The sequence below is a fragment of the Misgurnus anguillicaudatus genome, chromosome 8 (genome assembly GCF_027580225.2).
Source record: "Misgurnus anguillicaudatus chromosome 8, ASM2758022v2, whole genome shotgun sequence".
NCBI lineage: Eukaryota > Metazoa > Chordata > Actinopteri > Cypriniformes > Cobitidae > Misgurnus > Misgurnus anguillicaudatus.
The window spans coordinates 42,328,547-42,472,725 of record NC_073344.2 but is presented as its reverse complement, the minus strand read 5'-3'; the positions used below and the strand labels follow the sequence as shown (position 1 = coordinate 42,472,725).

Here is a 144,179-nt window from a genome sequence, read left to right as displayed (position 1 = left end):
ATATTTACAAGGGACTTGTTTCCTTGGAGTTTTGAATAGTTGCCGAGTCCAACGATACCAAACATGCCAGGATTCGCCTTACGGTTAACCCTGTGCGGCAAAATAGCGCTTAAAAAACACGCGCAAATATCTCCGCGACCGTAATTCTGATCGACTCAAAAACACCATAAGAAGAAACTAACCTTACCTTCTGAACAAAAAGTTCTATTGGCGTTATATTAAAATTTTCATCAGAAATGGCCGAAAATTGCAAAAAACGAAAAATTACCTTTAAATTTTGTATTTTTTACACATAAATGGTTATAACTTCGCAACGAAAAGAGATTTTTTCACCAGATTTGATACGCTGATGTACGACCACAGTTTGAGGCTACACAAAAAAAATTGCTTGCTTGCACCACTAGGTGGCGTTATAATTGAACAAAAACTGTGATATCAAGCCAGCCCTATGGTCATACAACTGTTTCTTCACTAAACTAAAGTGTATAGTCATAAAACTAGCTCGATGTAACGTAATCATGACCTGAAGTTGCATGCACAATTTTGTCACAGCGCCACCTAGTGGTTTTGAGATAGAAAATTGTAATTTTTGCCTAAAACTACTGCAACAAACACATCTAAAACCACAAGTCATCATGGATTATTCATTTCATGGCTTGGATTATAATCACTGGTGGATGTCAATTTACTGTCTAGCAACCAATGAGAATACCTTATCAACTGTTTTTGCAAGAGCTATATCTCTTCATCAGAACAGCGTAGAGACATGGGGGTGGGCTCTTTCGACTCATTAACACCACAGTAACATTTTGTGAGCTGAGTATTACCACTGCAATTTCCTTCAGTGTTCTAGTTGTCAATGCTCCTCAAGACGTGAGGGAGAGATTTCACTGAATTAGAACACAGCTTTTTTGCTGATTACCGTTATATTAATTTGTCTGAAATCAGGAGGTTTTGCTAGGTTTTTTAAACTGCTCATCCGGACTCAAGTTTACCTTCTTCTGTGCCCTTTTTGGCTTGACCCCGGTATCGCTGCTTGCAGCTATATTTATTATTCATCTTCTTGTTCTTCCGCCATTGAAGTCAATGGCAGCCCATAGAACCGTACATAGGAAAGTTATGAAATTTGGCACACATGTAGAGGACAGTCTCAGAAGTTACTATAGCAACATTGGTGTGTCTGACTCAAACCCTCTAGCGCCACCAACAGTCCAAAAATCCACTTATGTTCATGCTCATAACTTCTGACCCGTGAGTCCTAGAAACTAAATTCTTGTTTCCTCTGAATCCTTTGCTCATGATGATTCAATTGCACACATTGATGTCATTTCTGTCATGCACATCTTTCCGCCATTTTGAATTTTCCTTAAAACCTACTTTTTCGAACTCCTCCTAGAGCGTTCGTCCGATTTGCATGTCCTTTGGTATGTAGCATCTAGAGACACCCCAGACAGAAAGTTATCAAAAGCTTTTTGATAGACCAATGTGTTCTCGTATAAATTGACAACATATATGGCGGCGAGCACGCCAAAACGGACGTGAGGCTGTATCTTCGCAAAACTTTATTGTATCGACACGAAACTTGGTTTATGTCATTACAGTCATGACCTGAGGGTGCCTGCAACGTTTCGTCACAGCGCCACCTAGTGGTCACGAGATTCGAAAAATGCCTATTTTCGCTTATAACTACTTCAAAGTTGAGTCTAAAATCATGAAGGTGGTCTTGTTAGATTCCTTGAGGCATGCCGAGTCAAACGATACCAAACGGTTTTCGGTCGGCCATTTTGGGTGTCGGCCATTTTGGGTGTCGGCCATTTTGAATTTTCTCATTAAGTTCAGTATTTCACAATCAGAATGGCGTATCGCTACGAAATTTGGCATGGTTCATCAGTGACATGTTCTGAGCGCACCTATAAATCTTTAGGACGGCGCCACCTAGTGGTCAGGATATGTAAATAAATTGTTTAAAATCTTTATATCATTTGATTAAATTGCCACTATGACATAAGACTTCACTCTATTGATTCCTTGGCTCATGCTGAGTCCGACTGTACCAAATATGTCTGAGTCAAACCTACTTCCTGTCGGCCATTTTGAATTATATTGAACACCTACTTTTTCGAACTCCTCCTACAGCGCTCGTGTGATTGGCTTGATTTTTGGTATGCATCATCTAGAGACACTCCAGACAAAATGTTATCAAAAGCTTTTCGGTAGACCTATCCGTTGTCGTATAACGCATCAAAGAATGCGAGGGCGAGCACGCCAAAATGTGTTTGAGCCTGTATCTTCGCAAAACTTTTGCGTATTAATATGAGACTTGGTATATGTCATAACAGTGATGACCTGAGGGTGCATGCAACATTTCGTCACACTGCCCCCTACTGGTCACGAGATATAAAAAATGTCTATTTTTGCTTATAACTACTGCAAACTTGAATGTAAAATTATGAGACTGGTCTTGTTAGATTTCTTGAGGCATACCGAGTCAAACGATACCAAATGGTTTTTGGTCGGCCATTTTGTGTGTCGGCCATTTTGAATTTTTTCTTTAAGTTCATGTATTTCAGAAACGCAATTGCGTATTGTTATGAAACTTGGTATGGTTCATCAGCAACATGTTCTGGGAGGACTTGTAAACTTTTTGGCGCCCCCTAGTGGTCAAGAGATTTGAAGCTATATCTCTGCATCTCTTTATCGTATTTACACCAAATTTGGTGGGTGTCATCACAATCAAGGCCTGAGTTACAATTTATTGTTTGGTCAGTGCCCCCTAGTGGTCAAGTCATTTAAGGCGATATCTCCGTATCGGTTTATCGTATTTACACTAAATTTGTTATGTGTCATCACAGTCATGACCTGAGGCACCATCTATTGTTCCGGCACAGCGCCACCTAGTGGTCTCAAGATACGAAAAAATTGCTATTTTTTTCATAAAATTAATGCAAACTTAGATCTTAAATCATGACAGTCATCACGTATGAATCATTTTTTGCCATGTTTGGCTTGACCCCGGTATCGCTGCTTGCAGCTATATTTATTATTATTTTTCTTCCTCGTTCTTCCGCCGAAAGTCAATGGCAGCCCATAGAACCGTACGTAGGAAAGTTATGAAATTTGGCACACATGTAGAGGACAGTCTCAGAAGTTACTATAGCAACATTGGTGTGTCTGACTCAAACCCTCTAGCGCCACCAACAGTCCAAAAATCCACTTATGTTCATGCTCATAACTTCTGACCCATGAGTCCTAGAAACTAAATTCTTGTTTCCTCTGAATCCTTTGCTTATGATGATTCAAATGCACACATTGATGTCATTTGTGTCATACACATCCTTCCGCCATTTTGAATTTTTCGTAAAACTTACTTTTTCGAACTCCTCCTAGACCGTTTGTCCGATTTGCATGTCCTTTGGTATGTAGCATCTAGAGACACCCAAGACAAAAAGTTATCAAAAGCTTTTTGATAGACCAATGCGTTCTCATATAAATTGACAACATATATGGCGGCGAGCACGCGAAAATGGACGTGAGGCTGTATCTTCGCAAAACTTTACTGTATCAACACGAAACTTGGTATATGTCATAACAGTCATGACCTGAGGGTGCCTGCAACGTTTCGTCACAGCGCCACCTAGTGGTCACAAGATTCGAAAAATGACTATTTTCGCTTATAACTACTTCAAACTTGAGTCTAAAATCATGAAGTTGGTCTTGTTAGATTCCTTGAGGCATGCCGAGTCAAACGATATCAAACGGTTTTCGGTCGGCCATTTTGGGTGTCGGCCATTTTGAATTTTCCCATTAAGTTCAGTATTTCACAAACAGAATGGCGTATCGCTACGAAATTTGGCATGGTTCATCAGAGACATGTTCTGAGCGCACATATAAATCTTTAGGACGGCGCCACCTAGTGGTCAGGATATGTAAAGAAATTGTTTAAAATTTCATTTGATTAAATTGCCACACTGACATGAGACTTCACTCTATTGATTCCTTGGCTCGTGCTGAGTCCGACTGTACCAAATATGTCTGAGTCAAACCTACTTCCTGTCGGCCATTTTGAATTATATTGAACACCTACTTTTTCGAACTCCTCCTAGAGCGCTCGTTTGATTGGCTTGATTTTTGGTAGGCATCATCTAGAGACACTCCAGACAAAAAGTTATCAAAAGCTTTTCGGTAGACCTATCCGTTGTCGTATAACGCATCAAAGAATGCGAGGGCGAGCACGCCAAAATGTGTTTGAGCCTGTACCTTCGCAAAACTTTTGCGTATTAATATGAGACTTGGTATATGTCATAACAGTGATGACCTGAGGGTGCATGCACCATTTCGTCACACTGCCCCCTACTGGTCACGAGATATAAAAAATGTCTATTTTTGCTTATAACTACTGCAAATTTGAATGTAAAATTATGAGACTGGTCTTGTTAGATTTCGTGAGGCATGTTGAGTCAAACGATACCAAATGGTTTTGGTCGGCCATTTTGTGTGTCGGCCATTTTGAATTTTTTTTAAGTTCAAGTATTTCAGAAACGCAATTGCGTATTGTTATGAAACTTGGTATGGTTCATCAGCAACATGTTCTGGGAGGACTTGTAAACTTTCCGGTGCCCCCTAGTGGTCAAGAGATTTGAAGCTATATCTCTGCATCTCTTTATCGTATTTACACCAAATTTGGTGGGTGTCATCACAATCAAGACCTGAGTCACAATTTATTGTTTGGTCAGTGCCCCCTAGTGGTCAAGTCAATTAAGGCTATATCTCCGTATCGCTTTATTGTATTTACACTAAATTTGGTATGTGTCATCACAATCATGGCCTGAGGCACCATCTATTGTTTCGGCACAGTGCCACCTAGTGGTCTCAAGTTACAAAAAAATAGCTATTTTTTTCGTAAAACTGATGCAAACTTAGATCTTAAATCATGACAGTCATCAGGTATGAATCATTTTTTGCCATGTTTGGCTTGACCCCGGTATCGCTGCTTGCAGCTATATTTAGGGGTCAAGCCCCGAAGGGGCGAAGACCCCTATTGTATTTGTTAGTTTTCTTTTTATTAGTTTTTCTTCTTCTTCCGCCATTGCAGTCTATGGCAGCCCATAGAACCGTACGTAGGAAAGTTATGAAATTTGGCACACTGATAGAGGACAGTCCAAATAATATCCATAGCAATTTTGGAGTCTCTATCTCAAACCCGCTAGCGCCACCAACAGTCCAAAGTTGCACTTATGTTTTTGCTTATAACTTCTGATCCGTAAGTCCTAGAAATGAAATTCTTATTTCCTCTGATTCCTTGGCTCAAGCCGATTCGATCCGATGACGTCATTTTCCGTCATGAAAATTTTTCCGCCATTTTGAATTATTCGTAAAACCTACTTTTGCAAACTCGTCCTAGAGTTTTTACCCGATTGCCACGAAAATTGGTATGTAGCATCTAGAGACCCTCACGGCAAAAAGTTATTAAAAGAATTTTGATAAACCATTCCGTTGTCGTATAGCGCGTCAACAAATTTTACGTAGAGTGCAAAAAAACTGATTTTAGGCTGTATCTTTGCCAAACTTAGACCTATTGACACAAAACTTGGTACGTGAGATGCCAGTCAAGAACTGAGGGTGCCTGCACAGTTTCGTTGCAGCGCCACCTAGTGGCCAGACGAATGTTTTATACGCCTATAACTTTGGCTGTGATCGACATATTTTCATGGGACTTGTTTCCTTGGAGTTTTGAATAGTTGCCGAGTCCAACAATACCAAACATGCCAGGATTCGCTTTACGGTTAACCCTTTGCGGCGAAATAGAGCATAAAAAACATGCGCGAATATTTCCGCGAGCGTAATTCTGATCGACTCGAAAACACCATAGGAAGAAACTAACCTTACCTTTTGAACAAAAAGTTCTATTGGTGTTATATTAAAATTTTCATCAGAAATGGCCGAAAAATGCAAAAAACTTACAATTACCTTTAAATTTTGTGTTTTTTACACATAAATGGTTATAACTTCACAACGAAAACAGATTTTTTCACCAGATTTGATACGCTGATGTATGAGCAGAGTCTGAGGCCACACAACAAAATTGGTATGCCTGCACCACTAGGTGGCCCTATAATTTAACAAAATCTTTCATATCAAGCAAGCCCCATGGTGAAACAACTATTATATTGCTAAACTACAGTGTTTAGTCATGAAACTAGCTAGATGTAATGCAGTCATGACCTGAGGTTGCATGCACAATTTTTTCATAGTGCCACCTAGTGGTTTTGAGATAGAAAATTGCTATTTTTATCTAAAACTACTAAAACAACACATCTAAAACCATGAGTCTTCATGGATTTGTCCTTTCATGGATTGAACTATATTCACTGGTGGATGTCCATTTACTCTCTAGCAACCAATGAGAATACCTTATTAACCATTTTTGCAAGAGCTTTTTCTCTGCATCAGAACATCAGAGAGACATGGCGATGGTCTCTTTTCACTCATTTAAGTTGTTGTAACATGTTGTGACACGTTTTGTCACTGCAAACATCACTCACATGTGATTCAGTGCTCTTATGTTACATGATTGTCATTAACAGAACGACGATTGCAGACAAGAACATAGATTATTTTTGTTGATTACTTTTGTGTTTTGTCATATAAAATCATTAGGATTACATAGGTTCTTTAGTCTGCTTATACAAACTCAACTTTACTTCATTCTGTGCCCTTTTTGGCTTGACCCCGGTAATTGCTGCTTGCAGCTATATTTAGGGGTCAAGCCCAGAATGGGCGAAGACCCCTATTGTATTTGTTAGTTTTCTTATTATTATTATTAGTTATTCTTCTTCTTCCGCCATTGCGGTCTATGGAAGCCCATAGAACCGTACGTAGGAAAGTTATGAAATTTGGCACACTGATAGAGGACAGTCCAATGTGTCCCCATAGCAAATTTGGAGTCTCTATGTCTAACCCGCTAGCGCCACCAACAGTCCAAAGTTGCACTTACGTTTTTGCTTATAACTTCTGATCCGTAAGTCCTAGAAGTGAAATTCTTGTTTCCTCTGATTCCTTGGCTCAAGACAATTCGACTGGACCCTATGACGTCATTTTCCGTCATAAAAATTTTTCCGCCATTTTGAGTTATTCGTAAAACCTACTTTTGCGAACTCGTCCTAGAGCTTTTGCCCGATTTCCACGAAAATCGGTATGTAGCATCTACAGACCCTCACGGCAAAAAGTTATGGAATTCATGTCAATTCGTCAATCCGTTTCAGTAAACCACGTCAACGAATTTTACGTAGAGCGCAAAAAAACGGATTTGAGGCTGTATCTTCGGCAAACTTAAGCCTATTGACACTATACTTGGTACTTGTGATGCCAGTCAGGAACTACGGGTGCCTGCAGAGTTTCGTCACAGCGCCACCTAGTGGTCAGACTTATGCTTTACACGCCTATAACTTTGGCTCAGATTGACGTGTTTTCACGGGACTTATTTCTTTGGAGTTCTGAATAGTTGCCGAGTCCAACGATACCAAACATGCCAGAATTCGTCTTACGGTTAACCCTGCGCAGCAAAATAGCGCTTAAAAAACACGCGTGAATATCTCCGCGAGCGTTTTTCCGATCGACTCGAAAACACCATAGGAAGAAACTAACCTTACCTTCTGAACAAAAAGTTCTATTGACGTTATATTAAAATTTTCATCAGAAATGGCCGAAAATTGCAAAAAACGAAAAATTACCTTCAAATTTTGTGTTTTTTACACATAAATGGTTGTAACTTTGTAACGAAAAGAGATTTTTTCACCAGATTTGATACGCTGATGCATGAGCACATTCTGAGGCCACACAAAAAAAAATTGTATGCTTGCACCACTAGATGGCCTTATAATTGAACAAAACCTTTGATAACAAGCCAGCCTTATGGTCATACAACTGTTTCTTAACTAAACTAAAGTGTATAGTCATAAAACTAGCTAGATGTAACACAATCATGACCTGATGTTGCATGCACAATTTTGTCTTTGCGCCACCTACTGGTTTTGAGATAGAATATGGTATTTTTGCCTAAAACTACTGCAACAACACATCTAAAACCATGAGTCATCATGGATTATTCATTTCATGGCTTTGACTATAATCACTGGATGTTGCCAATTAACTCCCTAGCAACCATTGAGAATACCTTATCAACCGTTTTTGCAAAAGCAATATCTCTGCATCAGAACATCGTAGAGACACGGGGATGGTCTCTTTTGACTAATTAAACTTGTTATAACATGATGTGACCCATGTTTTGCCACTGCAAACACCACTCACATGTCATTCAGTGCTCTAATGTTCCATGATTGTCAATAACAGAAGGACGATTGCAGTAGACAAGAACTTAGATTATTTTTGTTGATAACTTTTTTGTTTTTTCATCTAAAATTATTAGATTTACTTAGGTTCTTCAATCTGCTTATCCGATCTCAATTTTACATCCTTCTGTGCCCTTTTCGGCTTGACCCCGGCATTGCTGCTTGCAGCTATATTTATTATTAGTTATTCTTCTTCCGCCATTGCGGTCTATGGCAGCCCATAGAACCGTACGTAGGAAAGTTATGAAATTTGGCACACTGATAAAGGACACTCCAGTGTGTCCCCACAGCAAATTTGGAGTCTCTATGTCTAACCCGCTAGCGCCACCAACAGTCCAAAGTTGCACTTATGTTTTTGCTTATAACTTCTGGTCCGTATGTCCTAGAAACACAATTCTCGTTTCCTCTGATTCCTTGGCTCAAGACAATTCGAAAGGACCCTATGACGTCATTTTCCGTCATGAAAATTTTTCCACTATTTTGAATTATTCGTAAAACCTACTTTTTCGAACTCGTCCTAGAGCTTTTGTCCGATTGCCACGAAAATCGGCACGTAGCATCTAGAGACACTCATGGCAAAAAGTTATCAAAAGAATTTCAATACACCAATCCGTTGTCGTATACCGCCTTAACAAATTTTACATAGAGTGCAAAAAAACTGATTTTAGGCTGTATCTTCGTCAAACTTAGGCCTATTGACATGACACTTGGTACTTGTGATGCCAGTCAGGAACTGAGGGTGCATGCACAGTTTCGTCGCAGCGCCACCTAGTGGTCAGATTAATGTATTACACGCCTATAACTTTGGCTGCGGTCAATGTATTGTCACGGGACTTGTTTCCTTGGAGTTTTGAATAGTTGCCGAGTCCAACGATACCAAACTTGCCAGAATTCGCCTTACGGTTAACCCTGCGCAGCAAAATAACGCTTAAAAAACACGCGTGATATCTCCGCGAGCGTTTTTCCGATCGACTCGAAAACACCATAGGAAGAAACTAACCTTACCTTCTGAACAAAAAGTTCTATTGGCGTTATATTAAAATTTCCATCAGAAATTGCCGAAAATTGCAAAAAACGAAAAATTACCTTTTAATTTGGTGTTTTTTACACATAAATGGTTATAACTCTGCAACAAAATGAGATTTTTACACCAGATTTGATACGCTGATGCATGAGCACATTCTGAGACCACACAAAAAAAATTGTATGCTTGCACCACTAGATGGCCTTATAATTGAACAAAATCTTTGATATCAAGTCAGTCCTATGGTCATACAACTGTTTCTTCACTAAACTAAAGTGTATAGTCATAAAAGTAGCTAGATGTAACACAATCTTGACCTGATGTTGCATGCACAATTTTGTCATTGCGCCACCTAATGGTTCTGAGATGGAAATATGGCATTTTTGCCTAAAACTACTGCAACAACACATCTAAAACCATGAGTCATCATGGATTATTCCTTTCATGGCTTTGACTATGATCACTGGTGGTTGCCAATTCACTCCCTAGCAACCATTGAGAATACCTTATTAACCGTTTTTGCAAAAGCTATATCTCTGCATCAGAACATCGTAGAGACACGGGGATGGTCTCTTTTTTTACTAATTAAACTTGTTATAACATAATGTGACCCATGTTTTGCCACTGCAAACACCACTCGCATGTCCTTCAGTGCTCTAATGTTCCATGATTGTCAATAACAAAAGGACGATTGCAGTAGACAAGAACTTAGATTATTTTTGTTGATAACTTTTTTGTTTTTTTCATCTAAAATAATTAGGTTTACCTAGGTTCTTCAATCTGCTTATCCAATCTCAATTTTAAATCCTTTTGTGCCCTTTTCGGCTTGACCCCGGCATTGCTGCTTGCAGCTATATTTATAATAATTATTATTATTAGTTATTCTTCTTCCGCCATTGCGGTCTATGGCAGCCCATAGAACCGTACGTAGGAAAGTTATGAAATTTGGCACACTGATAAAGGACAGTCCAATGTGTCCCCACAGCAAATTTGGAGTCTCTATCTCTAACCCGCTAGCGCCACCAACAGTCCAAAGTTGCACTTATGTTTTTGCTTATAACTTCTGATCCGTAAGTCCTAGAAACAAAATTCTTGTTCCCTCTGAATCAAGACGATTTGATTGGACCCTATGGCGTCATTTTCCGTCATGAAAATTTTCCGCCATTTTGAATTATTCGTAAACTCTACTTTTTCGAACTCGTCCTAGGGCTTTTGTCCGATTGCCACAAAAATTGGTATGTATCATCTAGAGACACTCATGGCAAAAATTTATCAAAAGAATTTCGATACATCAATCCGTTCTTGTATACCGCCTTAACGAATTTTACGTAGAGCACAAAAAAACTGATTTTAGGCTGTATTTTCGTGAAACTTAGGCCTATTGACATGACACTTGGTACTTGTGATGCCAGTCAGGAACTAAGGGTGCATGCAGAGTTTCGTCACAGCGCCACCTAGTGGTCAGACATATGCTTTACATGCCTATAACTTTGGCTCCGATTTAAGTGTTTTCACGGGACTTGTTTCTTTGGAGTTCTGAATAGTTGCCGAGTCCAACGATACCAAACATGCCAGAATTCGCCTTACGGTTAGCCCTGCGCAGCAAAATAGCGCTTGAAAAACGCTCGTGAATATCTCCGCTAACGTTTTTCCGATCGACTCGAGAACACCATAGGAAGAAACTAACCTTACCTTCTGAACAAAAAGTTTTATTGGCGTTATATTAAAATTTTTATCAGAAATGGCCGAAAATTGCAAAAAACGAAAAAATACCTTCAAATTCTGTGTTTTTTACACATAAATGGTTGTAACTTTGTAACGAAAACATATTTTTTCACCAGATTTGATACGCTGATGCATGAGCACATTCTGAGCCTACACAAAAAAAATTGTATGCTTGCACCACTAGATGGCCTTATAATTGAACAAAACCTTTGATAACAAGCCAGCCCTATGGTCATACAACTGTTTCTTCACTAAACTAAAGTGTATAGACATAAAACTAGCTAGATATAACACAATCATGACCTGTTGTTGCATGCACAATTTTGTCATTGCGCCACCTACTGGTTTTGAGATAGAATATGGTATTTTTACCTAAAACTACTGCAACAACACATCTAAAACCATGAGTCATTATGGATTATTCCTTTCATGGCTTTGACTAAGATTACTGGTGGTTGCCAATTCACTCCCTAGCAACCATTGAAAAATACCTTATTAACCGTTTTTGCAAAAGCTATATCTCTGCATCAGAACATCGTAGAGACACGGGAATGGTCTCTTTTGACTAATTAAAGCAACACCAAAGAGGTTTTTTTACCTTAAAATAACGTTTCCAAAAAAGTTTCAGTGGTTCATCCACACAAAACAGGGTGAATGGCGCTTTCACATTCGCTTTGCAGCCCTCTATCGGCCAAAACCGCACTAAAGAAGTTTCCAACCGTCGGGTAGTGGTCCTGTAGTTCGAGTTAAAACTACAAAAACTTGCTTTACGGCAGACCTACAATCCAATCAGAGCCAGCTATGCTGCAGTATTTACGACAGTGGTAATGAACAATTACGCTTCTAACCTGTAGGGGGAGCAAAGAGCCAGAGTTCTTTAGTGTTGCTTTAAACTTGTTGTAACATGATGTGATCCATGTTTTGCCACTGCAAACACCACTCATATGTCCTTCAGTGCTCTAATGTTCCATGATTGTCAATAACAGAAGAACGATTACAGTAGACAAGAACTTAAATTATTTTTGTTGATAACTTTTTTGTTTTTTCATCTAAAATTATTAGGTTTATCCAGGTTCTTCAATCTGCTTATCCAATTCAACTTTACTTTCTTCTGTGCCCTTTTCCGCTTGACCCCGGCATTGCTGCTTGCAGCTATATTTAGTTATTCTTCTTCCGCCATTGCGGTCTATGGCAGCCCATAGAACCGTACGTAGGAAAGTTATGAAATTTGGCATACTGATAAAGGACACTCCAATGTGTCCACACAGCCAATTTGGAGTCTCTATGTCTAACCCACTAGCGCCACAAACAGTCCAAAGTTGGACTTATGTTTTTGCTTATAACTTCTGATCTGTAAGCCCTAGAAACAAAATTCTTGCTTCTTCTGATTCCTTGGCTCAAGACGATTCGATTGGACCCTATGACATCATTTTCCGTCATGAAATTTTTTCGCCATTTTGAATTATTCGTAAAACCTACTTTTGCGAACTCGTCCTAGAGCTTTTCCCCGATTTCCACGAAAATTGGTATGCAGCATCGAGAGACACTCAAGGCAAAAAGTTATTAAAAGAATTTCGATAAACCAATCCGTTGTCGTATAGCGCGTCAACAAATTTTACATAGAGCGCAAAAAAACAGATTTTAGGCTGTATCTTCTCCAAACTTAGGCCTATTGACACAAATCTTGGTACTTGAGATGCCAGTCAGGAACTGAGGGAGCATGCACAGTTTCGTTGCAGCGCCACCTAGTGGCCAGACGAATGTTTTATAGGCCTATAACTTTGGCTATGATCATCATATTTACAAGGGACTGGTTTCCTTGGAGTTTTGAATAGTTGCCGAGTCCAACGATACCAAACATGCCAGGATTCGCCTTACGGTTAACCCTGTGCGGCAAAATAGTGCTTAAAAAACACGCGCGAATATCTCCGCGACCGTAATTCTGATCGACTCAAAAACACCATAGGAAGAAACTAACCTTACCTTCTGAACAAAAAGTTCTATTGGCGTTATATTAAAATTTTCATCAGAAATGACCGAAAAATGCAAAAAACGAAAAATTACCTTTTAAATTTTGTATTTTTTACACATAAATGGTTATAACTTCGCAACGAAAAGAGATTTTTTCACCAGATTTGATACGCTGATGTACGACCACAGTCTGAGGCTACACAAAAAAAATTGCTTGCTTGCACCACTAGTTGGCGTTATAATTGAACAAAACCTGTGATATCAAGCCAGCCCTATGGTCATACAACTGTTTCTTCACTAAACTAAAGTGTATAGTCATAAAACTAGCTCGATGTAACGTAATCATGACCTGAAGTTGCATGCACAATTTTGTCACAGCGCCACCTAGTGGTTTTGAGATAGAAAATTGAAAATTTTGCCTAAAACTACTGCAACAACACATCTAAAACCACAAGTCATCATGGATTATTCATTTCATGGCTTGGATTATAATCACTGGTGGATGTCAATTTACTGTCTAGCAACCAATGAGAATACCTTATCAACTGTTTTTGCAAGAGCTATATCTCTTCATCAGAACAGCGTAGAGACATGGGGGTGGGCTCTTTTGACTCATTAACACCACAGTAACATTTTGTGAGCTGAGTATTACCACTGCAAGCACCACTCACATTTCCTTCAGTGTTCTAGTTGTCAATGCTCCTCAAGACGTGAGGGAGAGATTTCACTGAATAAGAACACAGCTTTTTTGCTGATTACTGTTATATTAATTTGTCTGAAATCAGGAGGTTTTGCTAGGTTTTTTAAACTGCTCATCCGGACTCAAGTTTAACTTCTTCTGTGCCCTTTTTGGCTTGACCCCGGCATTGCTGCTTGCAGCTATATTTAGGGGTCAAGCCCCGAAGGGGCGTAGAACCCTATTGTTATTGTTAGTTTTCTTATTATTATTATTATTATTCTTCCTCTTCCGCCATTGAAGTCAATGGCAGCCCATAGAACCGTACATAGGAAAGTTATGAAATTTGGCACACATGTACAGGACAGTTTTAGAAGTAACTATAGCAAATTTGGTGTGTCTAACTCAAACTCTCTAGCGCCACCAACAGTCCAAACGTCCACTTATGTTCATGCTAATAACTTCTGACCCGTGAGTCCTAGAAACTAAATTCTTGTTTCCTCTGAATCCTTGGCTCATGATGATTCAATTGCACACATTGATGTCATTTGTGTCATGCACATCTTTCCGCCATTTTGAATTTTCCGTAAAACCTACTTTTTCGAACTCCTCCTAGACCGTTTGTCTGATTTGCATGTCCTTTGGTATGTAGCATCTAGAGACACCCAAGACAAAAAGTTATCAAAAGCTTTTTGATAGACCAATGCGTTCTCATATAAATTGACAACATATATGGCGGCGAGCACGCCAAAACGGACGTGAGGCCGTATCTTCGCAAAACTTTTGTGTATCGACACGAAACTTGGTATATGTCATAACAGTGATGACCTGAGGGTGCATGCAACATTTCGTCACACTGCCCCCTACTGGTCAGGAGTTATAAAAAATGTCTATTTTTGCTTATAACTACTGCAAACTTGAATGTAAAATTATGAGACTGGTCTTGTTAGATTTCTTGAGGCATGCCGAGTCAAACGATACCAAATGGTTTTTGGTCGGCCATTTTGTGTCGGCCATTTTGAATTTTTTCTTTAAGTTCAAGTATTTCAGAAACGCAATTGCGTATTGTTATGAAACTTGGTATGGTTCATCAGCAACATGTTCTGGGAGGACTTGTAAACTTTTCGGCGCCCCCTAGTGGTCAAGAGATTTGAAGCTATATCTCTGCATCTCTTTATCGTATTTACACCAAATTTGGTGGGTGTCATCACAATCAAGGCCTGAGTTACAATTTATTGTTTGTTCAGTGCCCCCTAGTGGTCAAGTCATTTAAGGCTATATCTCCGTATCGGTTTATCGTATTTACACTTAATTTGGTATGTGTCATCACAGTCATGACCTGAGGCACCATCTATTGTTTCGGCACAGCGCCACCTAGTGGTCTCAAGATACGAAAAAATTGCTATTTTTTTCATAAAACTAATGCAAACTTAGATCTTAAATCATGACAGTCATCACGTATGAATCATTTTTTGCCATGTTTGGCTTGACCCCGGTATCGCTGCTTGCAGCTATATTGGCAATTGTTTCTGTTAGTATATTTTTCTTCTTCCGCCATTGCGGTCTATGGCAGCCCATAGAACCGTACGTAGGAAAGTTATGAAATTTGGCACACTGATAAAGGACAGTCCAATGTGTTTCCATAGCAAATTTGGAGTCTCTATGTCTAACCCGCTAGCGCCACCAACAGTCCAAAGTTGCACTTACGTTTTTGCTTATAACTTCTGATCTGTATGGCCTAGAAACAAAATTCTTGTTTCCTCTGATTCCTTGGCTCAAGCCGATTCGAGTGGACCCAATGACGTTCTTTTCCGTCATGAAATTTTTTCCGCCATTTTGAATTATTCGTAAAACCTACTTTTGCGAACTCGTCCTAGAGTTTTCACACGATTGCCACGAAAATCGGTATGCAGCATCTAGAGACACTCAAGGCAAAAAGTTATCAAAAGAATTTCGATAAACCAATCCGTTGTCGTATAGCGCTTCAACAAATTTTAAGTAGAGCGCAAAAAAACAGATTTTAGGCTGTATCTTCGCCAAACTTAGGCATATTGACACGAAACTTGGTACTTGAGATGGCAGTCTGGAACTGAGCGTGCCTGCATAGTTTAGTTGCAGCGCCAACTAGTGGCCAGTCGAATGTTTTATACGCCTTTAACTTTGGCTGCGATCAACGTATTTTGACGGGACTTGTTTCTTTGGTGTTCTGAATAGTTGCCGAGTCCAACGATACCAAACATGGCAGAATTCGCCTTACGGTTAACCCTGGGCAGCAAAATAGCGCTTAAAAAACACGCGTGAATATCTCCGCGAGCGTTTTTCCGATCGACTCGAAAACACCATAGGAAGAAACTAACCTTACCTTCTGAACAAAAAGTTCTACAGGCATTATATTATAATTTCCATCAGAAATGGCTGAAAATTGCAAAAAACGATAAATTACCTTTAAATTTTGTGTTTTTTACACATAAATGTTTATAACTTCGCAACGAAACAATATTTTTTCACCAGATTTGATACACTGATGTATGAGCACATTCTGAGGCCACACAAAAAAATGTATGCCTGCACCACTAGGTGGCCCTATAATTAAACAAAATCTTTCATATCAAGCAAGCCCTATGGTGATACAACTATTTTATAGCTAAACTAAAGTGTATAGTCATGAAACTAGCTAGATGTAATGCAGTCATGACTTAAGGTTGAATGCACAGTTTTGTCATAGCGCCACCTAGTGGTTTTGAGATAGAAAATGGCTATTTTTGCCTAAAACTACTGCAACAACACATCTAAAACCATGAGTCTTCATGGATTATTCCTTGATTATTCCTCCATGGCTTGGAGTATAATCATTGGTGGTTGCCAATTCAATCCCTAGCAACCAATGACAATACCTTATCAACCGTTTTTTGCAAGAGCTTTTTCTCTGCATCAGAACATCGTAAAGACATGGGGATGGTCTCTTTTGACTCATTTAACTTGTTGTAACATGTTGTGAACCATGTTTTGCCACTGCAAACATCACTCACGTGTCTTTCAGTGCTCTAATGTTCCATGATTGTCAATAACAGAAGGGCGATTGCAGTAGACAAGAACATAGATTATTTTTGTTGCTTACTTTTGCGTTCTTCATCTGAAATCATTAGGTTTTCCTAGGTTCTTCAATCTGCTTATCCAATCTCAATTTTACATCCTTTTGTGCCCTTTTCGGCTTGACCCCGGTATTGCTGCTTGCAGCTATAATTTTTATTATTATTATTAGTTATTCTTCTTCTTCTTCTTCCGCCATTGCGGTCTATGGCAGCCCATAGAACCGTACGTAGGAAAGTTATGAAATTTGGCACACTGATAGAGGAGAGTCCAATGTGTCCCCACAGCAAATTTGGAGTCTCTATGTCTAACTCGCTAGCGCCACCAACAGTCCAAAGTTGCACTTATGTTTTTGCTTATAACTTCTGATCCGTAAGTCCTAGAAACAAAATTCTTGTTTCCTCTGATTCCTTGGCTAAATACGATTCGATTAGACCCTATGACATCATTTTCCGTCATGAAAATTTTTCCGCCATTTTGAATTATTTGTAAAACCTACTTTTGCGAACTCGTCCTAGAGTTTGTACCCGATTGCCACGAAAATTGGTATGTAGCATCTAGAGACCCTCACGGCAAAAAGTTATTAAAAGAATTTTGATAAACCAATCCGTTGTCGTATGGCTCGTCAACAAATTTTACATAGAACGCAGAAAAACAGATTTTAGGCTGTATCTTTGCCAAACTTAGACCTATTGACACAAAACTTGGTACGTGATATGCCAGTCAAGAACTGAGGGTGCATGCACAGTTTCGTTGCAGCGCCACCTAGTGGCCAGACGAATGTATTATACGCCTTTAACTTTGGCTGTGAATGACGTATTTTCACGGGACTTGATTCCTTGGAGTTTTGAATAGTTGCCGAGTCCAACGATACCAAACATGCCAGGATTCGTCTTACGGTTAGCCCTGTGCATCAAAATAGCGCTTAAAAAACATGCGCGAATATCTCCGCGAGCATTATTCCGATCGACTCAAAAACACCATAGGAAGAAACTAACCTAACCTTCTGAACAAAAAGTTCTATTGGCGTTATATTAAAATTTTCATCAGAAATGGCCGAAAATTGCAAAAAACGAAAAATTACCTTCAAATTTTTTGTTTTTTACACATAAATGGTTGTAACTTTGTAACGAAAATATATTTTTTCACCAGATTTGATACGCTGATGCATGAGCACATTCTGAGGCTACACAAAAAAATTGTATGCTTTCACCACTAGATGGCCTTATAATTGAACAAAACCTTTGATAACAAGCCAGTCCTATGGTCATACAACTGTTTCTTAACTAAACTAAAGTGTATAGTCATAAAACTAGCTAGATGTAACACAATCATGACCTAATGTTGCATGCACAATTTTGTAATTGCGCCACCTACTGGTTTTGAGATAGAATATGGTATTTTTGCCTAAAACTACTGCAATAACACATCTAAAACCATGAGTCATCATGGATTATTCCTTTCATGGCTTTGACTATAATCACTGGTGGTTGCCAATTTACTCCCTAGCAACCATTGAAAATACCTTATTAACCGTTTTTGCAAAAGCTATATCTCTGCATCAGAACATCGCAGAGACACGCAGATAGTCTCTTTTGACTAATTAAACTTGTTATAACATGATGTGACCCATGTTTTGCCACTGCAAACACCACTCACATGTCCTTCAGTGCTCTAATGTTCCATGATTGTCAATAACAGAAGGTAGATTGCAGTAGACAAGAACTTAGATTATTTTTGTGGATAACTTTTTTGTTTTTTCATCTGAAATCATTAGGTTTACCTAGGGTCTTCAATCTGCTTATCCAATCTCAATTTTACATCCTTTTGTGCCCTTTTCGGCTTGACCCCGGCATTGCTGCTTGCAGCTATATTTATTATTATTAGGGGTCAAGCCCAGAATGGGCGAAGACCCCTATTGTATCTGTTAGTTTTCTTATTATTATTATTAGTTATTCTTCTTCTTCCGCCATTGCGGTCTATGGCAGCCCATAGAACCGTACGTAGGAAAGTTATGAAATTTGGCACACTGATAAAGGACAGTCCAATGTGTCCCCATAGCAAATTTGGAGTCTGTATGTCTAACCCGCTAGCGCCACCAACAGTCCAAAGTTGCACTTACGTTTTTGCTTATAATTTCTGACCCGTAAGTCCTAGAAATTAAATTCTTGTTTCCTCTGATTCCTTGGCTCAAGATGATTCGATTGGACCCTATGACGTCATTTTCCGTCATGAAAATTTTCAGCCATTTTTAATTATTCGTAAAACCTACTTTTGCGAACTCGTCCTAGAGCTTTAGCCCGATTTCCACGAAAATGGGTATGTAGCATCTACAGACCCTCTCGGCAAAAAGTTATGGAATTCATGTCAATTCGTCAATCCGTTTCTGTAAACCGCGTCAACGAATTTTACGTAGAGCGCAAAAAAACGGATTTGAGGCTGTATCTTCACCAAACTTAAGCCTATTGACACGATACTTGGTACTTGTGATGCCAGTCAGGAACTACGGGTGCATGCAGAGTTTCGTCACAGCGCCACCTAGTGGTCAGACTTATGCTTTACACGCCTATAACTTTGGCTCCGATTGACGTATTTTCACGGGACTTGTTTCTTTGGAGTTCTGAATAGTTGCTGAGTCCAACGATACCAAACATGCCAGAATTCGCCTTACGGTTAACCCTGCGCAGCAAAATAGCGCTTAAAAAATACGCGTGAATATCTCCGCGAGCGTTTTTCCGATCGACTCGAAAACACCATAGTAAGAAACTAACCTTAACTTCTGAACAAAAAGTTCTATTGGCGTTATATTAAAATTTCCATCAGAAATGGCCGAAAATTGCAAAAAACGAAAAATTACCTTTAAATTTGGTGTTTTTTACACATAAATGGTTATAACTCTGCAACAAAATGAGATTTTTACACCAGATTTGATACGCTGATGCATGAGCACATTCTGAGACGACACAAAAAAAATTGTATGCTTGCACCACTAGATGGCCTTATAATTGAACAAAACCTTTGATAACAAGCCAGCCTTATGGTCATACAACTGTTTCTTAACTAAACTAAAGTGTATAGTCATAAAACTAGCTAGATGTAACACAATCATGACCTGATGTTGCATGCAAAATTTTTTCATTGCGCCACCTACTGGTTTTGAGATAGAATATGGTATTTTTGCCTAAAACTACTGCAACAACACATCTAAAACCATGAGTCATCATGGGTTATTCCTTTCATGGCTTTGACTATAATCACTGGTGGTTGCCAATTCACTCCCTAGCAACCATTGAGAATACCTTATCAACCGTTTTTGCAAAAGCTATATCTCTGAATCAGAACATCGTAGAGACACGGGGATGGTCTCTTTTGACTAATTAAACTTGTTATAACATGATGTGACCCATGTTTTGCCACTGCAAACACCACTCACATGTCATTCAGTGCTCTAATGTTCCATGATTGTCAATAACAGAAGGACGATTGCAGTAGACAAGAACTTAGATTATTTTTGTTGATAACTTTTTTGTTTTTTCATCTAAAATTATTAGATTTACTTAGGTTCTTCAATCTGCTTATCCGATCTCAATTTTACATCCTTCTGTGCCCTTTTCGGCTTGACCCCGGCATTGCTGCTTGCAGCTATATTTAGGGGTCAAGCCCCGAAGGGGCGAAGACCCCTATTGTATTTGTTAGTTTTCTTATTAGGGGTCAAGCCACGAAGTGGCGTAGACACCTATTGTTATTGTTAGTTTTCTTATTATTATTCTTCCTCTTCCGCCATTGAAGTCAATGGCAGCCCATAGAACCGTACGTAGGAAAGTTATGAAATTTGGCACACATGTAAAGGACAGTCTCAGAAGTTACTATAGCAACATTGGGGTGTCTGACTCAAACCCTCTAGCGCCACCAACAGTCCAAAAATCCACTTATTTTCATGCTCATAACTTCTGACCCGTGAGTCCTAGAAACTAAATTCTTGTTTCCTCTGAATCCTTTGCTCATGATGATTCAATTGCACACATTGATGTCATTTGTGTCATGCACATCTTTCCGTTATTTTGAATTTTCCGTAAAACCTACTTTTTCGAACTCCTCCTAGAGCGTCCGTCCGATTTGCATGTCCTTTGGTATGTAGCATCTAGAGACACCCCAGACAAAAAGTTATCAAAAGCTTTTTGATAGACCAATGCGTTCTCATATAAATTGACAACATATATGGCGGCGAGCACGCCAAAACGGACGTGAGGCCTTATCTTCGCAAAACTTTATTGTATCGACACGAAACTTGGTATATGTCATTACAGTCATGACCTGAGGGTGCCTGCAACGTTTCGTCACAGCGCCACCTAGTGGTCACGAGATTCGAAAAATGCCTATTTTCGCTTATAACTACTTCAAACTTGAGTCTAAAATCATGAAGGAGGTCTTGTTAGATTCCTTGAGGCATGCCGAGTCAAGCGATTCCAAACCGTTTTCGGTCGGCCATTTTGGGTGTCGGCCATTTTGAATTTTCTCATTAAGCTCAGTATTTCACAAACCGAATGGCGTATCGCTACGAAATTTGGCATGGTTCATCGGTGACATGTTCTGAGCGCACCTATAAATCTTTAGGACGGCGCCACCTAGTGGTCAGGATATGTAAATAAATTGTTTAAAATCTTTATATCATTTGATTAAATTGCCACTATGACATAAGACTTCACTCTTTTGATTCCTTGGCTCATGCTGAGTCTGACGGTATCAAATATGTCTGAGTCAAACCTACTTCCTGTCGGCCATTTTGAATTATATTGAACACCTACTTTTTCGAACTCCTCCTAGAGCGCTCGTGTGATTGGCTTGATTTTTGGTATGCATCATCTAGAGACACTCTAGACAAAAAGTTATCAAAAGATTTTCGGTAGACCTATCCGTTGTTGTATAACGCATCAAAGAATGCGAGGGCGAGCACGCCAAAATGTGTTTGAGCCTGTATCTTCGCAAAACTTTTGCGTATTAATATGAGACTTGGTATATGTCATAACAGTGATGACCTGAGGGTGCATGCACCATTTCGTCACACTGCCCCCTACTGGTCACGAGATATAAAAAATGTCTATTTTTGCTTATGACTACTGCAAATTTGAATGTAAAATTATGAGACTGGTCTTGTCAGATTTCGTGAGGCATGGCGAGTCAAACGATACCAAATGGTTTTTGGTCGGCCATTTTGTGTGTCGGCCATTTTGAATTTTTCTTTAAGTTCAAGTATTTCAGAAACGCAACTGTGTATTGTTATGAAACTTGGTATGGTTCATTACCTACATGTTCTGGGAGGACTTGTAAACTTTTCGGTGCCCCCTAGTGGTCAAGAGATTTGAAGCTATATCTCTGCATCTCTTTATCGTATTTACACCACATTTGGTGGGTGTCATCACAATCAAGACCTGAGTCACAATTTATTTTTTGGTCAGTGCCCCCTAGTGGTCAAGTCATTTAAGGCTATATCTCTGCATCTCTTTATTGTATTTACACCAAATTTGGTGGGTGTCATCACAATCAAGACCTGAGTCACAATTTATTGTTTGGTTAGTGCCCCCTAGTGGTCAAGTTATTTAAGGCTATATCTCTGCATCTCTTTATTGTATTTACACCAAATTTGGTGGGTGTCATCACAATCAAGACCTGAGTCACAATTTATTGTTTGGTTAGTGCCCCCTAGTGGTCAAGTCATTTAAGGCTATATCTCTGTATTGCTTTATCGTATTTACACTAAATTTGGTATGTGTCATCACAGTCATGACCTGAGGCACCATCTATTGTTTCTGCACCGCGCCACCTAGTGGTCTCAAGATACAAAAAAATGCTATTTTTTTCATAAAACTAATGCAAACTTAGATCTTAAATCATGACAGTCATCACGTATGAATCATTTTTTGCCATGTTTGGCTTGACCCCGGTATCGCTGCTTGCAGCTATATTTAGGGGTCAAGCCCCAAAGGGGCGAAGACCCCTATTGTATTTGTTAGTTTTCTTATTATTATTATTATTATAATAATTATTCTGCTTCTTCTTCTTCTTCTTCTTCTTCTTCCGCCATTGCGGTCTATGGCAGCCCATAGAACCGTACGTAGGAAAGTTATGAAATTTGGCACACTGATAAAGGACAGTCCAAATATTATCCACAGCAAATTTGGAGTCTCTATCTCTAACACGCTAGCGCCACCAACAGTCCAAAGTTGAACTTATGTTTTTGCTTATAACTTCTGATCCGTATGTCCTAGAAACAAAATTCTTGTTTCTTCTGATTCCTTGGCTCAAGACGATTCGACAAGACCCTATGACGTCATTTTCCGTCATGAAAAATTTTCCGCCATTTTGAATTATTCGTAAAACCTACTTTTGCGAACTCGTCCTACAGTTTTTACCCGATTGCCGCGAAAATTGGTATGTAGCATCTAGAGACCCTTACGGCAAAAAGTTATTAAAAGAATTTCGATAAACCAATCCGTTGTCGTATAGCGCATCAACGAATTTTACATAGAGCGCAAAAAAACAGATTTTAGGCTGTATCTTCGCCAAACTTAGGCCTATTGACACAAATCTTGGTACTTGAGATGCCAGTCAGGAACTGAGGGAGCATGCACAGTTTCGTTGCAGCGCCACCTAGTGGCCAGACGATTGTTTTATAGGCCTATAACTTTGACTATGATCATCATATTTACAAGGGACTTGTTTCCTTGGAGTTTGGAATAGTTGCCGAGTCCAACGATACAAAACATGCCAGGATTCGCCTTACGGTTAACCCTGTGCGGCAAAATAGCGCTTAAAAAACACGTGCAAATATCTCCGCGACCGTAATTCTGATCGACTCAAAAACACCATAGGAAGAAACTAACCTTACCTTCTGAACAAAAAGTTCTATTGGCGTTATATTAAAATTTTCATCAGAAATGGCCGAAAAATGCAAAAAACGAAAAATTACCTTTAAATTTTGTATTTTTTACACATAAATGGTTATAACTTCGCAACGAAAAGAGATTTTTTCACCAGCTTTGATACGCTGATGAACGACCACCGTCTGAGGCTACACAAAAAAAATTGCTTGCTTGCAACCACTAGTTGGCGTTATAATTGAACAAAACCTGTGATATCAAGCCAGCCCTATGGTCATACAACTGTTTCTTCACTAAACTAAAGTGTATAGTCATAAAACTAGCTCGATGTAACGTAATCATGACCTGAAGTTGCATGCACAATTTTGTCACAGCGCCACCTAGTGGTTTTGAGATAGAAAATGGTAATTTTTGCCTAAAACTACTGCAACAAACACATCTAAAACCATAAATCATCATGGATTATTCATTTCATGGCTTGGATTATAATCACTGGTGGATGTCAATTTACTGTCTAGCAACCAATGAGAATACCTTATCAACTGTTTTTGCAAGAGCTATATCTCTTCATCAGAACAGCGTAGAGACATGGGGGTGGGCTCTTTCGACTCATTAACACCACAGTAACATTTTGTGAGCTGAGTATTACCACTGCAAGCACCACTCACATTTCCTTCAGTGTTCTAGTTGTCAATGTTCCTCAAGATGTGAGGGAGAGATTTCACTGAATAAGAACACAGCTTTTTTTCTGATTACTGTTATATTAATTTGTCTGAAATCAGGAGGTTTTGCTAGGTTTTTTAAACTGCTCATCCGGACTCAAGCTTACCTTCTTCTGTGCCCTTTTTGGCTTGACCCCGGTATCGCTGCTTGCAGCTATATTTAGGGGTCAAGCCCCGAAGGGGCGAAGACCCCTACTGTATTTGTTAGTTTTCTTTTTATAATAATTATTATTATTAGTTATTCTTCTTCCGCCATTGCGGTCTATGGCAGCCCATAGAACCGTACGTAGGAAAGTTATGAAATTTGGCACACTGATAAAGGACAGTCCAATGTGTCCCCACAGCAAATTTGGAGTCTCTATGTCTAACCCACTAGCGCCACCAACAGTCCAAAGTTGCACTTATGTTTTTGCTTATAACTTCTGATCCGTAAGCCCTAGAAACAAAATTCTTACTTCCTCTGATTCCTTGGCTCAAGACGATTCGATTGGACCCTATGTCGTTATTTTCAGTCATAAAAATTGTTCCGCCATTTTGAATTATTCGTAAAACCTACTTTTTCGAACTCGTCCTAGAGCTTTTCTCCGATTGCCACGAAAATTGGTATGTATCATCTTGAGACACTCATGGCAAAAAGTTATCAAAAGAATTTCGATACAGCAATCCGTTGTCGTATACCGCCTTAACAAATTTTACGTAGAGCGCAAAAAAACAGATTTTAGGCTGTATCTTCGTCAAACTTAGGCCTATTGACACGACACTTGGTACTTCTGATGCCAGTCAGGAACCGAGGGTGCATGCACAGTTTCGTTGCAGCGCCACCTAGTGGCCAGAGAAATGTTTTATACACCTATAACTTTGGCTCCGATTGACGTATTTTCACAGGACTTGTTTCTTTGGAGTTCTGAATAGTTGCCGAGTCCAACGATACCAAACATGCCAGATTTCGCCTTACGGTTAACCCTGGGCAGCAAAATAGCGCTTAAAAAACACGCGTGAATATCTCCGCGAGCGTTATTCCGATCGTCTCGAAAACACCATAGGAAGAAACTAACCTTACCTTCTGAACAAAAAGTTCTATTGGCGTTATATTAAAATTTTCATCAGAAATTGCCGAAAATTGCAAAAAACGAAAAATTACATTCAAATTTTGTGTTTTTTACACATAAATGGTTGTAACTTCGTAACGAAAATATATTTTTTCACCAGATTTGCTACGCTGATGCATGAGCACATTCTGAGGCAACACAAAAAAAATTGTGTGCTTGCACCACTAGATGGCCTTATAATTTAACAAAACCTTTGATAACAAGCCAGCCTTATGGTCATACAACTGTTTCTTAACTAAACTAAAGTGTATTGTCATAAAACTAGCTAGATGTAACACAATCATGACCTGATGTTGCATGCACAATTTTTTCATTGCGCCACCTACTGGTTTTGAGATAGAATATAGTATTTTTGCCTAAAACTACTGCAACAACACATCTAAAACCATGAGTCATCATGGATTATTCCTTTCATGGCTTTGACTATAATCACTGGTGGTTGCCAATTTACTCCCTAGCAACCATTGAGAATACCTTATCGACCGTTTTTGCAAAAGCTATATCTCAGCATCAAAACATCGTAGAGACACGGGGATGGTCTCTTTTGAGTTATTAAACTTGTTGTAACATGATGTGACCCATGTTTTGCCACTGCAAACACCACTCACATGTCCTTCAGTGCTCTAATGTTTCATGACTGTCAATAACAGAAGGACGATTGTAGTAGACAAGAACTTAGATTATTTTTGTTGATAACTTTTTTGTGTTTTCATCTAAAATTATTAGGTTTACTTAGGTTCTTCAATCTGCTTATCCAATCTCAATTTTACATCCTTTTGTACCCTTTTCGGCTTGACCCCGGCATTGCTGCTTGCAGCTATATTTAGGGGTCAAGCCCCGAAGGGGCGTAGAACCCTATTGTATTTGTTAGTTTTCTTATTATTATTATTAGTTATTCTTCTTCTTCTTCCGCCATTGCGGTCTATGGCAGCCCATAGAACCGTACGTAGGAAAGTTATGAAATTTGGCACACTGATAGAGGACAGTCCAATGTGTCCCCACAGCAAATTTGGAGTCTCTATGTCTAACCCGCTAGCGCCACCAACAGTCCAAAGTTGCACTTATGTTTTTGCTTATAACTTCTGATCCGTAAGCCCTAGAAACAAAATTAATGCTTTCTTTTATTCATTGGCTCAAGACGATTCGATTGGACCCTATGGCGTCTTTTTTCGACATGAAAATTTTCCGCCATTTTGAATTATTCGTAAAACCTACTTTTTCGAACTCGTCCTAGAGCTTTTGTCCAATTGCCACGAAAATTGGTATGTATCATCTTGAGACACTTAAGGCAAAAAGTTATCAAAAGAATTTCGATACACCAATCCGTTGTCGTATACCGCCTTAACGAATTTTACGTAGAGCGCAAAAAAACAGATTTTAGGCTGTATCTTCGTCAAACTTAGGCCTATTGACACGACACTTGGTACTTGAGATGCCAGTCAGGAACCGAGGGTGCATGCATAGTTTCGTTGCAGCGCCACCTAGTGGCCAGAGAAATGTTTTATACACCTATAACTTTGGCTCCGATTGACGTATTTTCATGGGACTTGCTTCTTTGGAGTTCTGAATAGTTGCCGAGTCAAACGATACCAAACATGCCAGAATTCGCCTTACGATTAACCCTGCGCAGCAAAATAGCGCTTAAAAAACACGCGTGAATATCTCCGCGAACGTTTTTCCGATCGACTCGAAAACACCATAGGAAGAAACTAACCTTACCTTCTGAACAAAAAGTTCAATTGGTGTTATATTAAAATTTTCATCAGAAATGGCCGAAAATTGCAAAAAACGAAAAATTACCTTCAAATTTTGTGTTTTTTTACACATAAATGGTTGTAACTTCGTAACGAAAAGAGATTTTTTCACCAGATTTGATACGCTGATGCATGAGCACATTCTGAGGCTACACAAAAAAAATTGTATGCTTGCACCACTAGATGGCCTTATAATTGAACAAAACCTTTGATAACAAGCCAGCCCTATGGTCATACAACTGTTTCTTCACTAAACTAAAGTGTATAGACATAAAACTAGCTAGATGTAAAACAATCATGACCTGATGTTGCATGCACAATTTTGTCATTGCGCGACCTACTGGTTTTGAGATAGAATATGGTATTTTTGCCTAAAACTATTGCAACAACACATCTAAAACCACGAGTCATCATGGATTATTCCTTTCATGGCTTTGACTATAATCACTGGTGTTTGCCAATTCACTCCCCAGCAACCATTGAGAATACCTTATCAACCGTTTTTGCAAAAGCTATATCTCTGCATCAGAACATCGTAGAGACACGGGGATGGTCTCGTTTGATTAATTAAACTTGTTGTAACATGATGTGACCCATGTTTTGCAACTGCAAACACCACGCACATGCCCTTCGGTGCTCTAATGTTCCATGATTGTCAATAACAGAAGGACGATTGCAGTAGTCAAGAACTTAAATTATTTTTGTTGATTACTTTTTTGTTTTTTCATCTAAAATTATTAGGTTTACCTAGGTTCTTCAATCTGCTTATCCAATCTCAATTTTACATCCTTTTGTGCCCTTTTCGGCTTGACCCCGGCATTGCTGCTTGCAGCTATATTTATTATTAGTTATTCTTCTTCTTCTTCTTCCGCCATTGCGGTCTATGGCAGCCCATAGAACCGTACGTAGGAAAGTTATGAAATTTGGCACACTGACAGAGGACAGTCCAAATAATATCCATAGCCATTTTGGAGTCTCTATCTCAAACCCGCTAGCGCCACCAACAGTCCAAAGTTGCACTTACATTTTTGCTTATAACTTCTGATCCGTAAGTCCTAGAAACAAAATTCTTGCTTCCTCTGATTCCTTGGCTCAAGCCGATTCGATTAGGCCCTATGACGTCATTTTCCGTCATGAAAATTCTTCCGCCATTTTGAATTATTCGTAAAACCTACTTTTGCGAACTCGTCCTAGAGTTTTTACCCGATTGCCACGAAAATTGGTATGCGGCATCTAGAGACACTCACGGCAAAAAGTTATTAAAAGAATTTTGATAAACCATTCCGTTTTTGTATAGTGCGTCAACAAATTTTACATAGAGCTCAAAAAAACAGGTTTTAGGCTGTATCTTCACCAAACTTAGGCCTATTGACACAAAACTTGGTTCTTGAGATGCCAGTCAGGAACTGAGGGTGCATGCACAGTTTCGTTGCAGCGCCACCTAGTGGCCAGACGAATGTTTTATAGGCCTATAACTTTGGCTCCGAATGACGTATTTTCACAGGACTTATTTCTTTGGAGTTCTGAATAGTTGCCGAGTCCAACGATACCAAACATGCCAGAATTTGCCTTACGGTTAACCCTGCGCAGCAAAATAGCGCTTAAAAAACACGCGTGAATATCTCCGCGAGCGTTTTTCTGATCGACTCGAAAACACCATAGGAAGAAACTAACCTTACCTTCTGAACAAAAAGTTCTATTGGCGTTATATTAAAATTGTCATCAGAAATGGCCGAAAATTGCAAAAAACAAAAATTTACCTTCAAATTTTGTGTTTTTTACACATAAATGGTTATAACTTCGTAACGAAAAGAGATTTTTTCACCAGATTTGATACGCTGATGTATGAGCACATTCTGAGGCTACACAAAAAAAATAGTATGCTTTCACCACTAGATGGCCTTATAATTGAACAAAACCTTTGATAACAAGCCAGCCTTATGGTCATACAACTGTTTCTTAACTAAACTAAAGTGTATAGTCATAAAACTAGCTAGATGTAATGCGGTCATGACCTGAGGTTACATGCACAATTTTTTCATTGCGCCACCTACTGGTTTTGAGATAGAATATGGTATTTTTGCCTAAAACTACTGCAGCAACACATCTAAAACCATGAGTCATCATGGATTATTCCCTTCATGGCTTTGACTATAATCACTGGTGGTTGCCAATTCACTCCCTACCAACCATTGAGAATACCTTATCAACCGTTTTTGCAAAAGCTATATCTCTGCATCAGAACATCGTAGAGACACGGGGATGGTCTCTTTTGACTAATTAAACTTGTTTTAACATGATGTGACCCATGTTTTGCCACTGCAAACACCACTCACATGTCCTTCAGTGCTCTAATGTTCCATGATTGTCAATAACAGAAGGAAGATTGCAGTAGACAAGAACTTAGATTAATTTTGTTGATAACTTTTTTGTTTTTTCATCTAAAATGATTAGGTTTACCTAGGTTCTTCAATCTGCTTATCCAATCTCAATTTTACATCCTTTTGTGCCCTTTTCGGCTTGACCCCGGTATTGCTGCTTGCAGCTATATTGGCAATTGTTTCTGTTAGTACATTTTTCTTCTTCCGCCATTGCGGTCTATGGCAGCCCATAGAACCGTACGTAGGAAAGTTATGAAATTTGGCACACTGATAGAGGACAGTCCAATGTGTCCCCACAGCAAATTTGGAGTCTCTATCTCTAACCCGCTAGCGCCACCAACAGTCCAAAGTTGCACTTATGTTTTTGCTTATAACTTCTGATCCATAAGTCCTAGAAATAAAATTCTTGCTTCCTCTGATTCCTTGGCTCAAGACGATTCGATTGGACCCTATGGCGTCATTTTCCGTCATGACAAATTTTCCGCCATTTTGAATTATTCATAAAACCTACTTTTTCGAACTCGTCCTAGAGCTTTTGTCACATTGCCACGAAAATTGTTATGTATCATCTAGAGACACTCATGGCAAAAAGTTATCAAAAGAATTTCGATACAGCAATCTGTTGTCATATACCGCCTTAACGAATTTTACGTAGAGCGCAAAAAACAGATTTTAGGCTGTATCTTTGTCAAACTTAAGCCTATTGACACGACACTTGGTACTTGTGATGCCAGTCAGGAACTGAGGGTGCATGCACAGTTTCGTCACAGCGCCACCTAGTGGCCAGACGAATTATTTATATGCCTATAACTTTGGCTGTGATTGACGTATTTTCATGGGACTTATTTCTTTGGAATTCTGAATAGTTACCGAGTCCAACGATACCAAACATGCCAGAATTCGCCTTACGGTAAACCCTGCGCAGCAAAATAGCGCTTAAAAAACACACGTGAATATCTCCGCGAGCGTTTTTCCGATCGACTCGAAAACACCATAGGAAGAAACTAACCTTACCTTCTGAACAAAAAGTTCTATTGGCGTTATATTAAAATTTTCATTAGAAATGGCCGAAAATTGCAAAAAACTAAAAATTACCTTTAAATTTTGTGTTTTTACACATAAATGGTTATAACTCTGCAACAAAATGATATTTTTACACCAGATTTGATACGCTGATGTATGAGCACATTCTGAGGCCACACAAAAATAATTGTATGCTTGCACCACTAGATGGCCTTATAATTGAACAAAACCTTTGTTATCAAGCCAGCCCTATGGCCATACAACTGTTTCTTTACTAAATTAAAGTGTATAGTCATAAAACTATCGAGATGTAACACAATCATGACCTAATGCTGCATGCACAATTTTGTCATTGCGCCACCTACTGGTTTTGAGATAGAATATGGTATTTTTGCCTAAAACTACTGCAACAACACATCTAAAACCATGAGTCATCATGGATTATTCCTTTCATGGCTTTGACTATAATCACTGGTGGTTCGCAATTCACTCCCTAGCAACCATTGAGAATACCTTATCAACCGTTTTTGCAAAAGCTATATCTCTGCATCAGAACATCGTAGAGACACGGGGATGGTCTTTTTTGACTAATTAAACTTGCTGTAACATGATGTGACCCATGTTTTGCCACTGCAAACACCACTCACATGTCCTACAGTGCTCTAATGTTCCATGATTGTCAATAACAGATGGACGATTGCAGTAGACAAGAAATTAGATTTTTGTTGATAACTTTTTTGTTTTTTCATCTAAAATTATTAGGTTTACCTAGGTTCTTCAATCTGCTTATCCAATCTCAATTTTACATCCTTTTGTGCCCTTTTCGGCTTGACCCCGGCATTGCTGCTTGCAGCTATATTTAGGGGTCAAGCCCCGAAGGGGCGTAGAACCCTATTGTATTTGTTAGTTTTCTTTTTATAATAATTATTATTATTATTAGTTATTCTTCTTCCGCCATTGCGGTCTATGGCAGCCCATAGAACCGTACATAGGAAAGTTATGAAATTTGGCACACTGATAAAGGACAGTCCAATGTGTCCCCACAGCAAATTTGGAGTCTCTATGTCTAACCCACTAGCGCCACCAACAGTCCAAAGTTGCACTTATGTTTTTGCATATAACTTCTTATGCGTAAGCCCTAGAAACAAAATTCTTGGTTCCTCTGATTCCTTGGCTCAAGACGATTCCATTGGACCCTATGTGGTTATTTTCCGTCATGAAAATTTGTCCGCCATTTTGAATTATTCGTAAAACCTACTTTTTCAAACTCGTCCTAGAGCTTTTGTCCGATTGCCACCAAAATTGGTATGTATCATCTTGAGACACTCATGGCAAAAAGTTATCAAAAGAATTTCGATACAACAATCCGTTGTCGAATACCGCCTTAACGAATTTTACGTAGAGCGCAAAAAAACAGATTTTAGGCTGTATCTTCGTCAAACTTAGGCCTATTGACACGACACTTGGTACTTGTGATGCCAGTCAGGAACTGAGGGTGCATGCACAGTTTCGTCGCAGCGCCACCTAGTGTCCAGAAAAATGATTTATACACCTATAACTTTGGCTCCGATTGATGTATTTTCACAGGACTTGTTTGTTTGGAGTTCTGAATAGTTGCCAAGTCCAACGATACCAAACATGCCAGAATTCGCCTTACAGTTAACCCTGTACAGCAAAATAGCGCTTAAAAAACACGCGTGAATATCTCCACGAGCGTTTTTCCGATTGACTCGAAAACACCATAGAAAGAAACTAACCTTACCTTCTGAACAAAAAGTTCTATTGGCGTTATATTAAATTTTTCATCAGAAATGGCCGAAAGTTGCAAAAAACGAAAAAATACCTTCAAATTCTGTGTTTTTTACACATAAATGGTTGTAACTTTGTAACGAAAATATATTTTTCCACCAGATTTGATACGCTGATGCATGAGCACATTCTGAGCCTACACAAAAAAAATTGTATGCTTGCACCACTAGATGGCCTTATAATTGAACAAAACCTTTGATAACAAGCCAGCCCTATGGTCATACAACTGTTTCTTCACTAAACTAAAGTGTATAGACATAAAACTAGCTAGATATAACACAATCATGACCTGTTGTTGCATGCACAATTTTGTCATTGCGCCACCTACTGGTTTTGAGATAGAATATGGTATTTTTACCTAAAACTACTGCAACAACACATCTAAAACCATGAGTCATTATGGATTATTCCTTTCATGGCTTTGACTATAATCACTGGTGGTTGCCAATTCACTCCCTAGCAACCATTGAGAATACCTTATCAACCGTTTTTGCAAAAGCTATATCTCTGCATCAGAACATCGTAGAGACACAGGGATGGTCTCTTTTGACTAATTAAACTTGTTGTGACATAATGTGACCCATAATTTGCCACTGGAAACGCCACTCACATGTCCTTCAGTGCTCTAATGTTCCATGCTTGTCAATAACAGAAAGACGATTGCATTAGACAAGAACATAGATCATGTTTGTTGATAACTTTTTGTTTTTTCATCTAAAATTATTAGGTTTACCTAGGTTCTTCAATCTGCTTATCCAATCTCAATTTTGCATCCTTTTGTGCCCTTTTCGGCTTGACCCCGGCATTGCTGCTTGCAGCTATATTTAGGGGTCAAGCCCCGAAGGGGCGTAGAACCCTATTGTTATTGTTAGTTTTCTTATTAGGGGTCAAGCCCCGAAGGGGCGTAGAACCCTATTGTTATTGTTAGTTTTCTTATTATTATTATTATTATTATTATTTTTCTTCCTCGTTCTTCCGCCGAAAATCAATGGCAGCCCATAGAACCGTACATAGGAAAGTTATGAAATTTGGCACACATGTAAAGGACAGTCTCAGAAGTTACTATAGCAACTTTGGTGTGTCTGACTCAAACCCTCTAGCGCCACCAACAGTCCAAAAATCCACTTATGTTCATGCTCATAACTTCTGACCCCTGAGTCCTAGAAACTAAATTCTTGTTTCCTCTGAATCCTTGGCTCATGATGATTCAAATGCACACATTGATGTCATTTGTGTCATGCACATCTTTCCGCCATTTTGAATTTTCCGTAAAACCTACTTTTTCGAACTCCTCCTAGAGCGTTTGTCCGATTTGCATGTCCTTTGGTATCTAGCATCTATAGACACCCCTGACAAAAAGTTATCAAAAGCTTTTTGATAGACCAATGCGTTCTCGTATACCGTGACAACATATACGGCGGCGAGCACGCCAAAACGGACGTGAGGCCGTATCTTCGCAACACTTTGGTGTATCGACACGAAACTTGGTATATGTCATTACAGTCATGACCTGAGGGTGCCTGCAACGTTTCGTCACAGCGCCACCTAGTGGTCACGAGATTCGAAAAATGCCTATTTTCGCTTATAACTACTTCAAACTTGAGTCTAAAATCATGAAGGTGGTCTTGTTAGATTCCTTGAGGCATGCCGAGTCAAACGATACCAAACGGTTTTCGGTCGGCCATTTTGGGTGTCGGCCATTTTGAATTTTCTCATTAAGTTCAGTATTTCACAAACAGAATGGCGTATCGCTACGAAATTTGGCATGGTTCATCAGTGACATGTTCTGAGCGCACCTATAAATCTTTAGGACGGCGCCACCTAGTGGTCAGGATATGTAAATAAATTGTTTAAAATCTTTATTTCATTTGATTAAATTGCCACTATGACATAAGACTTCACTCTATTGATTCCTTGGCTCATGCTGAGTCCGACTGTACCAAGTATGTCTGAGTCAAACCTACTTCCTGTCGGCCATTTTGAATTATATTGAAGACCTACTTTTTCGAACTCCTCCTAGAGCGCTTGTTTGATTGGCTTGAATTTTGGTATGCATCATCTAGAGACACTCTAGACAAAAAGTTATCAAAAGCTTTTCGGTAGACCTATCCGTTGTCGTATAACGCATCAAAGAATGCGAGGGCGAGCACGCCAAAATGTGTTTGAGCCTGTATCTTCGCAAAACTTTTGCGTATTAATATGAGACTTGGTATATGTCATAACAGTGATGGCCTGAGGGTGCATGCACCATTTCGTCACACTGCCCCCTACTGGTCATGAGATATAAAAAATGTATATTTTTGCTTATAACTACTGCAAATTTGAATGTAAAATTATGAGACTTGTCTTGTTAGATTTCGTGAGGCATGGCGAGTCAAACGATACCAAATGGTTTTTGGTCGGCCATTTTGTGTGTCGGCCATTTTTAATTTTTCTTTGAGTTCAAGTATTTCAGAAACGCAATTGCGTATTGTTATGAAACTTGGTATGGTTCATCAGCAACATGTTCTGGGAGGACTTGTAAACTTTCCGGTGCCCCCTAGTGGTCAAGAGATTTGAAGCTATATCTCTGCATCTCTTTATCGTATTTACACCAAATTTGGTGGGTTTCATCACAATCAAGACCTAAGTCACAATTTATTTTTTGGTCAGTGCACCCTAGTGGTCAAGTCATTTAAGGCTATATCTCCGTATCGCTTTATCGTATTTACACTAAATTTGGTATGTGTCATCACAGTCATGACCTGAGGCACCATCTATTCTTTCGGCACAGTGCCACCTAGTGGTCTCAAGATACAAAAAATTGCTTATTTTACATAAAACTAATGCAAACTTAGATCTTAAATCATGACAGTCCTCACGTATGAATCATTATTTGCCATGTTTGGCTTGACCCCGGTATCGCTGCTTGCAGCTATATTTATTATTATTATTCTTCCTCTTCCGCCATTGAAGTCAATGGCAGCCCATAGAACCGTATATAGGAAAGTTATGAAATTTGGCACACATGTAGAGGACAGTCTCAGAAGATACTATAGCAACTTTGGTGTGTCTGACTCAAACCCTCTAGCGCCACCAACAGTCCAAAAATCCACTTATGTTCATGCTCATAACTTCTGACCCGTGAGTCCTAGAAACTAAATTCTTGTTTCCTCTGAATCATTGGCTCATGATGATTCAAATGCACACATTGATGTCATTTGTGTCATGCACATCTTTCCGCCATTTTGAATTTTTCGTAAAACCTACTTTTTCGAACTCCTCCTAGAGCGTTTGTCCGATTTGCATGTCCTTTGGTATGTAGCATCTAGAGACACCCAAGACAAAAAGTTATCAAAAGCTTTTTGATAGACCATTGCGTTCTCATATAAATTGACAACATATACGGCGGCGAGCACGCCAAAACGGACGTGAGGCCGTATCTTCGCAAAACTTTTGTGCATCGACACGAAACTTGGTATATGTCATAACAGTCATGACCTGAGGGTGCCTGCAACATTTCGTCACAGCGCCACCTAGTGGTCACGAGATTCAAAAAATGCCTATTTTTGCTTATAACTACTTCAAACTTGAGTCTAAAATCATGAAGTTGGTCTTGTTAGATTCCTTGAGGCATGCCGAGTCAAACGATATCAAACGGTTTTCGGTCGGCCATTTTGGGTGTCGGCCATTTTGAATTTTCCCATTAAGTTCAGTATTTCACAAACAGAATGGCCTATCGCTACGAAATTTGGCATGGTTCATCAGAGACATGTTCTGAGCGCACATATAAATCTTTAGGACGGCGCCACCTAGTGGTCAGGATATGTAAAGAAATTGTTTAAAATCTTTATTTCATTTGATTAAATTGCTACACTGACATGAGACTTCACTCTATTGATTCCTTGGCTCATGTTGAGTCCGACTGTACCAAATATGTCTGAGTCAAACCTACTTCCTGACGGCCATTTTGAATTATATTGAACACCTACTTTTTCGAACTCCTCTTAGAGCGCTCGTTTGATTGGCTTGATTTTTGGTAGGCATCATCTAGAGACACTCCAGACAAAAAGTTATCAAAAGCTTTTCGGTAGACCTATCCGTTGTCGTATAACGCATCAAAGAATGCGAGGGCGAGCACGCCAAAATGTGTTTGAGCCTGTATCTTCGCAAAACTTTCGCGTATTAATATGAGACTTGGTATATGTCATAACAGTGATGACCTGAGGGTGCATGCACCATTTCGTCACACTGCCCCCTACTGGTCACGAGATATAAAAAATGTCTATTTTTGCTTATAACTACTGCAAATTTGAATGTAAAATTATGAGACTGGTCTTGTTAGATTTCGTGAGGCATGCCGAGTCAAACGATACCAAATGGTTTTTGGTCGGCCATTTTGTGTGTCGGCCATTTTGAATTTTTCTTTAAGTTCAAGTATTTCAGAAACGCAATTGCGTATTGTTATGAAACTTGGTATGGTTCATCAGCAACATGTTCTGGGAGGACTTGTAAACTTTCCGGTGCCCCCTAGTGGTCAAGAGATTTGAAGCTATATCTCTGCATCTCTTTATCGTATTTACACCAAATTTGGTGGGTGTCATCACAATCAAGACCTGAGTCACAATTTATTTTTTGGTCAGTGCCCCCTAGTGGTCAAGTCATTTAAGGCTATATCTCTGCATCTCTTTATTGTATTTACACCAAATTTGGTGGGTGTCATCACAATCAAGACCTGAGTCACAATTTATTTTTTGGTCAGTGCCCCCTTGTGGTCAAGTCATTTAAGGCTATATCTCTGCATCTCTTTATTGTATTTACACCAAATTTGGTGGGTGTCATCACAATCAAGACCTGAGTCACAATTTATTGTTTGGTCAGTGCCCCCTAGTGGTCAAGCCATTTAAGGCTATATCTCCGTATCGCTTTATTGTATTTACACTAAATTTGGTATGTGTCATCACAGTCATGGCCTGAGGCACCATCTATTGTTTCGGCACAGTGCCACCTAGTGGTCTCAAGTTACAAAAATAGCTATTTTTTTCGTAAAACTAATGCAAACTTAGATCTTAAATCATGACAGTCATCACGTATGATTCATTATTTGCCATGTTTGGCTTGACCCCGGTATCGCTGCTTGCAGCTATATTGGCAATTGTTTCTGTTAGTAAATTTTTCTTCTTCCGCCATTGCGGTCTATGGCAGCCCATAGAACCGTACGTAGGAAAGTTATGAAATTTGGCACACTGATAGAGGACAGTCCAGTGTGTCACCACAGCAAATTTGGAGTCTCTATGTCTAACCCGCTAGCGCCACCAACAGTCTAAAGTTGCACTTATGTTTTAGCTTATAACTTCTGATCCGTAAGCCCTAGAAACAAAATTCTTGCTTCCTCTGATTCCTTGGCTCAAGACGATTCCAATGGACCATATGACGTTATTTTCTGTCATGAAAATTTTTCCGCCATTTTGAATTATTCGTAAAACCTACTTTTTCGAACTCATCCTAGAGCTTTTGTCCGATTGCCACGAAAATTGGTATGTATCATCTTGAGACACTCATGGCAAAAAGTTATCAAAAGAATTTCGATACAGCAATCCGTTGTCGTATACCGCCTTAACGAATTTTAAGTAGAGCGCAAAATAATAGATTTTATGCTGTATCTTCGCCAAACTTAGGCCTATTGACACGAAACTTGGTACTTGAGATGGCAGTCTGGAACTGAGCGTGCATGCATAGTTTCGTTGCAGCGCCAACTAGTGGCCAGTCGAATGTTTTATACGCCTTTAACTTTGGCTTCGATTGACGTATTTTCATTGGACTTGTTTCTTTGGAGTTCTGAATAGTTGCCGAGTCCAACGATACCAAACATGCCAGAATTCGCCTTACCGTTAACCCTGCGCAGCAAAACAACACTTATAAAACACGCGTGAATATCTCCGCGAACGTTTTTCCGATCGACTCGAAAACACCATAGGAAGAAACTAACCTTACCTTCTGAACAAAAAGTTCTATTGGCGTTATATTAAAATTTTCATCAGAATTGGCCGAAAAATGCAAAAAACGAAAAATTACCTTTAAATTTTGTGTTTTTTACACATAAATGGTTGTAACTTCGTAACGAAAATATATTTTTTCACCAGATTTGATACGCTGATGCATGAGCACATTCTGAGGCTACACAAAAAAAATGTATGCTTTCACCACTAGATGGCCTTATAATTGAACAAAACCTTTGATAACAAGCCAGCCCTATGGTCATACAACTGTTTCTTAACTAAACTAAAGTGTATAGTCATAAAACTAGCTAGATGTAACACAATCATGACCTGATGTTACATGCACAATTTTGTCATTGCGCCACCTACTGGTTTTGAGATAGAATATGGCATTTTTTGCCCAAAAACTACTGCAACAACACATCTAAAACCATAAGTCATCATGGATTATTCCTTTCATGGCTTTGACTATAATCACTTGTGGTTGCCAATTTACTCCCTAGCAACCAATGAGAATACCTTATCAACCGTTTTTTGCAAGAGCTATATCTCTGCATCAGAACATCGTAGAGACACGGGGGTGGTCTCTTTTGACTCAATAAACTTGCTGTAACATGATGTAACCCATGTTTTGCCACTGCAAACACCACTCACATGTCCTTCAGTGCTCTAATGTTACATGATTGTCAATAACAGAAGGACGATTGCAGTAGACAAGAACTTAGATTATGTTTGTGGATAACTTTTTTGTTTTTTCATCTAAAATTATTAGGTTTACTTAGGTTCTTCAATCTGCTTATCCAATCTCAATTTTACATCCTTTTGTGCCCTTTTCGGCTTGACCCCGGCATTGCTGCTTGCAGCTATATTTAGGGGTCAAGCCCCGAAGGGGCGTAGAACCCTATTGTATTTGTTAGTTTTCTTTTTATAATAATTAGGGGTCAAGCCCCGAAGGGGCGTAGAACCCTATTGTTATTGTTAGTTTTCTTATTATTATTATTTATCTGCCTCGTTCTTCCGCCGAAATTCAATGGCAGCCCATAGAACCGTACATAGGAAAGTTATGAAATTTGGCACACATGTAGAGGACAGTCTCAGAAGTTTCTATAGCAACATTGGTGTGTCTGACTCAAACCCTCTAGCGCCACCAACAGTCCAAAAATCCACTAATGTTCATGCTCACAACTTCTGACCCGTGAGACCTAGAAACTAAATTCTTGTTTCCACTGAATCTTTGGCTCATGATGATTCAATTGCACACATTGATGTCATTTGTGTCATGCACATCTTTTCTGCCATTTTGAATTTTTCGTAAAACCTACTTTTTCAAACTCCTCCTAGACCGTTTGTCCGATTTGCATGTCCTTTGGTATGTAGCATCTAGAGACACCCCAGACAAAAAGTTATCAAAAGCTTTTTGATAGACCAATGCGTTCTCATATAAATTGACAACATATATGGCGGCGAGCACGCCAAAACGGACGTGAGGCCGTATCTTCGCAAAACTTTTGTGTATCGACACGAAACTTGGTATATGTCATAACAGTCATGACCTGAGGGTGCCTGCAACGTTTCGTCACAGCGCCACCTAGTGGTCACGAGATTCGAAAAATGCCTATTTTCGCTTATAACTACTTCAAACTTGAGTCTAAAATCATGAAGGAGGTCTTGTTAGATTCCTTGAGGCATGCCGAGTCAAACGATACCAAACCGTTTTCGGTCGGCCATTTTGGGTGTCGGCCATTTTGAATTTTCTCATTAAGTTCAGTATTTCACAAACCGAATGGCGTATCGCTACGAAATTTGGCATGGTTCATCGGTGACATGTTCTGAGCGCACCTATAAATCTTTAGGACGGCGCCACCTAGTGGTCAGGATATGTAAATAAATTGTTTAAAATCTTTATATCATTTGATTAAATTGCCACTATGACATAAGACTTCACTCTATTGATTCCTTGGCTCATGCTGAGTCCGACGGTATCAAATATGTCTGAGTCAAACCTACTTCCTGTCGGCCATTTTGAATTATATTGAACACCTACTTTTTCGAACTCCTCCTAGAGCGCTCGTGTGATTGGCTTGATTTTTGGTATGCATCATCTAGAGACACTCTAGACAAAAAGTTATCAAAAGATTTTCGGTAGACCAATCCGTTGTCGTATAACGCATCAAAGAATGCGAGGGCGAGCACGCCAAAATGTGTTTGAGCCTGTATCTTCGCAAAACTTTTGCGTATTAATATGAGACTTGGTATATGTCATAACAGTGATGACCTGAGGGTGCATGCACCATTTCGTCACACTGCCCCCTACTGGTCACGAGATATAAAAAATGTCTATTTTTGCTTATAACTACTGCAAATTTGAATGTAAAATTATGAGACTGGTCTTGTTAGATTTCGTGAGGCATTGCGAGTCAAACGATACCAAATGGTTTTTGGTCGGCCATTTTGTGTGTTGGCCATTTTGAATTTTTCTTTAAGTTCAAGTATTTCAGAAACGCAACTGTGTATTGTTATGAAACTTGGTATGGTTCATTACCTACATGTTCTGGGAGGACTTGTAAACTTTTCGGTGCCCCCTAGTGGTCAAGAGATTTGAAGCTATATCTCTGCATCTCTTTATCGTATTTACACCAAATTTGGTGGGTGTCATCACAATCAAGACCTGAGTCACAATTTATTTTCTGGTCAGTGCCCCCTAGTGGTCAAGTCATTTAAGGCTATATCTCTGCATCTCTTTATAGTATTTACACAAAATTTGGTGGGTGTCATCACATTCATGACCTGAGTCACAATTTATTGTTTGGTTAGTGCCCCCTAGTGGTCAAGTCATTTAAGGCTATATCTCTGCATCTCTTTATTGTATTTACACCAAATTTGGTGGGTGTCATCACAATCAAGACCTGAGTCACAATTTATTGTTTGGTTAGTGCCCCCTAGTGGTCAAGTCATTTAAGGCTATATCTCTGTATTGCTTTATCGTATTTACACTAAATTTGGTATGTGTCATCACAGTCATGACCTGAGGCACCATCTATTGTTTCTGCACCGCGCCACCTAGTGGTCTCAAGATACAAAAAATTGCTATTTTTTTCATAAAACTAATGCAAACTTAGATCTTAAATCATGACAGTCATCACGTATGAATCATTTTTGCCATGTTTGGCTTGACCCCGGTATCGCTGCTTGCAGCTATATTTATTATTATTATTAGTTATTCTTCTTCCGCCATTGCGGTCTATGGCAGCCCATAGAACCGTACGTAGGAAAGTTATGAAATTTGGCACACTGATAAAGGACAGTCCAATGTGTCCCCACAGCAAATTTGGAGTCTCTATGTCTAACCCACTAGCGCCACCAACAGTCCAAAGTTGCACTTATGTTTTTGCTTATAACTTCTGATCCGTAAGCCCTAGAAACAAAATTCTTACTTCCTCTGATTCCTTGGCTCAAGACGATTCGATTGGACCCTATGTCGTTATTTTCCGTCATAAAAATTGTTCCGCCATTTTGAATTATTCGTAAAACCTACTTTTTCGAACTCGTCCTAGGGCTTTTCTCCGATTGCCACGAAAATTGGTATGTATCATCTTGAGACACTCATGGCAAAAAGTTATCAAAAGAATTTCGATACAGCAATCCGTTGTCGTATACCGCCTTAACAAATTTTACGTAGAGCGCAAAAAAACTGATTTTAGGCTGTATCTTCGTCAAACTTAGGCCTATTGACACGACACTTGGTACTTCTGATGCCAGTCAGGAACCGAGGGTGCATGCACAGTTTCGTTGCAGCGCCACCTAGTGGCCAGAGAAATGTTTTATACACCTATAACTTTGGCTCCGATTGACGTATTTTCACAGGACTTGTTTCTTTGGAGTTCTGAATAGTTGCCGAGTCCAACGATACCAAACATGCCAGATTTTGCCTTACGGTTAACCCTGGGCAGCAAAATAGCGCTTAAAAAACACGCGTGAATATCTCCGCGAGCGTTATTCCGATCGTCTCGAAAACACCATAGGAAGAAACTAACCTTACCTTCTGAACAAAAAGTTCTATTGGTGTTATATTAAAATTTTCATCAGAAATTGCCGAAAATTGCAAAAAACGAAAAATTACATTCAAATTTTGTGTTTTTTACACATAAATGGTTGTAACTTCGTAACGAAAATATATTTTTTCACCAGATTTGCTACGCTGATGCATGAGCACATTCTGAGGCAACACAAAAAAAATTGTGTGCTTGCACCACTAGATGGCCTTATAATTGAACAAAACCTTTGATAACAAGCCAGCCTTATGGTCATACAACTGTTTCTTAACTAAACTAAAGTGTATTGTCATAAAACTAGCTAGATGTAACACAATCATGACCTGATGTTGCATGCACAATTTTTTCATTGCGCCACCTACTGGTTTTGAGATAGAATATAGTATTTTTGCCTAAAACTACTGCAACAACACATCTAAAACCATGAGTCATCATGGATTATTCCTTTCATGGCTTTGACTATAATCACTGGTGGTTGCCAAGTTACTCCCTAGCAACCATTGAGAATACCTTGTCGACCGTTTTTGCAAAAGCTATATCTCAGCATCAAAACATCGTAGAGACACGGGGATGGTCTCTTTTGAGTTATTAAACTTGTTGTAACATGATGTGACCCATGTTTTGCCACTGCAAACACCACTCACATGTCCTTCAGTGCTCTAATGTTCCATGATTGTCAATAACAGAAGAACGATTGCAGTAGACAAGAACTTAAATTATTTTTGTTTATAACTTTTTTGTTTTTTTTATCTAAAATTATTAGGTTTATCTAGGTTCTTCAATCTGCTTATCCAATTCAACTTTACTTTCTTCTGTGCCCTTTTTGGCTTGACCCCGGCATTGCTGCTTGCAGCTATATTTAGGGGTCAAGCCCCGAAGGGGCGAAGACCCCTATTGTATTTGTTAGTTTTCTTTTTATAATAATTATTAGGGGTCAAGCCACGAAGTGGCGTAGACACCTATTGTATCTGTTAGTTTTCTTATTATTATTCTTCTTCCTTCTTCCTCCATTGAAGTCAATGGCAGCCCATAGAACCGTACGTAGGAAAGTTATGAAATTCGGCACACATGTAGAGGACAGTCTCAGAAGTTACTATAGCAACATTGGTGTGTCTAACTCAAACCCTCTAGCGCCACCAACAGTCCAAAAATCAACTTATGTTCGTGCTCATAATTTCTGACCCGTGAGTCCTAGAAACTAAATTCTTGTTTCCTCTGAATCCTTGGCTCATGATGATTCGAGTCCACTCTATGATGTCATTTCTGTCATGCAAATCTTTCCGCCATTTTGAATTTTCCGTAAAACCTACTTTTTCGAACTCCTCCTAGAGCGTTTGTCCGATTTGCATGTCCTTTGGAATGTAGCATCTAGAGACACCCCAGACCAAAAGTTATCAAAAGCTTTTTGATAGACCAATGCGTTCTCGTATGGAGTGACAACATATACGGCGGCGAGCACGCCAAAACGGACGTGAGGCCGTATCTTCGCAAAACTTTTATGTATCGACACGAAACTTGGTATATGTCATTACAGTCATGACCTGAGGGTGCCTGCAACGTTTCGTCACAGCGCCACCTAGTGGTAACGAGATTCGAAAAATGCCTATTTTCGCTTATAACTACTTCAAACTTGAGTCTAAAATCATGAAGGTGGTCTTGTTAGATTCCTTGAGGCATGCCGAGTCAAACGATACCAAACGGTTTTCGGTCGGCCATTTTGGGTGTCGGCCATTTTGAATTTTCTCATTAAGTTCAGTATTTCACAAACAGAATGGCGTATCGCTACGAAATTTGGCATGGTTCACCAGTGACATGTTCTGAGCGCACCTATACATCTTTAGGACAGTGCCACCTAGTGGTCAGGATATGTAAATAAATTGTTTAAAATCTTTATATCATTTGATTAAATTGTCACTATGACATAAGACTTCACTCTATTGATTCCTTGGCTCGTGCTGAGTCCTACTGTACCAAATATGTCTGAGGCAAACCTACTTCCTGTCGGCCATTTTGAATTATATTGAACACCTACTTTTTCGAACTCCTCCTAGATCGCTCGTGTGATTGGCTTGATTTTTGTTATGCATCATCTAGAGACACTCTAGACAAAAAGTTATCAAAAGCTTTTCGGTAAACCTATCCGTTGTCCTATAACGCATCAAAGAATGCGAGGGCGAGCACGCAAAAATGTGTTTGAGCCTTTATCTTCGCAAAACTTTTGCGTATTAATATGAGACTTGGTATATGTCATAACAGTGATGACCTGAGGGTGCATGCACCGTTTCGTCACACTGCCCCCTACTGGTCACGAGATATAAAATATGTCTGTTTTTGCTTATAACTACTGTAAACTTGAATGTAAAATTATGAGACTGGTCTTTTTAGATTTCGTGAGTCATGCCGAGTCAAACGATACCAAATGGTTTTTGGTCGGCCATTTTGTGTGTCGGCCATTTTTAATTTTTTCTTTAAGTTCAAGTATTTCAGAAACGCAATTGCGTATTGTTATGAAACTTGGTATAGTTCATCAGCAACATGTTCTGAGAGGGCTTGTAAACTTTTCGGCGCCCCCTAGTGGTCAAGACATTTGAAGCTATATCTCTGCATCTCTTTATCGCATTTACACCAAATTTGGTGGGTGTCATCACAATCATGACCTGAGTCACCATCTATTGTTTTGGTCAGTGCCCCCTAGTGGTCAAGTCATTTAAGGCTATATCTCCGTATCGCTTTATTGTATTTACACTAAATTTGGTACGTGTCATCACAGTCATGACCTGAGGCGCCATCTATTGTTTCGGCACAGCGCCACCTAGTGGTCTCAAGATACAAAAATTGCTATTTTTTTCATAAAACTAATGCAAACTTAGATCTTAAATCATGACAGTCATCACGTATGAATCATTTCTTGCCATGTTTGGCTTGACCCCGGTATCGCTGCTTGCAGCTATATTTATTAGGGGTCAAGCCCCGAAGGGGCGTAGAACCCTATTGTTATTGTTAGTTTTCTTATTATTAGGGGTCAAGCCACGAAGTGGCGTAGACACCTATTGTTATTGTTAGTTTTCTTATTATTATTATGTTTCCTCTTCCGCCATTGAAGTCAATGGCAGCCCATAGAACCGTACGTAGGAAAGTTATGAAATTTGGCACACATGTAGAGGACAGTCTCAGAAGTTACTATAGCAACTTTGGTGTGTCTGACTCAAACCCTCTAGCGCCACCAACAGTCCAAAAATCCACTTATGTTCATGCTCATAACTTCTGACCCATGAGTCCTAGAAACTAAATTCTTGTTTCCTCTGAATCCTTGGCTCATGATGATTCAAATGCACACATTGATGCCATTTGTGTCATACAAATCTTTCCGCCATTTTGAATTTTCCGTAAAACCTACTTTTTCGAACTCCTCCTAGAGCGTTTGTCCGATTTGCATGTCCTTTGGTATATAGCATCTAGAGACACCCCAGACAAAAAGTTATCAAAAGCTTTTTGATAGACCAATGCGTTCTCGTATACAGTGACAACATACAAGGCGGCGAGCACGCAAAAACGGACGTGAGGCCGTATCTTCGCAAAACTTTAATGTATCGACACGAAACTTGGTATATGTCATTACAGTCATGACCTGAGGGTGCCTGCAACGTTTCTTCACAGCGCCACCTAGTGGTCACGAGATTCGAAAAATGCCTATTTTTGCTTATAACTACTTCAAACTTGAGTCTAAAATCATGAAGTTGGTCTTGTTAGATTCCTTGAGGCATGCCGAGTCAAACGATATCAAACGGTTTTCGGTCGGCCATTTTGGGTGTCGGCCATTTTGAATTTTCCCATTAACTTCAGTATTTCACAAACAGAATGGCGTATCGCTACGAAATTTGGCATGGTTCATGGGTGACATGTTCTGAGCGCACCTATAAATCTTTAGGACGGCGCCACCTAGTGGTCAGGATATGTAAAGAAATTGTTTAAAATCTTTATTTCATTTGATTAAATTGCCACACTGACATGAGACTTCACTCTATTGATTCCTTGGCTCGTGCTGAGTCCGACTGTACCAAATATGTCTGAGTCAAACCTACTTCCTGTCGGCCATTTTGAATTATATTGAACACCTACTTTTCCGAACTCCTCCTAGAGCGCTCGTTTGATTGGCTTGATTTTTGGTAGGCATCATCTAGAGACACTCTAGACAAAAAGTTATCAAAAGCTTTTCGGTAGACCTATCCGTTGTCGTATAACGCATCAAAGAATGCGAGGGCGAGCACGCCAAAATGTGTTTGAGCCTGTATCTTCGCAAAACTTTTGCGTATTAATATGAGACTTGGAATATGTCATAACAGTGATGACCTGAGGGTGCATGCACCATTTCGTCACACTGCCCCCTACTGGTCACGAGATATAAAAAATGTCTATTTTTGCTTATAACTACTGCAAATTTGAATGTAAAATTATGAGACTGGTCTTGTTAGATTTCGTGAGGCATGGTGAGTCAAACGATTTTTTGGTCAGTGCCCCCTAGTGGTCAATTCATTTAAGGCTATAGCTCTGCATCTCTTTATTGTATTTACACCAAATTTGGTGGGTGTCATCTAGGGATGCTCCGATCAGGATTTTTGCAGCCGATACCGATCACCGATTTGTAATCTTCGTGATTGGCCGATACCGATTCCGATACCGATTTTTTTTTTAAGCTGATATGCAAGCTCTTTGATGACTAACTGTTACAATCTTTCTAAATAAAATAATACCAGGGATGTTGCCTTTGTTATATTACTTGCAGTAATTAGGTATATTATTGTTTTAATAGAGACTCAAATAAATAAGCACAACAAATATTTATTCTGCAAAGAATAATTTAATATGGCTTTAAAAAGGCTTATGTCTCCTAAAAGTACTGAAAATAAAACACTTCACAGACTTTACTGTATTAATTAAATATACACGCATTCGTATGAAGTATAAAAATTCTTTAGTCAAGAGCAGAGAGTGTTTTTATTGAGAGATGAATTAGGTTACTGCAGCTTTAAGACGTGAGAGAGAGATCGTTCACGTGCACTGATGACAGGCTGCTGTGTGTGGGCGGCGGCTGAACGCAGACAAGCAGCTGTGAGGAAAATAAAAGTTTAAACGCTCAAAACTTTAAGACGCATGCAAATAAGAAACTTTTGGCATGAGGATGCAATTGTCCGTGATAGATATGTGTTGTATACGCTGTTTGATGGGGATGTGAAGACGCCTCGCGCTGTTTACCGGAGCGCGTCCTCCGGTAAATACGCATATCTCTATAAAGGCAAAGAGAGACATACAAATCTGCACGCTGCACATGAGCAACAGGTTGTAAAGCATCATAAGCATTTTTACAACCTGTTGCTCATGTGCAGCGTGCAGATTTGTATGTCTCTCTTTGCCTTTACAGAGATATGCGTATGAGGACGCGCTCCGGTAAACAGCGCGAGGCGTCTTCACATCCCCATCAAACAGCGTATACAACACATATCTATCACGGACAATTGCATCCTCATGCCAAAAGTTTCTTATTTGCATGCGTCTTAAAGTTTTGAGCGTTTAAACTTTTATTTTCCTCACAGAAAAACAAAAATGTCTTTAATTGCAACCGCATTCAGGATCCTTTTTATGACAAAAGTAAACAGAAAGATCGGTTTATGAGATCGGCAGATTTAGCGAGCACCGATCGAGTCATTTAATGCCATTATCGGCCGATACCGATCGGCGGCCGATCGATCGGAGCATCCCTAGTGTCATCACAATCAAGACCTGAGTCACAATTTATTGTTTGGTCAGTGCCCCCTAGTGGTCAAGTCATTTAAGGCTATATCTCCGTATCGCTTTATTGTATTTACACTAAATTTGGTATGTGTCATCACAGTCATGGCCTGAGGCACCATCTATTGTTTCGGCACAGTGCCACCTAGTGGTCTCAAGTTACAAAAAAATTGCTATTTTTTTCGTAAAACTAATGCAAACTTAGATCTTAAATCATGACAGTCATCAGGTATGAATCATTTTTTGCCATGTTTGGCTTGACCCCGGTATCGCTGCTTGCAGCTATATTTATTATTAAGTTTCCTCTTCCGCCATTGAAGTCAATGGCAGCCCATAGAACCGTACGTAGGAAAGTTATGAAATTTGGCACACATGTAGAGGACAGTCTCAGAAGTTACTATAGCAACATTGGTGTGTCTGACTCAAACCCTCTAGCGCCACCAACAGTCCAAAAATCCACTTATGTTCATGCTCATAACTTCTGACCCGTGAGTCCTAGAAACTAAATTCTTGTTTCCTCTGAATCCTTGGCTCATGTTGATTCAATTGCACACATTGATGTCATTTGTGTCATGCACATCTTTCCGCCATTTTGAATTTTCCGTAAAACCTACTTTTTCGAACTCCTCCTAGAGCGTTTGTCCGATTTGCATGTCCTTTGGTATCTAGCATCTAGAGATACCCCAGAGAAAAAGTTATCAAAAGCTTTTTGATAGACCAATGCGTTCTCGTATACCGTGACAACATATACGGCGGCGTCCACGCCAAAACGGACGTGAGGCCATATCTTCGCAACACTTTGGTGTATCGACACGAAACTTGGTATATGTCATTACAGTCTTGACCTGAGGGTGCCTGCAACGTTTCGTCACAGCGCCACCTAGTGGTCACGAGATTCGAAAAATGCCTATTTTCGCTTATAACTACTTCAAACTTGAGTCTAAAATCATGAAGGTGGTCTTGTTAGATTCCTTGAGGCATGCCGAGTCAAACGATACCAAACGGTTTTCGGTCGGCCATTTTGGGTGTCGGCCATTTTGAATTTTCTTATTAAGTTCAGTATTTCACAAACAGAATGGCGTATCGCTACGAAATTTGGCATGGTTCATCAGTGACATGTTCTGAGCGCACCTATAAATCTTTAGGACGGCGCCACCTAGTGGTCAGGATATGTAAAGAAATTGTTTAAAATCTTTATATCATCTGATTAGATTGCCACACAGACATGAGACTTCACTCTATTGATTCCTTGGCTCGTGCTGAGTCCGACTGTACCAAATATGTCCGAGTCAAACCTACTTCCTGTCGGCCATTTTGAATTATATTGAACACCTACTTTTTCGAACTCCTCCCAGAGCGCTCGTGTGATTGGCTTGATTTTTGGTATGCATCATCTAGAGACACTCCAGACAAAAAGTTATCAAAAGCTTTTTGGTAGACCTATCCGTTGTCGTATAACACATCAAAGAATGCGAGGGCGAACACGCCAAAATGTGTTTGAGCCTGTATCTTTGCAAAACTTTTGCGTATTGATATGAAACTTGGTATATGTCATAACAGTGATGACGTGAGGGTGCATGCACCGTTTCGTCACAGTGCCCCCTAGTGGTCACGAGATATAAATAATGTCTATTTTTGCTTATAACCACTGCAAACTTAAATGTAAAGTTATTAGAGTGGTCTTGTTAGATTTGGTGAGGCATGCCGAGTCAAACGATACCAAATGGTTTTTGGTCGGCCATTTTGTGTGTCGGCCATTTTCAATTTTTTCTTTAAGTTCAAGTATTTCAGAAACGCAATTGCTTATTGTTATGAAACTTGGTATGGTTCATCAGCAACATGTTCTGAGAGGGCTTGTAAACTTTTCGCCGCCCCCTAGTGGTCAAGAGATTTGAGGCTATATCTCTGCATCTCTTTATCGTATTTACACCAAATTTGGTGGGTGTCATCACAATCAAGACCTGAGTCACAATTTATTTTTTGGTCAGTGCCCCCTAGTGGTCAAGTCATTTAAGGCTATATCTCTGTATCGCTTTATCGTATTTACACTAAATTTGGTATGTGTCATCACAGTCATGAGCTGAGGCACCATCTATTGTTTCGACACAGCGCCACCTAGTGGTCTCAAGTTACAAAAAAATTGCTATTTTTTTCGTAAAACTAATGCAAACTTAGATCTTAAATCATGACAGTCATCAGGTATGAATCATTTTTTGCCATGTTTGGCTTGACCCCGGTATCGCTGCTTGCAGCTATATTTAGGGGTCAAGCCCCGAAGGGGCGTAGAACCCTATTGTTATTGTTAGTTTTCTTATTAGGGGTCAAGCCCCGAAGGGGCGTAGAACCCTATTGTTATTGTTAGTTTTCTTATTATTATTCTGCATCTTGTTCTTCCGCCATTGAAGTCAATGGCAGCCCATAGAACCGTACGTAGGAAAGTTATGAAATTTGGCACACATGTAGAGGACAGTCTCAGAAGTTACTATAGCAACATTGGTGTGTCTGACTCAAACCCTCTAGCGCCACCAACAGTCCAAAAATCCACTTATGTTCATGCTCACAACTTCTGACCCGTGAGACCTAGAAACTAAATTCTTGTTTCCTCTGAATCCTTGGCTCATGATGATTCAATTGCACACATTGATGTCATTTGTGTCATGCACATCTTTCCGCCATTTTGAATTTTTCGTAAAACCTACTTTTTTGAACTCCTACTAGACCGTTTGTCCGATTTGCATGTCCTTTGGTATGTAGCATCTAGAGACACCCAAGACAAAAAGTTATCAAAAGCTTTTTGATAGACCAATGCGTTCTCATATAAATTGACAACATATATGGCGGCGAGCACGCCAAAACGGACGTGAGGCCGTATCTTGGCAAAACTTTTGTTTATCGACACGAAACTTGGTATATGTCATAACAGTCATGACCTGAGGGTGCCTGCAACGTTTCGTCACAGCGCCACCTAGTGGTCACGAGATTCAAAAAATGCCTATTTTCGCTTATAACTACTTCAAACTTGAGTCTAAAATCATGAAGGAGGTCTTGTTAAATTCCTTGAGGCATGCCGAGTCAAACGATACCAAACCGTTTTCGGTCGGCCATTTTGGGTGTCGGCCATTTTGAATTTTCTCATTAATTTCAGTATTTCACAAACCGAATGGCGTATCGCTACGAAATTTGGCATGGTTCATCGGTGACATGTTCTGAGCGCACCTATAAATCTTTAGGACGGCGCCACCTAGTGGTCAGGATATGTAAATAAATTGTTTTAAATCTTTATATCATTTGATTAAATTGCCACTATGACATAAGACTTCACTCAATTGATTCCTTGGCTCATGCTGAGTCCGACGGTATCAAATATGTCTGAGTCAAACCTACTTCCTGTCGGCCATTTTGAATTATATTGAACACCTACTTTTTTGAACTCCTCCTAGAGCGCTCGTGTGATTGGCTTGATTTTTGGTATGCATCATCTAGAGACACTCTAGACAAAAAGTTATCAAAAGATTTTCGGTAGACCTATCCGTTGTCGTATAACGCATCAAAGAATGCGAGGGCGAGCACGCCAAAATGTGTTTGAGCCTGTATCTTCGCAAAACTTTTGCGTATTAATATGAGACTTGGTATATGTCATAACAGTGATGACCTGAGGGTGCATGCACCATTTCGTCACACTGCCCCCTACTGGTCACGAGATATAAAAAATGTCTATTTTTGCTTATAACTACTGCAAATTTGAATGTAAAATTATGAGACTGGTCTTGTTAGATTTCGTGAGGCATGGCGAGTCAAACGATACCAAATGGTTTTTGGTCGGCCATTTTATTTTTTGGTCAGTGCCCCCTAGTGGTCAAGTCATTTAAGGCTATATCTCTGCATCTCTTTATTGTATTTACACCAAATTTGGTGGGTGTCATCACAATCAAGACCTGAGTCACAATTTATTGTTTGGTTAGTGCCCCCTAGTGGTCAAGTCATTTAAGGCTATATCTCTGTATTGCTTTATCGAATTTACACTAAATTTGGTATGTGTCATCACAGTCATGACCTGAGGCACCATCTATTGTTTCTGCACCGCGCCACCTAGTGGTCTCAAGATACAAAAAATTGCTATTTTTTCATAAAACTAATGCAAACTTAGATCTTAAATCATGACAGTCATCACGTATGAATCATTTTTTGCCATGTTTGGCTTGACCCCGGTATCGCTGCTTGCAGCTATATTTATTATTCTTCCTAGTTCTTCCGCCATTGAAGTCAATGGCAGCCCATAGAACCGTATGTAGGAAAGTTATGAAATTTGGCACACATGTAGAGGACAGTCTCAGAAGTTACTATAGCAACATTGGTGTGTCTGACTCAAACCCTCTAGCGCCACCAACAGTCCAAAAATCCACTTATGTTCATGCTCACAACTTCTGACCCGTGAGTCCTAGAAACTAAATTCTTGTTTCCTCTGAATCCTTGGCTCATGATGATTCAATTGCACACATTGATGTCATTTGTGTCATGCACATCTTTCCGCCATTTTGAATTTTTCGTAAAACCTACTTTTTCGAACTCCTCCTAGACCGTTTGTCCGATTTGCATGTCCTTTGGTATGTAGCATCTAGAGACACCCAAGACAAAAAGTTATCAAAAGCTTTTTGATAGACCAATGCGTTCTCATATAAATTGACAACATATATGGCGGCGAGCACGCCAAAACGGACGTGAGGCCGTATCTTCGCAAAACTTTTGTGTATCGACACGAAACTTGGTATATGTCATAACAGTCATGACCTGAGGGTGCCTGCAACGTTTCGTCACAGCGCCACCTAGTGGTCACGAGATTCGAAAAATGCCTATTTTCGCTTATAACTACTTCAAACTTAAGTCTAAAATCATGAAGGAGGTCTTGTTAGATTCCTTGAGGCATGCCGAGTCAAACGATACCAAACCGTTTTCGGTCGGCCAAATTGGGTGTCGGCCATTTTGAATTTTCTCATTAAGTTCAGTATTTCACAAACCGAATGGCGTATCGCTACGAAATTTGGCATGGTTCATCGGTGACATGTTCTGAGCGCACCTATAAATCTTTAGGACGGCGCCACCTAGTGGTCAGGATATGTAAATAAATTGTTTAAAATCTTTATATCATTTGATTAAATTGCCACTATGACATAAGACTTCACTCTATTGATTCCTTGGCTCATGCTGAGTCCGACTGTACCAAATATGTCTGAGTCAAACCTACTTCCTGTCGGCCATTTTGAATTATATTGAACACCTACTTTTTCGAACTCCTCCTAGAGCGCTCGTGTGATTGGCTTGATTTTTGGTATGCATCATCTAGAGACACTCTAGACAAAAAGTTATCAAAAGATTTTCGGTAGACCTATCCATTGTCGTATAACGCATCAAAGAATGCGAGGGCGAGCACGCCAAAATGTGTTTGAGCCTGTATCTTTGCAAAACTTTTGCGTATTAATATGAGACTTGGTATATGTCATAACAGTGATGACCTGAGGGTGCATGCACCATTTCGTCATACTGCCCCCTACTGGTCACGAGATATAAAAAATGTCTATTTTTGCTTATAACTACTTCAAAATTGAATGTAAAATTATGAGATTAGTCTTGTTAGATTACGTGAGGCATGCCGAGTCAAACGATACCAAATGGTTTTTGGTCGGCCATTTTGTGTGTCGGCCATTTTGAATTTTTCTTTAAGTTCAAGTATTTCAGAAACGCAACTGTGTATTGTTATGAAACTTGGTATGGTTCATTACCTACATGTTCTGGGAGGACTTGTAAACTTTTCGGTGCCCCCTAGTGGTCAAGAGATTTGAAGCTATATCTCTGCATCTCTTTATCGTATTTACACCAAATTTGGTGGGTGTCATCACAATCAAGACCTAAGTCACAATTTATTTTTTGGTCAGTGCCCCCTAGTGGTCAAGTCATTTAAGGCTATATCTCTGCATCTCTTTATTGTATTTACACCAAATTTGGTGGGTGTCATCACAATCAAGACCTGAGTCACAATTTATTGTTTGGTTAGTGCCCCCTAGTGGTCAAGTCATTTAAGGCTATATCTCTGCATCTCTTTATTGTATTTACACCAAATTTGGTGGGTGTCATCACAATCAAGACCTGAGTCACAATTTATTGTTTGGTTAGTGCCCCCTAGTGGTCAAGTCATTTAAGGCTATATCTCTGTATTGCTTTATCGTATTTACACTAAATTTGGTGTGTGTCATCACAGTCATGACCTGAGGCACCATCTATTAATTCTGCACCGCGCCACCTAGTGGTCTCAAGATACAAAAAATTGCTATTTTTTCATAAAACTAATGCAAACTTAGATCTTAAATCATGACAGTCATCACGTATGAATAATTTTTTGCCATGTTTGGCTTGACCCCGGTATCGCTGCTTGCAGCTATATTTATTATTAGTTATTCTTCTTCCGCCATTGCGGTCTATGGCAGCCCATAGAACCGTACGTAGGAAAGTTATGAAATTTGGCACACTGATAAAGGACAGTCCAATGTGTCCCCACAGCAAATTTGGAGTCCCTATCTCTAAACCGCTAGCGCCACCAACAGTCCAAAGTTGCACTTATGTTTTTGCTTATATCTTCTGATCCTTAAGACCTAGAAACAAAATTCTTGCTTTCTCTTATTCATTGGCTCAAGACGATTCGATTGGACCCTATGGCGTCATTTTCCGTCATGAAAATTTTCCGCCATTTTGAATTATTCGTAAACCCTACTTTTTCGAACTCGTCCTAGGGCTTTTGTCCGATTGCCACAAAAATTGGTATGTATCATCTTGAGACACTCATGGCAAAAAGTTATCAAAAGAATTTTGATACAGCAATCCGTTGTCGTATACCACCTTAACGAATTTTACGTAGAGCGCAAAAAAACAGATTTTAGGACGTATCTTCGTCAAACTTAGGCCTATTGACACGACACTTGGTACATGTGATGCCAGTCAGGAACTGAGGGTGCATGCACAGTTTCGTTGCAGCGCCACCTAGTGGTCAGACTTATGCTTTACATGCCTATAACTTTGGCTCCGATCAACGTTTTTTTACGGGACTTATTTCTTTGGAGTTCTGAATAGTTGCCGAGTCCAATGATACCAAACATGCCAGAATTCGCCTTACGGTTAACCCTGCGCAGCAAAACAGCACTTAAAAAACACGCGTGAATATCTCCGTGAGCGTTTTTCCGATCGACTCGAAAACACCATAGGAAGAAACTAACCTTACCTTCTGAATAAAAAGTTCTATTGGCGTTATATTAAAATTTTCATCAGAAATGGCCGAAAATTGCAAAAAACAAAAAATTACCTTCAAATTTTGTGTTTTTTACACATAAATGGTTGTAACTTCGTAACGAAAATATATTTTTTCACCAGATTTGATACACTGATGCATGAGCACATTCTGAGGCTACACAAAAAAAATTGTATGCTTTTACCACTAGATGGCCTTATAATTGAACAAAACCTTTGATAACAAGCCAGCCTTATGGTCATACAACTGTTTCTTAACTAAATTAAAATGTATTGTCATAAAACTAGCTAGATGTAACACAATCATGACCTGATGTTGCATGCACAATTTTTTCATTGCGCCACCTACTGGTTTTGAGATAGAATATGGTATTTTTGCCTAAAACTACTGCAACAACACATCTAAAACCATGAGTCATCATGGATTATTCTTTTCATGGCTTCGACTATAATCACTGATGGTTGCCAATTCACTCCCTAGCAACCATTGAGAATACCTTATAAACCGTTTTTGCAAGAGCTATATCTCTGCATCAGAACATCGTAAAGACACGGGGATGGTCTCTTTTGACTAATTAAACTTGTTGTAACATGATGTGACCCATGTTTTGCCACTGAAAAAACCACTCACATGTCCTTCATTGCTCTAATGTTCCATGATTGTCAATAACAGAAGGACGATTGCAGTAGACAAGAACTTCGATTATTTTTGTTGATAACTTTTTTGTTTTTTCATCTAAAATTATTAGGTTTACCTAGGTTCTTCAATCTGCTAATCCAATCTCAATTTTACATCCTTTGTGCCCTTTTCGGCTTGACCCCGGTATCGCTGCTTGCAGCTATATTTATTATTATTAGGGGTCAAGCCCCGAAGGGGCGTAGAACCCTATTGTTATTGTTAGTTTTCTTATTAGGGGTCAAGCCCCGAAGGGGCGTAGAACCCTATTGTTATTGTTAGTTTTCTTATTATTATTATTATTATTATTATTATTCTTCTTCCTCGTTCTTCCACCCAAAAGTCAATGGCAGCCCATAGAACCGTACATAGGAAAGTTATGAAATTTGGCACACATGTAAAGGACAGTCTCAGAAGTTACTATAGCAACATTGGTGTGTCTGACTCAAACCCTCTAGCGCCACCAACAGTCCAAAAATCCACTTATGTTCATGCTCATAACTTCTGACCCGTGAGTCCTAGAAACTAAATTCTTGTTTCCTCTGAATCCTTTGCTCATGATGATTCAATTGCACACATTGATGTCATTTGTGTCATGCACATCTTTCCGCCATTTTGAATTTTCCGTAAAGCCTACTTTTTCGAACTCCTCCTAGACCGTTTGTCCGATTTTCATGTCCTTTGGTATGTAGCATCTAGAGGCACCCCAGACAAAAAGTTATCAAAAGCTTTTTGATAGACCAATGCGTTCTCGTACAAATTGCCAACATATATGGCGGCGAGCACGCCAAAACAGACGTGAGGCCGTATCTTCGCAAAACTTTATTGTATCGACACGAAACTTGGTATATGTCATTACAGTCATGACCTGAGGGTGCCTGCAACGTTTCGTCACAGCGCCACCTAGTGGTCACGAGATTCGAAAAATGCCTATTTTCGCCTATAACTACTTCAAAGTTGAGTCTAAAATCATGAAGTTGGTCTTGTTAGATTCCTTGAGGCATGCCGAGTCAAACGATACCAAACGGTTTTCGGTCGGCCATTTTGGGTGTCGGCCATTTTGAATTTTCTCATTAAGTTCAGTATTTCACAAACAGAATGGCGTATCGCTACGAAATTTGGCATGGTTCATCAGTGACATGTTCTGAGCGCACCTATAAATCTTTAGGACGGCGCCACCTAGTGGTCAGGATATGTAAATAAATTGTTTAAAATCTTTATATCATTTGATTAAATTGCCACTATGACATAAGACTTCACTCTATTGATTCCTTGGCTCATGCTGAGTCCGACTGTACCAAATATGTCTGAGTCAAACCTACTTCCTGTCGGCCATTTTGAATTATATTGAACACCTACTTTTTCGAACTCCTCCTAGAGCACTCGTGTGATTGGCTAGATTTTTGGTATGCATCATCTAGAGACACTCTAGACAAAAAGTTATCAAAAGCTTTTCGGTAGACCTATTTGTTGTCTTATAACGCATCAAAGAATGCGAGGGCGAGCACGCCAAAATGTGTTTAAGCCTGTATCTTCGCAAAACTTTTGCGTATTAATATGAGACTTGGTATATGTCATAACAGTGATGACCTGAGGGTGCATGCACCATTTCGTCACACTGCCCCCTACTGGTCACGAGATATAAAAAATGTCTATTTTTGCTTATAACTACTGCAAACTTGAATGTAAAATTATGATAGTGGTCTTGTTAGATTTCGTAAGGCATGCCGAGTCAAACGATACCAAATGGTTTTTGGTCGGCCATTTTGTGTGTCGGCCATTTTGAATTTTTCTTTAAGTTCAAGTATTTCAGAAACGCAATTACGTATTGTTATGAAACTTGGTATGGTTCATCAGCAACATGTTCTGGGAGGACTTGTAAACTTTCCGGTGCCCCCTAGTGGTCAAGAGATTTGAAGCTATATCTCTGCATCTCTTTATCGTATTTACACCAAATTTGGTGGGTGTCATCACAATCAAGACCTGAGTCACAATTTATTTTTTGGTCAGTGCCCCCTAGTGGTCAAGTTATTTAAGGCTATATCTCTGAATCTCTTTATTGTATTTACACCAAATTTGGTGGGTGTCATCACAATCAAGACCTGAGTCACAATTTATTATTTGGTCAGTGCCCCCTAGTGGTCAAGTCATTTAAGGCTATATCTCCGTATCGCTTTATTGTATTTACACCATATTTGGTGGGTGTCATCACAATCAAGACCCGAGTCACAATTTATTGTTTGGTCAGTGCCCCCTAGTGGTCAAGTCATTTAAGGCTATATCTCCGTATCGCTTTATTGTATTTACACTAAATTTGGTATGTGTCATCACAGTCATGACCTGAGGCACCATCTATTGTTTCGGCAAAGCGCCACCTAGTGGTCTCAAGATACAAAAAATTGCTATTTTTTCATAAAACTAATGCAAACTTAGATCTTGAATTATGACAGTCATCACGTAGGAATCGATTTTGTTATGTTTCCTCTTCCGCCATTGAAGTCAATGGCAGCCCATAGAACCGTACATAGGAAAGTTATGAAATTTGGCACACATGTAAAGGACAGTCTCAGAAGTTACTATAGCAACATTGGTGTGTCTGACTCAAACCCTCTAGCGCCACCAACAGTCCAAAAATCCACTTATGTTCATGCTCATAACTTCTGACCCGTGAGTCCTAGAAACTAAATTCTTGTTTCCTCTGAATCCTTTGCTCATGATGATTCAATTGCACACATTGATGTCATTTGTGTCATGCACATCTTTCCGCCATTTTGATTTTTCCGTAAAACCTACTTTTTCGAACTCCTCCTAGACCGTTTGTCCGATTTTCATGTCCTTTGGTATGTAGCATCTAGAGGCACCCCAGACAAAAAGTTATCAAAAGCTTTTTGATAGACCAATGCGTTCTCGTACAAATTGCCAACATATATGGCGGCGAGCACGCCAAAACGGACGTGAGGCCGTATCTTCGCAAAACTTTATTGTATCGACACGAAACTTGGTATATGTCATTACAGTCATGACCTGAGGGTGCCTGCAACGTTTCGTCACAGCGCCACCTAGTGGTCACGAGATTCGAAAAATGCCTATTTTCGCCTATAACTACTTCAAAGTTGAGTCTAAAATCATGAAGTTGGTCTTGTTAGATTCCTTGAGGCATGCCGAGTCAAACGATACCAAACGGTTTTCGGTCGGCCATTTTGGGTGTCGGCCATTTTGAATTTTCTCATTAAGTTCAGTATTTCACAAACAGAATGGCGTATCGCTACGAAATTTGGCATGGTTCATCTGTGACATGTTCTGAGCGCACCTATAAATCTTTAGGACGGCGCCACCTAGTGGTCAGGATATGTAAATAAATTGTTTAAAATCTTTATATCATTTGATTAAATTGCCACTATGACATAAGACTTCACTCTATTGATTCCTTGGCTCATGCTGAGTCCGACTGTACCAAATATGTCTGAGTCAAACCTACTTCCTGTCGGCCATTTTGAATTATATTGAACACCTACTTTTTCGAACTCCTCCTAGAGCGCTCGTGTGATTGGCTAGATTTTTGGTATGCATCATCTAGAGACACTCTAGACAAAAAGTTATCAAAAGCTTTTCGGTAAACCTATTTGTTGTCTTATAACGCATCAAAGAATGCAAGGGCGAGCACGCCAAAATGTGTTTGAGCCTGTATCTTCGCAAAACTTTTGCGTATTAATATGAGACTTGGTATATGTCATAACAGTGATGACCTGAGGGTGCATGCACCATTTCGTCACACTGCCCCCTACTGGTCACGAGATATAAAAAATGTCTATTTTTGCTTATAACTACTGCAAACTTGAATGTAAAATTATGATAGTGGTCTTGTTAGATTTCGTGAGGCATGCCGAGTCAAACGATACCAAATGGTTTTTGGTCGGCCATTTTGTGTGTCGGCCATTTTGAATTTTTTCTTTAAATTGAAGTATTTCAGAAACGCAATTACGTATTGTTATGAAACTTGGTATGGTTCATCAGCAACATGTTCTGGGAGGACTTGTAAACTTTCCGGTGCCCCCTAGTGGTCAAGAGATTTGAAGCTATATCTCTGCATCTCTTTATCGTATTTACACCAAATTTGGTGGGTGTCATCACAATCAAGACCTGAGTCACAATTTATTTTTTGGTCAGTGCCCCCTAGTGGTCAAGTTATTTAAGGCTATATCTCTGAATCTCTTTATTGTATTTACACCAAATTTGGTGGGTGTCATCACAATCAAGACCTGAGTCACAATTTATTATTTGGTCAGTGCCCCCTAGTGGTCAAGTCATTTAAGGCTATATCTCCGTATCGCTTTATTGTATTTACACCATATTTGGTGGGTGTCATCACAATCAAGACCCGAGTAACAATTTATTGTTTGGTCAGTGCCCCCTAGTGGTCAAGTCATTTAAGGCTATATCTCCGTATCGCTTTATTGTATTTACACTAAATTTGGTATGTGTCATCACAGTCATGACCTGAGGCACCATCTATTGTTTCGGCAAAGCGCCACCTAGTGGTCTCAAGATACAAAAAATTGCTATTTTTTCATAAAACTAATGCAAACTTAGATCTTGAATTATGACAGTCATCACGTAGGAATCGATTTTGGCCATGTTTGGCTTGACCCCGGTATCGCTGCTTGCAGCTATATTTATTATTATTATTATTATTATTATTATTGTTATTCTTGTTCCTCGTTCTTCCACCCAAAAGTCAATGGCAGCCCATAGAACCGTACATAGGAAAGTTATGAAATTTGGCACACATGTAGAGGACAGTCACAGAAGTTACTATAGCAACATTGGTGTGTCTGACTCAAACCCTCTAGCGCCACCAACAGTCCAAAAATCCACTTATGTTCATGCTCACAACTTCTGACCCGTGAGTCCTAGAAAATAAATTCTTGTTTCCTCTGAATCCTTTGCTCATGATGATTCAATTGCACATGTTGATGTCATTTGTGTCATGCACATCTTTCCGCCATTTTGAATTTTCCGTAAAACCTACTTTTTCGAACTCCTCCTAGACCGTCCGTCGGATTTGCATGTCCTTTGGTATGTAGCATCTAGAGACACCCCTGACAAAAAGTTATCAAAAGCTTTTTGATAGACCAATGCGTTCTCGTATAAATTGACAACATATATGGCGGCGATCACGCCAAAACGGACGTGAGGCCGTATCTTCGCAAAACTTTATTGTATCGACACGAAACTTGGTATATGTCATTACAGTCATGACCTGAGGGTGCCTGCAACGTTTCGTCACAGCGCCACCTAGTGGTCACGAGATTCGAAAAATGCCTATTCTCGCTTATAACTACTTCAAACTTGAGCCTAAAATCACGAAGGTGGTCTTGTTAGATTCCTTGAGGCATGCCGAGTCAAACGATACCAAACGGTTTTCGGTCGGCCATTTTGGGTGTCGGCCATTTTGAATTTTCTCATTAAGTTCAGTATTTCACAAACAGAATGGCGTATCGCTACGAAATTTTGCATGGTTTATCAGTGACATGTTCTGAGCGCACCTATAAATCTTTAGGACAGCGCCACCTAGTGGTCAGGATATGTAAATAAATTGTTTAAAATCTTTATATCATTTGATTAAATTGCCACTATGACATAAGACTTCACTCTATTGATTCCTTGGCTCATGCTGAGTCCGACTGTACCAAATATGTCTGAGTCAAACCTACTTCCTGTCGGCCATTTTGAATTATATTGAACACCTACATTTTCGAACTCCTCCTAGAGCGCTCGTGTGATTGGCTTGATTTTTGGTATGCATCATCTAGAGACACTCTAGACAAAAAGTTATCAAAAGCTTTTCGGTAGACCTATCCGTTGTCGTATAACGCATCAAAGAATGCGAGGGCGAGCACGCCAAAATGTGTTTGAGCCTGTATCTTCGCAAAACTTTTGCGTATTAATATGAGACTTGGTATATGTCATACCAGTGATGACCTGAGGGTGCATGCACCATTTCGTCACACTGCCCCCTACTGGTCACGAGATATAAAAAATGTCTACTTTTGCTTATAACTATTGCAAACTTGAATGTAAAATTATGAGACTGGTCTTGTTAGATTTCTTGAGGCATGCTGAGTCAAACGATACCAAATGGTTTTTGGTCGGCCATTTTGTGTGTCGGCCATTTTGATTTTTTTCTTTAAGTTCAAGTATTTCAGAAACGCAATTGCGTATTGTTATGAAACTTGGTATGGTTCATCAGCAACATGTTCAGAGGGGACTTGTAAACTTTTCGGCGCCCCCTAGTGGTGAAGAGATTTGAAGCTATATCTCTGCATCTCTTTATCGTATTTACACCAAATTTGGTAGGTGTCATCACAATCAAGACCTGAGTCATAATTTATTGTTTGGTCAGTGCCCCCTAGTGGTCAAGTCATTTAAGGCTATATCTCCGTATCGCTTTATTGTATTTACACTTAATTTGGTATGTGTCATCACAGTCATGACCTGAGTCACCATCTATTCTTTCGGCACAGTGCCACCTAGTGGTCTCAAGATACAAAAAAATTGCTTTTTTTCATAAAACTAATGCAAACTTAGATGTTAAATCATGGCAGTCATCACGTATGAATCATTTTTTGCCATGTTTGGCTTGACCCCGGTATCGCTGCTTGCAGCTATATTTAGGGGTCAAGCCCCGAAGGGGCGTAGAACCCTATTGTATTTGTTAGTTTTCTTTTTATAATAATTATTATTATTATTAGTTATTCTTCTTCCGCCATTGCGGTCTATGGCAGCCCATAGAACCGTACGTAGGAAAGTTATGAAATTTGGCACAGTGATAAAGGACACTCCAATGTGTCCCCACAGCAAATTTGGAGTCTCTATGTCTAACCCGCTAGCGCCACCAACAGTCCAAAGTTGCACTTATGTTTTTGTTTATAACTTCTGATCCGTAAGTCCTAGAAATAAAATTCTTGTTTCCTTTGATTCCCTGGCTCAAGACGATTCGATTGGACCCTATGATGTCATTTTCCGTCATGTAAATTTTCCCGCCATTTTGAATTATTTGTAAAACGTACTTTTTCGAACTCGTCCTAGAGCTTTTGTCTGAGTGCCAAGAAAATTGGTATGTATCATCTAGAGACACTCATGGCAAAAAGTTATCAAAAGAATTTCGATACAGCAATCCGTTGTGGTATACCGCCTTAACGAATTTTTTGTATAGCGCATAAAAACTGATTTTAGGCTGTATCTTCGTCAAACTTAGGCCTATTGACACGACACTTGGTACTTGTGATGCCAGTGAGGAATTGAGGGTGCATGCACAGTTTCGTCGCAGCGCCACCTAGTGGCCAGACAAATGATTTATACACCTATAACTTTGCCTGCGATCAACGCATTTTGACGGGACTTGATTTTTAGGAGTCCTGAGTAGTCGTCGAGTCCAACGATACCAAACATGCCAGATTTCGCCTTACGGTTAGCCCTGCGCAGCAAAACAGCACTTAAAAAACACGTGCGAATATCACCGCGAGCGTTATTCTGGTCGACTCGAAAACACCATACGAAGAAACTAACCTTACCTTCTGAACAAAAAGTTCTATTGGCGTTATATTAAAATTTTCATCAGAAATGGCCGAAAATTGCAAAAAACAAAAAATTACTTTCAAATTTTGTGTTTTTTACACATAAATGGTTGTAACTTCGTAACGAAAAGAGATTTTTTCACTAGATTTGATACGCTGATGCATGAGCACATTCTGAGGCTACACAAAAAAAATTGTATGCTTGCACCACTAGATGGCCTTATAATTGAACAAAACCTTTGATAACAAGCCAGCCTTATGGTCTTACAACTGTTTCTTAACTAAACTAAAGTGTATAGTCATAAAACTAGCTAGATGTAACACAATCATGACCTGATGTTGCATGCACAATTTTTTCATTGCGCCACCTACTGGTTTTGAGATAGAATATGGTATTTTGGCCTAAAACTACTGCAACAACACATCTAAAACCATGACTCATCATGGATTATTCCTTTCATGGCTTTGACTATAATCACTGGTGGTTGCCAATTCACTCCGTAGCAACCATTGAAAATACCTTATCAACCGTTTTTGCAAAAGCTATATCTCTGCATCAGAACATCGTAGAGACACGGAGATGGTCTCATTTGACTAATTAAACTTGTTGTAACATGATGAGACCCATGTTTTGCCACTGCAAACACCACTCACATGTCCTTCAGTGCTCTAATGTTCCATGATTGTCAATAACAGAAGGACGAGTGCAGTAGACAAGAACTTACATTATTTTTGTTGATAACTGTTTTTGTTTTTTCATCTAAAATGATTAGGTTTACCTAGGTTCTTCAATCTGCTTATCCAATCTCAATTTTACATCCTTTTGTGCCCTTTTCGGCTTGACCCCGGCATTGCTGCTTGCAGCTATATTTAGGGGTCAAGCCCCGAAGGGGCGAAGACCCCTATTGTATTTGTTAGTTTTCTTTTTACAATTATTAGGGGTCAAGCCCCGAAGGGGCGTAGAACCCTATTGTATTTGTTAGTTTTCTTAATTTTATTATTATTATTATTAGTTATTCTTCTTCCGCCATTGCGGTCTATGGCAGCCCATAGAACCGTACGTAGGAAAGTTATGAAATTTGGCACACTGATAAAGGACAGTCCAAATATTATCCACAGCAAATTTGGAGTCTCTATCTCAAACCCGCTAGCGCCACCAACAGTCCAAAGTTGAACTTATGTTTTTGCTTATAACTTCTGATCCGTAAATCCTAGAAATGAAATTCTTGTTTCCTCTGATTCCTTGGCTCAAGACGATTCGAATGGACCCTATGACGTCATTTTCCGTCATGAAAATTTTTCCACCATTTTGAATTATTCGTAAAACCTACTTTTGCGAACTCGTCCTAGAGCTTTTGGCCGATTTCCACGAAAATTGGTATGCAGCATCTAGAGACACTCATGGCAAAAAGTTATTAAAATAATTTTGATAAACCAATCCGTTGTCGTATAGCGCATCAACGAATTTTACGTAGAGCGCAAAAAAACAGATTTTAGGCTGTATCTTCACCAAACTTAGGCCTATTGACACAAATCTTGGTACTTGAGATGCCAGTCAGGAACTGAGGGAGCATGCACAGTTTCGTTGCAGCGCCACCTAGTGGCCAGACGAATGTTTTATAGGCCTATAACTTTGGCTATGATCATCATATTTACAAGGGACTTGTTTCCTTGGAGTTTTGAATAGTTGCCGAGTCCAACGATACCAAACATGCCAGGATTCGCCTTACGGTTAACCCTGTGCGGCAAAATAGCGCTTAAAAAACACGCGCAAATATCTCCGCGACCGTAATTCTGATCGACTCAAAAACACCATAAGAAGAAACTAACCTTACCTTCTGAACAAAAAGTTCTATTGGCGTTATATTAAAATTTTCATCAGAAATGGCCGAAAATTGCAAAAAACGAAAAATTACCTTTAAATTTTGTGTTTTTTACACATAAATGGTTGTAACTTTGTAACGAAAAGAGATTTTTTCACCAGATTTGATACGCTGATGCATGAGCACATTCTGAGGCTACACAAAAAAAATTGTGTGCTTGCACCACTAGATGGCCTTATAATTGAACAAAAGCTTTGATAACAAGCCAGCCTTATGGTCATACAACTGTTTCTTAACTAAACTAAAGTGTATTGTCATAAAACTAGCTAGATGTAACACAATCATGACCTGATGTTGCATGCACAATTTTGTCATTGCGCCACCTACTGGTTTTGAGATATAATTTGGTATTTTTGCCTAAAACTACTGCAACAACACATCTAAAACCATGAGTCATTATGGATTATTCCTTTCATGGCTTTGACTATGATCACTGGTGGTTGCCAATTTACTCCCTAGCAACCATTGAGAACACCTTATCAACCGTTTTTGCAAAAGCTATATCTCTGCATCAGAACATTGTAAAGACACGGGGATACTCTTTTGAGTTATTAAACTTGTTATAACATGATGTGACCCATGTTTTGCCACTGCAAACACCACTCACATGTCCATCAGTGCTCTAATGTTTCATGATTGTCAATAACAGAAGGACGATTGCAGTAGACAAAAACATAGATTATTTTTGTTGCTAACTTCTTCTTCAGCCATTGCAGTCTATGGCAGCCCATAGAACCATACATAGGAAAGTTATTAAATTTGGCACACTGATAAAGGACAGTCCAATGTGTCTACACAGCAAATTTTGAGTCTCTATCTGTAACCGTCTAGCGCCACCAACAGTCCAAATTTGCACTTATATTTCTCTTATAACTTATAGAGCACAGCTCTATCCAAAGGGAGTTTATTTTTTGGTAAATAAAGGTTTATTTGTTCTTTTGCACAATGCTGTGAACAAATTAGAATTGCAAAGAGCATAATGCAGTAAAAATGTGAAACATACATATTCAATGTCTTGTACTCAGTTACCTCACTAAACACAGTAATGTGTAACTTTACTGTATTTTTCAAATGACTGTGTAAATAGTATATAGTGCTGTCTTGAGCATTTTCAGGTAGTGTCACCAAGATCTGACTTTTTTGCATTGAAAAACATTTACACAGTAAACTTTCATAATGAAAACATGATAAAGTTATTTGACTATCTTGTTCATAAACAATGATGTCAGGACTTTTCATCTTGATGACACTGACACTTTCAATGACATGAATACTTGCTTTTAAAAAATGACCTATCCATTTTGGGCAGGTGACACGCTTTGCATGTTATAAACTAGGTTGTGTAATTTGTACTAATTTTGAGAACTGCATTAACTGTCGTGCAAATGTAAATAGTGATGTGAGAAATGCACCAAAGCAACTGAGAAAAACTGTAATGTTCATTCATCAGTTCATGATCTCATGAACTTCAATGCTCATACAATGTTACTTTTTAACACTAATATATTTTGTTAATATAACATAGACTATCTGTCTGTGGATTATATATACACTAAGGCCTAGTTTCACAGAAAATACTACTGGACTAAGAATTAGTTAAATTAAGATTAATGCCTTAGAAAATGTATTTTTGTATGAGTTGCAATATTTTTCAGAAAACTTGACTCTTCTGTAGTTACATTGTGTAGTAAAACTGACAGAAAATTAAAAGTTGCAATTTTCTAATCCGATTATCCAAGGTACTGTACTCTCATTCCTGCATAATAATCAAGGACTTTGCTATTGTACCATGGCTGGAGGAGGTGCAATGATGTTACACAGTGGCCAAAAATAGTTCCCTTGGTAACTTTCAATAGCAGAGGGCTGTTTTCGGGTGCTGCATAATATCACTGCATAATATCACCCACTGCAACTATAGAACAGTTAAGTTTTAAATAGGAAAAATATCGAAACTCTCCGGTTATTTTTAAGTGTGCTGCTAATTCTCTTATCGGATTCAATGGATTATGCGAAGCTATGTTAAAAGTGGTACCACCCGACCCGGAGATTGGCTGAATAGATCCCAAAATGGTAAAATTGAAATATTTAAGTTGAGTGTCCCTTTAAGATTTGTCAGTGCAAGTTATTTTCTGTTGACTCTGTGAAACCTTGGGTAAGAGTTTTATTTTATCAAAGGGGATTTTGTTGTGTTTTGAGACAGTTCCACTTGCTGTTTATAAATTTTATGAAATTGGCTTTAAACTGATCACTTATAAATTAATTTTTTTCAAAATTTTCTCATTTGCATCTTGTTCTTAACCTTTAGGAATTCATTTTTTTCAGATGAACAGAAAATATATTTTGATCAATCAATTATGATAGTCTATTATGGCATAGATGTACAATGATAAATATGGCTGCATTTTAATTATAAAATTACAAAACCTGGTTTATAGAATTACAACTTTAAAGCTGTCTAAAGTGAATACATTACTGAATAGTGAATAAACTTTTGTGTATTGATGTGAATCATTGTCATAATGAGCACAGTCAGATAAACTGTATGACTGTATGCCTTTAATATTAAATGTAAGTAGCCTCTATATTAATAACATCTTGCATCTGTTTCCCTGTGTTATCCTTCGTTCACAGAGGACATCTAAGACAAATAGATTCAATTCCACTTTACTATGATGTTCACCCCACAATTGATCCACTTGATGTCTACTATCATGCTACCAAATTAATGAATTCCCATTGACAATTGATTACTTCCTTGTGAATTTTGCAGGGATGCTGAATTCTATAATGTATTATAGACTATTTTCTATGACTTTGTTAATAATAAATTAAAATTTCAATTTATATTTTTTTTTCTGTTCTGAGAATTGTACAAAAGCGACTGGGAAAAACTGTAATAACAAAACTGAATACCTCCATACTTTATTATTTCATAATATACTTTGGGCAATTCACATTTATTTCTTATTTAAATAACGTAATATTAGTCTATTCCCATATTTATTCATATACTGCATCATAAAGTATATTTAAAAATTGCCTTACTTTTTTCTTAGCTTTTTTCTTTACTTTATTTTTTCCATGAAAAGCTACTTTGAAATGATGTACAATTGTGAAAAGTGCTATATTATTAAATTAAATTGATTAACCTTAGAATGCATGACAGTTTTGTGACAGTGACACCTACTGGTGCATATAGATAAAATGTATATAAAACGTAAAAGTTATGTGCTTATTTTAAATTAATATTAATAAAGAAATTGTAAATAAAGGAATGCAAAATCACTTATACTTTCATTTAAATTCTATTTACTTTTTATACAACAATACACTGTATTGTTATGACAAAATCTTAAAATCATAGAATACATAGTATTATTACAAATTCATCAAGAAATGAAACAAAAGAGGAATAACAAAACAAATATCCTCTTTAATTTAAAAAAATTTAAATAAAGTCTTACTAATTATTAACAAAAGAAAGTTAATTTAACTTGCTAGAATTACAAAGAACTAATGCTTAAAATATTATAATGTAATAGTATATATACTTAAACAATATATATATATGTTGATGGTTCATGCTATATTCAACATAATCTTATAATTAAATAATGACATTTCCACTGTAGTTTAGTTGATAAGCAAAACCACACCAATGGGACAAGTCACCAAATAGTGTGAATTACGATTACAAGTATGAATTCGGATTAAACAATTTGTTTACTTGTAAGTGTAATGTAAGGTTTGTGTGTTAAAATCATACAATAATTAGAAAAATCACATTAAACATATTTTGCATTTACATTAAAACACAATGTGTCATCATAAAATGCATGTTGCATAAGATTGTAAGTTCAAGGTGAAATTTGTTTTATTGTCAATTCAGCCACAGGTTCAGCAAAAACAGAGAATTTTAATTATGTTACTTTTATATTCTAAACTCTACATTATAAACACTCTGGGGTGATTTCCCGGACAGGGAATGATTTAAACTAGGAGTACACCTTAGTTTTAATTATATAACTAGTTTTAACAAACATACCTTACTAAAACATCACTTGTGTGCATTTTGAGGCAAAACAAAGGGCACTGATGTATTTTAAGATATGTCAGTGCAAGTTATTTTCAGTTTGGACTGATCCTACATTTATTTTAGTCTACAATTAGTCTAATCCCTGTCCATGAAACCGGCTCTATAACATTAAAAACTAAAGGAAGAATTTTTCAACAAATTACAAATAAATACAGATAAAACAAATAAAGTATAATGTAAGAACACAATGCATGTGCAAATACTGTAGACTTTAAAAACTAATGAAATAAGTAACAGTTCAAATATAATTGATATGGTGCAAAGAGACTAATTTTAAACATGTTTAAGTGACAGAGAACTAATTAAGTCAAACTGTGTAATGAGTTTTCAGTCCAATGTTGCAATAAGGTGATGAGCATTCCAATGATGCACAAAGTAGCTAGTGCAAGTCAACATGTAAATTGTGGGTTAGTGAACTATCAAAGGGGCAACAGCAGGTGTAGAGAGGGTATAATGCAATGAGTTGCAGATGGGAGGGGAGAGAGTTCAACTTTTTGACAGCTTGATATATGAAGCTGTCTTTCAGTCTGGTGGTCCTGACCTGGAAAATACCAGTCTCTTCTCGGATGTTAGTAAACTGAAGAATCTATGTGTGGGCTGGCTGGAATCATCTGCAATACAGAGGGCTTGCAGGTGAGATGTGTGCTATAAATATCTTGTAGCAAGTGGATAGCAACATCAATGATCTTTTCAGCTGCTCTCACTATGCATTGGAGGGTCCTATGGTGTCATACCACACAGTGATGCAGCTGGTCATGATTTTCTCAATAGTGGCTCTGTAAAAGGTGTGCATGATGGGTTTAGGACTCTGGCTTTTTTGTAGAATAAGTATAGTGGCTGGTGTGCTTTTTGGCCAGTGATGCGATGTTGTCAGTCCAGGAGAGGTCCTATGTGATGTGTACTCCCAGTAAATTTTTGCTAGTCACTCGATCAGAGGACCATTCTGAATACACACTGTCCTGAAGTAAACAAAAATCTGCTTCATCTTGTCCACATCCAGACACAGGCTCACCTCCTTCCTGTAGTTTATCTTATCTCTTTTGTTAATGAGATAATGCAGCTAAAGAGATAATGCAGTTGTGGGAGAGCAGAGTCAATAGGAAGATGCTAAGCAAACATCTTTGACTAGCCCCTGTGTAAAGCTTGATTGTGCTAAATGTGTTACTGCCAACACATACTTCCTGAGGACTCACAGTCAGAAAGTCCAGCAGCCAGTTGCATAACAAGATGGTAAGGACAAGCTGAACCAGTTTGTGAATGAGCTATTGGAGGATGATGGTATTAAATGCTGAAGTGTAGTCTATGAATATCACTCTACACACAAGTCTTTTTGTCCAGAAGACTAAGGGTTGAGTAGACGGCAGTGGAGAAAGGTTGGACCATTAACAAACTGGAACAGATTTGGGACAGGGGTTCCTACAGTCCTTACTTACTTAGGCCCATTGCACCTCCTGGTGCATAGCCCATCTACGACTTCCCTTCCGCTCTTTCGATTCTGTGCTAATCTGACCAGTTCGCCCCAGGACAGGTCAGTCACTTTGATGTCTGCTTCAAGGTCACGGCGCCAGGTGTTTCTTGGCCTTCCCTGTTTTCTTTTCCCTTGAGGACTCCAGGTGAGTGCCTGTTTGGTGATGTTATCTGTCGGTTTTCGCAGAGTGTGGCCTAACCAGGCCCATCTCCGTCTTACAATCTCACCTTCAGCAGGACACTGGTAAGTTATTTGCCACAAATCAGTGTTTCATACAATCTTGGGCCAGTGGATTGAGAGGATTCTTCGCAGAAATCCGTTGACAAAAGTTTGGATCCTCTTTAAAGTGGTCATTGTAAATCTCCATGTCTCAGCTCCATAAAGCAAATCTGCCTTAACATTTGAGTTGAATAAGCAAATTTTGGTGTGGCGGCTGATTTCTTTTGAATTCCAAATGTTTTTAAGCTGGATGAATGCTGTGCGTGCTTTTCTTATCCTGATTTAAAGTCCGCCTCTGTTACACCCTGCTTGTCCACCACATTACCGAGGTATGTGAAAGAGTCTACTTCTTCCAGGGCTTCCCCTTCTAGCATCACTGGCTCGTGACTTGTGGCATTCACTTTAAGAATTTTTGTCTTTCTTCTGTTGATCTTGAGTCCAACCTGTGCTGACACACAGAGCAGTTTTGTTGTCTTCTCCTGTATTTGCTGATGGCTGTGTGACAAGAGGGCAAGGTCATCTGCAAAGTCTAAGTCCTCCAGGTTATTCTACATTCTTCATTGAATACCGTTCCTCTTTCCATCAGTGACAGACTTCATTATCCAATCTATGGTCAAGAGGAACAGAAACGGTGACAGCCCTGCCTCACCCCTGTCTTTACCTGGAAGCTCTTTGTTAGCTGTCCTTCACGAACCACCCTGCATGCCATGCCCTCATAAGAGTTCTTGATCAATTTGCTTTTCATTTCTACAGGGTAAACAAAACAACAAATATTTTCTATAATTATGTTAAGCTGTTTTAATGATAATAAATACAAAGATACACATACATCAACAGTCTATTCAGTATTATGATATGTGAAGTAATAAAGTGAACTTATTGTCCTATTGCTGTTACTGCTCTGTGCTATTGTTTATCAGATGATAAATGATAAGGTGTTGTTTTAGTATTATAATTTTTCAACATTAACAAATATTTAATTATTGTGCCATATTAAATATGATTGTGTTAATGAAAAGCTAACGTAAAACATCATTCATAAAAACAATTATACTTACCTAAAGTGTCTTTGAAGATGATTTTTCATCAGCAACTTTCAGCAGTGTGTACAGTACTCTTGTAATCCGGCAGGTTAGGGAATAAATATCACTGTTCTTTTAACTTTTTGAGCAGAGGTTCAGAAGCTGAGTTGTCCATAAGGTCCAGATTGTTTGTAGATACATTCCAATGCATATATAGTGCAGATGAATTAACTTTTTGAACACAGGTTCAGAAGCTGAATTGTCCATAAGATTTAGATTGTCTGGGAACTGAAAAAGGTTACTGCTGTTCAATATGAAAAAACATTATAGAACAGGCAGATCAGTTGTCCATGAAGAACCATTTTAAGCAATTTTCCATACGCTGAGTTATCCAGATGTTTCAGATTGTTTGTCCATTAAAAAGGGTTCCTGCTGGTGAATATAAAAACATCAAAGGACATGAAGCTTGCTTTAAGCAGATACAAAAGCTTTTTAAACAGATATTTAGAAGCTGAGTTGTCCATAAAGTCCCGATTGTTTGTCCATTGAAAAGGCTAGTTGTAAAACGACAATTACTGGACAAGAAGCTCTGTTGTTTTACTGTTCATAAAGAACCCTTTTGAGCAATGGTTCATAAGTTGATTTGTACATAAGTTCCAGATCGTTTGTCAATTGAATAGAGTTCCTGTTGTTGAATATAAAACAACCATTACGGAATAGGAAGGTCAGTTGCTTTAAGCAAATGTAGAAACTTTTTGAACAGAGGTTCATAAGCTGTGTTGTCCTTAAACTCCAGATTGTTTGTGCATTTTTTTATATTAAATAAACTTAAAAACGTGCTTGGCATAATTAACCACACAACAAACATTTTAACATTTTTTTTCTGTGACACAGTTCAACTTATATGATAGGTAGAAAATGTAGCTTTTATACAAACGTTTTTATATTAAAAATAAAATAAATACTATACAAAAATTTGCCTTTAAGTGCAATTTCAAATTATAGGATACAAATATCTTGATCCAAGTGTAATACATGTGGAATTATTTAAAAAAACTGAAAATAAAATTAAACAAAAATGGAGAGAACTGGGTTAGCTGGCATACCATTTAAAATAGTTGTAAATTATTTATTGTAAACAAACAATAAAGTAATACTGCTTAATAAAAATAACTAAGTTAATTAAAGGGTCATATGATGCAATTTCTTGTTTTTTCTTTGTCTTTGTAGTGTTAAAATTTTTTTGGCATAATGAAGTTGAAATTCTTTTTAAAAGTGAAGGCTCATCCATACCTTCATAAAACACCTCATTCCAAACACACTCCCACATATGACCCTTGTAAAAAATGAGTTATTGCATGTATAATGTAGAAACGTAGATTATGTCATAGCTGTGAAATAAGATGTCAAAAAATATAAACAAAAGGAAAAAAAATAAATAAAGTATTAAAACACATAAATAACATTTAAAATAAGACTGCATGAATAAATGAGTTAGAACTTATCTACATTCCCTAATCAAAGTACATCTCAACAACAACTGGATTTATGGGTTGGTTGACAGAGTTTTAAAAGTTGTTTTTAGTTTACAAACAGTTTTGTTCATTTGTTCAGTTGGTTAATTTATCTATTTTAATCTAATATTTTAAGAGCTAATTATTTTAATCTATGTTACATTGTAGAAGTTTGAATGACTATAACGATAACATTATAATTATTTATTAATCAACCTAAAACACATAATTCACCCCTTTATCAACCAACCCCTGTACCAGCTAACCCAGTCTCCCTACCCTGCCCCAGGGAGCCGCCAATAGTTTGTGTCCTCCCTTAGCCCCTATTTAATAAGTGGCGGAATATTTCTAAAAATCACTGCAAAATGTTTTAACTTATGAAAACTATAGTTCTTTGGACAAATCAATAGTTAAATCTCACATAAACATGGTGTATATATCTTTATGGCTGAATTTATTGAATTCATGTTCTGACGTACATTTATAAAGTATAAATAAACATATATTAAATTCCGAAATATTTAAATATTTTTGGAGATTATTTTAATATAATTATCATTTAAAATTTAATTGTTTTAACAACAGTTATATTAAATAATTTAGGCCTATAGAAAAGTACAATAGTCTAATTGACATATAGGACAACCAAGCAGCCTATAAAGTGTCTATGTATTTTTACATTAATGTAACAAGAATTGCCTGATGATAACTGTAATATGTTTGTACAATTTCAAAAGTTACACCTTCCATATCTTTTGTATACACATGATCAATTAGTGTACCTTTTTCTGTGGTTGAATTTTGTACCTGTTGAGTGTATCCATGTTGTCCCATTACTTTCATAATTGTGGAAGAAGTAAAGATGTCCTCATTAAAGTCTCCCATGATTATCTTTTGTCCTGGATGCTTCTCCATCTCATTAAAAACATGTAATAGTTGTTGTTGAAACAAATCAGTTTTATATGAATTAGGCCTATACAAAACTGCAGCAGTCAAATTGACACATGGAAGCACAAAGTACAAACACTCTAAGTTGCAACACTCAGGTACAAAGATATTACACTCAATGTTTTCAGAAAAATAAACTCCAACTCCACCTCCTCTCTGATGTTTTAACTCAGTAAAAAGTGCAGTGCTGTCATCATAACATTTAGCCCTTGGGTTGTTTTTGAACACAAATCCTGGTATCTGTGGTTCTTGGTCATTAACATTTAGCCATGTTTCTGTCAAACAAATACAGTCAGCATTCATCAAAACTGTATGTGATGTAACATACGGTAAGTGAGCTTTCAGACTTTGTACATTAAGCAGTGCTATTCTAAATGTACCAAGTGATTTACTGAAAGTGTACTTTTCCAAAGTTACTTTTGGCATATCTTTTAATGCCAACTCAATTTTGTCATTACAAAATATGACAGAATCTTTAAAGTCCTCAATAATCAGTCCATCAAGAGATCTCACACGGCTCAATGCAACATATGCCTGACCTGCTGTAAAGATTTTATTAAGTGATACAACAGCTTTATCTACTGTAAGTCCTTGCACTTTGTGAACTGTACATGCCCAAGCCAATCTGAGTGGAAACTGCCTTCTTATTCCACCATCATTTGTTACTTGATCTTCTTGTACATTAATTACAGTAGAATTCTGAGAAAATGTCTGACGTGTTCTGTGTCTCTGAATTTTTCCAACAATTGGATTATCAAACTCCACATGAATAGCTGATGGTAAATCCTCATTATCTTCACCTTTTTTCTGACTTTCACTTATATGGACAACTGTACCAAAAGCTCCATTAACAAGACCATCAGCAACATCAATATTTTTCTTTAACATAACCCTTGCTCCAACACCCAAGGAAATACATTTAGACAAACATGAGTTGAAAACTTTAGTGTGGTATCCAACTTTACGTTCCATTCTTCCAGTTTTTGAATTTCTGATATAATCCTGAGCATTTATACTAATTGCATCTGGGCAACATTCATGTAGTCTTTCAATGTTGTATTTATCAACCTCGGCATTTGTAGCAAATATGTGAAGATCATTACATTTTTCCCCTGTTTCACATTTTTTCAGTGTAGCAATGTCAGTAGCTGTAAGAGATTCATCTTTTTTACGTACTCTCAGACGATTTAACATCTCAGCAAAAGCTGAATCTTTTTGTCTAACAACTTTGGTTAACTGAGCAAGTTCAAAGTTGTTTTCCCATATGTTTACTCCTTTTGCATCAGAATAAAGAGCAGTACCCTTTACAGGCGGTAACTGATAGAAATCACCCACAGCAATAATGCTGACTTTTCCAAATAGAGAGTAATCACCAGTTTGTTTTATTTGTCGCAGCCTTCCATGAATGTATGACAACAGACGATGGTCAACCATAGAGACTTCATCAATAATCAAAATTTGCAAATTACCAATGCTCACACGTAAAGAGTTTAATTTTTCATCACTGAGTGGCTGATATGGCAATCTGACATTTGCACCAATTGAAAATGTATTATGAATAGTTGAAGCACCAACATTAAAAGCTGCTACTCCTGTCGAAGCTGTTAAAAGCACAGTAACATCATCAGGATTTTCAGACAACTGAGATAATAGTCTGGATGATTCATAGTGTATTGCCTTAATTAAATGACTTTTTCCTGTTCCTGCTCCACCAGTAATAAATAATCTGAAAGGGTCAGGGTTCTGTCCAAGTATTTTCTGTAGACACCACTTCCGGACTTTATAGAATATAGCAGATTGCTCCTCATTTAATGACCGTAGTAAATCCAATGCAGCATCTCTGGGCATAATAGTGTGGTTGGTTTCAATAGTACAAACAGTTTGAGGGTTTCCTGTAAGATCTGGAATCACTTCTCGAGTGTCATCATCAGGTAATACTTTATTCTTCATTATTTCAATACATTCATGACGCTGTCTTTCAGTTTCAGGACATATTGCAGCCCAAGCATCCTCTAAATCTATATCCTGCTCCAAAAGCTGTTTAGCTTTTTCTATTTTGTCACTTTCCTTTTCAAACAATTCTCTGTTGCAGTCAACAATTGATTTTACTTTATGCAGTGTACAACCAATTTTTATGACACCACTGTTGTAAAAGTCCTCGTATGTCTCATAGTTGCTAGGCTTAAGATGACAGTCATCATAATATGGTAGAAAAAGCTGAAGTAATGACTGATAATATTTTTCTGGATCTTTTGTGGGTGAAAATCTTGGATATCTCACAACTGCAGGTTCAGTTCGTGTCCTTCGTTTCACATAACCACAATTATTATTGAGTTTAATAACTTGCTTTTGTGAAGAAACTTCAGATTTTGACAAAACTCTGTACTCTGAACAAAAACTGGCAAGACAAAGATTTTTCATTGGTTCTGTATGAGGTCTGTTCTTGTACCTGTCAACAACACTTGTCATCCAATAACTGCTTTCATCATCAGACTGGTCTTTCTCCACTTTATTTTGTAGTAGATGCAAAGGCAAACTCATCTTAACAGGATTTGGTCCTATTGGAATGAATTGTACTTTACGTGAACATTCCTTTAAATGCATGCCTGTCAGTCTGTACACGGCTTCTTGTGAGGAAAGTTCCCTACTATGTAGGTAAATGCTTCCCAATTGTTTTAATGATGCTTTAGCTTCAAGATTACCATTCATAGCTTCATTTTGTGCACGTTGAAGTAACAGTCCCATTTCTTGCTCAGCTTTCGTGATGTAACTTATAATATAAACCACAACAGAAAAAGCATCTGTGACATACTGAATATCCATATTCCCTTGCCAAGCACGCAATAAATCTCTGTTATACTGGTTTACCCAAATATCTTTTATATTTCTTTTCAGGACAATGCTTTTCTTTTTAGAACATTTGTTGTATGCTTTCTCAAACACAGTCTGATCAATTCCCAGAAATAAAAAAAATGCATCAACTGAATCAAAATTCACATCAGAGTTTAATGCAGTTTTAACTTTATTTATAATTGCACTTGCTGTTTCATCTTCATCATTCCCTTTGGACTCATCTGCATTAGATGCTCTTGTAATAAAGGTACGGCTAGATGGAGGTCTTGGGAAATTAAAACGGCATACTGTATTTTTCTTGCGACATGTTTTTGAATGTCTTGTACTGTGCTTCTGCACACTGTTTACTGTTTCAAAGAGTTCAGTGTCTTGCTCTGGTGGTGTCTCACAGGTGATATATGTGTCAATGAAATCAACAACCACAGGATCATTAGCTTCATCATCATCATTAAGCTTTGGAGCATTTTCTACCCAAAAAAGACAGTGAACATGAGGAGAACCACGTTGTTGGAATTCAACACGATAAAAATAATCTTTTATTTTACCAATAGGTTCAGCTGGAGACATAATGACATGTTTCAGAAAGCAATGCCATCTGTGATCAAACATCCTCGCTGCAGTGACAGGATTTCGTCTCAAAAATGCACATTTTTCAGACCACTCAAGCTCTTCAACAATGATTTGTTTACCCTCTTGTTTAATAATGGTGTTCATCATTTCAGGCCATCTCAGATCTGCAGAACTAAAAGATGCAAAGAAAGTCGGTATGCCAAGTTGTCTAATCAGTGCAAAGAGATCTTTCTGTGTAGACATCCAATAGGGAGGTGTCCCTCTGACAGGTCTCAAAAACTTATATCCTTCATTATACTTAAGTATTTTTTGTAAGTTATCAGAATTTGTCAGCATATCTGCTGTTACCTTTGATAACTCATCTTTCTCACAACCTTTGCGTAATGCAATTGAGACATTAGATACAATTTGATCAACTTCTGATATATATTGTGCATAAAAAATGAAGTCTGTGTTCTGTGCAAAACGTCCATCAGCATTCAGTATTCGTGCATTCAGGTATCTTGTCAATGTGATTTTTTCTGGTCTGGCATCATGAAATGTTGGACCACCGGTCGGATAAAGAACAGGAAAGCACTTTGCCTCATTTGTTTTATCTGATAACAACCTAACAGGACTGTTACCTTCAGCTGGTGCTACATTTAGTACATCATGAAAATGCTGATCAATAACTTCTGAACCAATATCAACAGGCTGTAGTGATGTGTCTGACAAAAGACCATTTTGCTCTTTAATAAAACTTAAATCTTCTTCTGGCTGAATTTCCAATTCTTCACCTTCTTCAACTTCATCACCACTTTTATCTGATACATTATCATCATCCATTTCATCATTAGCATTACTTTGAATATCATCTGGCTCACTCAATGAGTTGACCCACTGCTCATTAAACTCCACATCACTATACAATTTATTGTGTTTCAACAGATACCATAAAGCATTTCTTACACGATCTGTGTGGACATATTTATATTCATAATGGCCTTTGTATGTTAATTTTCGTTTCAGTTTAATCTTTATCATATGGTCATTACATTCATTTCGTGGAAGAATGTTGGTCATCTTTGTAGTATTTACTGGAACACAGACAACAGGCCCATGAACACCTCGCTGTTGACCCCGAGGCAGACAAAGAAGACGTAAAAAAGGAATGTTGAGTGATATTAGATGTTGTTCCAATGAATTTAAACATTTTAATTCTTTTGGAATCTCCACCAAATGCATATTGTTGGCAACACTCTCTTCAGGTAGTTTTCCTTTAAGGATTTTTCGATGGCATGTATAGCAAATCCACAATTTACATGACAAATTGCCAGATAAATAACAATAAGACTTACATTCATTGTTACATGCATGTAAATACTTGAGTGTGATACATCTTTTGCTTAAATCAGCTATTTTGTGTCCTTTTTGTTCATAACAATCTCTTATACATTCAATAACCTGTTTTCTGAACAATAAACGATGACATACACAACAAACACATTCTGGGCCTCTACTGACTTCTTGATGAAACAGATTAATAGTGAAATCAATATCATTCTGTCTTTCCTTCTGTTTTGCATACATTGCACATCCTTTCTGTATTTTACTCATTTTAAAGATTAAGTTTCCATGATATTTTTTATGAGAATACTGACGTAGCTTTGCTTTAAATGTTGGGTTTTCATGATACTTTTTATGAGAATACTGACGTAGCTTTGCTTTAAATGTTGGGTTTTCATAATACTTTTTATGAGAATACTGGAGTAGCTTTGCTTTAAATGTTGCGTTTTCATGATACTTTTTATGAGAACACTGGAGTAGCTTTGCTTTAAATGTTGGGTTTTCATGATACTTTTTATGAGAATACTGGCGTACCTTTGCTTTAAATGTTGGGTTTTCATGATACTTTTTATGAGAATACTGGCGTACCTTTGCTTTAAATGTTTTGTTTTCATGATACTTTTTATGAGAATACTGGCGTACCTTTGCTTTAAATATTAGATTTCTGTAATACTTTTGTTTGGAATGTTCACACATTCTTGATCTAAAGGCTTCATTTGATTTATACTTGGTCTTAGAATACAGCTTAACATATTTCTGAAAATTAATATTTGTGGAATACTTCATCTTTGATTTTTCACACTTTGATTGATGAACATTTAAATCAGTCTTATATTTATCTCTGAGATTTTTAAGTTTCTTTTCTTTATAGTCAATATCTTCAGAATATTTAGATTTTTGGTTATGTATTTTTCTCTGTCTGAATTCATTATCACTATTGTATCTTTCACGTTCTCGCTTATTTTTGAGGTGCTCAATTGGTTCATTTGACTTTCTTTTTCGTAAACACTGTTTAATGCTATTATCATCTCTTACACTTTTGCATACTTCTGCACAAACATTGTCCTGATTTTTAACACATGTAACAACTTCATAGTGATTACTGTTGCAGTGGTTCAGATAAATTGCATTATCCGTAAATGACTGACCAGTGGGTGCATGCACATTCCATCTGCCATTATTGAAGGTGAATATATTTATTTTCAACAAATCAGCCGTACAAAAAATGTCAATTTCTGTGGCCCAAGATCCGGAGTAATACATTTTACACTGCGTCACATAATCTTTTACTGATCTGTACTCTTCTCTTAAATACCTCACAAATTTTGAACTGTTAGCTTGAAGATGTTTCACAACTGCACGTCTGATTTTCAAGTGCTTCTCTTCATTACCACATACTGCGTGTGCTATTGAGCGATAAAAGCAATTACCATCCGGTTTGATGCTCTTTGTTTTACATGGTTCTCCTAACAAAAACAAAGTTTCACCTTGTACCCCATTGGATTCATTAGTTAGTTGTAAACGTGTACACAAAGCAGCCTGATCTGTGGAAATTAGAGGTTTGAAATTGAATTCAGTATTTACAGTTTCTACAATAATGACATCATCCATTGATACATTATCATAAAGCTTGCTCACATGTGCAACCTTTGGATCAGCCTTAAGTTTACTCTTACTGGAATCCTCGGAAGTTTGATTCAGTTTACACAGTGTTACTGGTTTGTCTAGACATATTTGTTTACCATCATCCTTAATACACTTACTCTTGCAACCTGTTGCTTTAGGTGAAACTTGAGAAACACTGCTTTGTTGACCAGACTCACATGAACTTGTATTAGCAATTGAAGCCTTACCAATTACAGATGCTTTCACACCCGTCACTTCAAATGGTGTTCCCTGAGCATTCAATGACCTTGCAAGATTATCAACATGATTAAATAACATGTATATGTCATCACAGTATACCACTACACTTGTTCCATTATATTGTACCATACCTTTACTATTGCGAGAATGAGAATCAACGACAGCATATGTTGTACCTGCCTTTATAACTGCACAAATATAGTCTTTAATATTCAACAAACATGCATCATCATTCAACATTGTCCTCTGAAGTGCTTCATCTATAGGCATACATACATCTTGCACATCTATATCGTAAACATCAACACCAATAACACCTGAGAAAGATTCAGCACGTTTTATTGAAAATAGTGTGTTATACAGTGTGTGCACAGTTGGCAATTCAGCAATAGAAACATGTCCTCGGCCTGTGTCATCATTGATCTTCCCCTGCAGTCGCATACATGTGTACAGCTCATCTCCTTTCATTAGAACAGCATTCAGGTCTTCTGTTGTCCATGTCAGCACATTCTTTAGCTCACTCATCATTATAGCCATAATGCTATTTACTGCACACTGTCTGTTACGGTTGAAACTAAACCGCGCATCACCCTGATGAAATGAACCCTGTATGACTTTCTGTATAATCTGATAAGAGTTATTGGCATCAAAACTTTTCACATTATCACTATAGGTTTTCTTAGATCTTGGAGAATTTATGATACACATTGGACTTGTCTTGGTAGACATTGAAGGAGTTGTGACACACATTGGACTTGTCTTGGTAGACATTGGAGGAGTTGTGGTACACATTGGACTTGTCTTGGTAGACATTGAAGGAGTTGTGGCACACATTGGACTTGTCTTGGTAGACATTGGAGGAGTTGTGGTACACATTGGACTTGTCTTAGTACACATTGGACTTGTCTTGGTAGACATTGAAGGAGTTGTGGCACACATTGGACTTGTCTTGGTAGACATTGGAGCAGTTGTGGTACACATTGCACTTGTCTTGGTAGACATTGAAGGAATTGTGGTACACATTGGACTTGTCTTGGTAGACATTGGAGGAGTTGTGGCAGACATTGGAGGAGTTTTGGTACACATTGGAGGAGTGTTGGTTAATATTGGAAGAGCATTTGAACACTTTGGAATAAGATTGGTCTTATTTGCACTCAGCAATGCTGAGTATGGTACATGTGCCTCTTTTTTAAGAGGTGGCACAACCTCTGCCAAGTCCATGGAGGGAGTAACAGCATAACGGTCAGCAATCCTTCTTTTCGCTGCATGGGACCGCCGGAAACCCTTTCCACGTGGCATCTGCAATTACATAACACAAAGAAAATCATCAGTTAAACATTGTGCTTATTTTATTACTTCACTTCCTAAACTCTAACCTTTTTCATAAAACTTGCTTAAACGTTATATGAGCATGATTTTAATAAAATAATATATATAATATTTTTGTTTGGAACAACTCATTTTCAACAATACAATAACGTTAACATTTATACAATTATACTAGAGAAATGTAAATTATCAACTCAACAGGAGCACAATTGATCAAAACAATTATAACTTGATGTTATCATTTTTTTTTTTATTTAACTTTTCCATTTATATATGTTTTTTATGATAACTGTATAAAAAAATCCTAAATACAATATTAAAAAAATAAAATATCAAAATAAAAATACTATAGCTTAATTACAACTATTACTCATTTAATAAAAGTTACATTACTATTATCCTAATAGGCTATATAAACAGGTAAAGGTTATTAAAATAAAATTAAAATATTTATGTTATCTTTCATGGGATTCCCAAGAACAGTCATATTAGCATGACAGCTTTTAGATTAGTGGTTTTCCATAAACAACAAATAACTTATTAGTAAAAACTCATAACAATCACATAAACACACTACATGACACAATATATGATGAATGATCAATACCAAAAAGCAAGTAAATGCTGTGCTGTTGAGCTAACAATTGGTTCATGTTACAATATTAATTCTATTTAATAAATCTTTATATGGATTTAAAGGGACTATCAGTATGATCTAACCCCATCTAGTGCTGAAATTATATTTTGCATTTAAATAAATAGGGCTCTCTAACACCTAGCATTTCCAAATCCGAGTTGAAACTACAGCAACCATTAAGTACTCACTGATCTCCTCGTCCATTGCAGCCGCATCACGTGTTTTGAATTAAAACGCGTTGTGGAAATGCATTCGTACACTAGTGCTCTTTGTGCCTCTCTGCTATTATAGTTTATCAATATGTCAGAATGACATGGAAGTTTACTTGGACTTACCTGTTTAATGCAAGTAAAGAGAAGAAATTCTAATCTTACAAAGAAGATTCAGTTTACTGGCGAAGGTCATTTGACACCAATAAGGACATATTTATGAATACAGACATTCATTTTGATTAATAAAACACTTAAAATAATACTGATAGTGCTTTTAAAGGCGGAATCCATAATGTTTGAAAGCCAATGTTGATATTTGAATTCACCTAAACAACACGCCCTTACCCCCAATAGAATCTGGACCTTCTTTTGATTGACCCGCACCACGCTTACACAATCCAGGCAACGATGTTAGTTAGTAGAAACACCGCTTACTGCTCATTGGCTACAAGTGTGTTTTGGTACTTGGGCCACCTCGCTTTTCCAGAGCATTTTTCAGATAATATGAACTCCGCCTTTAAGGTAACCATAACAATGTGATCACCAGGCCAGCTGACAGTCTTGCCTGGGCCCGGGACAAGATAATCTTGGAGGGCCCCTCGGCCCCCCTACTTTTTACTGGTAACAAGACATTTGGCATTATCAGATTCATGGCCCACGAATATTGCATTATTATACATTGTATTCAACATTTATATAGTAAATAAATGTAGTACTGACACTATACACTGACACAAAATAACTTTTATTTATATAACGTCAACCCCCTCTTTTAAAAACCTCTATTTTCTGCTCTTTTCTTTTCTTCTCTTTTCTTTTCTTTTCTGAGCACCGGACTTGTGCTGAGTCTGACCAGATATTTTGAGCGTACTGAACTTCAAATCAAATGACATCATAAAATTTTGATCAGTGGCCAAACCATTTTTGTGTTGGGCGGGGGGTTTCTTGACCACTATTTCAAGTATAGGAAGAAAACAAATACAACGTTTTTTTTTATGTATCTCAAGTGCGGTCACCTCCATAAATATCCGAACAGAAGCACATTTTGTGTTATTTTAGCTGTTTACCAAAATGTACTCCAGTTACAGTCATATTATGAATATTGTCTTACAGTGCACACTCTCAGCTTTATTTTGAGGGTATTCACATCCATAATGGCTGAAGGATTTAGGAATTACAGCCATTTAATATGTAGCTCCCCCTTTTCAAAAGTAATGGGACAGTTGACGGGTATTGTCTATTTGTTAAATAATTTCCTCATGAATGACAGATGTTAAAGGTCTGGAGTTGATTTTAAGTGTGGTATTTGTATTTGGAAGCTGTGGCTGTGAACCCAAATCATTTGATTCATGGACATCTCCATGCAAGTGATACAGACCATAATTAAATCTCAAAAACACAACAAATCCATCAGAGAGATGGCAGGAACATTAAGAGTTGCCACATCAACAATTTGGCACATCCAGATAAAAAAACAACACAGTGGTGAGCTTTGCAACATTAAAATCCTGTATGTCTAAATGGGATAACAGTGGTGGATGATCGCATTATCCTCTCCATTATAAAGAAAAACCATCATAACTGTAACTGGAATACATTTTGGCAAACAGCCAAAACAACACAAAATGTGCCTCTGCTCCAACACCCATGGAGGCGACTGTACTAGATTTTTTTCCACAAATATGCCTATTTTCTTTATTTTTTAACAATTGCATTGTTTCCGACAGGATTTTGACAGACTGTGGCGGCGATGACGTCACACGCCGATTAGCATATATGTGGCGTCATTGCGTCGTGTTTTACTCTTTAATCTGTCACATTATATTGCATTTTAACACAACTGAATGCTATTTTTACATATTATTTGTTCTGTTGTCTATAAAATAGTGACTAAACAGGACCCATACGACCCAGTGACTCATTGTTAATGTATGTTAATGTCAATGTAAATCCAATCTCTTTCTTTAACTGCTGCTAAAAACGCGCCCTCATCTGACTAAATCATCATACATTTACATTGAGGCTGTACTGATGTTGCTCTTCTCATCAGTGTTGTTGCCTTATGAGCGCTTTTTTATTTTAAACACGAGTGGTAGTTTTATTGTATATCATCGCGTATAGCGCAGACAATTTGTTGCAAATTCAGAATATGAGAGAATACACGGTTAGTGTTACTACAGAACACGTGCACGAGCATACCGCATCATAGGTAGGGAGAGAGCTCGGACACAGACTCACACCAGAACGGGTATATGTGGTAATGCTGACCTTTTGTTTAATTCACTCATGATGAACCCGATCAGCCATCTTCTCTATAAGTGACATCCGTGACTGTTGACGTTTACGCGAAAAAGAAAGTAAAAGGAACGCGGAGTTAAAATACTTTTGACTGTAGAGAGAGCCGCGCTGCTTGCAACAGGAGAGAGAGGGGAGGGGCGCGCGCTGTTGAGGCGCTGCATGCAAAGAGAGAGGGAGGAGGGAGGCGCGCTGAGCGCTCACTACAATGAATATAGTAAAATTAAAATGTAAATGGTAATCATGAAAAATCTATTTGTGGCGGCCAGTGTTGATTTTATGGCAGATAAATCAATGTATGGAAAACACTGAATTATTCCATAGGTTCCAGTTCTGGCCCCCCCCTCATCCTGGGCCCGGGACAACAGACCCGTTTGTCCCCCCCTGTCGGCGGGCGTGGTGATCACTATACTACCTGTAGTTTCACAATTTCAAATAATGGGTTTAACATAACATACCTTAGATTGAGTTCTGTAAGTCTTCTGAAAAACAAGAAAAAAGTAAAAAATTAGTTCACAAAACATTAATATTTTCATCAATAACTATATGTTACAATAATTATTAAGTATGAAATTAACTTTTTTTTTTTGCTGCCAGCCTTTTTTTAAACAGTTGCCTGCCAGCATTTTTGTGATTTTCACAAAATTCCTTGAAGGAAAAAGGTGTAAAATAAACAAATATATCAAATGAAAGAACAGACTCTTAGCTTTCAAACAAACAAACAAAAAATTTTTGTCCCATATTTTACCTTTTAACTTAAAAGGTATAGCGGAAGATTTTCCCGAATTATTTAAAAAAAAAAGCGCCCCTCCATATTTTTAAAAAACTGCACACACAACACTCCTTCCTCCCGAGAGGGAACGCCTGTTAAACGTGTGCACGAGACAGAGAGAGAGCATGCAGGAGCTCAGTTATTCTCTTCACTCTGAGTTGCTGTCAGCATGTTTACAGTGTCTGTGCAGTTCGTGACTTGTGCCAGGGCTAGCATCCCTAATCATAGCTTACATCAACTTTTACTAGCAGTGATTTTAAATGTATTTCTCCAAATAGCATGACAAAATGTACCTTTCCAGTAGAAACTTTGCATAAGAAAGCCCAACCTGTTTCTTTCTTTATAGTCCTTTCTCTTCTTGTCATACAATTCGTAGACACTTTTTCTCTTGCGACCCTCAGACATTTTGAAAAAACACAATGAGAATGCAACCTTCAATGAATGGTTAAAACCGTAGCACAACACACATACACTTGAAAGTGCAAATGTGCAGAAACCAAACCTAGAGGCGAGCACGTATGTCGGTTATACGTCAACATATAATCAGATGATTGACATCTGGGATGACCAATAATACAGGTGATCCACCCGGAAATCGAAAATCTTCCGCTATACCCTTAATTTAACCACTGAAATAATGATATTTGTCTTACAAAATATAAAATTTTGAGTAAAAAGCCTAAAAAAGATTTTTGTAAAGGAATTTACATTAGAGATCACCCTCAGACATGCACACGTGCACCGAAAGGCCAAATGCAATCTTTTGTGTGCACCTGTGCGAAACATAATACATGCATTTCCACTCGAACATATTGGCCCTCATTTATCAAAAGTGCGTACACCAAATTTCCAGCGCACACCTGGCGTACACCCAAAACCACGGTGACTTTGAGATTTATCAATATGGACGTTGGCGTACAGGACACTCAAATCCTACGCCTGCTCAGGAGGTGGTGTACGCACCTTTTGAGTTAGGAAATGCACAGAAAATAAATTCCTAACACAACAAAATGCACTGACAAACTAAAATAGTATATGATATATTATGACCCACTGTAAAAAAACAAAACAACAACAGTATTTATAAACTTAAGTGTTTTTTTTTTGTTTGTTTTTTTCCAACATGAACTTCAATGTTTAATTTGTGTGATTTTACCAAAGCATTTGATTTGTATGCATATTTATTCCCAAACTTGCAAGCCGTTTCAGGGCAGAGCCCGTGAGCGGATCAGAGCATTGAGCGGTGCGGTAATACCATCAGCGCGCCTTTTTCCGAAAATTCCGCTCGCTGAACCCAGAACGCCCTTTGATAATTTGCTAGTTCGAGAATCTGTAAAAACGTCTAGCAATAAGTTATGTGATTGAAGCCTTATACATAAATGTAAAGTAAAAATCAAAGTTAAGATTGGACAGGAAGAAAACATTAAAATGGAGTGCGGAGAGACTGTAAAAGTTAGCAAATATTTATCCTGGAATCTGAAGTGGCACATTGCAAGAAAGCACAAGGATGTGCTACGAAAACATGGTAATAATGCATCAAAAGGTAAGCTAGTTACATACCATTCGATGATAAATAAATACAGATGAGGTAAGGTAAAATGCTTGTGTTGAATTGAGCCGAAAATCCGATCATGATGACATGCGGACAAAATCATGGCCACGAATTATCTTTTATGCAACATCATGGACACTTCTTTTTCTTATTTAGTCTAAAGTATGGCCATAAATATAAAATTCGTTCCCAATATTCAACAGTTTGTTCCTTGGAATTAATTATAATATTTCGTAATTACTATTACAATTATTATTACTTCAAATTATGAATTAGCCTAGTAAAAAATGTGGATGTTGTAGAAACAAATTGTTAATTTAAATTATATCCGGAGGTCCGTATCAAACTAAGCTAACAAACATGTATGTAAATACAGAAAAACACACTACAAAAGTTACTACATCATTTTAAAATATTATTTTAAAAAAAACTTAACCGAACCATTAAGCAGACATATAATTTAGATGTAGGCAACAGTAAATAATAATAATAATAATAAATAATTATTCTTCTAAATATCAATTAAGCATCCTTAATAATAAAAATAATAATACAAATTGTCATGCAATTATTAATGTGTCTTTAATCCCGCTCTTTTAACTCCCAAATAAAACAATTTTGTTTCTTTCCACTTCCCTGGTTTCTCTTCTTTGCCGTCTTCCATGTGTCATTGTCGTAAAATGAGGGTGTGGGGGAGGTGGAGACTTGAATTTATATGGGCGTGTTATTCTAATGACGATCGTTTTCAACCGCGGCATTTATGAAGGGCAGATATTGCTTACACCTGAATCTCAGACGTACGCGCAGCTTCATAAATCTGGCGGTGAGAGAAGTGTAAGCATAATCTTACGCCAACATATACGCCCGTTTCTACATAAGAATGATAAATGAGGGCCATTAAGTGGCGGAAGTCTACATGTTCAGGGCAAGTCTTCTGTTAAACATTTGTAATTACTTAGTTGTATATTTGTTTAATTATTGATGTAAACGTTTACGTGTCGTATCTAAAACCGCATGTTAAACGTGTCAACACGCTGTTTTGCTCTTTTAAAAGTGCGTGAGAGGATGCACATCTTTCGTTGCTACGCAATCATGAGACGCGCTTTCTGTGACAGCGAGAATAAGGAATGTGTGATCAGATTTTTCATCTGCAACTCACGTCAATCATATCATTGTCACAATGCGATCAGCTGGTTGGGACAGAGAAGAGCTGTAACCCGGGCTTACTCAGCTGTTACTGAAATGCGGAGGGGTTCGTTGGTTTAAATGACAGCTTACATTGACAACACAAGCAAAGATTAGGAGAAACGTGCAAAAGATCAAAGATGGCTATGTATGCAACTCACTAATCTCAATATGAGTGTATAATAAGTATATCATCATGTTGCTTGCTATGCAGTTACACATAGAGCAGTAATATTATTTTTATACAGAGATGGTACATAGCCAATTCAATACTGTGAGTTAAACAATCCAAAATAAATCAATCAGAACATTTTTGGTGGCAAAAATGTAGGCTAATAGTTCATAAATGTATTCAGGAATTGAATTTGTTAGTTTAGTGCAAGGTTTAAGTAGAAAAAGTATAAGAGAAAGTTAAGAAAAGAGTTACCTATTGTTATAAAATAATGTAAAAAACGAACTTTGCAGTAGTATTTTTTTTTTCATTTTATATACATTTTATATAATATATTTTAATAAAAGTTTAAAAAAGTGTAAACAAATTGTAAAAAGTTTATAGTAATAAACAACCTGCAGTTTAATGTTTGCATTTTCCCCTTACTGTACCGAAAATGAACCGAATTGTGGCTTAAAAACCAGGGTGTGCACTGAACCGTGATTTGTGTGTACGTTACACCCCTATTATCTACATAGAACCGGAGACCCCTTACACAGAAGTCGCAATTTTATACCACCATGTTTTTACAGAAGCCCTTAAAGGTGGAGTTTGTATAATGTGCCACTAGATGGCGCCTTTCCACACAAACAATAACAATCGTGTGGTTTGATGACGCTAAAGGAGCATGAAATTATGGGATGTGTTATCATTAACTCAACCGCTAATTGCCATCAATCAGACAGGAACGAGAAATCATGTTTACAGATGAGGTAAAGTAATCAAGTTTTATAAATGTTGCATTTGATGGTTTGTGTAATGTTCAAAACAAATGTATTAATAATAGATGTTATAGTATTAGACCAAATCAACACAGCACAGAATTAAGTGTTTAGATTACCATAAAACATGCAAATAGCCCAAGAGACGCTATTCCTTTTGCAGGTATCATAACAGTGTTGTTATGTAGTTTATACATCAGTAAAGGCGTTAACAAAGGGTGCCCCATGTCTATGTTTAGAATAACAATTTTCTAATGATTTACAAGTAGTTGAATACAATAGAGATATTGTTAATAATAAGCTGGACAAAATATATAACACTAGACAAGTGCTTTTTGGATGTTTTACTGCAATTAACTGTACCTTTAATCGACAAAATTTGCTTACTTGGATGTCTCTGACAATGAAATGTTTGTCCTGTGATCATGAATAAAAAAATAATTGATGTTTAGCTGTTTCGGATTTTGAGAGCTAAAAACTTCTTTGATTTTGAAAAGCTAATTATACTTACAGGCATTGCCCTCACAGGGATTATCTTTAAAGCAATTTATTTATTTATTTATTTTAGAAGAACCAAAAAATCAGGATAAAGTGCGAGTACACCATATTTCTTTTCCAAATGTGAACAGGAAGTAAGCTCAACATATTCCTGTATGTAGAATAGACCCCTTTAATGTTTGTAAACATTGAACTCCTACGTTGGGTGCATGCGCAGCATGGGAACAACAAACTGTTCATACAATCCAAATTGTCTAATTTAATTTAACAGGACTGATAAATGATGACTTACCTTAATGAAGTGAGTATTATAAACAACAAGCCTTTTAGTTCTTTGCATTGTCCCATTATGCACATTTAATTGCTTGCAGGCACAGATGTCGACTGAACTGCAGTGCTATTTTTCGCAGCTAATAACCAGACTCTCCAGAAAAACGTGATTGTGCGATCGCACGATTTATTGAATAATCAGCCAAAGTCCGCAAATTTATGCGGGGCTGCAATTTTGCCTAGCTTCTCTGTGAACTACAGCTCTGATCCAAATGGTCGTGTTTATGAGGATACTTGCAAAAGTCGGGAATTTTGACGCATTTTTATATTTGGGGCTAATACAGGGAAAAAATACTCACAAGCACAACAAGAAGCAGATGCGCGGCCTGCGCTCCTTATAAACAGAAACGGCGCACACATATAGCACTGTTGCTTGTGTTTCAATGGCTTAAAATCACTTAATTTAAAACTGCAGTGCTTAAATACATGTACAAATGTTAAGCCTCTCTCACCACATGCACAGCAACTTGACTTGGGCACGTAACCTTGAATGAGAAAATACTACAAATTAAGTGTGTGCGCTCAACACCGACTGATTAAACTGCTATATCAACTCCGACTCACTCAGGTCCTATTAGCACCGTATATAATTTTCATCTATGCTCAATGAAGTTAAAACATGGAGACACATTATTAAGCAAAAAAAAGTCAAATTGCGTTTGTTACCTTTTACTACCTTTCTACCTACTAGACTTTTTTTACTACCTTTTACTACTGCGCAGACACCCTGTCTATTAATTAAACAATATTGAGAAATTTCACTAACCTCTGTCCTGCTTCCATTGATTCACCATTTCACATAAAACAAACAAACAAAAAAATTGTCAGCCATGATGTATTACACAAATTTAAAGTTATAATTTATAATAATTTATCATTTATAATTATAATAAAAATGAAAATTCAGTTTAAGTTTAATTCATGATTAAGTAACACTTTACAATATTTGAGGACATGTTTGCAAAGAAACTGTTAATGAACCATGGTCACTTCCATTGTCTCCTAACATGCATATAAATGTGGCTATGATCCGTTTACTTACAAAAATTCCTCAAATTGTCCCTAATGTTTATTAAAACAAACAAAAAAATATGCAGGTGTGTAACAACACGAAATAACAATCAATGCTAAAAATGTTCTATTTTTAAGTCAACTAACGTAACCATTCAGAACATATGTTTAAAATAATTTACAAGTTTCTTTATAATTTAATTCTTTCAATTTATTTAAAAAAATAAACATCTCCGCTTGTTTATGTTCAATAGTTATCATTACATATAAGTCATTCTAGACATCCATATTACATTTGAAATCAATTTCAATCAGATGTATTATTTTTTTAAAACTATACAAATTCATCAGAAAAAAACGAAAATGCAGCTCTTTATGATTTCTCTTTGCCTGTCATTATCCACTTTATATGTGCGCACGTGAACTTTTGAGTTGCACATGCTACTATAACGAGACAAACACATAAATGACTTAAGTTAGGTTATTAGCTAAATGCTAATGACGTTAATTTTCACACAATGAAACACACACACACATATACATATATACATATATATATATATATATATATATATATATATATATATATATATATATATATATATATATAGATATATATATATATATATATATATATATATATATATATATATACACACACACACAATATTACAAAATATACTCTCAAAACAGTATCGCGGTCATATATATGTGTAATAAGTAGATGATTTCTCGCAACAGGCCTCATATAAAAACATAGACTTAAACACTTATTTCCCAAATACAAACAAAAAAATATATCAAGTAACATAAAAATACATAAAACTTTATGAAAAAATGGTGTGCATGACCAATAATAAATACGGATGAACAAGATTATACATCGGAATAAAAATCACGTCTTACCTTATCAGAGATAAAAACGTAATGTCTTCTTCTGCTAACGGAATGCATTCTCTTAAAAACATCGCAGCTCCCCTAGTGGTTAGGAGCATAGATATGTATAAAGGCTAGATGGCTCGTCCGCGCTGCTGGCCAATTGAGTGCAAGGTCCGCATTTTGGCGGCCGTCTTGCGGCGGGGCGCTCGCTCACTCGTGGCGTTGGGTTTTGGTGGTGCAGGTGCTTTTGGGTGACCATAACTTGCTTAATTTTTTTGCCGATTTTCAGGCGGTTTGGTTTGTTATAAACGTCAAAGATGTACTTATGACACTGCATACCTACACTAAAAATAAAAAATAAATTCATGAAACATGTTAAAGCATCCAGAATTATAGCCACGTTAATAACGTTTGTAAAAACCCAAACCGTTTGAAAATCGGTAGAAAATTGAGCAAGTTATGGTCATTTAAAAGTACCTGCACCATTAAACTCAATGCTACGAGTGAGCGAGCGCCCTGTCGTAAGATGGCCGCCCGTTGATGCCGTTAGGGACTCCGCCTTGAGCCATATAGCCTTTATACATATCTATGGTTAGGAGACGTATCACATTGGATAGGCATTAACGCATTAATTAATCATATCTCAGTGAGTTAGTGATGGGAGAAATGAAGCTTTTCGAAGCTTGGAATCAATTGAACCAATTGCTTCGAAAATTAATTCAGTTTTCCGAAGCAGTTCGAAACACCACACACGCTGGCGACCCCTGCTGGTCAAAATAGTGTAAAAGCAGATATGCCCAAACATTTTACACTTTTTTTTAACAAAATAATAGCAAGATTTGTATTAAAATATGTTTAAAAAATTATTTAACTTAATTAAGACATAGTTAAAAGTCTATTATGTGTTTTTAGTTTAATTTACGGCAAACAAATGATTAAAATGAACTACCCTTTTAATTGTGCACATTTTTGTCATTAAATCTGTCTATAGACAAAAAGTAGACAAAATGGCAGTATTATTAGTCAGAAGGATAAATGTTTTATGAACTTTCATAATAAAACTGACCCGAGATCACCTAAACATATTAGACACTGGTCATGTGATCAACTCCCCCTAGTGGTGAACCATCGGATTTTCGAAACGTTTCGAAACAGTTATGACGTAATGAAGCCTCGTTTGCTAAAATCACGTGACTTGGGCCAGTTTGAAACAAGCTCCGAACCAATGATTCGAAACAAAACATTCGTAAATGTTTCGAAGCCTCATAAAGCAGTGCTTCGAAAACGACCATAACTACAGTGAATACCGAACACATTTTCCACCGTTTGTTTTTGCTGCAAACCTCATTCATAGCTATAACATAGGACATGGTTTGGTGCATTTTAACATGTTTAATGAATTTAAATGAATATACTACATAATGTAAACATGAACCATATGTCTCAAGTAATTGACTAAAATTTCAACGGCCACTGGGTTTCAATGGTTTACTGCAGAATCTCGTCGCAAACGAATAAAAGATTGTTACTATTATTATTAATGGAAAAACGTTTTGAAATATGAAGTCTTAATTCTTAGACCTTTTCAATAATATAATATTTGAACATTTTTGACGATTTAAAGGATACATGTTCACAATGTCATTCCTTTACCAAAATGACGTTAATATAGCATAGTTTGCTGCAATACTTAAAGTGTTACATATTTGCAAAATATTAATCTAAATTTAGATATTCCGACAACACGATTTAAAATTCAAAGTAGAAAAATTTATATTCACTTAATAATACATAACAATAATAATACAAACAACATTCTGATATAAGATATAAAATGACCAGATGTTCACAATCAAATTTGTTATGTAAGATATAAGTTATTTTTACAAATTACACATTATAGGCTAAATATGATAAAGATGCAGAAACAGATAGTTGCAGTAAAGTAAGATATTATAATATGTTGAAGAAACAATTTACAATGATTTGTGACGCACATTTAAATTTTTTATTTGGTTTAGAAAAAAAATATTATGCTGTAATCCAAATTTAGTTAAAACTAAAAACATTTACAAGCAACAACCCAGACAAACTTGCATATTAGGAGTAAACCTATGCCTCAACAGAGGCAATGAATTACTGCTAATACAGAGCAATATTTTGTTACTTTTTTTTTACCTTATTCCTATGTACACCACAGATCTTTAAACCCCTTACATACCTCTTCACATGTCCTAAAGTAATGGTCAAAAGTTTTGAAAATTACATATTTGAAATAGGAAAAGTTGCTGCTTAAGTTTTTATAATAGCAATTTGCAAATACTCCAGACTGTTATGAACATAGATCGATTGCATAATCCTTCTTTACCATGAAAATTAACTTAATCCCTCAAAAAACCCTTCCACTGCATTTCATTGCTGTCATTAAAGGACCTGTTGAGATCACTTCAGTAATCGTCCTGGGTGACAATGTTGACAAGCACAAGCGTGGAGATCATTATGTCAGGCTGATTGACTTACAATGGCAGATTTGACATGTTAAAAGGAGGATGATCCCTGAAATCAATGTTCATCAATTGTTAACCATGTGACCTGCAAAGAAACACATGCAACCATTAATGTGTTACATAAAATGGCTTCACAGGCAGGGATATTATTGCTACTAAGAAAGCACCTAAATTAACAATTTCAGCTGAGGGATCACAACCCTGTGTGAGTAACCGAGAAGCAGAAACATCTGTAAGGCTTCATTCCAGTTGTTTTTTTTTTATTTATAATTTTTTACATTCAATTTCCTTATATAGTGTGCAAAGCTTGCTTATATGCCAACTTCATAGATTTTGTTGCCATAGAATATCATAAAAAAATTAAATCATACATTGTTTACTTTAATCCTATATACCAGTGCTTCCCAATCTTTGTCCTCAAGGACCCCTTCCAAAAAGTTTAAGATGTGTCCTTATTAAAAACCTGATTCAACTAATCACCCATCTTCCATGTGGCACATTCCAAACTGTAGCCGTTTCTCAATGTCAAGGATACTTCCTTGGCAGGACTAGTCCTTACAAGTCACTTCCTTCAGAAGCTAGGCGAGGCTCCTTTTAAGCATTCGGAGAACACGTTAAATGGAACAGGCTAGCAAGTGCACATCACGTCATTGCGTCATTGAAAGGTGTGCTTTCAGTGCTGCACGCACAGGATTGTGGGTGATGTCAGCGCGTGAACAGCGCGAAGGATACAAATTTGCATCCTTTAATGTATATGGGATATTTCTTGAACGAAGGACTCAGTCCTTGGCTGAAATTTCGAGGATCCTCGACATTGGAACAGTCCTTCGACAGACGTCAATGACGTAGCATCCTCGAAATTCTAGCTTCCGAGGATCCTTCCTTGACATTGAGAAACAGCTTGTGTCCCAATTAAGGGCTGCGCGACCTTTTAAGGACGTATTTTAAGACCGATTGCGTCACAGCAGCGCGACTTGAAGCTATATTTGCTGCGTCCGAAAAAAAAGCCAGTGACTCGTTGCCTCGCTGCCTCATGAGGAAATGACTTCGGAGGCATGAAGCTAGCTCAGAGAAAGACTTTCGGACACACTTCTAAGGCAGCGTGTTTGAAATTTAAACAGAGAGCGCCTTTGTGATAACTTATCACATATTTGAAAACTACAATACTAATTTCTCGCTAGAAATGCAATTAAAAGGTGTAAAAAGTGAAAATACCTTTATTTACACTAAATTGGTGGTCCAGTCGCGTCTCTGGCCGCCATTTTATTTTTTTGAACTCGACCGGACTCAACCAATCACATTCTTAATGTACGTCCACGCATAGGTATTTCAGGAGGCAGGAAGTAAACCAAACATTGAATTCGGATATGCCTTGATGCCTTGCTGCCTTGGAAAGCTGCCTCAGAAGGCAGCAATTTAGAGTTTTCGGACGCAGCCAAGGCCGTCCAAATCAAAGGATGCTTATGCTGCGTTCCAGGCAGGTTTTTAAACCCGTGAGTTACGACTTCAAAACCACGACTTACGACCCTATGTGTTCCAGGCAACCTGTAACTCGTGTTTTTACAACCTTCTACCGGTGAAAGTGCACTTGAACGGCAGTCAAACCCATGACTTCCCACCCGTGAACTCGTACTAGATCGATGTACTCCCAGTTCAGGGTCGTGAGTCGTGATTTTGAAGTCGTGAGTTACGGGTTACAGGTTGCCTGGAACGCAGCATTAGAATGAAGACTCAAATGCGCCCTTATTTTCTCGACATTTTAAAGATAAAACAAATGGATCCTTAACAGCCAAGAAATCATAGGGTAAGCCAGGGAGTCCTCTGATTCTGACCTTGTTATTTTACTACTCCGATTCTGAAGCCAGAAAACCACATTTATTGTATTTTTATTTTAACCAAGCAGCTATTGCACGTATCACACACCCTCTCCCGAGCATATTGCTGCGTCCGAAACCACATACTTTCATAATATATATAATAGGCGAAAATCACTACTTTGTATACTATATTGTATGGAAATATGCAGTTTCGGATGCAGCCACTCACTCACAGCGCACTGACCGCGCAGCGGCAAAAGCGACGCTTTCGCCTTTAACTTGTAAAAGCCTGTGTATTATTTATTATTATAATAAATGCCTATTACATAATAATAATAATAATAATAAAACTATTATTATTATTATTATTATTATTATTATTATTACTATTATTATTATTATTATTATGGTATTTTTGTGTCCTTCGCTCCCTAAAGTGATGTACTACGACAGTGTTCCCCTTCATGCCATTTAATTTTAATATTTACAATAGCCTACTTTCCAGAAAGCGCTCAGAAGAAGAGAACTTCCGGTGGACCAAAACAAACTTTGATCATAAAATGCTTCATTTTTCATTTTGGTTTTATTGTATATTTATTTGATGCAATTGAATAAATTCTGACAAAAAACCTTGTCAACATGACATTGCCTAATAATACACTATTAAAACAGCATAACTGGAACACATACACCATACCGGCTCAATTTAAAATTAGTCGGCCTACTTATTAATTATTCTTTGTTTAATTTTCCCATATTAGCCCTTGCAAAAATAACCCATGTTACATTATTTAACATTGACAATTTTTTACTGCTCCAAACATGTTTTAATGATATCTTTGCAGCAAAATTATGGTTATTTTGTGGAACAGCACTGTTTAACTACAGTAACCACTTCTAGGTTTGGTAGTTGCTAAAATATGATTAATTTTCTGAAAAGTATGAACCATCAATATTTTCTTTGTTTATACAATAGTCAGCATTTTAAGTGTATCATAAGTTACCTCTCCTCAAAGTTGTCTAAAACCCCACACCCAATACCCATATTTACCTTGGGACAACTTTGATGAACAATTGAAGCACTTCTAAATTTAACTATAAATCAAATTACTTTTACACTTTTCAAACATATATTAATTACGTTTCAGGATGCAAATAATCTTGTCATAATATGTAATTCAACATCTTAATTTTTTTTTACAAATATCAGCACACCAGATTACATAGCAGTTTTACAATGTTTTAAGTTAAAAAAAAAATCTATTCCATAAAGCACATAAAAATTCAAATCACTCAATTCTTTAAATAAAAATAATTTGTTTCTTATATCATTTTTTTAATATTATTAGTACAATTAGTTTTGTCGGTATATTAATGTGTACAGTTTTTAAATAACTTTTTTTATTGATATTTTTCATCAACGTAATAAAATTGTAAACTCCACTCCACTGGGGGAGCTGTAATGCATTCTTCTTGCAGTTCTATGTAACGTCTTTCTCCTGTTTCAGGACGGTGCATTTCGTTACTAAAGGTAAGTAGCTTAATTGTTTTATAATCTAAGTAATCGGTTAATTATTTATGATCAACTGTCATATTTTTGATATTAGATAATTTTATTTGACATTGATTCATAGGTTTCTGTCTATATTTTTTTGTTACAAGGTTTCTTTTTTATTATACTCCAGATGCTTCGGGTGATGAATATAATCTGTGATATTGCGACATGACTCTTAATGGTCATAAAGGTATAATAGGGCTAAATTGACGTACAAGCAAAATATTTTATCAATTATTAATTACATTGAGAGAGACGTTGTTAAATTGTTACTTTAGTAAAAGTCAGTCTCGACCACTTGAACACGTGTATTTCATTTCCGTATTATATCAAATAACTATATCGACCGTCTATCTACCGTAATTGTAACGTTTAACATAATTATGAACTTAATTGGTGCTTTGATTGCAGTTCATGTGACACATACTGTTCACGACCATCCATGACACGTGCTGTTAACGACCATCCATGACACGTGCTTTTCAAAACCAACTATTCAGTTCGCCTGCAATTTGCGGATTAATGAGCAAAATTTTATCAATTGCACATATTTCAAAGGTTTACAAATACTATCAATTAAGTGATTAAACATATTAACTAGTAAATGCAGGTAAAATTATCAGTTTTCTGTTTGTACAGATGCTACTGATACTGAATGATTGAACGAGGTATATCCTTGTTTTGTAATGTGACATTTAGACAAAAAAAATTTGGTAGGGTCTGTAATGCCTTAAAAGCTTAATAAAAACCTCTCTCAAAAAGCTAAATTAAGCACTATTCGGACGGGATTAGTTTTCCAAACAACGTTTGAGATTCAACGTGTCCCCCAGGACATCCAGACCTGCCAACCGTAGCAGATACTCATTTTGACCTCAATATACGGTAGTACGATTTGTCACTCTAAACTACGAAAAAACCTGATGACGCCTCTGCCGCGCCAAGTACTCAAAACAAGCAACAGAAGAAAAAAAAATATGTACAATCATAGCACTGTGCTCATCCACCACATAGAAAATGGGGATGATTGACAAGTCGTATGGCTAATCAGTAACAAGAGTCTGCGAACGACGGAACCACGATCTCCGTCCTCCACCCGCAGCTTCTGACAGTCTTTTTCAACGGAGAGTCAAGACGTCTGACCCCCTAAGGTAAACTGATCAGGGTGGATGTGAAAAGTTGAAATAATGATTTAGCTTAATCCTATGAAGTCGACTGTCTCGCGGGCTCCGTTTCATAACGTGCACATGTGCTAATTTTACTTCTGATTTGTAAATTAGCAAATTTTATAATTGAGCGCTTACCATGTACCATGATTTTACCATGGGGGAGACCATCCAGTTTTAGTCAAATAAAAACGGAAAGTTCACTCTCAGTGAAGAGAATCCACCTGACATCCGAATGAAGCGGATTAAATGCGCTCTGCAACAACGCGCTTTTGATAATTGTCAATAAAATAAAACGTCATATACAAACCACATCAAATAAAGTTTTACACATGGAGAATATCTCGTGTCTTGAGCACTGACGTCACGTGATAGGTGCCTACGCCGTATGTACTGTACTGTAAACAAAGCTACAATAAATTAAAGACAGACACACAGTAAACACAGCAGTGCTGTCACACTTATGGTTGAATTTAAAACAGTGTTAACTCTGAAATACTGTCTTAAAGGGGTAGTTAAATTAAAAAAATTTAATTCAGTCACACTTTACATAACAGTACAGACCGTCCAAACCTTATGAGTTTCTTCATTGTGTGATACACAAGTTATTTTGATGAGTCTTTGTAACCAAACAGTGTCTGGTCCCCACTGCTCTCCATTGTATTTTTTGCTAGTCAGGGTAAAACAAAGAAAATAAATTTTTTTCTCAAAATATATATAGGTATTTTTTGTGTTTCACTCAAGATAGAAATCATTAAGGGTTAGGAATAATATGAGGGTGAGTAAATGATAAAAGAATGTCATTTCTGGGTGAACCATCACCCACTATTTAACAGTAATATCACTATTTAACAGTTTTTGTGCAGACATGCTACACTTTGGACAATACAGTATTTAACATTAATAATGTTATTAATTTTGTTAAACATGATTTTATTCACATTTATAATTATTTTTAAAGCAGATTATGGCAGGATGGGATAAAAGTGAGTGCAATATGCAGCAAGTTACCTTGAAAGTTACCAAGAGGTCTGTGCGTGTGCACATGCATGTGTTAAATTATATGTTAAAAACCTGTGTTCTTTCCTTTCGGCCAATACTACTGTACTCAAAAAAAAAATTCCAAGATTGGCAGGTCTGGGACATCTATGATTTTATGTACCGATTTCGGATGGGATTAAAATGATGCAGGCTATTCCAGAGATGGGAGTGTCTGTTTCATGCATTAAATTGGCTGTTGCAGTAGCACGTGCTCTGGATATGCATCTTTGTGATGTTTAATATTTTGCTTTAAATGTAAAATTATGACAGAACATGTCATTTATTAATTTAATTTTAACAAATCAAAATAAAATATGCAAATCCTACTAAAGTAACGTCAGCCTACCTGTTTTATATAACTGTCTGCTTATAATAAACCCAAAGAAATAAATACATACTTATTAACAATTTATTATCTTTATTAATTACCATTACAATTCCAGAGTTAAACAACTTTGAACAGAGATTCTTATAACATTAATGATATTACAGTGGCCAGTTTTAACAGTGTTTGATATTCAGCTTGCTTGATTTAATTATTTTATTTTGCCAAATGCGAAAAAACATCCATATCTGAATGAATGGGACTCAGGAAATACAATATACGCGCATTAGTAAGACCTTACGGCAGATCATGTTCGCCAAAACCCAAAATGACCTGTGTTTTCAAAAGATATTGCAGGCAAACACAGACATTTGCATTCGGCATGATTAAATTTCTCAAAAGACCTCTGAGTTAGGCGAAAAACAGTAGGTAAATTGCTCTGGAATTCTTACGTAGGTTGTCAGACAAAAACACAGACATGGCCGATTCGGACGGGATTAAAAACAAGCACGATTTTCTCAGAGGTCCCCCTGTAAAACTAATCCCGTCCGAATAGGGCTTTAGACTGGGGAATTTTAAATGGTTCATTTTGCACATATTTGGCTCACCCTACTGGCTTAACTTGAAACTTCCTCATAAAAAGCTAAATCTGGATACTGATTGGCTAACTTTGCTGCCACTCAAACAATGTATCAAATTATTTTGAAGTGGAGGGGCAGTTAGATACTTGAAACGTCATAAGCTGCAGTTTTTTAGATTGGACCATTTTCTGGCTGACATTTCTAAAAGATGAATTTCTTTGAAATGGAGATGTTCAGAATGTTTAGCACTTTTCGTATATTTGTGAATACAGGTAGACTACTGATATTCAACTAAGGTAAAAACAGTTTTTCATTCTTTATGCGCTTTAATATACATTTGACAAATAGTTACAGCAGTTAAAACAACAATCTTTTTATGTGGAACAATTGTATATACTGGCCACTTTAGAATCCATCCACTTTAGCACACTACAGTAATGTTAACACCTAACATTATTTAGAAAGTAGCTAAACTCTGCTGGAAAAGTAATAAGAATATCAGTGACATCACCTCGTATGATTTGCATTTGGACTACATTAGCACTTAAATGTATCTCATCTGTCCAAATAGTCTACTTTCAACAAATTAGTATCAAACAATACCCACATACATCATAAAAACTGCACATTCAAATATCATTGACATATCAACTCCAATACAATAGTAAACTGAAGCATTTTAGGCCATAAAACATTTTTTGTTACATATAGACTAGGGCTGCACAATTTTTCCCATTGCAGTTATTGATGCTAATATTGCGATGTGCAATTTCGATTATACTAAATAGTATCATGAGTAGGGATGTCACGGTACCAAAAATCTAGTAGTCGGTACCAATACCACAAAAAGTACACGGTACTCGGTACCTAAGTCGGTACCACAGTGTGTAAAAAAAGAACAATTATACTTAATTTTTTTTTTATTAAAACATTTCAACATTATAGAAAACTTTTAAGAGCTTCTGTTTAGGTTGTCTGTGTTAATGTTTGTTGACTTTTCTCCTGACTCTCTTGGTGTACATCCTTCTCTGGCTGATACTGTTAAAAAGAGAGAGAATAAGAAATACATTTTATTTATTTAACATACTGTCTGACAATGACTAATAAATCAGCTAAAGCTACAGGTGCTAAGGTGCACTTATAAACACACACACGTGCACATACACATACTCTGAATGCAAGCATTAGTTTAATATCACTCACATTGTTGCAGGATGAAAATAGTTATTAAAAACCCTTAACATTTTAATACTTCATCCAGTGACATTAGGCTACATTTTGCTAACAGGATGACTAAATGGTGATGCATGGTCGCCCATTTATAGATAGTTTATAAAGTTGCAAATGCATCGTCATTAACAAATAACTGACTTACACAAAACATTAACATCTAGCATAAAGTTACCTGGTTACACGCATTAATGCCAGCTGCCTCAAACAAACATAATATAGGGTCTGGGTTTCAGTATAAAATTAAAGTTTTACAGTTTGTATATAATGTTAATGTGAATTAAAACTTACCTCGAATTCTTTAAAGAGATGGGGGTGTCTGTCTTTCAAGAGCTTTGCCAAATTCTATGTTTGATAGCGACAAACAACTTTAGAGAGATTCCCGTGTGCTCGTCTGAGGCGTTCTTCCTCTTCTTTAACTCTTGTGGAGCGTCAAATACACACGCGCGTATATGTTGCCCCCATTAGTCCCGGAAGAGTATTGCAGCCTCGATACTTCCGGTACCAGAGAAAGCAGGTACCGTCATGTTTAAAAAAATGTTGGTATCGACTTGGTACCGAAGTATCGGTTCTCGTGACATCCCTAATCATGAGTCAACTTGATAGGTTTTAAGGAAAATCCACACACAGTTTAGCTAAAATGTGTATTTGTAAAACTAGAAACGTTTTCGTATTGCCACGTAATGTAGCAACTGCTCAGTGTCAGTAATCCTAAATCCAAAATACCGCCATACAACAGAGAAAGAGTTTTTTTTTTTAGCTACCAGATCACTGTCAACTAGGCTTGCCACGATAGTCGGTGAAACGGTGATAACCGGTGTTTCAGCCTCTCACCGGTTAGATCACTTGCCCACCGCGACACCGTCTTTCACCGTCGTTTTGATATTTTCGTGTGATTTAATCATTTAGTTTCGTTAGAGAGAGCAAACTGAATGTGTCTGGTGCCTGAATTCAGCGAAGCAGAACGCACGTCACGTCACAGAGCAGCAGGTGTCTTACTTGTTTTTGTTATAATATACATATATGATGTTTAATATAAGCGAGATCGTTTTGTTGTTGTGTTCAAGAAAAATAATAAACCCATCATTCAAGCAGCGCTTTATGGAGAAGTAGCCAATTGCTCTGCTTGTGACTGGCTGGTTCTTTGAGAATTACCTGCGCACATTGACTCAAGCACTTAAGTAAACCAGCTGTTGCCCTCGCATTGCATGCAAATTCATACGCAATTTAACGCAGCGTACGCAAGCACTGCATTTAAACATTTGCGTAATTCAAAAGTGAAAGTAAAATGTGCACGTCTGCATGCGCATTTATAAGCCCCTCCCACACGGTGACACCGGTTTCACCGGGTTTGTGACGCGCTGATTAACCGGTGGGAAAATTACGTCACCGCGGCAACCCTACTGTCAACCTCCTCTGCATCCATCTTCGCTCTGGTATAAGTGACGACGCACACCACACACATGCATGCCAGACGTGCACTGCCTTTTTTGTTCATTTTTATTTCTTTTTTTAAACAGCAAGGAAAATCATCAAACTGTTATCAGAAAATTTGTGTTAACAAGTCCACACATTTATTTATTTAATAAAATTGCAACATTTTGCTATCATATAATCAAACAGGCTGACATTGCGATTGCGATTGTGATGCGATTAATTGTGCAGCACTAATATTAGGTATGTTGCTAACTCCGCTGTCGCGGCTGATTTTTTGGTTCCGCTCAACGAAACCCAAGATTTCCTCAGGCGGCGCGCGATGTTGTGGAAAATAATGCTTCTGTTGGTTTGTTGATGGTGAAATTTCTGAGTTTTAATTCTTAACATCACCGGAAGAAGCATAGGTACCTTCTCGTTTTCAGTCACCACCTTTTATGTTTCACTACTGGCCATGCGAGCTCGCCAAAGTCTGTTGTTTGTAAAATCATCGCTGTTTTTACTGAAGTTGAGTAAATACATTCTTGAAATTGTAAAGACATTTAGTTTAATTGCTAAACTACAAGTGGACGAAATTTGAATAAATTTGAACAACTACCAAAGGTGGTTTTACCTCTACCAAAATCTGCTTGAATGGTAAAGAATGGGGAGCAGCCGTATAGCCATGTTAGTAAATGTCTGTATATATAGACTGAATAAAGTGTTATTTGGTGTAATTAGTGGTTTGTTTTTTTATTTATCTGACTTTTCAGAAGTAGAATATGTAGAGGATATGGCAAACAGCTTATCCTGAAAGATTCAGGTCAATATCTTAAAAATGTAAAAAGTTATAGCTAAAAACGTCATAATTTTCATGATTCGGTCACACATTTTCTTGAATTTTAATGGAAAACATGGGACCAAATAAAGTGATGATTTTTGAGTTTCAAATGGCCAGTACTTTGTTATTCTTTAACCCATATACATGATCTTGGTCTCATTTAAAAGCTTTTTTCAAGCTCTTTCTATCTGAACAACTCGTTTTACCATTTAACCATTTTGAAAATTTTAGCAACATACCTACTAATATAGACTCTAAACATCTCCTCACTATCTACTACCTACCCATCCCCTATACACACTAAGAAAACGCAGTCTCTGTAGACAACCCAGGCTCTACAAACAGCAACAAAAACAAAGTTGTCCAGCCTACAACGGCGAAGCATGGCAGGTGTGTTCCAGCCAATGAACGGCGGGAAGGATTTGGAGGTGGGGTTTGGGAGACCTCCAGTTTTTCATTTGAACGAAGCCCCACTCTCAAATCCTTCTTGTTGTTTGTTGGCTGGAGGACGCTTGTTATGTTTTGTTGTTTATGTCTCAAATTTTTCTAAATTAAGCAAAAATACATAGTAATCTAAATTCACCTAAATTAAAGTCTGTGTCATGTATGTTAATCCAAAAGCCTAAGACAAACAATATATCATGTCTGTAGATCTGAAGAAATACAATTATGCTTAATTTAAGTAAAAGACAGTGTTACTATTTTTTGATCACATAATATTTTAATAATTTGTTTCTTACACAACAATGTATGTTATGCCATATTATAAAAAAATCATATAACAGTTTTTATTTTCTCTCTAAGTTCATAACAGGTCCTTCAAATATGGAAAAAAAAGCTAAATGTGAAGTTGAAGGTTATCTGCACAACATCTCTGAAATATGCCAATCAAGAGATGATCAGCAGTATTTCACTGGATTATTACAAGAGGCTGAAAAAAACAGCCGTGTAGTAATCTTCAAAACACGCCAGCACAACATTTTTGTGAATGCAGAAAAAGACAGGTATGTGTAAGCATTTTTACTAATACATATCACATTATTATGTTTAAATATTACTTACTGTTATGCAAATAATAATTTAAAAATCACATTTTTTATACAGAACTCCAGTCAAACTATGTAACATCAGCTTTTCACCATCTCGACAAATTAAAGGTAACATTATGCTTAAATTATGAATTTTATACTGTTATAAAATGTTGCATAATAAAAAATGCATGATTTACTTGGAAGACACTGCTGTATTAGCCTGACGTTGTCATACTCAATAGACCCCTTCACGGTTCACGTCACAGGCTGTTCCCACTGCGCATGTCAGGGTCAGAAAAGTCATTACAGCTGATTGAGTTGCGTATTATTCGGTATCGTCAAAAATGCCTACTTACGTCGTGGGCTTTGAAAATCGCACCAGGTCTTCCGTTAAGTTTTCGCGATTCATGCAGAATCTCAAAAACAAAAAAAAACAACATCTGCGGCTGCAAGAAATTAACGTGCAGACTGGGACAATGCAAATATCAAAGAGGCTTGTGTTTGTAGTGCTCACTTCATTTGAGGTAAGTCATCATTTTTCAGCACTGTTAGATTAAATTATAAAGCCTAAATGGTATGAACAGTTCGACCCCGTGCTGCGCGCGCACCCGATAATCATTCAATGTTTACAAACCTTGAAGGGGTCTATTCTAGTCAGAATTTGAGTCTGATACCGCTCCATTGAGCTAAAATTATGAGGTGTGTCTCAACCGAAAAATGCCTCTGCACTCAATTGGATAGACATACGACCAATCAGAGAAACGGAGTGTGTGATGTTGAAATGGCATCTTTAGCAGCCTGACCGAACTGCTAGTAATTTCGCTACAATGATACTAACATCATTGTAATTATACTAAGTCTGAGTTAGCAAAGGTACATCAACACCTAAGTTACTATGTTTACAACATTTCATTTATATCACAACATTAAGTATTTACTAAGTCATACAGTAAGACTTTCTCTTACCATTTGTACGTTAGGTGAACTTCATCCACGACGATAGCTATACATTGGCTTGAAAAATATCGGAGCCTAGCATGTCCCTCCACTTATTCAGCAGTCACGATTCCAGGCTTCCGAAAAGAAGCTGGCAATGACCGCTAATTATATCCATCTCGTCGTGCACGCCGAGTTGCATCGCCGTGATACCCATTTCAGTTGCTTCTTTAACTTTGTCCTCCATAGCAAGGACGGCGAAAACATAAACAAATGCCTTGATCGCGTTTCTCTGTTCCTCTTTTTAAATCAATGCTCTGTCGATATCTTTAAGAACAGACTCAATGTCAGAATCCACACATCTGAATTCACCAGCGGCAGCCATTTCATTGTAAACAGATTGAACACACGCGCTCTTTGGTGACATGGTTGATACGTTACTGTTGATCATCTGTCCATCATCGTATAAAGCCCGCCCTCACAATTTGATTCGTCGGACGGTTTTGGTATTCGCATAGTAGCTCCTCAACGGTGAGTCCCCAAACCGATCTTCCCCCGTTTTTCAAATTGTGGTGGGTGGGGCTAAGATCGGCTGGCACCCAGGCTACTGCTGTATATAAATATAATTAGAAAAACACATATTAAATATTTGCATGTTATCACATCATTAATTAAAAATATTGGACAATTAATTTTAGATATTAATTTATAAACATTGTATAGTTAATGATTTATCTTTATCTACATTGGACTACATTTTTAATAAACTTTTTTACATTTATAAAATTGTATGTAAGAAATTCAATATTCTTAAGTAGTGACTAATAGACTGACTTTTCCTAAATTTAAATACTTAATAGTACAGTTTGGCAATATGGGTCGAGAATTAAATCCTGATATATTTTGCTATAACTCCATAACTTTGCATGGAAAAAACTACTGCAAAAACAAATCTGGCACATTTAACAAGGTCTTTTTTATTAAAATGTAAAGAGGAAGGCAGTTCACATAGCAAGAAAGGGCTTCTACAACACACTATATATATATATATATACATATCAGGGGTGCAAACTTGTCACCTTTCGGCAAAATTCGCCGTTTTTGATCCAAAATAAGTCATTCTTGTGATTCGTCTAGATCCGATGAGTTTTGGAAAATGAGGGGTGAGGAGGGTCTGCGACAGGGTAGCAGTAAATGAAATTATGAAAATCATGTCCAGCTATTGTGGTAATGATGTCAGTTTGGCGGTTTATGTTTTACAATTTATAGTCATCTCATTTGCTGCCAAAGTTTAAGTAGTCTGCAAATTGAGCGCACAAACTTAACTCGTAGTATTTTGTCATTCAAGGTTACTCGCCCACGTTGCTGTGCACGTGGTCATAAAAGCTTAACATTTGTACACCGCAGTTTTAAATTAAGTGATTTTAAGCCTTTGAAACACAAACAACAGTGCTATATGCGCTATATACCTGTTTCTGTTTGAGAGGAGCGTGGAAGCCGCGTATCCGCTTCTCATTAAGCTTGTGGGTATTTTTGCCGCTGTATTAGCCTTTAATACACACATGCGTCAAAATTCCCGGTTTTTGCAAGTGTCCTCATAAACACGACAATTCAGGGCTTAAGAGAAAGTAAACAACTAAAAGAGAAAACACATCTGAAACAGTATATTAGATCCGGAGTTGGACTTCGATCTTAAAAGGGAAGTTACCTAATTCTGCTCCTCTCTGTCACTCGTGTTAATCAAACAGTATTGAGAGAAAAACTCTCACTGCTCTTAACTAAATCACTTTTCTACCTTTAATAAAATTTGTACGTCAAATTTTACACGAGTTTGATTCGAGTTGCTCGTTCAGGGTTCATATTCTATTAGAGCTATGACTGTGGAACAGAAAAAAACTAAATTATTTGTTTATGTGTACTACTAAATAATAATAAAAATGCTAATTTCTGTAACACTTTACAAAAAGGTTGTATTTTTTCACATTAGTAAATGCATTATGAACGAAGAATGAACATAATATTGTATATAAGCATTTATTAATTCTTGTTTATGTCATTACAGTAATTGGTGTTAGTAATTGATGTTGCATTAACTATTGCTAACAGTTTCAAATTTGATTTAAATTAAAATGCTAAAATGAATAATATTTACAATACATAAATTACAAATTATAATATGTATGTATGTATGTATACATGTATGTTCATATGTATATAAGTTATATAAGTAATTATTTAACTACAAAATAAGAAAATACATATTGCCTTATATTTAATCAAAAATAAAAGAACTCAGTAAAGGCATTGCATACAGGAACAAAGTGCTTTGACTACATTTAACATTTAAAGATATCCCTGATTACATGAATAATAATTATTTAACTGTAAAATAAATTGCCTTCTTTTCATTCATAAAAGAACTTGACCCAAACTAACCTTTGCATTAACTTTGCACAAGTCTGATATTCTTTTTCCATGAAAAATGCAATTAACCTATTTATCATTATGCCTTAAGAAATTAGCAATAGCAGTGTATGTTGACAAATCACCACACACAGATGCGTGCATGAGCAGAGAGTGTGAGAGAGAGACAGAGATAGACATTCTGCCAAGATTGACAGAGAAAAAAAACTAAAGTCTAACAAAAATATTATTGTTAAACATTTTATTTTTCCTTTAATATAACTGACTATGTCATTGAAAGACTTTAATGATTTAATAAGATTTTTTTGCACCACTGACGCTCTATAACATGACATGAAGACCTAACATGCGCACAATCGGCACAACGTCATAGAATGTCTCTGAACAGGTTCACGCCCACTTTTGGGAGAAATCAGACTACACCTTCCATTGACTTCCATTCAAAATAGCGGAACAAAGCAACCTTCGTACACAGCCGGCAGGCATAAATAACTTGTTTAATCTGGGTCATTTCATATGTTGAGTAATTATTTGTCCACCCTGCCTGCCATAGAGCACGAAAGATATATTAACATATTTAATTTGGTCAATATAAAAAAATGTCTCTTTCATTCTCCCAAAATCAAATTTGTGTAACATCCCTCCCTATTGGCCAGAGATGTCTTACACGGACATTTACTCGTACCTCATCGAGTCAACAGGGAAGCAAGTGAATGATATTACTTCAAATTTGAAAGTTACTTCATATTTATTTATTATGTCTTTATATTTAGAGTAATGAGTCCACTTTTCCGTCGAGTCATACAACTAACTGGCTTAGCGATATTTCCAGCAATCACTGGATGGCATTGTTACACAAATTTGACACTGTGAGAATGAAAGGGACATGTTTTTATATTGACCAAATTAAATGTGTTAATGTATCTTTCGGGCTCTATGGCATGCAGTGTGGACAGATAAATACTCGACATGTTTAATCTGAGTAATTTCATAAGTTATTTACACCTGCCAACTGTGTAAAAACGTTGCATTGTTCCGCTATTTTGAATGGAAGTCAATGGAACATCTGCTTTTTTACCCCCCAAAAAAGGGCAGTGACAAAATTTACAGTCAAGTTCCCAAATGTGCCGGTAGTCTGTATGCAACTCTTTCGTTCTTCTGCATTCAGCAGATAAATAATTGTTCCTAGAAGCTTTGGTTCACATTCACATCTGTCTACTGTCCGTGCAATGCCTTAAAACCAAAGTTTCTCCATATAATGCATCTATTTCTCCTTTATTTTAAACAAGTTCTGTAGCCTCCATGCTAGTTGTGGCCACCACCATGTTGAATAAACAACACGCAAACCAAGGGGAAACAAAAGCTGGAACGAGCACAGCACACAAAGAAGTAAGGGTGTCACAATTTCGATGTCAAATCGAAATCGACCAAAATTAAGTAATAACTTCGAACTTCAAATTAAAAAAAATTGATTATCGATGCTACCACGTCCCTATTTCACGTCCGGCCAGCGTGCCAAGCGAGGGGAAAAAAACTCTTAAAGATAACTTTAAAAACATTAGTCCAGCAGAATGCGATCATATTTTAAACACAAGGGATTTATTGCTACAACTCATTGAAATGCATGTCATAAAAAGGATTACTAGTGATCTGACTTTAGACACAGCGCAACTGTCTGCACGTGCGCGAGAGTAAGGGAGACACAAAGATGCAACAGGTTATATTTTAAACAGAACAGAAGGGATAGTTTGCCTCAGCTCGCATGAAACACATAAAACTAAACAAATACGTAAGGATTATTACTTTAGTTTATTTTTAGACTTCGGACAGATGCAAGAGCGCGTGCACATTAGACAGAAAAAAATCACAGCTGCTTATGACGTGCTAGATTTTTCATATGCTAGGAGTACAAAATGCGCACATTAAGTCCATGTGTATGCAAGAAGGAATACTCTCTCTACAAGCTCTCGCGTTAACTGAAGCCCACAAACCCCCATGTCAGTTCTGCAATGTGCATGTTAATTTTAAACTATAATAATAATAATAATAAATATATATAATACATATAATTTTCGTCTTTCAAAAAATATATAAAAATCGAGAATCAAACCGTGACCTTAGAATCGAAAATGTAATCATATCGAGGATTTGGACAAACGTGACACCCCTACAAAGAAGGCAAACAAACAAAGTGGAAAAATCACAATTAAATGTAAACATTATATAAATATACATCAAAATCCCTTTTGTTTTTAAAAATACATCGATGTACTCTTAAATTTCAAGATATCACCCAACCCTAATTAATAATTCACTGTATATTTGTTTAACGCACTGATCTATATAAATGACTGGATTGCGCATAGAACGCTTGACGTAACTGCGTGAGGTGAAGCCAGCGCAGAGTTCGTCCGCCATCTTGGTATACCCAACCGGCAGAGAGCGTCATTGACTTCCATTCAAACTCATGATCAAAATTTACCCCCTTTACAGCGTATCAGTTACATAAGGTTAATTTTTAGGATATGTGTACGTTAATTATTTGTTAATTCTGCTGTTATTTGCAATGTTTATGTTTTAATCGGGCAGGATAATGGATTTATAAAAAACCGTTAAGGTGAGTGTGTCTGTTGCATTTGTTAATGACACGGGTATAAATAAAGTTTTGTTTGACATCCAGCTACACTGTGACAGTCGGCGTTATTTCTCTAAATAAGTTTAGGTAACTTGTAAGTTTAGATAACATAATTACAAAACTAGCAAATTATTGCATGCACATACCGTACAAGCATGATTATTTATTTAGATTTCAGAATGAGCACGTTTATTGTCATTAATACTAAATATGCTGCGGTCTGTCTGCTGATCTGATACTGTAATAAAGATGAATGTATAATAACAGTTTAAAACGCAAAATGTACAACTTTCAGTAAATAACTATTTACATGCTTTGGACGTTTGTGTTATAATAATGTACAGGGTAACTTCACATATAAAAACGAAGACGAGTAAAGTGATGTTTTATCATTAAAATCTGATAACGTCCATTGATTTAATAGAACGTTTGGGTATACCAACATGGCAGCGCGGTGGCTTCACAAGTGTGACGTCATGCGCAATCCAGTCATTTATATAGATCAGTGGTTTAACGTCATATTTCAAAATAAAACATAATTGTTATTTTACAATATAAATATAATTTTCAATTAGTATAATAATTGTTATTATGCAAATAAAATGTACTTTGGTTAAGCCAAGTTTTATTCAAACATTTATGTTATCTATGTTACTCATTTTTAGGAGACATGGACATAATGGTCAATAACAGTTCATCATTAAAATGTGTCCGTCGGCTGTCATTTGCCTTTGAAGAAAAGCTGCAGGAAACCATTCAACACCAGAAACTGAAAGACATCCAAGAAGACCCCAGAGAATATCAAAGGGTAAAATTGTTGTTTATTTTAATATTTTCCATTAATATATTTTGTAAATATAGATATTTGTATTGCTGTCAACTAGGGATGGGATGGTATGAAATTTCATAACACTGTTATAGTGGCCAAAGTTTACATTTATTTAGTTATTTAGCTGACACTTTTATCCAAGGTGACTTACAATTGCTATTTATGTCAGAGGTCGCACGCCTCTGGTGAAATAAGATGTTAAGTGTCTACCTCAGGGACACTTTGGCATGTCACAATGAATTCGAACATGGATCTCTCACACCAAAGGCATGTGCTTAATCCACAAGTTATCACTGATAACACCAAAGTTATCACGGTTATAAATATTATCATGCTTTTACTTAAATGAGATATAAATGTTAACTGATACATAGACTTGAAAACATTTTAACTAGTTTTATTTTTAAAAATCAACAAACAAAAATATTGTCCTATTGGATTGCCAAAAAACATCCCGATCACTTGCACTGCCTTCCATCATGCCTCCTTGTGCAAAAAACAATGTGTAAATCCACATCTGGGTGAAATTAATTCTGTCTGGACAGGATTTGCTGCGAATTTTCAAAATCACCATAATCAAACATGATTGTAATAATAATTATATTTTAAACGATAATACTAACGTTCAGGACATTTTATTGTGGTTAATCATGAAACCACTAATTGTCTCATCCCCAATATAAAAAAAACTAATTTATATATATATATATATATAACTTTTAAATTTAAAGAACAAAATTTTCACACTATTCTTACGTAAACTTAAACAAATTAATACAAAATGCTGATGCACAGCTCCTATCACCAACAAGTCAAATTAAGCAAGTAAATAAATTGTCGCTTTACTGTTACGTAAGCTGTGTCAGAAAGTGAAAAACAAAATTAAAAAATCAATTATGTTGCATCCTGATCTGTAAACCCTTTATTAAACATTTTGGAATTTATTTATATCTAATTAGGTTCTTTGACATGGTTAAATTAAGGGGTGTGACGAGATCTCGTGCAAAGAGTCTTTGCAAGATTAAATATGTAACGCAAAATTAATTATGTCACAGGATTTCTCATGGAGGTGATCTGCTGGCCTTTTCCTTAACAAAAGACTGCATTCTTTAGAGGTCCCATTTGCAGAGTGCATACGTCATAAAGATCTCATAATAGTGAAATATATAATTGTAAATATTTTCTAATATTTAGTTAATTGTAAGTTATTGTAATATGACAATGACTTCCGAACATAATACTCAGTTAAGTTGATAATGCAGATGACATTTGCAGCCCACTGGAGTCTTCATCTGTTTGAAACACGTCCACTGTCCTTATATCAGCATTAAGTTAAACTTCTGTATAAACAATTTACAATGTATGCATTATATTAAAGCAATAATCCCCAAGAAGCAGTGGGTTACCAGTGCATTTTATAACAGCTAAGGGGGTTTTAGGCACTCCACTTTGCGTCGTGCCTAACAATGCCTTTTAGCTGTTATAAAATGCACTGTAACCCACTGCTTCGCGACGGTTTATTGCATTTATAAAACGGTTTCTTCATATGCATAGCAGGGTTTCACAAAATGAAACACAAATAAGTTGTAATTATATTAGTACAAATATTGCTCTTCCGCCAAACAAAGTAGTTCTTCAGAATCAAGTGTGACTGAAACAGAGCGCAGTTCACAAACAACACAGACGCAGCAAAGACACAATTAAAATATGATTTAAGACTGATGTTTATTTCTATAAATCCATATTCATCTAAAATATACATTAACATTTATATCGTTGAAGTGATGATCAAATATGCTTGGAAGCATGCTTAAATCTTTCCCCATCAGTGTTTTTTTTTAAGTTGCCCAACCTAGTTTTAGTTTAATGCCTAACAGAAAAACTATCTTCTTTAAATAAACATAAAATATCAAATGAAAGAACAGACCATCCGCTTTCCAACAACAACAACAACAACAAACGTTTCATCCTACCTTCATTTGTTCTCTTATCAGTTATCACCTCTCAATTTTTCAAAAGCGGAGATAATTCAATTTTTGTGAACAACTTTTGTAACAGATCAGATTCAGAGCCATCAAAACTTACACGTTACGCTAAATCCACCACAACACTGTGTTGAGTAAATGAGTCAGTGTTTAAGTTGGGTAAGATTGCCATATAGTGGATAATAGCAAAAATATCCATTTAAGACAAAAACAACCCAGAGAACGTGTTCTCTTAATAGACAAAATGACTCAACAATATCTATGACACTTATCTGGATATCGCCATAATTGTGCAAATGTAGAAAAATTTAAATGTGATTAAAGACTGTGGTGTTTATTTTCATATATCAGTACGCAGCAACAGTGGCGCAGTGATGCTTGTGATGCGGTCTGAACAATGGGTTTACCGGGGTATTTTATCACGGCTTAGAACACATCTCAACAAATCAGAATGAAGAACCACAACGAGCTGTTTTATAATCTGTCTTTTACTGCGTGTGCTTTTTTTGTTTGGACTTCCAATAATGTTTGTTGATCAGAGTCAGATGTAAAGCATTTTAGCAAATTAAACCCTTACTCTAACTAGGTGATTTTATCTTTCTGTATTCTTAATCAAGCATAACAATGTGTAAATTCTATTGTAAAGAGTTGGACAAATATTAAAGATTTAAATGGATTTAAACTTAATTTGGCTTAAATCAGTGCTTCTCAAAGTTATTCCTGGAGGCTTATTGCCCTGGACAATTTGTATGTTTCTCTAATTTAACACAATCAGTTTAGTTAGGAGAAATCTCTACTAATGAGCTAATAATTTGAATCAGCTGTATTTAATAAAAGCAACATGTGCAGGGCAGTGGGCCTTCTGGAATAACTTTGAGAACCACTGGCTTAAAGGGACACTTCACCCATTTGCATAAAGCTTTGTATAGTTAGAACCCCAATCAAGTTTTTGAATGGTCATGCATCATTTCCTTAGTTGCCGCTGAGAAAGGACAAATACAGATTTAGTGTTGCACTTCCTTCTTTCAATGATGTAAAAATCATTTTGCATAATTGAAAGAAGGAAGTCCAATATCTTTGTTGAGGGGGTGAGACTACAAACACCCCTTTTCTCTGTCAAATAGGCACCAAATTCGAAATGTATGTTACATTTCGACTACAAATATGACACAATTTCAAAAAAGATTAATGTTTCTAAAGGTAAAATACTCCTTTAAACAAACTGAAAAGTAAAAACAAGTCCTTTGGTCCACCTGCAGGCATTAAAATACTCCTTTAAACAAACTGAAAGTAAAAACAGGTCCTTTGGTCCACCTGCAGTACATAATGCAGTTTTTTGAAACAAAAGCCACATTACTGCAGTGTGTTTACTTATTTGAAAATTGTATTTTAATGAATTATTATTGCATCGTCATTATTATGTCATTTTAAAAATTATTGTTCAATTTGGTCTATTTTTATTACCATAAATATAAAATTACTTAATTATTAGCAAAATAATTGTTAGGTACAGTCTTAAATTAGTTAAAACATTTCAAAATAATATGATTTCAGTATCCCTTTTATTTTATCTTTGAAGATTTCTTATTGAGGAAAATCTCGTTTCATTCTCGTGAACCCAGTCCACTGTTTCCTCTAGGATTTTTTCCAGCTGTGGCGGCAGGGGGCGCCCATGATGATTATAAATATGCATTATTATTTTTAAATGTAGAATATAGGCAACAGTAAACTTGCATGTATTATTTAAACTTGCATCTCATTTACTTTTTCTTATATTTATAGCATATTGCTTTCTATCTGTTTGATCTAAATTGTATTTTCTTAAAAAATACGTTTTATAGCTTCATACGGATCTTTCATTGTTCTTTTAATGTAGTGTGCAAGTTCATGCTCATGTTTAGCATTACAGTTCCCTGTTGCAAAGTCACACACAGTCCTGTTTGATAGTCCACACCGCTGAGATTGACAGAACACCCGACCAGTTATCCAACATCAGCAGCAATTTTATTCCACACCCGGCCTATTTGACATAAAGACCCCAACCCGATCACACCGCAAATTGCGCATTAAATATAAACCTTTAACAGTCTTCAGACAGATCTTAAACACAAATAAGCACAGGGCGATTTAAAAAACTGCTACCTATCGGAATCAAGTCAAATTTTGGTGTTGGATGTTAGACCCACAGTTCACTCTTGCCTATTGAGTCCCGACCTGCATCTACAATGCAAGTCACACGTAAATATTATTACACCCGTTACCTCAAATATTATGCGTTTCACCCGCGGGTACCCCGATCCTACTGTTTGAAACGGATGAAACAGTCTCAACGTCTGCCTCAAGTTTTTATTACCAATGTACTTCCCTTCCCACAGGAATAATGTAAGTTTCCTTCCAAACAGATTCGACTATTAATGTCTTAAAAGTCCCATATAAGTAGTATTCAGTATAACCTTTACTTTTTGGACAAATATCTCGTCATTAAATGTGAAACTTTGTGAGTGTTGATCTGAAGCACAGAAGATTCCACCACGGTAGAATGTATATAGCAGAAACACTGCAATCTCATGTCTCATCTCGTCTCGTGGAATAAGCGTCTCATCACACCCCTAGTTACATTACATAATCCTACTTAACAATATTTCCCAAGGTTTCTGCAGGATTCTTAAAAAGTCTTAGGGTGGGTTGCACCAACAAAGATTAAGCCTAAATCTGGGTTAAATGAAGGCTTATTAATAATTCTGATGCACCAAACTTTAAACCTGTTTAAAAATAATCAGGGATAAATTTAAACTGTCTTTTTGATTCAGGTTTAAATTTTTACATTAAACCTAGATTATTTTTAATAATTGCTCCATTACTTTAAACTCTTTTAAATCTCATTTAGGGATTAACTTTAAACTTGAATATGAGGAGGTTTAAATATTTTTTTTTTACAATTAAATGTGTGGCTAAATCATCAAAAACAAACACTGTGACTGTGATATAGGACTATTCAAAGATGCATTTATTATAACATCTCAACAAAGTGAGTTTAGCAGCTCAAAAAGATTATTGACAGAATCAGTGAGTGGTAACACGTGGCGCTCCAGTCAGAAACTGAAAGGCAGACAATGAACAGACACACCATGGCGCTACATGACAAATGCGTCGGCACATCTTGCTTATTATATCAAAATATCTAAACTTTGCAAAATGTATTGCAACATTGCTCCGTTAATCACTACAATAAATTGTTTGAAAAGATTGTCAAATGTTTTTATTTGAATCAGCCCTTTAGATTACCAATGTATGTAGTATTTTATCTACAAAAATTACATTACTTTTCCCTGTATAAATTTATTTCCTTTTTGAATGACAACATGAACATTGTTGCTCTTTAATTACACCTGCAAATTCATCATGGCGGACAAAATAAATAGCAGATAATACAGTTTAAAGTTTTAATCCAATATTTGTTAATCTGCATTTAAACTTAAGTGGTGCAAAAGAACTCGAGTTAAATTTAAACTGAGATCAACAAATGCTAGATTAGTTCTAAACTCGGATTAGTTTAATCCTTGTTGGTGCAACCCACCCTAAGATTCAGAAAGTTAAATTCAAGGCATTAAAAACCCTTAAAACAGCCAGATTTTTACCGAGATCTTAAATTAAATTTACCCAAGTCTTAATTCTCTTAACTCCATTCATTCACGAAAACCATTGTCCAAAGAAAACAATATAATTAAATTAATTTAAAATATGGTAGAACTAATCTGTGACAGATGCCAAGACTGTTTCATGAGCACACCTCTAAAAAGAAAACTTCTGTGCTTTGCTTATCACTGGATCACACTTTAGTCATGAAATAGAAGATTATATTATCATCTATTTTAGGGCTGAACGATACATCGAATTTTCATCGTCATCGCAATATGAACTCAAACGATGAACACATCGTAACAGACAGCCTCGACACGATGAATGAAGGGAAAACAGTAAGCACATGTAATAAACATTTGACCTATCACGTTTAGTCCTGAAGACATGTGCTGTGTCCGAAATCGCCTACTACCATACTATATAGTATGCAAAAAGCACTACATTGCCTACTATATAGTATGGAAGTAGGCAATTTCGGACACAGCGATAATTTGCGCATTCATGCTATTAGGCCAATCAGGGGAACCCCCAAGTCAGCTACAGATAGATTTGCGAGGTGTCAGTTGCGACGCTGTGCCTGCTAGCAAAAACTATGGCAGAGGAAGCAGAGAAGAGTGAGGAAAATGTGTTGTCAGACGAAGACCTTATGATGAAAATGAACAGCACTTCAGCTATATCATGGAATTATTTTGGATTTAGGAGAGATGACGCCGCAAACACGGGTACTGGGGAAGCAGTGATTCTCATATTGCGTCTATTGCGCGCTCAAGTTCATTATTTCAAATGTATGTGTGCTCTGGAAGCGCCGCAGTCGTGACACGCTCGTTTTTTCCAGGTATTTCAAAAACATTTTAACTTTTCAGAATGACACAAGCGCAGTGTGCAGGTCATGTGACAATAACCTACGTGTCTAGTGTTTTCCACGTGTTTGTGAATGACCCCTAAAACATGAAAAAAAAAATTTTATCGCAACTCACATCGTCATCGCAACATTAAACAATGTCATCGCACATCGCAACTTTTCCTCACATCGTTCAGCCCTAATCTATTTAGTCAAGACTCATTTATGTGGTCAAATGTAACTGAACAAAAAATTGAAACAAACACACTCCGTCCAACGTGCAACTCAAAAACAATACATCCAAATATATAACACAAAATAGTGACTGCACACCTTGACCAACACTATTTGCCGAAACGTTGGTTACAATAAAATTATTTTGCAAGTGAGTGTGCAGTCACTATTTTGTGTTATATATTCAAATGTAACTGAAACAGTTTAAAGAAGCCTATCTTATAGCTATCAGATCAAAGACGTAAACAGGTTTAAGACTCTATAATGACTGCTGGAATCTTTAAAAAAAACATTGTTAAATAATGTGAAATAAATCTAGTAAAAAATGGCATTCTGAATTAGTGTTGTCAAAATTATCGATATTTCGATAGATATCGATACTGAAATTTTAAAACGATTCCAATACTTGTCTCCCGCAGAATCGATACTCCAAGACGAGCTGCGAGTTGTTTTTTATGTAACTCTGCAAACACCAGCTGCACGCTCTCGCTCTCTCTCTCTTTCTTCTAAACGGCGCCGCACACACAGTGCACGTGAATACAGTGCTCCGCCTCCTCTCCTCGTCTCGTTCGCTCTGGTTTAACAGTAGTACAAGAAAGCCAAGCAGTGTTGCTGTGTGGAGGTTTTTTCGGATGTGAGTCAAATAAACATGCGAACCCGAAGGACACAAGTGAAGTAAGCCTAATATGCGTTGCTACAGAGCCGCATGCTAACGGCGCTAGCAAAGCACTGAATGACCGACACGCCGACGAGAGATTGATAATCATCCCAAACTAGTAATTCTAGACTTTCCAAATTGTTGTTGATATGCGTGTGGTCACGTTTTGCCTGTAATGATCCAAGTTAATACAATCGCCTCACAGTTATCAGACTTAGGAAATTAGACAGCATTTTAGCTGACAAGAAAATACTTTTATTGTGGTAAAAAGTAAATGAACCCAGATACTGTTGTGCTTTAAGTTCACAAAAACACGTAATTTATTAACCCACATGTCGTTCAATGAGGTATATTTTCATATTTACACTATAATCTGTTTATCATATAAATGTTAATGTATTAACATTAACAAACAAAAAGCAATGCATTTGTTTAAGTACTTGTTTATCTTTTTTACTATGCTAATGCTCACTAGAGAAAAACTCAGATAATGCTGCTAAAATTATTCTTTTTTTTACCTTGAATGCCATTGCTCTAATTTATTTTTTATATTTTGCTTAAATGTTTAATATATCTGCTGTTCATATATGTTAATTTATGAGTGTGTTATATAATTAGAATGCTGTCCTGTTTTTAATATAAAGCACAGCAATGACATTTGAGAGTGTTTCTCCCTTTTCAGAAAAAGTATCGGAATCGAAACCATTGACATAGTATCGGTATCGAACCAATAATTTAGGTATCGTGACAACACTATTCTGAATGTAACTTGTGCAATGGTGTGAAAATTAACAAAATTAAAAAATCAATAACAATTTATTCGTTTTCGGCCTTCGGCTGACTTTTTCATTTTCTTTCGATTTCAGCCAACATTTTCCTTTCGATGCATCCCTAGTGAAGATACCAGAAACAAAATCCAGTCTGGCCAAAAGACTATAAAGGAAGCGTTTACAAGTGTCTAGTAGCATAAAGAAAAAAAAAGTCCAGCTGGTGCAATTATTTTATTAGAGTTTTCGGTCACTTAACCCACCTCATACCTCTACAGTTATGATTAAACAATAAAGATGACATGATAAAATGGGTAATTGTTCATCATCAGTCATTGTTTAATACTGTTACAGCACGTTTTCCCCAAGTCTTAATTTTTTTGTTTTTCCCTTGTAACATTTTACTAATTACTGAACCATGGCCTGTTTACCGAGGATCTACCATACCATGGAATTTTAATACCATTACATCCCTATCATTTACATATTTAACAACTTTACATTTTGATGTCTATGCAAATTATGCATTTTGTCCCTCTATCAACATGGGTTTAATCCAGATACACATTTCATAACAAAGGCCCAAAACAAGCAAATAAAAAAAAAACAAATTGTGCATCACAAACACTGTATTAATTACTTTGTCTAAATCAACCTGTTTATATTTTAATCAATTCTAACCTAGCCTAACGTTGTCAGACTCAATTGTAGTCAAGATTTGAGTCTGATACCGCTCAATTGGGCTGTAATTATGGGGCATGTTTCAACCAAAACAAGAAAAAATGCCTCTTCACTTAATTTGATAAAACTACAATCAATCAGAACAACAGATTTAAATTCAACAGTTTGAAAAAACGCAATCTTTGGTGACGTGGTTGATTACGTTACTTTTGATCATCTGTCCATAATCGTATAAAACCAACAACCACAATTTCATTGGTTCAACCAGCCCTGTGTTAAACATACTTGAGCCACAACGGAGCAACACCAGACAAAACTTCCCATTCTGAAACATTGTAAAAGGAGCAAAGTTTGGTTGGCAGCCAAGCTAGTTCTCATGACTATAGCCATAAATGCTAGAATGCTATTAAAAAACATAATCAAACAATTTGAACAATTTGCTACTTTTTTTCCTGTTGACATTTATAACAAAGTTCATACTATTATGCATTAATTGAAATAATTTTGCAAATTAATTACATTTCTTTCTGTTTAGGTCAACATAACTGCAAAAGTTATCATGCTGACAGAGGATTGTCCCGGTGTAACAAGATCTGGATGTAACCTTAGAAAAAGAACGTACGCCATTGCAGATGATACTGCAAGCATGTCCCTTTGTGTCTGGGGTGAAAAACATTTTGAAATTGGCAAGTGGTACACAATCAGCAATGCGTCAGTAAGACAAATTCTGTCTACAACATGTTTGAGCACAACTTCTCAAACTACAATTACCCTTATGCCAGATCAGAAATGTGAAGTTGCAAAAGTTGTAGACGATACCAAGACAACTGAGGGACAGGTCATGACTGCCGAGGTGCAAAGTAACTACCTTTGCCCAAAGCAGCATTTGCTAGAAAATGTTAACATGACCACATCTATCACCAGATGTCAAAAATGTTCCGCATATTGTAAAACACAATCAATCACGAAAGTGTTTAAGGCTAAAATAACAATCAAAGGAAATGACGGTAAAATGTCTGACTTCATGATCGATGATTATGTTCTGCGCAGACTTCTCAATATACAGCAAGATAGTAACGTTAAAGAGGAGGTTTGGGCTGCAAAAATACTGGAATCAGACACTTTCCAAGTTAAACATAGAAAAAATAGAGTAACCGAAGCGTACCTCTTGCCAAATTCTGAGGTTTCTTCAGAGCAACATTCAACAGATCTGACCAACGTTCAAAAAACGACTGACGTGCCGGATCAGCTCATGCTCGAACAATTGTTCAAGTCTGCAAATGATACTGCAGTAGATTCAGAAGAGAACATAACAAATACGATAAACAATGCAAGTACAGAAAATCAAGTGAACACAGAAGAAACAACTGACATAATGCCGAAAGCAGTGGCTCAGTACAGTAACCTGTCAAAATGTGACATCGCCCCAAAACCAAAAAACAAAACCTATAAAAAAAACACAAAGGGAAATATGTAAATAAGATTCATTTACACATTTGGTGCAAACAAAATTTGCTGTTTACACAGCAACTAACTTTTTCTATTTTCAACTGTTCATATTGCATTAGAATAGACATAATTGTTCACATCTTGAGTTTCATTTTACCTAAAAATAATTTCTTCTATTTCATGTGAAATAACAAATGTTTTATAGGATAACACATTATAGTTTTCCACATTAAACTAAAACAAACGAAATTGTATAGCCTATTGTCCTTATTACAATTGTATGGCCTATGGCAAGCTTTTTTGTTCAACTTGACCCAGTCAAGATTACTTAATAACATGTTATTACCAAAGTGTCATTTCATTTTCCTGCATAATCTAAAATTTAACAATTTCATTTGTCTCAATAATAGTTAACTACATTAGTCCAAAAAAGAACAATATGTCATTTTGGTTATTGTGAATTTTCTTTATTACATTTGTACAACGACAGTATATCTCAGTTGTATTTAAACAAAAGTATGCTTATTTTTGTAAATAAGAGTTTAAGAGTTTGTATAACATTGCATGTTATAATTGCCTTTTTGCTAATACAAACACTATGTATAAAGCAAACTGTTTTATTTCAAGTTACAATAAAAGTTATACACGTTAAACTATTTGCATATTGTTTTTCATGGCAACTTATTTCCAGAGAAGCAAAAGTATAACAAAATAATGAATTTAAATAAAAATAAAAACTGGAATAATTAAAGAAATAGTCTACTCATTTTCAATATTAAAATATGTTATTAACTAAGAATTGTTCATACATCCCTCTATCATCTGTGTGCATGCATGTAAGCGCTGGAGCGCACTGCGACGCTTCGATAGCATTTAGCTTAGCCCCATTCATTCAATGGTACCATTTAGAGATAAAGTTAGAAGTGACCAAACACATCAACGTTTTTCCTATTTAAGACGAGTAGTTATACGAGCAAGTTTGGTGGTACAAAATAAAACGTAGCACTTTTCTAAGCGGATTTAAAAGAGGAACTATATTTTATGGCGTAATAGCACTTTTGGGAGTACTTCGACTCGGCCCAGTAACACCCTCCCTCTCCCATTATGAGATTGAGAAGAAGAGTGGACTTTTCAGGCGAGTCAAAGTACTCCCAAAAGTGCTATTACGCCATAAAATAAAGCTCCTCTTTTAAATCCTCTTAGAAAAGCGCTAAATTTTATTTTGTACCACCAAACTTGCTCATATAACTACTCGCCTTAAATAGGAAAAACGTTGATGTGTTTGGTCACTTCTAACTTTATCTCTAAATTGTACCATTGAATGAATGGGGCTAAGCTAAATGCTATCAAAGTGTCGCAGCGTGCTCCAGTGCTTACGTGCACGCACACAGATGATAGAGGGATGTATCAACAATTCTTAGTTAAGGTAATAACATATGTGACCAGTCACGGAAAGTAGGAACACAAGTCGGATCTGGGACATTTTGAATTATTCACAGATCCTGAAAGTGCAGATTCTAAGCTTTCCAACGATGTGTAACACGTGAAAATCTGATAAGATTTGGAGAAGTTGTGGCCATTTGAAGGTAGGCACTCCAAAATTCTTAATGCTGAGAAAACGGCTTTTAAAGTTTGTGCCTTTTCACCTCTCTCAGTTGCTGGGAGGGACAATAGGGCTCATTTACATCTCATTGAGATAAACCATACCCTCTGTAAAGATCCCCCGTGTAAATTTTGACCAATACCTTTTACTTTTAATTCACTGTAAAAGTGTGTGGTTACACCTGGTTTAAGTCTGATTAAAAAAACGTAAAAATATTTTAAGTTGTGACTTATAATGCACATTTAACGGCTACACATACTTCATACGTGAGCTAAGTCATTAACATCAGTCAATTCAGGCATTATTCAAATAGCAGATGCTCACATTGCCATCTAAAAGCTCATTATAGTAATGGGGGCAATCAAAACCAAGTCCTGACCTAACAATAACTTAGTTTTTGGCAATCGAAACCACAATCCTAAGCTATCTAATAACAATAGCGGTTTTGGCAATAGAAACCACAGTCCTGAGTTAACAATAACTTTGGGTTTTGGCAATCGAAACCTGAGCTAGCTAATAACAATTGCACTAAATGTTTAGGTCTACGTGTACGTGTTCTTACAATGAACAAAAAACAACAAACTTTAATGTTTATGGAAACTCACCCCACAAGAATCAGAAAACTGTTCTTGCAGATCTTGTTCCCTCCAATGAAATAAGTTGTTCGGGGCTAGGGCACACCTCTCTTTGTCGGTGTCTTTGTGGATGTTATCATTTCCGAAGTTTGCACTGTGATTTCAATGATATCAGATTGAGCCTGTCAGAGTGCTGCTTAAGTAGCCACGCTGTTCCCTTGGAGGCGGGTCCATAACTAAAGTATCAAAAGCCGCTGCATGTAAATAAACACAGACAATCACGCCCCCCCCCCCCCGCGCTGCACGCTAGAATCTCAGGAAAAACCACCCGTTTTCAACAGCAAAATGTAGCACTGTATATGATATTACACTTAAATGAAACCAATCGCTCGCTCGTTCCTCCAGCAGCCAATGTCTTCATTGAAAATATTGATAGACAAAACATGTAGCCAATTATATAACGTATTCAACAATGTCTGTGTGACTTTTTGTGTATGTGTTAGTCTTCATGTTATGAAGCAAGAACTGACGTCAAAGTACCGCGAGAGCGAGTCGAATTAAACTACTCCATAAGATTTCTTAAAGAGCTCTCGCGGTACTTTGACGTCATCCGACTGCGGCGCCACATAAAGTCAGTGACGCGGAACTACAGTCACGTAGTGATGGGAGAAACGAAGCTTTTCGAAGCTTCGAATCAATTGAACCAATTGCTTCGAAAATTGGTTCAGTTTTTCGAAGCAGTTCGAAACACCACACACGCTGGCGACCCCTGCTGGTCAAAATAGTGTAAAGCAGATATGGCCAAACATTTTACACTTTTTTTTACAAAATAATAGGAATATTTTTATTAAAATATGTTTAAAAAATATTTAACTTAATTAAGACATAGTTAAACGTGTATTATGTGTTTTTACTTTTATTTAGGGCAAACAATTAAAACTAACTACCCTTTCAATTATGCACATTCTTGTCATTAAATCTGTCTATAAACAATAAATAGACAAAATGGCAGCGTTATTAGTCAGAAGGATAAATGTTTTATGAACTTTTATAATAAAACTGACCCGAGTTCACCGAAACATATTAGACACTGGTCATGTGATCAACTCCCCCTAGTGGTGAACCATCGGATTTTCGAAACGTTTCGAAACAGTTATGACGTAATGAAGCCTCGTTTGCTAAAATCACGTGACTTCGGCCAGTTTGAAACACGCTCCGAACCACTGATTCGAAACAAAAGATTAGTAAAAGTATCGAAGACTCATGAAGCAGTGCTTTGAAAATGACCATAAGTACAGTCACGTGACTTCACGCTCGAACCGAAAGGGAAAACAATGCTGAATAAAGTTGTAATTCTTGCTATTTTTGGACCAAACTCTATTCTCGATGCTTTAACACATTCTTACTGACCCACTGATGTCACATGGACTACTTTGATGATGTTTTAATTACCTTTCTGGACATGCAAACCATACATACATTTTAAATGGAGGAGACATAAAGCTCTCGGACTAAATCACGTTAAAACATCCTAAACTGTGTTCCGAAGATGAACGGAGGTCTTTTGAGTTTAGAATGACATAAGGGTAAGTCATTACTTACATTATTTTCATTTTTGGGCAAACTATCCTTATTTAGTAGTCACGCTGTTCCCTTTGCGGGCGGGAGCGAAAACCAAGCTGCTTATACAGTATGTAAATACACACAGACAATGACGCCCCCCGCTGCACGCTAGAATCTCCGGAAAAACAAGCCTATTTCAACCACAAAATTTACGCTTTTAAATATACAAAAACTGCTATCTCAAACATGGAGAGGCTTCTTCGTGATCTCAACTAACAGATTCTGCAATAAAACGAAAATCACAAATTTTGAAAATAAACACTTTGTTGCTCATTATCTCGAAACTTCCGCTGCCGACTTGTGTCCCTAGTTTCCGTGACCGTGACTGGTCACATATTTTAATATTGAAAATTAGTAGACTAACTTATTCCTTTAATACTATTTCAGAAAGCACTTGGCCCAGCAGCCAATGACACATCTAATCTCTATAAGATGACCTGAGTGCATTGAATTTGGTTGTATCATCAATGGACTCGGTGCTAAAAACCATAAAATTAGCCAGCTGATTGTTTATATAGCATTTCATTATCATATATTACAGTTTAAATGGCCAAAAATTGCAAAAAACTACAAATTTCGTTCAAATTTTGTGTTTTTTACACATAAATGGTAATAACTCTGCAAAAAAATTGATTTTTTTACACCAGACTTGATACGCTTATATATGAGCACATTCTGAGGACACACAAAAAAAATGTATGCTTGCACCACTAGATGGCCTTATAATTGAACAAAACCTTTGATATCAAGCCAGCCTTATGGTCATACGACTGTTTCTTCACTAAACTAAAGTGTATAGTCATAAAACTAGCTAGATGTTACACCATCATGACCTGATGTTGCATGCACAATTTTGTCATTGCGCCACCTACTGGTTTTGAGATAAAATATGGTATTTTTGGCTAAAACTACTGCAACAACACATCTAAAACCACGAGTCATCATGGATTATCCCTTTTATGTCTTGGACTATAATCACTGGTGGTTGCCAATTCACTCCCTAGCAACCATTGAAAATACCTTATCAACCGTTTTTGCAAAAGCTATATCTCTGCATCACAAAATCGTTGAGACACGGGGATTTTCTCTTTTGACTAATTAAACTTGTTGTAACATGATGTGACCCATGTTTTGCAACTGCAAACACCACTCACATGCCCTTCAGTGCTCTAATGTTCCATGATTGTCAATAACAGAAGGACGATTGCAGTAGACAAGAACTTAGATTATTTTTGTTGATAACTTTTTAGTTTTTTCATCTAAAATTATTAGGTTTACCTAGGTTCTTCAATCTTCTTATCCAATCTCAATTTTACATCCTTCTGTGCCCTTTTCGGCTTGACCCCGGCATTGCTGCTTGCAGCTATATTTATTAGTTATTCTTCTTCCGCCATTGCGGTCTATGGCAGCCCATAGAACCGTATGTAGGAAAGTTATGAAATTTGGCACACTGATAAAGGACACTCCAGTGTGTCCCCCCAGCAAATTTGGAGTCTCTATGTCTAACCCGCTAGCGCCACCAACAGTCCAAAGTTGCACTTATGTTTTTGCTTATAACTTCTGGTCCGTATGTCCTAGAAACACAATCTTTGTTTCCTCTGATTCCTTGGCTCAAGGCGATTCGAAAGGACCCTATGACGTCATTTTCTGTCATGAAAATTTTTCCACTATTTTGAATTATTCGTAAAACCTACTTTTTCGAACTTGTCCTAGAGCTTTTGTCCGATTGCCACGAAAATCGGCACGTAGCATCTAGAGACACTCATGGCAAAAAGTTATCAAAAGAATTTCAATACATCAATCCGTTGTCGTATACCGCCTTAACAAATTTTACGTAGAGTGCAAAAAAACTGATTTTAGGCTGTATCTTCGTCAAACTTAGGCCTATTGACATGACACTTGGTACTTGTGATGCCAGTCAGGAACTGAGGGTGCATGCACAGTTTCGTCGCAGCGCCACCTAGTGGTCAGATTAATGTATTACACGCCTATAACTTTGGCTGCGGTCAATGTATTGTCACGGGACTTGTTTCCTTGGAGTTTTGAATAGTTGCCGAGTCCAACGATACCAAACTTGCCAGAATTCGCCTTACGGTTAACCCTGCGCAGCAAAATAGCGCTTAAAAAACATGCACGAATATCTCCGCGAGCGTAATTCTGATCGACTCAAAAACACCATAGGAAGAAACTAACCTTACCTTTTGAACAAAAAGTTCTATTGGCGTTATATTAAAATTTTCATCAGAAATGGCCGAAAAATGCAAAAAACGAAAAATTACCTTTAAATTTGGTATTTTTTACACATAAATGGTTATAACTTCGCAACGAAAAGAGATTTTTTCACCAGATTTGATACGCTGATGTACGACCACAGTCTGAGGCTACACAAAAAAAATTGCTTGCTTGCACCACTAGTTGGCGTTATAATTGAACAAAACCTGTGATATCAAGCCAGCCCTATGGTCATACAACTGTTTCTTCACTAAACTAAAGTGTATAGACATAAAACTAGCTCAATGTAACGTAATCATGACCTGAAGTTGCATGCACAATTTTGTCACAGCGCCACCTAGTGGTTTTGAGATAGAAAATTGTAATTTTTGCCTAAAACTACTGCAACAAACACATCTAAAACCATAAATCATCATGGATTATTCATTTCATGGCTTGGATTATAATCACTGGTGGATGTCAATTTACTGTCTAGCAACCAATGAGAATACCTTATCAACTGTTTTTGCAACAGCTTTTTCTCTGCATCAGAACAGCGTAGAGACATGGGGATGGTCTCTTTTGACTCATTTAACTTGCTGTAACATGTTGTGACCCATGTTTTGCCACTGCAAACATCACATACATGTCTTTCAGTGCTCTAATGTTCCATGATTGTCAATAACAGAAGGACGATTGCAGTAGACAAGAACATAGATTATTTTTGTTGATTACTTTTGCGTTTTTTTCATCTGAAATCATAAGGTTTCCCTAGTTTCTTTAGTCTGCTTATCCAAACGCAACTTTACATCCTTCTGTGCCCTTTTCGGCTTGACCCCGGCATTGCTGCTTGCAGCTATATTTAGGGGTCAAGCCCAGAATGGGCGAAGACCCCTATTGTATCTGTTAGTTTTCTTATTATAATTAGGGGTCAAGCCCAGAATGGGCGAAGACCCCTATTGTATCTGTTAGTTTTCTTATTATAATTATTAGTTATTCTTCTTCCGTTTCTTCTTCCGCCATTGCGGTCTATGGCAGCCCATAGAACCGTACGTAGGAAAGTTATGAAATTTGGCACACTGATAAAGGACAGTCCAATGTGTCTCCACAGCAAATTTGGAGTCTCTATCTCCAACCCTCTAGCGCCACCAACAGTCCAAAGTTGCACTTACGTTTTCACTTATAACTTCTGACCCGTAAGTCCTAGAAACGAAATTCTTGATTCCTCTGATTCCTTGGCTCAAGGCGATTCGACTGGACCCTATGACATCATTTTTCGTCATGAAAATTTTTCCGCCATTTTGAATTATTCGTAAAACCTACTTTTGCGAACTCGTCCTAGAGCTTTTGCCCGATTGCCAAGAAAATCGGTATGTAGCATCTACAGACACTCACGGCAAAAAGTTATCAAAATAATTTTGATAAACCAATCCGTTGTCGTATAGCGCGTCAACGCATTTTAGGTAGAGCGCAAAAAAAACAGATTTTAGGCTGTATCTTCGCCAAACTTAGGCCTATTGACACGAAACTTAGTAATTGAGATGCCAGTCAGGAACTGAGTGTGCATGCACCGTTTCGTCGCAGCGCCACCTAGTGGTCAGTTTTATGCTTTACATGCCTATAACTTTGGACATGATCGACGTTTTTTCACGGGACTTGTTTCATTGAAGTCCTGAATAGTTGCCGAGTCCAACGATACCAAACATGCCAGATTTCGCCTTACGGTTAACCCTGCGCAGCAAAACAGCACTTAAAAAACACATGCGAATATCTCCGCGAGCGTAATTCCGATCAACTCGAAAACACCATAGGAAGAAACTAACCTTACCTTCTGAACAAAAAGTTCTATTGGCGTTATATTAAAATTTTCATCAGAAATGGCCGAAAAATGCAAAAAACGAAAAATTATCTTTACATTTTGTATTTTTTACACATAAATGTTTATAACTTCGCAACGAAAAGAGATTTTTTCACCATATTTGATACGCTGATGTACGACCACAGTCTGAGGCTACACAAAAAAAAATTGTATGCTTCCACCACTAGATGGCGTTATAATTGAACAAAACCTGTGATATCAAGCCAATCCTATGGTCATACAACTGTTTCTTCACTAAACTAAAGTGTATAGTCATTAAACTAGCTAGATACAACACAGTTATGATTTGAGGTTGCATGCATAATTTTGTCAGTGTGCCACCTAGTGGTTTTGAGATAGAATATGGTATTTTTGCCTAAAACTACTGCAACAACACATCTAAAACCATAAGTCATCATGAATTATTCATTTCATGGCTTGGATTATAATCACTGGTGGATGTCAATTTACTCTCTAGCAACCAATGAGAATACCTTATCAACCGTTTTTGCAAGAGCTATATCTCTGCATCAGATTATCGTAGAGACATGGGGATGGGCTCTTTTGACTCATTAACACCACTGTAACATTTTGTAAGCTGAGTATTACCACTGCAAGCACCACTCACATTTCCTTCAGTGTTCTAGTTATCAATGCTAGTTGAGAAGAGAGGGGGAGATTTCACTAAATGAGAACACAGCTCTTTTGCTGATAACTGTTATATTGTTTTGTCTGAAATCAAAAGATGTTCCTAGGTTCTTTAAACTGCTCATCCGAACTCAACTTTACTTTCTTCTGTGCCCTTTTTGGCTTGACCCCGGTAATTGCTGCTTGCAGCTATATTTAGGGGTCAAGCCACGAAGTGGGGTAGACACCTATTGTTATTGTTAGTTTTCTTATTATTATTTTTCTTCCTCGTTCTTCCGCCGAAATTCAATGGCAGCCCATAGAACCGTACATAGGAAAGTTATGAAATTTGGCACACATGTAGAGGACAGTCTCAGAAGTTACTATAGCAACATTGGTGTGTCTGACTCAAACCCTCTAGCGCCACCAACAGTCCAAAAATCCACTTATGTTCATGCTCACAACTTCTGACCCGTGAGTCCTAGAAACTAAATTCTTGTTTCCTCTGAATCCTTGGCTCATGATGATTCAATTGCACACATTGATGTCATTTGTGTCATGCACATCTTTCCGCCATTTTGAATTTTTCGTAAAACCTACTTTTTCGAACTCCTCCTAGACCGTTTGTCCGATTTGCATGTCCTTTGGTATGTAGCATCTAGAGACACCCCAGACAAAAAGTTATCAAAAGCTTTTTGATAGACCAATGCGTTCTCGTATAAACTGACAACATACATGGCGGCGAGCACGCCAAAACGGACGTGAGGCTGTATCTTCGCAAAACTTTGGTGTATCGACACGAAACTTGGTATATGTCATAACAGTCATGACCTGAGGGTACCTGCAACGTTTCGTCACAGCGCCACCTAGTGGTCACGAGATTCGAAAAATGCATATTTTCGCTTATAACTACTTCAAACTTGAGTCTAAAATCATGAAGGTGGTCTTGTTAGATTCCTTGAGGCATGCCGAGTCAAACGATACCAAACGGTTTTTGGTCGGCCATTTTGGGTGTCGGCCATTTTGAATTTTCTCATTAAGTTCAGTTTTACACAAACAGAATGGCGTATCGCTACGAAATTTGGCATGGTTCATCAGTGACATGTTCTGAGCGCACCTATAAATCTTTAGGACGGCGCCACCTAGTGGTCAGGATATGTAAAAATACATTTTTAAATCTTTATATCATTTGATTAAATTGCCACACTGACATAAGACTTCACTCTATTGATTCCTTGGCTCATGCTGAGTCCGACTGTACCAAATATGTCTGAGTCAAACCTACTTCCTGTCTGCCATTTTGAATTATATTGAACACCTACTTTTTCGAACTCCTCCTAGAGCGCTCGTGTGATTGGCTTGATTTTTTGTACGCATCATCTAGAGACACTCCAGACAAAAAGTTATCAAAAGCTTTTCGGTAGACCTATCCGTTGTCGTATAACGCATCAAAGAATGCGAGGGCGAGCACGCCAAAATGTGTTTGAGCCTGTATCTTCCCAAAACTTTTGCGTATTAATATGAGACTTGGTATATGTCATAACAGTGATGTCCTGAGGGTGCATGCACCGTTTCGTCACACTGCCCCCTACTGGTCACGAAATATAAAAAATGTCTATTTTTACTTATAACTACTGCAAACTTGAATGTAAAATTATGAGACTGGTCTTGTTAGATTTCGTGAGGCATGGCGAGTCAAACGATACCAAATGGTTTTTGGTCGGCCATTTTGTGTGTCGGCCATTTTGAATTTTTCTTTAAGTTCAAGTTTTTCAGAAACGCAATTGGGTATTGTTATGAAACTTGGTATGGTTCATCAGCAACATGTTCTGGGAGGACTTGTAAATTTTTCGGTGCCCCCTAGTGGTCAAGAGATTTGAAGCTATATCTCTGAATCTCTTTATCGTATTTACACCAATTTTGGTGGGTGTCATCACAATCAAGACCTGAGTCACAATTTATTTTTTGGTCAGTGCCCCCTAGTGGTCAAGTCATTTAGGGCTATATCTCTGCATCTCTTTATTGTATTTACACCAAATTTGGTGGGTGTCATTACAATCAAGACCTGAGGCACCATCTATTGTTTCGGCACAGCGCCACCTAGTGGTCTCAAGATACAAAAAAATGCTATTTTTTCATAAAACTAATGCAAACTTAGATCTTAAATCACGACAGTCATCACGTATGAATCATTTTTTCCCATGTTTGGCTTGACCCCGGTATCGCTGCTTGCAGCTATATTTAGGGGTCAAGCCCCGAAGGGGCGTAGAACCCTATTGTATTTGTTAGTTTTCTTTTTATAATAATTATTATTATTATTAGTTATTCTTCTTCCGCCATTGCGGTCTATGGCAGCCCATAGAACCGTACGTAGGAAAGTTATGAAATTTGGCACACTGATAAAGGACAGTCCAATGTGTCCCCACAGCAAATTTGGAGTCTCTATGTCTAACCCACTAGCGCCACCAACAGTCCAAAGTTGCACTTATGTTTTTGCTTATAACTTCTGATCCGTAAGCCCTAGAAACAAAATTCTTACTTCCTCTGATTCCTTGGCTCAAGACGATTCGATTGGACCCTATGTCGTTATTTTCCGTCATAAAAATTGTTCCGCCATTTTGAATTATTCGTAAAACCTACTTTTTCGAACTCGTCCTAGGGCTTTTCTCCGATTGCCACGAAAATTGGTATGTATCATCTTGAGACACTCATGGCAAAAAGTTATCAAAAGAATTTCGATACAGCAATCCGTTGTCGTATACCGCCTTAACAAATTTTACGTAGAGCGCAAAAAAACTGATTTTAGGCTGTATCTTCGTCAAACTTAGGCCTATTGACACGACACTTGGTACTTCTGATGCCAGTCAGGAACCGAGGGTGCATGCACAGTTTCGTTGCAGCGCCACCTAGTGGCCAGAGAAATGTTTTATACACCTATAACTTTGGCTCCGATTGACGTATTTTCACAGGACTTGTTTCTTTGGAGTTCTGAATAGTTGCCGAGTCCAACGATACCAAACATGCCAGATTTCGCCTTACGGTTAACCCTGGGCAGCAAAATAGCGCTTAAAAAACACGCGTGAATATCTCCGCGAGCGTTATTCCGATCGCTTTGAAAACACCATAGGAAGAAACTAACCTTACCTTCTGAACAAAAAGTTCTATTGGCGTTATATTAAAATTTTCATCAGAAATTGCCGAAAATTGCAAAAAACGAAAAATTACATTCAAATTTTGTGTTTTTTACACATAAATGGTTGTAACTTCGTAACGAAAATATATTTTTTCACCAGATTTGCTACGCTGATGCATGAGCACATTCTGAGGCAACACAAAAAAAATTGTGTGCTTGCACCACTAGATGGCCTTATAATTGAACAAAACCTTTGATAACAAGCCAGCCTTATGGTCATACAACTGTTTCTTAACTAAACTAAAGTGTATTGTCATAAAACTAGCTAGATGTAACACAATCATGACCTGATGTTGCATGCACAATTTTTTCATTGCGCCACCTACTGGTTTTGAGATAGAATATAGTATTTTTGCCTAAAACTACTGCAACAACACATCTAAAACCATGAGTCATCATGGATTATTCCTTTCATGGCTTTGACTATAATCACTGGTGGTGGCCAAGTTACTCCCTAGCAACCATTGAGAATACCTTATCGACCGTTTTTGCAAAAGCTATATCTCAGCATCAAAACATCGTAGAGACACGGGGATGGTCTCTTTTGAGTTATTAAACTTGTTGTAACATGATGTGACCCATGTTTTGCCACTGCAAACACCACTCACATGTCCTTCAGTGCTCTAATGTTCCATGATTGTCAATAACAGAAGAACGATTGCAGTAGACAAGAACTTAAATTATTTTTGTTTATAACTTTTTTGTTTTTTTTATCTAAAATTATTAGGTTTATCTAGGTTCTTCAATCTGCTTATCCAATTCAACTTTACTTTCTTCTGTGCCCTTTTTGGCTTGACCCCGGCATTGCTGCTTGCAGCTATATTTATTATTAGTTATTCTTCTTCCGCCATTGCGGTCTATGGCAGCCCATAGAACCGTACGTAGGAAAGTTATGAAATTTGGCACACTGATAAAGGACAGTCCAATGTGTCCCCACAGCAAATTTGGAGTCTCTATGTCTAACCCACTAGCGCCACCAACAGTCCAAAGTTGTACTTATGTTTTTGCCTATAACTTCTTATCCGTAAGCCCTAGAAACAAAATTCTTGGTTCCTCTGATTCCTTGGCTCAAGACGATTCCATTGGACCCTATGTCGTTATTTTCCGTCATTAAAATGTGTCCGCCATTTTGAATTATTCGTAAAACCTACTTTTTCGAACTCGTCCTAGAGCTTTTGTCCGATTGCCACCAAAATTGGTATGTATCATCTTGAGACACTCATGGCAAAAAGTTATCAAAAGAAATTCGATACAGCAATCCGTTGTTGAATACCGCCTTAACGAATTTTACATAGAGCGCAAAAAAACAGATTTTAGGCTGTATCTTCGTCAAACTTAGGCCTATTGACACGACACTTGGTACTTGTGATGCCAGTCAGGAACTGAGGGTGCATGCACAGTTTCGTCGCAGCGCCACCTAGTGGCCAGAAAAATGATTTATACACCTATAACTTTGGCTCCGATTGATGTATTTTCACAGGACTTGTTTGTTTGGAGTTCTGAATAGTTGCCGAGTCCAACGATACCAAACATGCCAGAATTCGCCTTACGGTTAACCCTGTGCAGCAAAATAGCGCTTAAAAAACACGCGTGAATATCTCCACGAGCGTTTTTCCGATTGACTCGAAAACACCATAGGAAGAAACTAACCTTACCTTCTGAACAAAAAGTTTTATTGGCGTTATATTAAAATTTTTATCAGAAAGGGCTGAAAATTGCAAAAAACGAAAAAATACCTTCAAATTCTGTGTTTTTTACACATAAATGGTTGTAACTTTGTAACGAAAATATATTTTTCCACCAGATTTGATACGCTGATGCATGAGCACATTCTGAGCCTACACGAAAAAAATTGTATGCTTGCACCACTAGATGGCCTTATAATTGAACAAAACCTTTGATAACAAGCCAGCCCTATGGTCATACAACTGTTTCTTCACTAAACTAAAGTGTATAGACATAAAACTAGCTAGATATAACACAATCATGACCTGTTGTTGCATGCACAATTTTGTCATTGCGCCACCTACTGGTTTTGAGATAGAATATGGTATTTTTACCTAAAACTACTGCAACAAACACATCTAAAACCATGAGTCATTATGGATTATTCCTTTCATGGCTTTGACTATAATCACTGGTGGTTGCCAATTCACTCCCTAGCAACCATTGAGAATACCTTATCAACCGTTTTTGCAAAAGCTATATCTCTGCATCAGAACATCGTAGAGACACGGGGATGGTCTCTTTTGACTAATTAAACTTGTTGTGACATGATGTGACCCATAATTTGCCACTGCAAACACCACTCACATGTCCTTCAGTGCTCTAATGTTCCATGCTTGTCAATAACAGAAAGACGATTGCATTAGACAAGAACATAGATCATGTTTTTTGATAACTTTTTGTTTTTTCATCTAAAATTATTAGGTTTACCTAGGTTCTTCAATCTGCTTATCCAATCTCAATTTTGCATCCTTTTGTGCCCTTTTCGGCTTGACCCCGGCATTGCTGCTTGCAGCTATTTATTAGTTATTCTTCTTCCGTTTCTTCTTCCGCCATTGCGGTCTATGGCAGCCCATAGAACCGTACGTAGGAAAGTTATGAAATTTGGCACACTGATAAAGGACAGTCCAATGTGTCTCCACAGCAAATTTGGAGTCTCTATCTCCAACCCTCTAGCGCCACCAACAGTCCAAAGTTGCACTTACGTTTTCACTTATAACTTCTGACCCGTAAGTCCTAGAAACGAAATTCTTGATTCTTCTGATTCCCTGGCTCAAGCCGATTCGACTGGACCCTATGACATCATTTTCCGTCATGAAAATTTTTCCGCCATTTTGAATTATTCGTAAAACCTACTTTTGCGAACTCGTCCTAGAGCTTTTGCCCGATTGCCAAGAAAATCGGTATGTAGCATCTACAGACACTCACGGCAAAAAGTTATCAAAAGAATTTTGATAAACCAATCCGTTGTCGTATAGCGCGTCAACGAATTTTAGGTAGAGCGCAAAAAAACATATTTTAGGCTGTATCTTCGCCAAACTTAGGCCTATTGACACGAAACTTGGTAATTGAGATGCCAGTCAGGAACTGAGTGTGCATGCACCGATTCGTCGCAGCGCCACCTAGTGGTCAGACTTATGCTTTACATGCCTATAACTTTGGACATGATCGACGTTTTTTCACGGGACTTGTTTCATTGAAGTCCTGAATAGTTGCCGAGTCCAACGATACCAAACATGCCAGATTTTGCCTTACGGTTAACCCTGCGCAGCAAAACAGCACTTAAAAAACACATGCGAATATCTCCGCGAGCGTAATTCCGATCGACTCGAAAACACCATAGGAAGAAACTAACCTTACCTTCTGAACAAAAAGTTCTATTGGCGTTATATTAAAATTTTCATCAGAAATGGCCGAAAATAGCAAAAAACGAAACATTACCTTTAAATTTTGTGTTTTTTACACATAAATGGTTGTAACTTTGTGATGAAAAGAGATTTTTTCACCAGATTTGATACGCTGATGTATTAGCACAGTCTGAGGCCACACAAAAATAATTGTATGCTTTCACCACTAGATGGCCTTAAAATTGAACAAAACCTTTGATAACAAGCCAGCCTTATGGTCATACAACTGTTTCTTAACTAAACTATAGTCTATTGTCATAAAACTAGCTAGATGTAACACAATCATGACCTGATGTTGCATGCACAATTTTTTCATTGCGCCACCTACTGGTTTTGAGATAGAATATAGTATTTTTGCCTAAAACTACTGCAACAACACATCTAAAACCATGAGTCATCATGGATTATTCCTTTCATGGCTTTGACTATAATCACTGGTGGTTGCCAAGTTACTCCCTAGCAACCATTGAGAATACCTTATCAACCGTTTTTGCAAAAACTATATCTCTGCATCAGAACATCGTAGAGACACGGGGATAGTCTCTTTTGACTAGTTAAACTTGTTATAACATGATGTGACCCATGTTTTGCCACTGCAAACACCACTCACATGTCTTTCAGTGCTCTAATGTTCCATGATTGTCAATAACAGAAGGACGATTGCAGTAGACAAGAACTTAGATTATTTTTGTTGATAACTTTTTTGTTTTTTCATCTAAAATTATTAGGTTTACCTAGAATCTTCAATCTGCTTATCCAATCTCAATTTTACATCCTTTTTTGCCCTTTTCGGCTTGACCCCGGCATTGCTGCTTGCAGCTATATTTATTATTATTCATCTTCTTGTTCTTCCGCCATTGAAGTCAATGGCAGCCCATAGAACCGTACATAGGAAAGTTATGAAATTTGGCACACATGTAGAGGACAGTCTCAGAAGTTACTATAGCAACATTGGTTTGTCTGACTCAAACCCTCTAGCGCCACCAACAGTCCAAAAATCCACTTATGTTCATGCTCATAACTTCTGACCCGTGAGTCCTAGAAACTAAATTCTTGTTTCCTCTGAATCCTTTGCTTATGATGATTCAATTGCACACATTGATGTCATTTCTGTCATGCACATCTTTCCGCCATTTTGAATTTTCCTTAAAACCTACTTTTTCGAACTCCTCCTAGAGCGTTCGTCCGATTTGCATGTCCTTTGGTATGTAGCATCTAGAGACACCCCAGACAAAAAGTTATCAAAAGCTTTTTGATAGACCAATGCGTTCTCATATAAATTGACAACATATACGGCGGCGAGCACGCCAAAACGGACGTGAGGCTGTATCTTCGCAAAACATTATTGTATCGACACGAAACTTGGTATATGTCATTACAGTCATGACTTGAGGTTGCCTGCAACGTTTCGTCACAGCGCCACCTAGTGGTCACGAAATTCGAAAAATGCATATTTTTGCTTATAACTACTTCACACTTGAGTCTAAAATCATGAAGGAGGTCTTGTTAGATTCCTTGAGGCATGCCGAGTCAAACGATACCAAACCGTTTTTGGTCGGCCATTTTGGTTGTCGGCCATTTTGAATTTTCTCATTAAGTTCAGTATTTCACAAACCGAATGGCGTATCGCTACGAAATTTGGCATGGTTCATCGGTGACATGTTCTGAGCGCACCTATAAATCTTTAGGACGGCGCCACCTAGTGGTCAGTATATGTAAATAAATTGTTTAAAATCTTTATATCATTTGATTAAATTGCCACTATGACATAAGACTTCACTCTATTGATTCCTTGGCTCATGCTGAGTCCGACGGTATCAAATATGTCTGAGTCAAACCTACTTCCTGTCGGCCATTTTGAATTATATTGAACACCTACTTTTTCGAACTCCTCCTAGAGCGCTCGTGTGATTGGCTTGATTTTTGGTATGCATCATCTAGAGACACTCTAGACAAAAAGTTATCAAAAGATTTTCGGTAGACCTATCCGTTGTCGTATAACGCATCAAAGAATGCGAGGGCGAGCACGCCAAAATGTGTTTGAGCCCGTATCTTCGCAAAACTTTTGCGTATTAATATGAGACTTGGTATATGTCATAACAGTGATGACCTGAGGGTGCATGCACCATTTCGTCACACTGCCCCCTACTGGTCACGAGATATAAAAAATGTCTATTTTTGCTTATAACTACTGCAAATTTGAATGTAAAATTATGAGACTGGTCTTGTTAGATTTCGTGAGGCATGGCGAGTCAAACGATACCAAATGGTTTTTGGTCGGCCATTTTGTGTGTCGGCCATTTTGAATTTTTCTTTAAGTTCAAGTATTTCAGAAACGCAACTGTGTATTGTTATGAAACTTGGTATGGTTCATCAGCAACATGTTCTGGGAGGACTTGTAAACTTTTCGGTGCCCCCTAGTGGTTAAGAGATTTGAAGCTATATCTCTGCATCTCTTTATCGTATTTACACCAAATTTGGTGGGTGTCATCACAATCAAGACCTGAGTCACAATTTATTTTTTGGTCAGTGCCCCCTAGTGGTCAAGTCATTTAAGGCTATATCTCTGCATCTCTTTATTGTATTTACACCAAATTTGGTGAGTGTCATCACAATCAAGACCTGAGTCACAATTTATTGTTTGGTTAGTGCCCCCTAGTGGTCAAGTCATTTAAGGCTATATCTCTGCATCTCTTTATTGTATTTACACCAAATTTGGTGGGTGTCATCACAATCAAGACCTGAGTCACAATTTATTGTTTGGTTAGTGCCCCCTAGTGGTCAAGTCATTTAAGGCTATATCTCTGTATTGCTTTATCATATTTACACTAAATTTGGTATGTGTCATCACAGTCATGACCTGAGGCACCATCTATTGTTTCTGCACCACGCCACCTAGTGGTCTCAAGATACAAAAAAATTGCTATTTTTTTCATAAAACTAATGCAAACTTAGATCTTAAATCATGACAGTCATCACGTATGAATCATTTTTTGCCATGTTTGGCTTGACCCCGGTATCGCTGCTTGCAGCTATATTGGCAATTGTTTCTGTTAGTAAATTTTTCTTCTTCCGCCATTGCGGTCTATGGCAGCCCATAGAACCGTACGTATGAAAGTTATGAAATTTGGCACACTGATAGAGGACAGTCCAAATAATATCCATAGCAATTTTGGAGTCTCTATCTCAAACCCGCTAGCGCCACCAACAGTCCAAAGTTGCACTTACGTTTTTGCTTATAACTTCTGATCCGTAAGTCCTAGAAACGAAATTCTTCTTTCTTCTGATTGCTTGGCTCAAGACGATTCGATTAGACTCTATGACGTCATTTTCCGTCATGAAAATTTTCCGCCATTTTGAATTATTTGTAAAACCTACTTTTGCGAACTCGTCCTAGAGTTTTTACCCGATTGCTAAGAAAATCGGTATGCAGCATCTAGAGACACTCATGGCAAAAAGTTATCAAAAGAATTTCGATAAACCAATCCGTTATCGTATAGCGCTTCAACGAATTTTAAAAAGAGCGCAAAAAAACAGATTTTAGGCTGTTTCTTCACCAAACTTAGGCTTATTGACACGAAACTTGGTACTTGTGATGCCAGTCAGGAACTGAGGGTGCATGCACAGTTTCGTTGCAGCGCCACCTAGTGGCCAGACAAATGTTTTATAGGCCTATAACTTTGGCTGTGATTAACGTATTTTCATGGGACTTGTTTCCTTGGAGTTTTGAATAGTTGCCGAGTCCAACGATACCAAACATGCCAGGATTTGCCTTACGGTTAACCCTGTGCGGCAAAATAGCGCTTAAAAAACACGCGTGAATATCTCCGCGAGCGTAATTCTGATCGACTCGAAAACACCATAGAAAGAAACTAACCTTACCTTCTGAACAAAAAGTTCTATTGGCGTTATATTAAAATTTCCATCAGAAATGGCCGAAAATTGCAAAAAACGAAAAATGAACTTTAAATTTTGTGTTTTTTACACATAAATGGTTATAACTCTGCCATAAAATGAGATTTTTACACCAGATTTGACACACTGATGTATGTGCACAGTCTGAGGCCACACCAAAAAAATGTATGCTTGCACCACTAGATGGCCTTATAATTGAACAAAACCTTTGATATCAAGCCAGCCCTACGGCCATACAACTGTTTCTTCACTAAATTAAAGTTTATAGTCATAAAACTAGCTAGATGTAACACAATCATGACCTAATGCTGCATGCACAATTTTGTCATTGCGCCACCTACTGGTTTTGAGATAGAAAATGCCATTTTTTGCCTAAAACTACTGCAACAACACAACTAAAACCATGAGTCATCATGGATTATTCCTTTCATGGCTTTGACTATAATCACTTGTGGTTGCCAATTCACTGCCTAGCAACCAATGAGAATACCTTATCAACCGTTTTTCGCAAGAGCTATATCTCTGCATCAGAACATCGTAGAGACACGGGGATGGTCTCTTTTGACTAATTAAACTTGTTATAACATGATGTTTTGCCACTGCAAACACCACTCACATGTCCTTCAGTGCTCTAATGTTCCATGATTGTCAATAACAGAAGGACGATTGCAGTAGACAAGAACATAGATTATTTTTGTTGCTTACTTTTGCGTTCTTCATCTGAAATCATTAGGTTTACCTAGGTTCTTCAATCTGCTTATCCAATCTTAATTTTACATCCTGTGCCCTTTTCGGCTTGACCCCGGCATTGCTGCTTGCAGCTATATTTAGGGGTCAAGCCACGAAGTGGCGTAGACACCTATTGTTTCTGTTAGTTTTCTTATTATTATTATTCAGTTTCTTGTTCTTCCGCCATTGAAGTCAATGGCAGCCCATAGAACCGTACGTAGGAAAGTTATGAAATTTGGCACACATGTAGAGGACAGCCTCAGAAGTTACTATAGCAACATTGGTGTGTCTGACTCAAACCCTCTAGCGCCACCAACAGACCAAAAATCCACTTATGTTCATGCTCATAACTTCTGACCCGTGAGTCCTAGAAACTAAATTCCTGTTTCCTCTGAATCCTTTGCTCATGATGATTCAATTGCACACATGGATGTAATTTGTGTCATGCACATCTTTCCGCCATTTTGAATTTTCCGTAAAACCTACTTTTTCGAACTCCTCCTAGACCGTTTGTCCGATTTGCATGTCCTTTGGTATGTAGCATCTAAAGACACCCCAGACAAAAAGTTATCAAAA

General features: G+C 37.4%; 2 protein-coding genes across 2 annotated transcripts; one reads left to right on the top strand and one right to left on the bottom strand.

The window, feature by feature from the left end:
* Positions 1-70,774: 70,774 nt before the first annotated feature.
* On the bottom strand, positions 70,775-92,931 carry LOC129424230 (uncharacterized). The gene is made up of 9 exons (XM_073870091.1): positions 92,148-92,931; positions 86,570-86,593; positions 81,260-82,937; positions 79,070-79,399; positions 78,203-78,343; positions 72,201-72,286; positions 71,363-71,560; positions 71,031-71,114; positions 70,775-70,912 (listed from the first exon to the last, which is right to left on the bottom strand). The coding sequence occupies exons 3-9, from the start codon at positions 82,935-82,937 to the stop codon at positions 70,775-70,777; spliced, it is 2,655 nt and encodes an 884-aa protein (XP_073726192.1). The 5' UTR covers positions 86,570-86,593; positions 92,148-92,931.
* Positions 92,932-106,551: 13,620 nt separating this feature from the next.
* On the top strand, positions 106,552-124,501 carry LOC141365599 (uncharacterized). The gene is made up of 4 exons (XM_073870076.1): positions 106,552-106,748; positions 106,849-106,901; positions 113,436-113,578; positions 122,943-124,501. Exons 1-4 carry the CDS (start codon positions 106,570-106,572, stop codon positions 123,882-123,884), a joined length of 1,317 nt encoding a protein of 438 aa, XP_073726177.1. The 5' UTR covers positions 106,552-106,569; the 3' UTR covers positions 123,885-124,501.
* The last annotated feature ends 19,678 nt before the right edge of the window (positions 124,502-144,179 follow it).

Bases quoted from the DNA above. Each gene is read 5' to 3' on its own strand.
- LOC141365599 (XM_073870076.1), top strand. From the start codon at position 106,570: ATGGAAAAAAAAGCTAAATGTGAAGTTGAAGGTTATCTGCACAACATC. The intron at 106,749-106,848 runs GTATGTGTAAGC...TTTTTTATACAG, and splicing joins GTGAATGCAGAAAAAGACAG to AACTCCAGTCAAACTATGTA. The intron at 113,579-122,942 runs GTAAAATTGTTG...CTTTCTGTTTAG, and splicing joins ACCCCAGAGAATATCAAAGG to GTCAACATAACTGCAAAAGT.
- LOC129424230 (XM_073870091.1), bottom strand. From the start codon at position 82,937: ATGCCACGTGGAAAGGGTTTCCGGCGGTCCCATGCAGCGAAAAGAAGG. The intron at 79,400-81,259 runs GTGAAACTTTGT...ATGTCCACACAG, and splicing joins TGAATCCAATGGGGTACAAG to ATCGTGTAAGAAATGCTTTA. The intron at 70,913-71,030 runs GTATGTGTTGGC...TTATCTCTTTAG, and splicing joins TGACTGTGAGTCCTCAGGAA to CTGCATTATCTCATTAACAA.